The sequence below is a fragment of the Mus caroli genome, unplaced genomic scaffold (genome assembly GCF_978045245.1).
Source record: "Mus caroli unplaced genomic scaffold, Mus_caroli_1 scaffold_19, whole genome shotgun sequence".
NCBI lineage: Eukaryota > Metazoa > Chordata > Mammalia > Rodentia > Muridae > Mus > Mus caroli.
In genome coordinates, this window is record NW_028227274.1 from 235,348 (window position 1) to 358,854 (window position 123,507).

The 123,507-nt window shown below is 40.3% G+C and overlaps 1 protein-coding gene across 29 annotated transcripts; it reads right to left on the reverse strand.

Moving 5' to 3' along the window:
• Positions 1-28,076: 28,076 nt before the first annotated feature.
• On the reverse strand, positions 28,077-98,699 carry Crem (cAMP responsive element modulator). Of its 29 annotated transcripts, none has more exons than XM_021150187.3 (10): positions 98,483-98,696; positions 88,397-88,494; positions 86,285-86,402; positions 65,273-65,419; positions 61,602-61,696; positions 61,323-61,465; positions 53,336-53,524; positions 42,242-42,277; positions 38,805-38,961; positions 28,086-33,289 (listed from the first exon to the last, which is right to left on the reverse strand). In XM_021150187.3, the coding sequence occupies exons 2-10, from the start codon at positions 88,438-88,440 to the stop codon at positions 33,145-33,147; spliced, it is 1,074 nt and encodes a 357-aa protein (XP_021005846.1). In that variant the 5' UTR covers positions 88,441-88,494; positions 98,483-98,696; the 3' UTR covers positions 28,086-33,144. The 29 variants fall into 29 exon arrangements, with proteins under 29 accessions (XP_085689720.1, XP_085689721.1, XP_029328061.1 ...); XM_021150188.3 differs by having other exon boundaries at positions 31,496-33,685; positions 98,483-98,695; XM_085833590.1 differs by lacking the exon at positions 65,273-65,419 and having other exon boundaries at positions 28,084-33,289.
• Between the last annotated feature and the right edge of the window lie 24,808 nt (positions 98,700-123,507).

Sequence of the window (123,507 nt, forward strand, 5' to 3'; positions counted from 1 at the left end):
CAAAAATGAGGTCCCATGCCCAGCCCAAGGCTCAAGCTGCTAGGCAAAGCAGATTCGGGAAGTTTGAGTGCATGCACCCTAGTGGCACTGCTGGGGAGGGAGGGAGCTGCGAGAAGCCACAGGACCCCATGCCAGGAGTGAGGTAGACATAGTCTGAGGTCCCCAAGGACCCGCTAGAGTCAGGCTCAGACTCTCGGGCACCACAGACACTACTGGGTGCTGAGGAAGAGCCAATTCTGGGGACCTTGGGCGTCACAGAGGCTAGGAACGTCAGGTTCTCTGTCTTGGACACCTCAGAAGCCCCTGGATGTTGCAGAAGAGCTGAGAACAAAGTGGAGAGCTGCGGGTAGACTCTGGAGGGAGGCTGAAGGGAAAAGGGCAGGAAAAGAGATGTGATGGTTTGTATATTTTTGCACCAGGGAGTGGCACCATTTGGAGGTGTGGTCTTGTTGGAATAGGTGTGACATGGTTGGAGTAGGTGTGTCACTGTGGGTGTGGGCTTAATACTCCCACCCTAGGTGCCTGGAAGTTAGTCTTCCACTAGCAGCCTTTGGAAGAAGATGTAGAAATCTCAGCTCTGCCTGTGCCATGCCTGCCTGGATACTGCCATGCTCCCACCTTGATGATAATGGACTGAACCTATGAACCTGTAAGCCAGCCCTTACTAATGTTTTTATAAGACTTGCCTTGGTCAAGGTATCTGTTCACAGCAGTAAAATCCTAACTAAGACAAGAGAGCTCTGGCTCAGCAGGCAGGTTGGTTTAGTGGAGACCGTGGCTGTAGTACAGGGAGGTCTCCTGGTAGGAGGTTAGACATGTAGCTCATTAGGGGAAGACCTGCTCCATTGCTCCAGTACTGCGGATCCCAATAAAAAGAGGCAGTCCATGGTTTTAAGGTGTTTATTGTAAAAAGGAAGAGATAGGAAAAGAGTAGGGAAGTAGAGGCCAGCCATGGCCATGTGGAAAAGGGGGTAAGGGAAGGGGAGCAGGAGGTTGAGAGGCAAGAGTAAGAGCAAGAGAGTAAGAGAGTAAGAGAGAGAGGAGTGGGTAACAGACCCTTTTATAGTGGGCCTGGCCTACCTGGCTGTTGCCAGGTAAATGTGGGGAGGGGCATACCTGGCTGTTACCAGGTAACTGGGGGTGGGGAGTGGGGTGGAGTCCAGACAGAGTACCAGGAGCTTGGGGCATTGCTTACAAGACTCATGGCTACACACCTCTCTGCAGGGGGCTGTGGGAGGTTGTAGTTATGACAGGGGAGGCGGGGAGAGGTGGGCAGGCAATGTGGCTGAACACCATGCAGGTAGAAGTCACCAGCTACCAGGTCACTGGGGTTCAAAGCCTATGCTCAACCGGAGACCAGTCTGTCTGTGTACAGCTCACTGCCTGCCTTAGTTAGGGCATTCCTACATAAACATCATGACCAAGAAGCAAGTTGGGGAGGAAGGGGTTTATTCAGCTTACACTTCCACACTGCTGTTCATCAACAAAGGAAGTCAGGACTGGAACTCAAGCAGGTCAGGAAGCAGGAGCTGATGCAGAGGCCATGGAGGAGTTTTTCCTGGCTTGCTTCCCCTGGCTTGCTCAGCATGCTTTCTTATAGAAACCAAGACTACCAGCCCAGGGATGGTATCACCCACAAGGGGCCTCCTCCCTTGATCACTAATTGAGAAAATGTCCCACAGCTGGATCTCATGGAGGCACTTCCCCAACTGAAGCTCCTTTCTCTGTGATAACTCCACTCTTTGTCAAGTTGACTCACAAAACCAGCTGTACACTGCCCCACAATCCCCTTTTCCATCAGGTGGTCCTGAGAAGGATAAAAGAACAAGCTGAGCAAACCACTGGAAGCTAGACAGTAAGAGGCACTCTTACTGGCTCAGTTTGTGCCTTGAGTTCCTGCCCACCTTTCATAATGGACTAATTAGAATATGTAAGCTGAAATAATCCCTTTTCTCTCCAAGTTTCTTTTGGTCATGGTGTTTTATGACAGCACAGCTAGTTGTCCTAGCTAGGACAACTATCAGAGATCATTAGTCATAGGAAAGAGAATGAGAGATATTTAAAAGTTTCAAAGGTATTTTAAAATTCCAATTTAACTTTTGTTCGTGATTTACAAGGAGAAAAAAGGACCCAATGAGAATGAAGATCGTTTTGGAACTGAGAAGATGGTTTAGAGGGTGAAATGGTGGCAATGTGAGCAGGAAGACGTAGGCTTAGCTCCTTAGCACCACCATAAATTCTATGTGGTACTCATGTCCCTCTTTCCAGTGATCAATTTGGAAAAATGTTTAGACTAGTTAGCCTGAACTAAATGTTAGGCTTTAAGCTTAGAGGGAGATGTTTCTTAAAAATTAAAATAGGTAGCAATAAAAGAGGACACTCATTATTGACTTCTGGTGTCCACAAATGCATGAGTGAACACTAATACACATACACAAAATGGATACATACATTCAAGACATACAAACACATGTATATAAAGAACTATGCATTGCACATAGTAGTACCAAATATGTGTGGTGTGTGTAAGCTACTTGGTTAAGCCCCAATTGATAAAAAAAGGATTTAGAATAATGCCAAAAAAGTCTTTGATTCATAAGTGGGAAGAGAAGAGAGACAAGACAGTGCTTTAGAAAATTGGAGATCAAACTTAGAAATATGGGGAAAAACTTGAAATTTTCTATGGTAGATTGAAAGAGAAGTATACCCTAAGGGTATATGTGTTTGAAAGCTTGGACTCTGTGAATTGTATCTTGGGTATTCCAAGCTTCTGGGCTAATATCCACTTAACAGTAAGTGCATACCATGTGTGTTCTTTTGTGATTGGGTTACCTCACTCAGGATGATATTTTCTAGTTCCATCCATTTGCCTAAGAATTTCATGAATTCATTGTTTTTAATAGCTGAGTAGTACTCCATTGTGTAACTGTACCACATTTACTGTATCCATTCCTCTGTTGAAGGACATCTGGGTTCTTTCCAGCTTCTGGCTACTATAAACAAGGTTGCTATGAACATAGTGGAACATGTGTCCTTATTACATGTTGGAGATCTTCTGGGTATATGCCCAAGAGTGGTATGTATCGCTGGGTACTCAGATAGTACTATGTCCATTTTCTGAGGAACCACCAAACTGATTTCCAGAGTGGTTGTACCAGTTTGTTTTTTTAATTTATTTATTATATGTAAGTACACTGTAGCTATCTCCAGACACTCCAGAAGAGGGCGTCAGATCTCATTACGGATGGTTGTGAGCCACCATGTGGATGCTGAGAATTGAACTCAGGACCTTTGCTAGAGAGCCGTCAGTGCTCTTAACCGCTGAGCCATTTCACCACACACCCCCCTTTTTTTAAGATGTATTTATTTTATTTATATGAGTACACTGTAGCTGTCTTCAGACACACCAGAAGAGTGCATGGGATCCTGTTACAGATGGTTGTGAGCCACCATGTGGTTGCCGGGAATTGAACTCAAGACCTCTGGAAGAGCAATTGGTGCTCTTAACCGCTGAGCCATCTCTCCAGCCCCCGGTAATACCAGTTTTTAATCCCATCAGCAATGGAGGAGTGTTCCTCTTTCTCTATATCCTCACTAGCATCTGCTGTCACCTGATTTTTTTTTTTTATCTTAGCCATTCCGACTGTTGTGAGGTGGAATCTTAGGATTGTTTTGATTTGCATTTCCCTGATGACTAAGGATGTTGAACAATTTTTTTAGGTGCTTCTCAGCCATTCAGTATTCCTCAGTTGAGAATTCTTTGTTTAGCTCTGTACCCCATTTTTAATAGGGTTATTTGGTTCTCTGGAGTCCTACTTCCAAGATTCAATTCAGAGACCACATGAAGCTCAAGAAGGAAGACTAAAGTGTGGATACATTGGTCCTTCTTAGAAGGGGGATCAAAAATACCCATGGGAGAAGATACAAAGTGTGGAGCAGAGCCTGAAGGAAAGACCAGAGACTGCCCCACCTGTGGATCCATTCGATATACAGTTACCAAACCAAGGCACTAATTGTGGGTGCCAACAAGTGCTTGCTGACAGGAGCCTGATATAGCTGTCTCCTGAGAGGCTCTGCCAGTGCCTGACAAATACAGAGACAGATGCTCTCACCCAACCATTGGACTGAGTGCAGGGTCCCCAATGGAGGAGCTAGAGAAAGCACTAAAGGAGCTGAAGGGGTTTGCAGTCCCATAGGAGGAACAACAATATGAACCAATCAGTACCCCCGGAACTCCCAGGGACTAAACCACCAACTAAAGAGTACACATGGAGGGATTTAAGGCTCCAGCCACATATGTACCAGAGGATGGCCTTGTGGGACATTAATAAGAGGGGAGGCCCTTGATCTTGTGAAGGCTCTATGACCCAGTGTAGGACAGTGCCAGGACAGGAAAGTGGGAGTGGGTGGGTTAGTGAGTAGGGGTAGAGGTGGTCAAATAGGGGAGTTTTCAGAGGGGAAATGAGGAAAGGGGATAAAGTTTGAAATGTAAATAAAGAAAATATCTAATTTTTAAAAAGTTGTAAGGGGAAAAGGCCAAGTAACATACAAAGGTAGACCTATCAGAATTACACCAGAATTCTCAACAGAGACTCTAAAACCCAGAAGATCCTAGACAGATGTCAGGCAGACCCTAAGAGAACATAAATGCCAGCCCAAAAGTCTATATGCAGCAAAACTCTCAGTCACCATAGATGGAGAAACCAAGATATTCCATGACAAAACAAATTTAAACAATATCTTTCTACTAATCCAGTCTTACAGAGGATACTGGAACAAAATCTCCAACACAAGAAGGGTAAGGACACCTAAGAAAATATAAGAAACTAAACAGTTCACAGCAAACCCAAAAGACCAAAATCATATATACATAATACCACCTCTAGCAACAAAAATAACAGGAACTAATAATCATCTGTCTTTAATATCTCTCAACATCAATAGACTCGATTCTCCAATAAAAAGATGTAGGCCAACAGACTGGATACTGAAACATGATCCAGCATTTTGCTGCATAAAAGAAACAAACCTCAGTGAGAATGACAGACACTACCTCAGAGTTAAAAACTTGGAAAAAAGTTTTCCAAGCAAATGGTCCCAAAAAACAAACTGGAGTTGCCATTATAATATTCAATAAAATAGACCTTCAACCAAAAGTTATCAAATTAGATGGGAAAGGGAACTTCATATTTATCAGAGAAAAAAATCACCAAGAGTAAGTCTTAATCCTGAACATCTATGTGCCAAATGCAAGGGCACCACATTCATATAAGAAACTTTACTAAAGTCCAAAACACACACTGAACCTCACAATAATAGTGGGAGACTTCAACACCCTGCATACACAAGATGATTCAAGGCCCCTGGCACACATGTAGCAGAGGTTTGCCTGGTCTGGCATCAGTGTGAGAAGATGCACTTAAAATCCTTGAGAGACTTGAGGCCTGAGGGAAGGGGAAGACCTGGTGGGGAAAGCACCCTCTCCAAGGCAAAGGAAAGGAGGAATAGGATAAGGAACTGTGGGGAGGGGACAGAGAGGGGAAACCACTGGAATATAAGTAAATAAAATAATTTTAAAAAGAAAAGGAAAATGGGAAATGATTCATGAAGAGTCTAAAGACCAAAACCCAAGTATAAACCATTGCTGCCTATTACCATAATCTCCTGAAAGTTAATAAAGGTCAACCCAGAGGTCCCTCAGATGGTACTCTGACTTAGGCTCCAGGGATGTGGAGCAATGCGTCTTCACATGAGAGCGTAAAATGATCTGACATGCACTCATCCAATTACAAGATGCAGCTGTCCATCTCTCTTTGATCCCTCCTCTCCCTATCACTGACCAGCTTGTCAGGTACATCCATTCTCTCCAGGATGCACAGTCACTGAAATGGTAGCAAAACTTTGGGTCTCACAATTAAACCTAGACTTCCAGTGCTGTTACCCCAAAATAATCACAGGAAATGGTTCGGTTTCCTGTGAAACTGTGGTTCAGTTGGCAGAGTATTTGCCTACCATGCATGAACTCTGAGTCTAGTTCCTGGCACTACATCAAACTAGACATTGTAGCGCTTAAGTTTGAGGTCATCCTCAGCTACCATAGCAAGTTTCAGCGTAGCCTGGGCTAATACCACACCAAGTATTTCCAATGTTTGCTTCTGCTTAGGATCCTAAAAAGTAGAGTGGGGGTTCCATGTATCCTGATGTGATCAGACTCTCTACAGACAATTAACACAATATTGGTAAAGCTTTCCAAAGAGTTCTACAATTGCAAACCACTGCTCTAGAATGGAAGATAAAAAGCATTCTCTGTGAAGGTACAGCATAAGCATTTAGTCTTTGTAGGCCATATAGTCTTGTTACAAATACATAACCAGTTATGTCCAAACATGATGAGCACTGAAAATCAAATTGTGCAGAATTTTCATATCATTGTATATAACGATTTCTTTTACCTTTCTCAGCATCCTTCTTCCTTTCCTTCCTGCTGTCATCCTTCCCCATCTCCCTCTTTTTCTGTTCATTATTTTTGTGTCCCCCCAAACTCTATTTTCTTCAGTTTTTTTCTTGAGATCCTCACCACTTACCTTGTGTCTTAGTTAAGGTTTTATTGCTGTGAAGAGACACCATGACCATGGCAACTCTTAGAGTTACAAAAACTTACATACCTACAAAACATATTTAATTGAGGCTGGATTACACTTTCAGAGGTTCAGTTCATTCATATCATGGTGGGAAGTATGGCAGTGTGCAGGAAGACATGGTACTGTAAGAGCCAAAGTTCTACATCTTGATCCTAAGGTAGAGAGGAGGAGGTTCTTTTCTGAACTAGGTGGAACCTAAGAACTAAGGAGCCTTCAAAGCCCTCCTACATAGTGGCACACTTCCTCCAACCAGGACACACCTATCCCTACAAGGACACACCTAATTCTACTACTTCCCTGGGGAAAGTGCATTCAAACCACCACAATATGTAACCAAGGCTGGCTTTTTTTAACTTGTGGCTCTGCCTCTTGCTCTCTAGTACTGGGGTTACAACCATCTCCACTATACTAGGTTCATTTTAATCACCTTAAAATGTAAAATACACTCTTAGCTCTTGAGCAGATCTTGCAGATCAAACCGGTCTGCAGCCTGTTTTTTAAAATAAGTCTGTTCGTCTTCCCTCATCTTGGTTTTCCTCTCATATAATATCCCCATTCTTTGTGTAAGATGAACTCATCCAATAGATAAGTAATTAACTCATAGTGATTAACTCAAGCAATGTTTCATCATCCATGGCAATGTGTTTCACACTTCAGGAAGTGTTGGTCTTCCCTAGAAACTCTTTTGAAAAGCTAATGGTGTCGTTCATTGTAAGCATGAATGTATGTAAAGCCCAAAAGTTACTTTAACAAAATCATTTTCTAATCTGAAGGACTCTTACGGGTTCTCCTCATGTACAAACACACTTATTACAGTAACTATAAAAAGGGAGCCATGAACCCATTGCAATAGCACATAAAAAACACACTTGAGTTTTCATTTAGATTTATATCTCTGCTCATTCCCTGTGAAGCGGTAAATGTGATAGTAATTTAAATCCACAATGCCCCCCAGCAGGTCCCAACCCAGAGGAAAGCACATGAAAGAAAAATGGAGAAATTTACCTTGGACTTTTTGGAGAATTTTCTAATACTTGTTATTAATATATGTGATAATAAACATAACAATGTAATCATTTAATTTTAATTGATGTTTTCATAAAATATAGATTTCTTAAGCTGTAAAAAATTCATATCATCCCACACAAACTGTAGATTCAAAACCTCTTTAAAGTTAATTTTCACTCTTTTGTCATGGCCTCTTGCTCCTCTTAAGAATGAGCTAATAATATGATTTTCACAAAGGAGAGCTCTATCCTGTGGCAACAATAGTACCCATTGTCACAGGGCACAGTGAGGCCCACACCAAGGCTAATAGCAGAGGAAGGCAGGTCTCTCTGGCCACAGTTCTTGAGCCTGGCTGGGTAGCAGACGTCTCTATAGAGCCACATATCTCTATAGAGCATATCTTCCCTAGAGTTCCTGACTCAGTAGTCCAGGGTTGTGCACTGGGCTCCCTGACCTTACTCATGCAGCATAGACTTTCCTCCTTCCCATTGGTGTGCATTTAGGCATCCCATATGTGGCTCTTGACATGACCATCCTACAGAGTCTCTACCTGAATGCATTTCCTGCAGGACCTGGAGCTTGACAGACCTGAACCTAAAGGGTTAGACACATATGTAAGAATTTCTCTTGAGTGTGTATTTCTGCATAAATGGATGGACTTTATCTGGCTCTTGAACACTATTAGATACAGATAAATTGCTCTACAAAGTGGTCTTAACTTACATTGATGCCTCTGAGTATGATGATATTTAATCCTCGCACTCTGGAGGCTGAGGCAGGAACAGTCAAGTTCAAGGCCAGTCTGTACTACATAGGAAACTCCTCATTATTCATTATCCTACAATAATAAGTGGTATTAAACTTTAAGTTTTTTTTAGTCTATAGCTAGCAAGAGCTGATTCCAGAAAGATAATCTCCTACCCCTCTCTCCAGGTACTAACTATACAGCCCTGATTGGCCTAGAACTCATTAAGTAGACCAAGATGGCTTTGAACCCATTTGAGATCTGCCTGCCTCTACCTCCCTAGTCTACCATGCCAGGCACAAAGCTGTCCTCTGATCTATGTGCATACAATGGAATATACAACCGTGTGTGTGTGTGTGTGTGTGTGTGTGTGTGTGTGTGTTCTCTGTTTTAAACGTTCATGCAATCTTTGAAGATATGAGCCTATGATAAACTGCATTTGGTAATATCTAGAATAAGCTAATTTCAAGTAGACTTTATATTGTCTTTATGTTATTGGACTATACCAAATTAATATAAATCTCAAAAAATCAGCAATGCTTTTTTTATTCTGTGCCTTTTTTCATTTTGTAGAAGTCAATGCCATGGGGGTGAGGGGTGTCCTTGTTTGGTTTTATTTTTTATTATTGTGGTAGTTTGAATATGCTTGGCCCAGGGAATGGCACTATTTGGAGGTGTGGTCTTGTTGAAGGAAGTGTGTCACTGTGGGTGTGGGCTTAAAGACCCTTGTCCTAGCTGCCGAGAAGCCAATCTTCTCCTAGGGACCTCCAGATGAAGATGTAGAACACTTAGTTTCTCCGGCACCATGCCTGCCTGGAAGCTGCCATGCCCCTTTCCTGATGATAATGGACTGAACCTCTGAACCCGTAAGCCAGCCTCAATAAATGTCCTTATAAGAGTTGCCATGGGCCGGGCGTGGTGGCGCACGCCTTTAATCCCAGCACTCGGGAGGCAGAGGCAGGCGGATTTCTGAGTTCGAGGCCAGCCTGGTTTACAAAGTGAGTTCCAGGACAGCCAGGGCTATACAGAGAAACCCTGTCTCAAAAAACCAAAAAAAAAAAAAAAAAAAAAGACTTGCCATGGTCATAGTCATTATGTCTCTTCATAGCAGTACAACCCTAACAAAGGCTCTTGTTTTGAGACAATATCTCCTTATGATATCCAGGCTGGCCTTAACCTGTGATTCTCCTGCCTCAGCCTTGAGAGCAATGGTGTTAAAGGCATACACCATGATACCTACATCCCTACCTTAAAATTTAATAACACTTGTCAGAAAATCAGAATGAATATAGTGTTATTCTTTCATAATTTTCATAAATGGCTATTACAGTTCAGATTCTCTTGGAGGCACCTCCTGTGGCTCAGGATATCCCACTAGGCTCTGAACTAAAAGCATCTGTATACTCTAGAGATTGGAAATGTGATTCTCTAGTTGAGGGCAGATAAGAGGTTGCCACAACATACCCACAGAATATACTCTTTTAGCTGTTGAACTCAGAGCCCTCAACAGCTCCTCTGAGATCTGGGGACCTCTTCCTGGAACAAATTATAAGGAGGTTCAGAAGGCACAAGCTCTCCACAGCCTTGGAACTGCAATCTGTTTCACCATCCCCCTCTACCAACTACTTTGGATTCTCCGACCTCTTACCTAGTACACATGCTGTCCTCAGGTCAGGCTTAACATACCCATCTCCTTGGCTACCAAAGCCTTGTCCTCTAGGTTGCAGAAGTACTTCATCCTGCTAGTGACCATGCCCATTTGAGCTGCCTTCAAGAACCTGGAAGAAGTTGCTCCTAGACCATGCCTGCAGATTCCAGGATTGTGGAAACCACTGATTCATTTGACACAACTTGGGAATAATGGCATCAATCTCTCATAGTCACCAGGCACAGGAATTCTTCATGTTATGTGCAAAGCTATAGGTGGTTTTTCACACCTGATATACAGGTATGCTCTGGATAGTGGCTCACCACCTTACAGTACCATCCACAGTGGCACTTCAGCTACATCTGTAACAGTGGATCCCAACAACCTTCACCACAGTTAGAGGATATACTACCTGACTACACTGTTAGCTGTTTGGACATTTGGTTGTGTAAATTGCTAGATTAACACAAAAACATGAATGTATTAGTTATATAGTACCACATAATAAGGTCAGTCCAGACTTAGTGGTGTCAAATGGCATTGATAACTTCATAGTTTCTGTGGACCAGGAATCCAGCTCAGGTTCAATAGGGTCCTGTGACTCGGGGCCTGTCACAAAGCAGAGAACCTGTGGTCTCCTCACTGCAGGAAGATCTGCTTCCAGTCAAAGCAGTGGATGCTTTCTCAATACTCTGGTAGCTGTCTGTGGATCACATATAGCATCCAGGTTGGTGGACAGACATGGAAATTCTTCCTGACTAGGGCACCTAGGGAACATTCCTTCTGTCCATTCCCTACATTGTCCCCCCTTTTATGCTCAGGAGAGAGCGGAGAGGAGCCTCTGTAGGCCCCAGCATCTGCATAGCTTTCTCCCCTCAGAGCTCTGTGTTGTGGGTTCTTGTGTACCTTGTCATCACCAGACTCAACTCTGTTTCCCCAGATAAGGAGACAAATGGATCAGTTGGCTTCCATGCACACAGGCAGGAATCATTCTAGACACTATGTATGACAATCCCAGAGGCCTTCTCACCAGCTTCCCATCTAAAGATCCCAAACTTGTGCTTACAATCAGGTTCACACACTATCCATCATGGACTCAGATAGAATCTCCTGCATCTTCCTTAGCATCCTGCTGCCAGACCTCTTCAGCTACCCAACTAGCATACCAGTTGTATAGTACTTCATGATCTTGATTTGGCTGAGACAAAACAGCTTTTCATGTGATTATTGGGAATATTGGTTCCCAATATATAAGCATATGTTTTTTGATTAACTCCCTGTTGTGTGAGGGTTTTTTTCTTTAAACTTAAAATTTTTATTTTATGTGTGTGGATATTTTGTCTATATATAAGTGTATACCACATGTGCATCTAGTGTCCACAAAAGCCAGGAGATGGCATTATATCCTCTGGAAGTGCAGTTACAAGAAGTTGTGACCCACCATGTGGGTGCTGGGAATACAATTTGGGTCATCTGAAAGAGCAGTGGGTTCTCTTAACCACTCATCTCTCTCTCTAACACTTGATGTGTAGAGTTTTACAAATGGTGGGTAGTACTTCTTAACTCTTAATCATGTATGTTTCAAAAACTAGTACCCTGATTGTGATACAGGTTTTTACAACCAGAAAGTCTTATTTAATGTATTCAACCTAATTTCCTTGAGTTCTCATTTTACAGTGCTGGGAGGTGGAACCTAGGGACTGATGCACTCTGGAAAGCACCTCACCTAGACTCCCAGAACCTCTCATTTCTTCCATGGTTAGACTACCCCATGTCAGGTAAACACACCCTATTCCAAGACCATGAAAACATGGTCTTTTGTGTTCCTGATGGCTTTACATTTTACATGAAAATCTTAGCACATCATTGATCTAGAGATAGTTTGACTTTTTTTTTAAGACCAGATCTCACAGTGTAGCCCAGGCTAGCACTGAGCTCAAGATCCTCTTGCTCAGCCATGTGACTGCTGAGAACATGAGCTTTTTCATCTATCCCTGTGTGAACCAACAACATCCCCCCCCCCCCCCCCGGCATTTCTGAGGCATATCTCCTTTTCTGGCTGACCTCTTTAAAGCCTCTGCAGCCCTGTTCCCCAGTAGATTACTTTCTTTGTAGTTTGGTTCTGCAGCCTTCTAGGTCTAGGTCAGGAAAAATCCTCTCCAGAGATGATATGGTACCAGTTGTGGTCTGGCTGGTACCCTTCTCAGAGCTAATGCAGGATTACCCATCCCTAAGGAGCCTGCCCTTCAGAGTGCCACTCCTCAAATTAGATCACCTTTTCTGTCAGACAAGTAGACAGAGTCACCAGAGAGAAGAGATGATAAGGCTAAATGAGCCCAAACCCTGTGAAACTCAGAATTAAGGTAGATGTGGGGCCAGCTCCCTGACAAACTACCTGCTCTGGAACTCACTTAATCAAGACACCCCTCTGAGAGGGCAATTGCTACATCCACTCCAGTAATGACCTGAGTGACAGACCCAAAAGCCTGGACAAAAAGTCCCGAGGCAAAAAGTTCATGGAAACTTAGACTCCTGGAACCGTGGCATCCTGTATAATGAATGCTCCAATAATGTCCTTGTTGGTGAATGGATCTGTGTGCTTTCCCTCAGTATTGTTTTATTATAGGTGTCTCCAAGCAATGACTTGCCAAATACCTAAGCAAGATTGAACTTTGCACTTCCTGGCCTTCACCAATGCCCCTGAGCCAACCCTGGGCTTTGAATTCAGTAAGAATGTTGCCTATTCAGTGACATTCAGAATTGCCTCTAGTTTGTAAGAGAGATAGTGAAAGAAATCAGGCATTACTATCTACTACATAGAGTTAGAAATCTCAAGGCAAGCTTAGCAACGTAAGTTTAGAATTCTTATTATAGTTATGTATGATAGACTACATTACTTATTAGTAGAAAGTCCCCCCCCCCATATAATCACTTAGAATAATAGCCGAGTTACTCCCATATGCAAGAATTTACAATGATCTAGGAAGGAAGGAAGGTTGTGGTCTAAGAAGGAACTAGAGTAAATACTTAGAACTATAGAGCCACACCCATACACAGGAATTTACAATGGCCGAGGGGGAAGGTGGACTATACAATAGACTCGAATTGGAACTACGGCAAGGGTGAGAAGCCCTTGCTCCTGGCTTTTAAGATTAAGCTGGTGGGGCTGCTTTTGATCCCAGTTGTTAACATCAACTTTTATCCCAGTTGGTTCCTGTTAGCTTTTTGTATGCATTCCTCTGTTCTGTGTAAAAGTCACTTATAAGACAGGTGCTCATTTTGAGACAAATTACATTCAGATACCACTCTCCCTTATTTTCGTATTTGTTTGTCATCTGTGCCAACTCCTTGCTCACCTGTAACCACCAGAACTAAGTTCCACCTGTGGATCCAGGACCCAACTGAGGTCTGTCCCCAGCAGGCAATGTCAGCCAGTCATTAACATAATAACCTGGAATTCTCCATGTAATGAGGTATACTATACTAATACTATACTATACTATATATAGGCAAGCTTATATCAGGCCTTTATAAGCCTGATATAAGTGTTCAGTCAATGAGTTTCTCTTCCTGGACATTCCTTTCCTAAAAAGGTATTTAATCCCTGGCTCACCCTAAGTAAGGTGTATGCATTCACATCTGCCATCAAATAAAAGTTTGGAAAAGCAAGGATCTTTCATCAAGGATTGTCACAGAGGGAAGGCCTCCATAAAAAAGATCAGTGCCTAAATCTCCCAGAGAAGGCCTTCCTTTTTCTACTCCATACTCTCATACTCTTGGCACTGACTTGGCTAAACTGGGCCCTGTCCCCAGACCCAGACTCTGCCATTCCCTTCCTATATGGCAGGTGGATGACCTGAGGGGAAGTGCAGACCAGGGATCCCCCATTCCCAACTCCCAGAGGTATGCCAGCAGCACCTGGGTACAAAGGAAACTGGGAACCACAGCAATCATCCCAGGCTCCACTATTTTCCTCTGGAGAAAGCACAGACTGGGGACCCCCTACCCCATTACAGACTGTGTTCTGCCTCCCTTGAGCCATTGGCTGACAGTGGTGCTTCCCAGCATCAAGGCAGATGCATAGCCTGGAACATTTCTTGAGAGTGTATTTTCAGTGTTGCCCCTGTATGCATATGTATGTGTGGGTGCATGTGCACAGATGTGTGCAGGCCCAGGATTCACAGATGTCAGGGGCTTTCTTCATCATTCTCCATTTGAATTTATTGAGGCAAAGTATGTCACTGAACCTAGAGTTCCATGATGGCAGACAGTTTTGTTAGCCAGCTTATCCTAATTAGCTCATCTCTGTCTCTTATTGCCAGGATTATAGATGGTCACCATGGATGCCTAGCTGTTTGCATGAGCTCCAGATTCAAACTCTGGACTTCATAGTTGTATACCAGGTGCTGTATCTCCCGAGTCCCCAAATTATGTTGATTTCTAGGAGGTTCCCCATGGGTCAGGGAGGTAGACCAAATCAGAGTCCAGCTAGATCACACTGTGTGGTCTCAGAGCACCAAGCAGTAATAAAGTCCAGACCATTTTTCACAAATTTAGGTATAAATTTACATTTTCTACGTATAAAATTTCATAAATGTGTGTATCTATCGTTGTGTAACCATACTGGGATGATACTTTTGTGCTATTCCACAATTTTCATTTCTCTGCAAATGCAGGTGGGGAAACAGTCCTGACCAATACATACCTTCTTACATGCTTTCAATATCGTGACAGTGTTTAACACTTGCTGTGCTATAGATTATTTAGCCATGTAGACATCCCATTAAGAGACCAGAAGGTCACAGCACTTTACAGATCTCTAGAGGATATGGACAGAGCGCCATTTTAAATTTTTACACAGAAAATAGGACAACAAATTGGGGTAATTTCCCAGTGCTTTGAAAATCAGACTGTTGTGGGTTGTATATGAAATGGGGGTTTCCCCAGAGGCTCGTGTGTTTGAACGATTGGTCCCTGGGTTCTTGGCATTGTCACAGATGATCCTGGAGCCTTTATTGGGCAGAACCTCACTGAAGAAAGTGGGCCCTTGCAAATAGGCCTTGAGGTTTTGCCACTCAGCTCCACTTCCTGTCTGTTCCTTTTTCCTGCTCCTATGCCCTCCCAGCCACTAGGGGCCTTGTCCCCTTCTTAAACTATGAGGTAAAGCACACCCTTCCCTTTGCTCCTTGTTTCTATCTGGTCACAACAATGAGGAAAGTAATACCAGTGAGTAGATTAGATGAGATTAGATTAGATTAAGATAGATAGATAGACAGATAGGCATTTGATGTGATATCTAAGCAGTCTCAGGCATATTAGAAAATGTCTAAAACGGTCTGATTAGTAATCTGCAAGCTGCTGACAAGCTTGAAGGGACTCTCCAGTTTTCTGCACCATCCTAGACACCTACAGCAGAAAACATGGGAAATGTCTACCAAAAATTGTTACATGCATACTTTTTTAAATGTGTGTGTGCCTATGTATATGTGTATATCTGAATGTATATGTGTATTTGTGTCTGTGTGTATCTGTATGGTTGTGTGATTGCATTGTATGCCTGTGTGTATGTGTATTTGTGTATACCTGTGTTTATCTATATATCTGTGTGTATGTATGTGTATCCATATGTTGTGTTTATGTCTACATGTGTTTGTACGTTTCTGTATCTGTGTGTGTACCTCTGTTTATGTATCTGTATGTATGTTTGTATCTGTGTCCATGTCTGTTTATGTCTGCGTGTATCTGTATGTGTGTTTTGTGTTGGTGTTTGTGAAGTTTGAATATGATTGGCCCAGAGAGTGGCACTCTTAGGAGGTGTGGCCTTGTTGGAATAGGTGTGACCTTGTTGGAGGAAGTATGTCATTATGGGTGTGACCTTGATCCTAGCTTCCTGGAAGACAGACTTTTCCTGTTTACCTTCCAAACAAGATACAGAACTCTAAGCTCCTCCTACACCATGCCTTCCTGGAAGCTGCCATGCTCCCACCTTGATGATAATGGACTGAACTTCTGAACCTGTAAGCCAGCCCCAATTAAATGTTGTCCTTATAAGAGTTGCTTCAGTCATTGTGTCTCATCACAGCAGTAAAACCCTAAGAACAATTCAATGTCTGTTTGTGTATCTGTGTGTCTGTGTGTATATTTGTGTTTGTATATGTGTCTGTGTCAATATTTGTATCTCTGTCTGTATGTATCTATGTGTATGTATATGTGTATATATCAGTGTGTCTGTCCTTCTGTGTGTAGTGCAAACAGATGTCATGATGTACAAATGGTGATCGGAGCACTACTTGGAGATGCTTCACTCCTTCCATTGTGTGGGTCCTGCTCAGACTCAGGTCATTGTGCTTAGCTGCAAGTGCCTTTTCCAACAGAACATCTCATCAGCCAACATAGCCACTTCTTGTAGCTCATACATAACCTGATAACAAAGCAGCTAAGATGAGCTTTTTTAAATTATAGACAACAAATAAAATGCCCTTATAGGTCAGTCACTATGGACTTATGCCAATATCTGAAAATTTTCTTACTCTTTCTTTATTCCTAACATCTGGTCCTGGTATTTAATGAGTCCAGGCACTTGGGACTTAGAATAAAGGAATTTGTACAATAAAAAGGTAGCTATGGGGGCTGGGGAGATAACTCAGTCATGCTGAGCACTGGTTGCTCTTCCAGAGGACTCAGGTTCAATTCCTAGCACTCACAGCTGTCTCTAATTCCAGTTCTAGTTGATCTGACACCTTCACACATACATACATGTAGACAAAACACCAATGTAGATGAATACATGTATATTAAAAGCAACTACAGTAGAGAAACCCTCTGGAGCTGTCTTTGCTGACATTCTGGGGACATAAAACATTTGGTATGTATATCTAAATTTATGTTGAAAACCAAAACATTTACCAATTGTCTTAGTTAGGGTTTTACTGCAGTGAACAGACACCTTGACCAAGACAAGTCTTATAAAAAACATTTAATTGGGGCTGGCTTACAGGCTCAGAGGTTCAGTCCATTATCATCAAGGTGGGAGCATGGCAGTATCCAGGCAGGCATGGCACAGGCAGAGCTGAGAGTTCTACATCTTCTTCCAAAGGCTGCTAGTGGAAGACTGACTTCCAGGCACCTAGGGTGAGGGTCTTAAGCCCACACCCACAGTGACACACCTACTCCAACCAGGTCACACCTATTCCACAAGGCCACACCTCCAAATGGTGCCACTCCCTGGCCCAAGAATATACAAACCATCACACCAATTCACTAAGATATTTACCCATTTGAAGTTTAGCAAATTTACTGAGTTGCTCAATTACAAATATCCAGGTATTAGACATTTCCATCACTTCAATAATATTCATACCCATTTCCAGTTAGCTAAGACCTTGATCTAATTAATAATTTTAATAGGAGGTTTGAGACAATGTCTCACTATATAGCCTGGAACTCACTATGTAGACCATGCTGCCCTAGAAACTACTATGTAGCCTCTGTGTAGACCAGGCCTCCAACTCACAGACATCCTCTGCCTCTGCTTCCTGAATGCAAAGATTAAAGGCAGGCATTACTATGCCTGGCTTTTTATTTATGTTTAAGAGTTAGTAAGCATATAACATGTGTGTAGGTGTTTATGGAGGCCAGCAGAGGCCATTGAATCCCCTGAAGCTGGTGCTATAGGGTTTGGGAGTCTCCCAGTGTGGGTTATGTACACAAACAAACAAATATAAAAAATGAATGCACAATTTAAATGTCCAACTTAAAAAATCAATTGCATTTCCTTTCTGGTAGGAAAACAGAAATCAATAAAACTAAATTTTTTAACATTTATTTGAGGGTAGCTACATAGGCCAGAACACATATGTAGAATTCCTAAAACAAATTCCTGAAGTCAGTCCTTCCACCATGTGAGTCCCAAGGAACTCAGGTTGTCAGGCTTAGCGGCAAGTGCCTTTACCCACTGGACCATCTTGCCTGCCCTAGTAAAACTTTTCAAATAACTAGGGAACACGGAAATATCATCTAAAAGGTGATCCCTTCCTTTACTATTTTGGCTTTTCTAAGAATATTTAAAATAAGTTAGGTTTGGGAGGATAACCCTCCATGTGAACTATGAACCAGCCCCTTTTCAGCCAGGACAGTTCCACTCAAGCTCAGACCTGCTCAACATGAACAGGCTGGGGAAATTAGCCAGTTGAAGTTTGAGTATATTTATGAGTATCTGTGAATGATATGTTTCTAAACCTCAACCCAAGTCCGTAGCACCCTCTGCCCTTGCCCACGAAGCTACTGCAGCCTAAAACCCTTTTGTCTTGAACTCTGGTTAAGTTTGAAGACACTCCTCACATTGAGAAAATAATGATTGATGATGATGATGGTATTTTTCTGAAGAATTTTTAAAGTCAGTCCTCTGATTATTGACTCACCCACAAAGAGATTAGAAAACCAGTCTCAACAGATCTTTATAGTAACACTTTGAAATTTAACTAGTTTCTTTACAGTATCAGCAAACACCACGGCCAAAGTAGAGGAAACAGAGGTTCAGATTGGTTAAGTGTCCACATCAGAAAAGCAGAGGACATTAATATAAAAACTAAGAGCACATCCCAGGGTCCCTGGCCCTGGCCACAAGCCTCCAGTAAAACAGGCTTTTGTTACTCTTCCTATTCTTATATATAGCATCTGCAGCTGTGGCTTTGGTGGGTTTGTTTCTGTAGTCATCTTCATAGTATTTGAAAAAACAATTATCAGACACAGAGGCCTATGCTGATGTCCCAGCTGCTGAGGGCAGGGAATGGAGACGTGAAGGTGGAAAGAACCTTTGAGTGTATTTACAGCAAATCAATATTACCTTCAACTAATAGTTTCAGCCCTGGAACTATCCTTTTCCTGTAAATTTCATGTCTCATATCAAAACTCACCACATATGAGATGTTCAAAGGCTTGTTACTAAATAGCCATTACTGTCATTTACTGAGTCACCAGAGGCCACCAGTGCTTTCTTTCATCTGCATATACATATTCTCAATTTGTTATAATATGTAGGACTCGGTATCTTCTAGGCAATAGAATATATTTTCAAAATGTATAGTCAAAATATACCATTGCATTCACAATGAATAGTTTCTATGTATCATCAATAACTTCTAGTGTCAGAATACACTCATCAGTACCAGCACCACCACCACCACCACCACCAGCTTCTGATAGCAAATAAAAACTAAATAGCCAAGCAGACAAAGTAGTAGAGAAGGAAATCCTATGGCAGGGAGCAGAGACTAGGACAGCCCCTGCTCCACTTGTTAGAAGACCCACATGAAGACCAAGTTGCACATTTGCTATAATGTGTAGGGTGTCTAGGTCCAGCTCCTGCATGTTCTCTGACTGGTGGTCCAGTCTTTATGAGGTCCCATGGTCTCAGGCTAATTGACTCTGTGGGTCTTCTTGTGGTGTCCTTCTATCCCCTACTCTTCCACAAAACTCCCCAGGTTCCACCTGAAGTTTGGCTACGGGTTTCTGCATCTGCCTCCATCCTCTGCTGGATGAAGCCTCTCATGAGACAGTTATGCTAGGGGAGAGGATGTATCTAGACTTCTGGGACTAGATGTCCCAGCACAGGGTGGTATCCAAGGTGGGGCTTCCCCTCTCTGAGGAGAAAGTGAAGGGGAAGTAGGGGAGGGATTAGTAAAGGTGGTGCTGGAAAGAAAGGAAGGAGGGGGGCTGTGATCAGGATGCAAATTGAATAAAAAAAAATAGTCAGGACTCTGCAGGTAGGGGTATACAATATCCAATACAACTCTAGTACTGACAACCAGAACTACATCCCCAGGATTCACCCAGGTTGTCCTGTGCCCTATGGAATATATGCCTACACAAATGCATGCACAAGGTACATGAATAAAATGTTTAAAGAACTGAAAGAGCCACCCCTGGTTATGAGTGATAGGTGCATAAGAATTTTGACCTAATTTTCCAGTTTGTTGTAGCCACCTAAAGCAATCAGAAAAAAAGTTAAGCAACATTTCTAACTTTGCTAACTAAGTACTAGCTTTAAAGCCATTTGTTTGCTAAAAATGTACATGGCTTGGAAGCAACTTACATCTAATAGCTCATTCCACTTCTAAATTGATCTGCACCTCTGTGCCCTTGGAGGAAAAGCTACAGTTGATTTCCTTTTTAAATCTTGCCCAATACCCCCTCCCTCATACTATTTCACCTAGACTCAGCCATTACCATAAGACTAGCTCACAAAACTTGAGAAAACTTCTTTGACCTTTCTGCCTTCATGGGACCATGGCATACTTGGAGAGTCTGTAATGAGAAAGAAATGGTGCTTATTGCTTGTTTTCTGGTATCCAGTAGATTTATTTCTTGAGGGCTCAATCCCAACAAGTCATTTAGAAGCCAAGTAATATAGTCCATAGGGGCTAGGCCTATGAATTTCCAATGATGTGGACCACTCTGGAAAATAAGGAGGTGTAGAGGTGGCTGAACCCTGGCTCCATACACAGCTCTCTCCGTGGGGATGTCTCCCTCTGGTGAGTTAGAGTGAATAGAGTAGACCCTGACAAGAACATTAGAATGCCCCAGCTTCAAGGATTTCTCCCTCCTCCATCCAAACTACCCCCACTCTCTCACTTACCTGTGTCTCAGAGGTGCCATTGTCACACTCAGAGTCAGGAATATCTCCTCTTGGTAGACACCCTCCTTTTAGGATGAGTATCACAACTGGTAATATAATTGTCAGAGATAGCCATGACACTGAGGAGTTTAGGTACAAGCTGTGGGAAGGTTCTTGCTCATGGATGACCTTGCTCAATCTCTCTGTCTCCCTCTGTCTCTCCTCTGTCTCTTTCTCTCCTCTGTCTCTTTCTCTCCTCTGCTTGCCTCTCTTCTCTCTCTCTCTCTCTCTCTCTCTCTCTCTCTCTCCCCTCTCCCTCCTCCTCCTCCTCCTCCTCCTCCTCCTCCTCCTCCTCCTCCTCCTCCTCCTCCTTCTTCTTCTTCTTCTTCTTCTTCTTCTTCTTCTTCTTCTTCTTCTTTCTCTCTCTCTCTCTCTCTCTCTCTCTCTCTCTCGGCTGTGGGTGTGTTCCCAAGTATGTATGTGTGTGTAAAGGTAATATAATAGCTACAGAATCTTCAGGAAACCATCTTTAATTAGAAAACTGTTGTCACTCTCCTGACTGATGAGTCATGCAGTTTTTCATCAAAGTAGTTGAGGCTCTGGGGGCCTTTCATGCCTCAGTCTGCCATAGGGCTCATACTCCTTTCTAAGCTTACTGCCTTCATTAACTACAGTCATGGACACCCTCTAGGCTAGACACTGCCACTCAATATCAGCAGCCCCTCATCCTCCAGAGACAGTAGCTAAGGCCTTGGAGCCAAACCACAAGGCCAAGTGTTAGGGATTGGTTCTAATGCCTTGAATTAATCTGGCCCCCCCAAGTCAGGAATCTACACATCCAAACACTGAAGGTACTTGACCCCAATTGGGTTTTGATCAATCAATAAAGAGCTAATGGCCTATAGCAGGGCAGGCAGACTGAGGTAGGACCTTTGGATTTGGGTAGGCTAGGAACTGAAAGGGAGGAAGGAGAATCATCATGATTCTGAGGGAGACGGATCAGGTCTAGAGCTGCAGAGGGAAAATTATACAAAATGTAGGTGAGAAGGAATGTGGCCGCCAAAAGGGTTGCTCAGAAGCGTCTTGGGCAGCAAAGACTAGGGAGCCACCCAGGAAGAGCCCGGGCAACAAAGATAAAATATAGAATTAGAGGGCAATAAGCCAGGATTACAGGAGGGAAATGTGTGCTAGCTGTGGGGAGGATTAGAATTGCCCAGCCTTTTAGCTAGCCGAGGCATTTTAAAATTAACTGGTGTGTGTGTGTGTGTGTGTGTGTGTGTGTGTAATCCAGACAGGTGCTTGCATGCAACCAGCCAGAAGCCAAAGTGGTGTGCTAATTACTGCTACAGCAAACTAACACAGAGCATAAAGACAGCCCTGTACCATAGCCACCTGCCAAAAAGCACATCACTTTTTAAGGGTTTGTAGCCTAATGTTTCAGTGAAAATCAGGGATGGTAGTAGTGACAGATACAACTGGTAAGCAGTGGCTGTGACACTAGACTCAATGGCTCAATTAGTGCCACACAGGTGCATTGTATGTGTGACTTAACAGAAAGCTGGGGCAAGACTAACCCCAGATCACATAGTTCATTGTCCTCTGACATTAGCATGAATCACAAACAGTACAGAATGAGCTACAAAAATCCAGACCTCCTGGACTAAAAATCAGATACATAGGATGCCAAATAGAGTAATCACAGGGACATACTCATATTATCCTATAACATTCTTATTAGAAGTCTCCTTATATCACATATTGACCTCTCAGAATATATCAGTATTGTGCTTCAAAGGAAGGGAATTTAAAATTCCATTCCTTGGGGTGGGGGTGTGGTTCAGGAAGTAGTTCACTTACTTGGCTGGCAGGCACAAAGCATTTTAGCACCACAAAAGTTAAGGAAATGAACTAAGAAACAAAAAACCTTCTATACTTTCTCTCAGCACTCAGCACTGGTACAGAAGAAAAGAATGAATCCGGGGCTTTCCATACAGCTTGGTAATACTCTACCACTGAGCTCTTAGCTCATTTTTAAAGAATTTACTTTTGTCCATATGAGTATATGTATTGAGCATGCATGCTGCAGTGCAATGTACATATGGAACATAGAGGATAACCCAGAGAACACAGTTTGCTCCTAAAATGTGATGTCTAGAGGCCAAACTCAGGTCACCAAGCTTGGAAGCAAGGACCTTATCTACAGAGCTACCACACTGAAAAAAAAAAAGAATCTGAAAAAATTCTCCTTGTCCTCTTAAAAATTCAGACTACCTTAGAAATAACATGAGCTCATTTTATTTGAACAAGTACAGGAAAGCTCAGTTCATCACTTTCTGTCCCTGACAGAATTATGTGTTTGAAGAAATTAGCTGTGAAGATTCTTAAATCTCATAACTAAACTGTCAGACAGTAGTCCCAGAGAAAAGATCTCTCAAGAGTAAGTACTATACTGAACATGGTTTGTTAGAGCAGAACGCATACATAGTTCAGTAGTCAAATGCTTGATTAGCATGTGTGGGATTCCGATTTACACACACACACACACACTTTACATTAAAAATAATCCCCTAGGATATGCCAGGTGTAGTGATTTGTGCTTAGAATCCCAGCACTCAGAAAGCTGAAGCAGAAGAACCCTGAGTTAGAGGCCAGTTTGAGCCATCTAGCAAGTGCGCGGCCAGGCAGGGGCTAAAAGCAAAGACCTGTCTCATAAAACAAAGTTCTATAATATGAAGTGCATGCCTGAGAAAACAGTTTATAGAAAAAGTCACAAAGTATAAAAACTACTGTGGCTCAAAGGTTCACAGCTTGGTAAGATTCCTGACTACTTTTTCCTCTGGTAACACACACAGCACGTTCCAGCACTGTGAAAGCCAGCCAGCAGGAACGAAGCCTCTGGGTCAGGACCTACGTGACTTGTCCATATTCCATGACTAAAATGTATGGAGTCTACAGCAATGAGGTCTTGCCATCAAGTTTTGGAGGGTAGCCAAAAGAACTGGCCAATAATATTTAGGGACATATGAGACCTCAGTGGCCAACAACTCTAAAACAGCAACCCATTCCTGGCACTGGACTTTTTATTTATTGTTTGGCAAAGCCATGCCACTGGTGCAACAATCACAGGACTGTTAAGGGAATCGTCAACCATTTTATAGCCAGATTTAAGGCCTGCTCCATGAGAAAGAACCCACACCTGAGACTGTTACTATGGCCAGGAGCCTGAACCTAGGAAGCTTATGGGCCACAGAGGAGAACCAGCTAATATTACTCTGCTAAATGGTCACAGTATTAAGTCAAATCATACTGAATTATCATTACACACATAAATTAGTGGATCTCTCAATCCTTGTCAGATAAACTTCTTTTTTACAGTAGATGGAGATTAAAACAGAGACTCACAACTGCTCAAAGTGCAGAGAATGGGAATACTCAGCCCTAAAACACACACACACACACACACACATACACACACACACACACCATGTCACTTCACATCTCACATCACATCCTCTCTCCCAAGGCTCAGGGGAAGAGGGTGCAAAAAGATTTTAAAAGCCAGAGGTGGTAGTGGATAACTTATAAAAGTGTGTTTTATAAAAGTAGTTTTAACTAGTTAACTAGTTAAAACTAGTTAAAAACTAGTTAACTTTTCTAGTTAAGTTGCATATGTGAACTCATAGCGGTTGTGACTGCATGCACAAGTTCAATACAGGCAAAATTCCCAAAATGGATAGGGGAGGCAAACAGATCAACACAGAACCTCACCCCTAGCTATTGTTAATAGTAGCTGCTGGGATATGGAAAGTCAGTTGTCTTTAATGGTGTGGCTCCTAATAAGTCACTCATGTTCTGATACAAGGTCACACACTCAAGAGTATATGAGAAAGCTGAAGATATTGCTCAGTGGCTAAGTGCACTGACTGATCTTTCAGAGAACCTAAGTTAGATTTTCAGCACCCACATGGCAGCTTACAACCATCTATAGGTACAGTTGTAAAAGATCCAATGCCCTTTTATGGCTTTCAAAGTTACTGCATGCACACACATTGGGCACAGATATACATGCTCATGTGCAGGCAAAATACTCACATACATAAAATAAAGGTTAAAAAAATTGAGACAGGCTTTCTCTGTAGGCTGTCTGGGGACTCACTCTATAGACCAGGCTGCCCTTGAACTAAGGAGACCACCTGCCTCTGCCTCCCAAGTACTAAGATTAAAAGTGTGTACCACCACCACCAAACTTAATATTTAAAAAAGAAAAAAGGATATAGTTAACACAAACTGTACTTGACAGTTTTTTTTTTCTTAAGAACAAAAATTTGGGTTGGTAGAAAAATGGGGAGTGGATGTGAGAGGGAATTAGGGGAGGGTGTAAATATAGAAAGTACCCAAGGAGCTAAAAGGATCTGCAACCCTATAGTTGGAACAACATGATGAACTAACCAGTACCCCGGAGCTCTTGTCTCTAGCTGCATATGTATCGAAAGATGGCCTAGTCGGCCATCACTGGAAAGAGAGGCCCATTGGACTTGCAAACTTTATATGCCCCAATACAGGGGAATGCAAGGGCTAAAAGAATGGGAATGGGTGGGTAGGGAAGTGGGGGGGGTATGGGGGACTTTTAGGATAGCATTGGAAATGTAATTGAGGAAAATACGTAATAAAAAAAAAGAAGTTTAGGAAAATATTTTAACAATAATTAGTATATTAAATAAGAAGTAACATTATAAAAGGTGGGGTGTTTAGAAAAGAGAATTTTTTTTTTAAGATTTATTTATTGATTATATGTAAGTACACTGTAGCTGTCTTCAGACACTCCAGAAGAGGGAGTCAGATCTCGTTACAGATGGTTGTGAGCCACCATGTGGTTGCTGGGATTTGAACTCCGGACCTTTGGAAGAGCAGTCAGGTGCTCTTACCCACTGAGCCATCTCACCAGCCCGAAAAGAGAAATTTTGAAGAGAAGATGTTTAGAGAGAGAGAATCTTGTTTTACTTTGTCTCTGTCTCCCTGACACCATAATGCATTTTACTTTCTCAGATGGTATAAGCTCTAAAATATATTATCATTATTATTATTTAATTATCTTGGGGAAACTGGGAAGTAGAAATGATTTCAGATTTGTCCATACAGCTACCACTTTCCAGTGCACCTCATTCCTTCTTTCTGGAAATGTTTCCATTTCGTGTTGTTTTCTTTCTGTCTGAAGGAGTACCTTCAACATTTTTTTCAGTGTAGGTTCTCTAGCTTTTGCATGAGCTAAGAATTGCTTTTTTGGGGTGGAGGGCAGCGAGTTGAGACAGGGTTTCTCTGTATATAGCACTGGCTGTCCTGGAACTCACTTTGTAGACCAGTCAGGCCTGGAACTCAGAAATCCACCTGCCTCTGCCTCCCAAGTGCTGGGATTAAAGGTGTGTGCCACCACCGCCTGGCAAGAATTACTTTCTTGTCTTGAAGGAATGTATTTTGATCTTGGGAACCAATAATTTTATTATATGCAGCACTCCAGTGTGACTGCTTTTCTTAGGGTCCTGTGAAGACATTGTTGACACCCTGGTGCCCCCACATCCTGTCCCCCTCCCACACTCCTGAGAGCTCTGACTATCTTTCTCTCTTGTCTCATTTGTAAAGTTTCTTCCTTCGTTGGATGCTTTAATGACCTTCACTGCATTACGAGTTTTGAATAGATTCTCATGTGTGTCTGTGTGACTTTGATGATATCCTACAGCCTGTGAGTCCTCAGTCTTTATTAAATATAGAAACTTATTAGCAATTGTTTCTTTAAATACACTTTGTGATCCACTTAAATAGGATTTTAATACTTAGTGTTTTTCCTGCAGTGCAACAATGGTCTTGAATTTTGTAATTATTTCTCCTGTGGTTAGTATTGGAATCATTATTGTTATGATTTCAAGATTACTGTTATTGTCTCCTGTTGGGTCTCATCTTTGTGGTGTCTTACTCCATCTGAAACTGGTTTTCATTCCTACAGGTTTTATTATTGTCTATATTTTCCCTATATTTCTGGTGAGCAGGCTTTTCTTGCCCTTTGTTAATAATTTTAGGATGTGCCCCTTCAGTTGGTAGAGGTTTTCTTTTTAAAAGTCATCTATTTTTCATCTTTTGTGTATGTGGTCATTTCTTTAATTATTATAGTCTACCCTGTTGGGAGCTAGACATTTTTACTTTCTATAAACAGTCTTGGAGTTTATTCTGAAATACAGTTGAGTTGTAGACAATAATTTAAGCCTGTGGAGTGTAGTTTCTCAGATGACTTAGATGGGATGGGAGAAGTGCCATGTCCTAGGGCTGAGGAGAGACAAATCTTTTCTGTGTACTTTATTCAGTGACCAACAAATTAGAATGCTTCCCAGTCTGCTTAGTGAGAATAGGCTCTATTCACGACCTTTTATGTGTATCACAGACTGTCAGTTCTTTGGATAGGTCTTTCCTAGCACTGGGTAATTTACATATATGGCTCCAAATATGAGGGGGAAGGTATGCTCACTCCTGTGCAGCTTAAGCAATTGACCTGAACACTCTGCCTTTCTCTCTCTCCCTCTCTCTGCAGTTTCATCTTCTCTCTTACTTGAAGGAAGGACTGGAATGGTGCCCAGGCTGCTACTTCTGAAACACGGTCTGGAAAGATCTCTTAAGAGAACAAATTTTGTGCATGCAAAATTCATCCTGTTTGTTTCCCGTATTGTGAGAAATACTATCCCTTGTTGTCTTATATCCAAAGCCTTGAAAACTGTTCCATGTAGATTGTCCAATGTGTTTTTGTTTCCAGCAAGATAATCTGGTCCCTGTTAGTTGACTTTGGCAAAAACCTGAAGCTCATCCCTTTAGAGTACACTTCCTAGTCCCGCTCCTTCTGCTGACTTGAGGAACGCCCCCAGAAGAAAAGCAAAGGACTTCTTACCCAGGCTTTGGTTGCAGCTAGAATTCCTCACTAACACAGAAACAATAGTTTGCAAAAGTGGGGCCTTGGTTTGGAAAAAACGTTTTGTTATCTTGGGCTACATTTTTTGTTGTTTTTGCTTTTGTTTGTTTGTTTGTTTGTTTTTATGGCAGGAAGCAAGAATTCAAAGTTTAAGAGAGGTATGCCAGAATGAAGGGATTTTGTGGGCCAAATCACCATTAGAAATGATTGCTCTATGAAAGTGTATTGTGGAACAGGTAAACAAATGTAAAGGGTGAATACATACTCATTATAGAAGAGGAATAATGGTTTCTTTCTCATTGACTAAATAGTATTTTCTTCACACACTAATAAACACAACAATTATAATTGAAAATATGTATCATTTTCCAATTGGTGATAAAAAATTGAGTATGTTAAAGATTAACAAATCTACAAAAAATGAAATAATAATTAAAATTTGTATACTCAAATGGATCCACAGTTTACTTTCTAATAAATGTCTTTAAAAAAAAAGAAATTCTCAAAAACTATCAAAAATATATCCCTTGTATAACACACATACACATACCACCATTTATAATCTCATCTGTATCCTTTGGAATTGTTAGTTTTAATTATCAATTTAACCAATGTAGAAGCAGCTGGGATGAAAGTACCACTGAGGGATTATTTAGAGCCAGCTTGCATGTCAACATGTCTGTGGGGGATTATCTGGATTGCCTTAACTGATAGGAAGATCTAGCCTGAAAATGGGCAGCATGATCCCTGGTTTGGACCCTGTAGCAGAGTATAGAAAAACTGAGCCTCAGAAATGCATGCAATCATTTCTGTCTCCTCTTGACCCAATGTGATGTATCTATCTGAAATTCCAGCCACCTCGACTTCCCGGCTATGATGGACTGTAACCTGGAATTATGAGCTAAAACAAACTCCTCCAATGTTTAGTCAGTTTACTTTATCACAACAAAAGTAATGAAACTGGGACGGAAACAAATAGAAAGGATAGTAAGCTTGCTGCTATGACAAATCTGACCATAAGACCTTTAAGCTTGGAAACTGTCAGAGAAAGGTGGAGCCATTTGGTGTGTTGGACTAGTGTACTGGCTAGTTTTGTGTCAACTTGACACAGCTGGCGTTATCACAGAGAAAGGAGCTTCAGTTGAGGAAATGCCTCCATGAGTTCCAACTGTAAGGCATTTTCTCAATTAGTGATCAAGGGGGAAAGGCCTCTTGTGGGTGGTGCCATCTCTGGGCTGGTAGTCTTGGGTTCTATAAGAGAGCAGGCTGAGCAAGCCAGGGGAGGCAAGCCAATAAAGAACATCCCTCCATGGCCTTCTGCATCAGTTCCTGCTTTCTGACCTGTTCGAGTTCCAGTCCTGACTTCCTTTGGTGATGAACAGCAATATGGAAGTGTAAGCTGAATAAACCCTTTCCTCCCCAACTTGCTTCTTGGTCATGATGTTTGTGCAGGAATAGAAACCCTGACTAAGACAACTAGAAAAGCCATAGTGCTGGAAGAAGAGACACATGGACTATTCTTATGTAAGCTTGGAAGACAGTGATACTGAAAGAAAGACAGAAGAGGCCTGGCCGTGCTTCAGAGGGGAACAGGACTGGCTGGGTTTGGGACCATTCCTGTGTTATTTTATACAAGAATCTGCCTTTATTGTCTGTGTTCTGAAAACCTAGTTATGTTGAATTTAAAGGAAATAGACAGGCTTGCTTGGCAGAGGAAATTTGGGCAGGAGAGCATTCAGGCCAGTGCTGTAGAAGCAGCTGTCATGGATAGAGAGATCTGTACCACCATACAAAATCTTGTTCACTGCACCAATAGTGTGCTTTCCTTAGGGTCAGCACCCAAGAGGGCTTAGCTACATCCCAGGTGGCAGCAGAAGTTGGTAATGCTGTGTATGTCATCCATGTTGTTCTGGTTTTGACGGTATGAAAGATGTGAAAGGATGAAAGGGCATCCTGGAGAGCAGACACACTGGGACAAGAGTTGCTGCAGAGGCCCTGGGAGGCCATGGCACAAAAATGTGCCAGTGAAGCCTCAATTATCTGAGGATATTAAAGTCTGTGGGATGTTCACCAAGAATAAATACAGATATGGAGCTGGCCTAAGCCTGCAAGAGGAGTTGTGTGTGCTATAAGTGGAAGAGCTAGATGGATGGAGCCACCAAAGCCTTTCAGAACAATGAAGAAGACTGCATTGTGAGCTCCACATGCTAGAGATGCACCTGTAAGACCTGGTGTTCTGACTGCTGATTTGTGGAGGTGTTGTGATATGACAATTCATTTTCTATGGTGTATTCTTCCTGCTTAGAATAAGGTTGTGAACATGTAAACATGTGGAAAGTGTGTGACTTGTTTTTCATTTTATAAAGGTTCTCAGTTAAGATATTTTGGACTTTCTAAGATTTTGGTGAGTTTTCAAGTTTGCCTATATTTCATGAGGTAAGTGGGAGACTTTGGATAAAAGAGTGTGACTTTAAAGTAATATTTTTGCATGTCAAGTTTACAAAGGATCAAATTGTGACCATTCCTTTTGTCAATTTGATACAATGTAGAATCACCTGGGAAGATAGCGTGAAGTGAGGGATTGCAGTAGTAGCCAGGAACTCTTTCTCTCTACTTTGACTGTAGATGTAACATGACAGCTTCAAGCTTCGGCAGCCTTGGTGTTCCTACGTTGATGGAGTACAACCTGGACTTGAGATAAAATGAACCCTTTCAACTTGCAGTTGCTTTCTGTCAGTATATTCTACCACAGCAACAGAAACAAAACTAGGACATGAGTGATCTCAAAACACAACTAAGGCACATTTCATTTGAGTTTCTAGAAGCAAGGAGCTGCTACAATGAAGCAGAATGGAATCAGATATATTGCGGAGAGCCAACTGGTGACCCTTGTGCTTGCCTCACATGCCAAAATTATCTGGTTTTGGTATGTGCAAGGAAAAAATGTGTTGGTTTAAAGAGCCTTTTGGACACATAGAAGAGAGTGTGCGCTGGACATAACAAAGAGTACATAAATGTATTTTCTGTGTCCTCCCATTATATGGGACTTACCATCATAAAGTGTCTACAATCATGCTGTAATCTCATAATCCAGTATGAGTCGTTTGTACGTCCCATAACCTAGATTCTAAACCTGTGAAGATGGGTGGGGGAGATACAGTGACAGCTCTCAATTCTACATGACACTGAAGTACAGGATATACATACAATGTTCACGAAAATCTTCCAAGTTACTGCTCACTCTGTTCTCTGGGAGACAACAGGCAACATCTGATGGTTCTGAATGAGTGGCAAAGGCTTGGTTTATGGAAGAAATTAGATGAGAAGGAAAATGAGTTCCTGTGTATCTCTGAGAGTTTAGCCCAAATTCCAGCTCTCTCCCAAGCTGTCCTTAATTTTATGAATGCTTTTAAGCACTGATCAATCCACAGAAGTCATTCCTAGTTGCCTATTTACTACTTTTCCAGACCCAATCCTGTCTCACAAACAAACATGACAAGACAAGAAAAGACAAGATGCTGTGAGTGCCTGTCCTCTCTCTCTCTCTCTCTCTCTCTCTCTCTCTCTCTCTCTCTCTGTGTGTGTGTGTGTGTGTGTGTGTGTGTGTGTGTGTGTGTGTGACCAGCTATTTCAAATTCCTGTTGCCTTGATTTCCATGCTTTGATGGATTATCCAACCTGGAATTGTGAACTAAACTAAGCTCTTTCTATCCTAAGTTGTTTCTATCAAGAGTATTTTATCGTGGCAACAGAAACAAAACCAGGACCTACATTTTGGAAGTTATATATAAGGAAAAGTTATAGATAAGGAAATGGCAACTGGGTGCCAAACCACCTCCTACCCACTACCAGATCCACTATCAACCCTGTTGACAGTGTAGGAAGGTGGGCAGGTTCTTAACAAATCAGAGATCAGCCATAGGCAATGCAGCGACTATAGCCCGCTGTCCAATCAGTACCTGCTGGTGAGAGAAAGATGACATAGCAGCATAGGGTTAGGGATCCGAGTTTATACCTTGAGTCTTTTCCTTATAAAAACAACTATGGACGCTACTAGTAACAAAGCTATCACAATTGTAATGAATTTCATTTGAATGTTCTGGCATAAGGATATTTGATCATGGAGCTGGAGAGATGGCTCAGTCGTTTAGAACACGTGCTGCTCTTGCAGAAGACCTGAGTTCAGTTCCCAGCACCCATGTTGGAAGGCTCACAACTATCTATAACTCTAGCTTCAGGGAAGCTTCTGGCCTTCTTGGGAACCCACATTCATATACACATAGACATACACACAGGCAATTAAAAAGAAAGTAATATTTTATAAAAGAATACTTGATCAAACTGGATATTATGGCCCACATCTGTAATCCAAGCACTCAGAAGGCTGAGGCAAGAGAATTGTGAGTTTAAGGCCAGCCTAAACCTATGTGACAAATGTACATAGCTACATTCCAAAGAGCAAAACAAAATTGATCCAAGTTGTAAAATCGAAAATGACATATTGGGTTGTTTTTTAAACGTTAACATTCCTGAGGTTGCAAGAATTCACAACGGAGGGTCATCAGCAGAAACTCTCCAGACGGTCAGCAGGAAGCCTAGTACAGCACAAAGGCTGACCTCTAACCTCTTCCCCCGGCCCCCATTCCATTTGCAGAGCTTGAGGTCTTCCCTTTCAACTGAACATGTAGCCTGGCACATGCCAGGCAAGCGCTGTACACTGAACTCTGCTCCTAGAGCCCTGCAGTTGACCTCTACGAAATGGCCCAGTATTTGCAAGGCTGCTGATCCAGTGTAGCAATAAATTCATACTTGTGGAACTCATTCCAGATAATGGAAATATGTTGTCTCTTTCATTAGATAACAGCAAAGCAGCACAAACTTCTGTAGAAATTCATATACTACACACATAGTAGGAAGCTGTAGTAAATGCTCAGATACTTAAATAAATACCAAATAGTACAAAGAGCAACCAACATGGTTCTATTGAAAATTGTCTTCAACTGTGGCACCCAAGGACAGCAATACAATACTTTCTTTACAAAGTGACGATTATAAAAATCTATAAATGCATAAATTCATTTGTAGGCTATTCTCATGTAGTCATGTCATCAGGATACACTTCCTTTCATTCTTTCCTGAGGTATCTCTATGGGTTGATTTTATCTTACTACTGGAGAGATGCACTGCCTTTGATCACCCTTTCCTAAAATGATTCTTAAAACCTGCAAAACTTTTATTGCATAGGACACTATTCATGACAGAGAGACTGGGAACTGTAAATATGTTGCACTGGAACAAGTCTTACAAATACTTCATTTTAAGAATTTGTTACATACATTTTTTACAGTTTGTCTCTTCTAAAAAATTGACCTTAGAGGTAAGAGCAAATTAAATACAACAAAGCATCTTAGGAATGTTAGTTTTAGAAAGTTAGATGAATGATACAAAGGAAAAAGCCATAATTCTTGCCGGCTATATATTGTATTGCATTCAAAAGCAACTGTACATGCTGTAATCAGTTCATAGTTAAATATTTCTACTAATCTGTTTTGGGAGAGCAAATGTCTTTCAAAGTTTCAAGCTCCTCTATAAGCTTCTTGTTCTGAACTTCCAGCACTGCGACTCGACTCTCAAGACACTTCACATACTCTTTCTTTCGACGTCGACATTCTTTAGCAGCTTCCCTGAAAAAAGTAGAAGCAGAAGGGCAAACAAAACATATGTTGCATGCTATTGGCAATAGAGCAAGCTTGGTAATGTGAGGGGAGCTGCATTCCAACCCATGGAACAGTATTCCCAATTCACACTCTACAGCAGACTGTATTCTTAAGCAAGGGTTAAGAGACCCATCTACAAGTCCACATGGCCATTATGAGGATGCTGCATCGCCTGCCCCATTAGAGTTCACAGTCAACAAGGTCCAAGTCAAACACAGTTACTCTGCTTTATGGCAATAAAGGTCTTTGAGGGCCTTGAGTTCCTCAATGAGGGTCTTGTTTTGATTTTCAAGCACAGCCACACGATTTTCAAGACATTTGACATATTCTTTCTTCTTCCTGCGACACTCCCGGGCAGCTTCCCTGGAACCAACACAAGGCAAATGACAACAGGAACAACCTCCCAGCACAATCCAGAATGGCTCCGTGAACATCTGCCCCCCCCCTTCTACCCAGTCAACAGCCAACCAACCTTAGGAAAGTTAAACAAAGCTACACAACAAACAGAGCAAAGCAGATGCTTTGTAGAGAACAACAGACCAAATGAGGAGCACTGGTAGCTTTTCCCAAACAGTGTTCTCTTGGGCCATCCATGCCACGACAAGAAAGACCCTCAGTGTACAATAAACAACAATGAAAGGACCACACTCCCAGCAGAATCCCTACTAAGACATTCACAGATCCTTTCTGTTCTCTCAGTTAATTTTTGGTTGTCAAAAAACATGCATGCTCATCACAACAAGAAAATGTCACTTGATGAAAATGAGTTTAAGAATCCTATGAAGTCTCAAATGCCAATATTGAACAGTTGTGTACTTTGAGACTAAATCTCAACAAAACAATCAGTCACAGTTTTCAAAAACAACCTGAATAGAAAACACAACATAGATAAATTATAACAATAAATAAAACACATGGATGTTTATGCACTAAGGGAAAATGGGCACTGCTTGTGAAAATTAAAGAATGGCATATCATGACACAAAACTTAACAATGCAGACAATTTAAGCTGACAAGTGTTAGAATACCACAATTACAAATACAGAAAAGGAAGCTGGCATGGTGGTACATGTCTGTAGACCTAGCACTTGGGAGGTAGAGACAGCAGAACCACAAATACAAAACCAAGAGCTGGAGAGATCAGTGATTACAAACACTGGGTGCTTTCCCAGAGGACCTGGAAAATTCAATCCCAAGCACCCACATGCTGGCTCACGACTGTCTATAACTCCAGTTCCAGGCCACTAGGCATACATGTGTTACACAGATATACACTCAGGCCAAATACACATACACATTTAAAAAAAAAAAAAAAAAAAAGGTCCGGGCCAGCCTCAGTTACTTTACAAGCACAAGGCTAGTCAGAGGTATTTGGGAGCCTATCATAAATAAACAGACAGACAAATATAATGGCAGTTACTAGCTAACTGAACACATTTCACATCACATTAAGCAACCAAAGTGAAAAGACAGACCAACAAGCACCCAAATAACTGAAACTAACAAAGATAAAGTTAGTCACTTTTATGTCCCCATTTTCTCCTTTTTTTAAAAGTGGGACAGGATAGAGGCTACTTCACTTAATTGCTCTAAGGAGAGGCTTTATGATAAAGCTTTATTTGGGAATACTTAGTTCTCAGAAATTGCCAGTCACTGTCACTCAACTGATTTCACAAAGGTAGATACCAGTCACTGCAATGTCAGTTAGCAATACCATTCCCCAACTGTGACACATACAACAGACATGGCCAACTGCTGTATTTTTAGAAGAACTGGCTCTCATGGAATGGATGTCTCTTTCCTCATGCAAAGCAAGACAGCAGAAAACGAATGTTGAAATCTTGATGGGCTGCAGGAAAAAGAACAAGCCCTAGTTCCTAGCCAAGAGTGCTGTACTCACCCTGTGAACTCACCAAGGGCTGGACAACTGAGCAGTGAAAAAACTAAAACATGTCAAAGTAAATGGAGCCTGGTAAAGCAGGGGTTACAGTAATCCAAATGGTGCACTGTGGGGAGGGTCAGCACACTCCCAGAATAGCTGCCAGTCAGGGAATTGAAATTTATTTATAAGTACCTATGTTTTCATCATTAAATATATTAAACTCTAAATATAAAAGGAAGACAGTCTTCCCATACAAATTTTAAATGAAAATTTAAATACAGTGTTGTGGGGTGGTCAGCTTTTCACCCCTTGCTTACTGTAAATATCCAAAGTCTGTATCAGACACTGTGTGTGAGATGTGACTGGAGTCAAAATGTCCCAAGCACAAAGCTTTAGTGATCACACAAGTGGTTGGCACGTTCCTAAGGACTCTCAGCTGTGGAGAACACCTGTTTCTTCTATTAATAGGTAGCTCGGTTTGCAGGCTTGAGTTTGACCAAATACCTGCTCAGCATGGAGAGGAAATCATATGGCAACTGCAGAAAAAGGGTGAAGAGCCAGGTGTGCTGCACACCTGTACCAGCAACACTCAGAAGGTGAAGGAAGGCAAGAGAAGCACATGTCTGAGGCCAGCCTGGGCCACACCGTCTCAAAGCCAATTTCAAGCTAAACAGGAAATGGTGACCAGGCTACAAGGAATCAAAGCTACTGCTGACAAGTGTGATAGGGATATAATTATCTGTTATCAATGTCAGCTGATACCTGACCATGCTCTTGCTAACTGTAAAGCCTGCATCTTCTCCATGAAGTCCAGACTTTACATCAAGATCCTTTTGAGGTGACCTTGCTATAAGGACAGAGGAAGGCTCTGAAAGAAAGAATTGCTAGGCAGCATAGCCTACTTCTGGTCCCCTGGCTCTATGATCTTGGCCAACTTGCCACTTAACCATTCCAACTCCAGGTCTTCATTTCCAGAGTGAGGCTAGAATTACTCTGTGCTCACAGAATTGGGTAAGACGTAAGGAAACTGGAGGAACAAGTGCTTGAAATTTGCTAAGCTAATGCTGAGTCACCCAAGAGCCATATGCTGCTGCTTTTCTCTAGCTATCTCTAGTCTGACACTGGCAGGCTAAATAATTCTCCTCAGAGTCCCGTATAGTGGGGCCCTATTTCTAGCCAATGAAATGTAAGTAAAAGCAGACAGGAACGTCTTCTGAACTGAGATATCTGCACTCTTTGACCACAGGCCCTCCTCCTTTCTTCCTGTCATCACCAACAGCAGACATCCTGTGGTCCTGATGACAAAAATGTACATGCTGAAGATGGGGCAGCAAGGAGCCCGGTCCCTGGAGACACAAGAGACCTTTGTTCTGGCTGTACATACCTCTGTACCTGCCAGAAAGATTTCCCATATATGCCAGTAATTATTAATTACATAATTTAAATATAGGTGTGTGCCAGTCTGACCTATATGCTGGAAACCAAACTTGGTTCTTTCTGAAGAGCAGCAAGTGCTCTTGACCTCTAAGCCACCTCTCCAGCCATTCCTTCTGGATCTTTAAACAACACTGCTGATGAAAAAATATGACCTGGGATAGAGCACTGATAAATGTTTCTATCTTTATCACCCTATTTCTAATGTATGTGTATTCACCATCTACTGATCTAGGCAAGCAATAAATTTGGCAAATGTAGCCAACTTAAGGAGTTACACGGTATATGAAATTGAATTTTTAAAAAAAGATTTATTTTTGTTTCTTATAAAAGTTTTTGTTATAGTTGTTTGTTTGTTTTTGTCACCGTGGGTAGCCTAGAACTGTATTATGTAGACCAGGCTGGCCTCAAACTCATTATATCCACCTGCCTCTTCCTCCAAAGTGCCGAAAAGGTGTACACTCAGTCTTATTTTTATGTGTATAGGTGTTTTGCAAGAATTTATGTATGTGCAACATGTGCATGCCTGGTGCCTATGGAGGCAAGAACAGGGTACCAATCACCTGAGAAATGGAATTACAGGAAGTTATGAACCACAATGTGAGAGTTGGGAATCAAACCCAGGTCTTCTGCGAGAACACTAAGTGCTCTTAACTGCTAAGCCATCTCTCCAATCCTTATTTTTATCTGTGTGTGTGTGTGTGTGTGAGAGAGAGAGAGAAGCCATCTCTCCAATCCTTATTTTTATCTCTGTGTGTGTGTGTGTGTGTGCAAGCACATGCCTGTATAGGTGCCTTTGAATACTAGAAGAGGGAGCATGGAGTTACAAGGTACTGTGAGCCACTGGATATAGTTGCTGGGAACAGAACTAAGGTTCTCTGAGGAACACTAAATGCTCTTAACTGCTGACTTATCTCTCTTAGCTCCCAAACTGTCATTTAAAGAACCACTGCCACAACTTAGATTAACTAGGTTGGAAACATCTAATAAGACTGTCAAAGACCACAGTCTACTTCTGTTCTACAGACCAGCAAAGCAGCTGACCCCACCTAACGTGCTTTATTTTCTTGCAATTAGGATATACTCTAACACTAAAGAATAGGTGACAAAATATACTGGGAAACAGTTAAGGCAACTCTGTTCATTTTGAAAATCAAACTGAGTTGTACCATTCTCCACAATAACTAAAGAATTAATATGCAAGTCGAGTAAATAAACTGTTACTACTTAAGTGTGTTTTTAACATGGCAGGCTGGTACCTAAGCAGGGAGAGAAGTGGAGGCGCTCAAGAGACAGACTCAGAAAACAAGTGGGAGATGAGAGAGGACTGCAAGCGCTCCCACTACAACATTAGCCATTAGCTAGATGGCAGGGACATGAGGAGGTTCCATTATTTTTTTATTTATACATGACTAGAATGTCAAAAGAACATGTACTTTATTGTGCTGGTGTAAAAACAATACAGAGTAGTTAGAATGATAAAATATAAAACAATGCTTTAATACTTAAATTTATTTTGCTAATAAAGAAGCTAAAAAATTGGGGACAGAAATGTATCTCAATGTTTGCCTAGCATGCCCTAGGTCCCAGGTTCTATCTATAATACCAATTTAAGGGGTAAAATGTACTTACCAGAATACTATTTCACAAAAATATATAAAACAAACTTATCATAAAGAATATAATAGGGCTAGAGAGATGGCTTAGCAGTTAAGATCGCTGACTGCTCTTCCAGAGGTCCTGAGTCAATTCCCGGCAACCACATGGTGGCTCACAACTATCTGTAATGGGATCTGATGCACTCTTCTGGTGTGTCTGAAGAGAGCAATGGTGTACTCATATACATAAAATAAATAAATCTTTTTAAAACTTCTTCATTAGTGAACTATTTTTAATATATATACATATATTATAATAATACTGTTTTTAAAGATTACATATTTTTTGATATTCCTCACAACATGAAGAAACATATCTACTGCTTATCTTCATAAGCATCAATGACCAGGAACTCACCAGAAGGAAACTATCATCACGGGCAGAGCATAAGCACACACACAAAGCCACACAACACTTAATCTGAGAAACAGTTTTGCAAATGTACATTAAGAATTCCGCAGTAGCAAATGTTTCCTACAGTGGCTCTAGATTACCCAGTACTTTACCTGTTTTTCATCAGCCTCAGCTCCCGCTTGCGAGTTGCTTCTTCTGCTAGTTGCTGGGGACTGTGCAGGCTTCCTGGTGAGGCAGCCATCACCACACCTTGTGGCAAAGCGGTAGTAGGAGCTCGGATCTGGTAAGTTGGCATGTCACCTGTGGCAGCTGCAATGGAATAAGGTATTACAAGTTTATATCACCAATCCACTCACTAATGTTTTATATAAAATTAACCTAGAAATAGTATACTTTGTACATGTCAGTAAAGATTGTTTTGTAGAGGTAAAAATTATTGTTCCTAGTAGTATAAGGATCTTAAACATGAAGAATTATATTTGACAAATTAGAACAAAGCTACAAGTACTCTAGCCTGTTCCCGACATTTTAGAAAATGTCTTAGTTCATTTTAGATCTCTTTTAGCAATAGGGGTTTTGACTACGGTTTAGCCTGTATCAGCAGTGTGGTAGTAACTATAAGGAGCTGTTCTTTGGGGACAGGAGTGAAGATCCCTGCTCTGCAGTCTGATGCCTTCCCCAGTGAAAACACTTCCACTGTAGCAAATTCCACCAAGTTCAAATACATCAATATGACCTCACTCAGTGTCAAGTTGAGAAGAGATGTGCTCACAAACGGAAATGACCTGAAGATTATTCGCAATTATAAGTATTTGAGGACTATTGCTGCTTTCAATGGAATCTATTTAAGTATGTGAACATATACATACACTGATAATTGATAATAACAGCTAGTTCCACAACCATCTCACAAAAGTTTTGAAACTTAACAACTGGCTCTAGCAAGTCAGTAAAGGCAACACAAATACTCTAAGTAGGCATAGCCATCCTCGAGAAGCTTCAGCTGCGACTGCCATTTGCCTGTACCTAAAACAGAGTTCTATAGATATCTGTAGATATAGATATTCTATAGCTATATATCTATAGAAAGCCTCCCAAAACCGAAATAAGAAAAAAAAAAAAAAGAAAAAGGCTAAGGCAAGGGAAGGAATCTAATTGGCTGTATATTCAGTAATGGTAACAGAAAGAACTGGAAGAAAAAAACAATAAAGTTCTTAAATCAGCATCTTGAGTAAAGTCCTCAATTTATTTTCATGACACTTGCAAACACTATACACAAGGACATCTCATTAGAAGTGCAAATTGTAAATATTTAAAGAGAAAATGACATATAAAAACTAACATCGTGCAATAAGAGAGAAGAGTGGGAACCTGGCCTAAGGTCCTCCCATCTTTCTTTACCCACATCCAGGGAAGGCTGTAAGTCAACAAATGCTGAAACAATGTCCCAGCTGGAGGCTGCCCAGAAATCTACACAATAGCCAGTGACCAAGTTTGCACACCCCTGCCCTCAAATCTTGCTGGCAACCTGAATTCCAACCCTTCTTTGAAACTGCTCACAAACATGTGTAAAAACAATCCTAAAAATGTGCAGCGTGTGAGGGGTTCTTCTGTTGCTGCCATGTCCTAAATATAGAAAGTGCTTTTCTAAGAGGGAGAGGCAGGCAGGAAAAGGAGGAAGCAATTGGTCATGGTTTCACCGTTCTCTGCCCTGTTATACACACTCACTACTTTCTTTCTTTCTTTCCTTTCTTTCTTTCTTTTCTCTTTCTTTCTTCTTTCTCTTTCTTTCTTTCTCTCTTTCTTTCTTTCTCTCTCTCTTTCTTTCTTTCTCTCTCTCTTTCTTTCTTTCTTTCTTTCTTTCTTTCTTTTTTGGTTTTTCAAGACAGGGTTTCTCTGTATAGCCCTGGCTGTCCTGGAACTCACTTTGTAGACCTGGCCTCGAACTCAGAAATCCGCCTGCCTCTGCCTCCCAAGTGCTGGGATTAAAGGCGTGCGCCACCACACCAAACAGGCATCAGAAACCTGTTTTAAAGTGAGTAGTTGAAAAGGGTGAATCCTTGTGTGTGAAGTAAAAGAGAATGGATATTGGATCCACGTCTGGCCACTATTTTCTATAAGTGAGAACAGAATGTTTGAAAGCTGGTTTAAGGGCATTCTTTTCATCTTTTTATGGGAAGAGGAAAAGAGACACACCACAGATAAAGTGCATACCAGAAACAGCATATCAAAAACAAAGCAAAGCAAAGCAAAGCAAAGCAAAGCAAAGCAAAGCAAAGCAAAGCAAAGCAAAGCAAAGCAAAGCAAAGCAACAACAAAAGACCTTTTGTCTGTCTACAGAAGCTACAGAAGTCCTTGGAAAACCAGACTTGGTAACATGAGGGACAAGGGCAATACCAAACAGGGCATTCTTTAAATCTGTCAAAGCGATTTAAAGCTTAGTCACTTTGCATCTGAAGGGGATGACATATAGGATATATTAGCTCTGATATATCCGAGAAGTGCAGCTTCATTGTGCCTCAGATGTATATTCATTCTGTTTGTTATAACACAAGTCCAGAATGCCAACTCACTACTTCAAGCAAGTAGGAATTAGTGTAACTACATGCAAATATAATCATCGTAAAGTACATTAAAATGATGGGGAAAATGTTTGAGGGAATCTAAATATCAGATTTCTTTTAAACAAGTTATGAGAACATGTTTGTGTTGGCATCAGTCTCTAACATTACAAATTCGGTGGTAATTTCTAAGAACCATCCTACATTCTTTTATTCCTGTACTATTTATAAAGCCCAATTACTAGCCTATCTAAGTACTAAAGGTATCAAAATTATTTTGTAAGGTTTTTTTAGATAAGATCTTGCCACGTAACTCAGATTGGCATTAAGCTTTCAATTTTCTTGCCTCAGTCTTCTAAAGGCTGGGAGTTACAAAAAGGTGCCACCATACCTGACTTTAGAATTTCATATTTATCTTTTGAGAATCCATAAATCATGTATAGGAGCTTAAAAATCATGACTGACAATAAATAATAAGAAAAACGTATTTGTACTGCTATAGTTTACTCCAAGTTTATTCTCAGGTAGGCAAGAATGTTCAGAGAAGTCAAGAAAAGTATTGTTTCATTTTATGCTCTGGAATCTAGCACAGAACTTTGTATGAAGGGTGCTTAATGGACTAATGTACCCTCTACAAAGTCAATTTTAAACTCCCTAGGGTATTGCACAGGCATGCTACCATCTGAGTGTTTAATAAGCATTCTTCTGTAGACATGTTATTGTAACTGTCTTTAACACAAAGGTATATAAAGTCCCATGAAATGCCACATGTTCATTCAATCCAGCATTTCTTGACAAGAGACATTGTTCTTCCTAAATACACTTTAGATACATCTAACATGGCAGCTTAGAGGCAGGGATTCTAATAGTGTGTTTCTAACTATCTAACTCCTGTCATGAAAAACAATCCCTGGAGTTGTCAATTCTGATCATGAACTTCATACCTCTCTTTTTTCAAGCTCTAACACGGTACAGCAGAAAAGGCATTGGATTTGGGTACTGGGTACTAGTCCAGCTCTGCCACTTACCAGCCATGTGACTTGGGGCAAGGTCAGTCTCCTCATCTGTAAAATGGGGATACATCATCTCATTTCATACTCACAAGAAACCCTGTAATACATGTCAAAGTGTCTAGCATAGTGCCTGGCACACAGAAGACATTTAACACATTAGTTCCCTTCTAATCCCCTCCCTTGGTGTCTGAAATACAGTGTTCCAAATTATGCTTATACTATATGTAGCTACAAGGTTTATAACATCACCAATAATTTTTCCCATTAGAATTTCACCTTCTAACAAGTTTGATAAATCATAGTGTATAACTCCTAGTCCTTAGGGAAAAGAAGTCAGATACAGAAACAAAGAAATAAATAACAAATACCTCAAGTGCTTATTTTGATAGCTTTCAAAAAAAAAAAAAACTATTTGTCAATACCTCGAGAAGATTGTTATTTTATTATTTATTTATCAGGGTGTCTACTGACTGAATACCAGGGGCTTTGTTGGTTTGGTGTTTTGGGACAGGACCTTGAACTCATAATCTTTCTACTTCAGCTTCCAGAGTACTGGGATCATAGACATAAGCCACCATACCTATACAATTTCCCACCTTTATGCCATTTCACTGATCTTAAGAACAGTAAAGGACCCTGTCTCGAGTGAGGCTATGCCAGTGCCTGGCAAATACAAAAGTGGATGCTCACAGCCATCTATTGGATGAAACACAGGTCTCCCAATGGAGGAGCTAGAGAAAGTAGCCAAGGAGCTGAAGGGGTCTGCAACCCTATAGGTGTAACAACAATATGAACTAACCAGTACCCCCCAGAACTCGTGTCTCTAGCTGCATATGTAGCAGAAGATGGCCTAGTCGGCCATCATTGGGAAGAGAGGCCCCTTGGTCTAGCAAACTTTATATGCCCCAGTACAGGGGAATGCCAGGGCCAAGAAGTGGGAGTAGGTGGGTAGGGGAGCATGGTTTGGGGGGGAGGGGAGAGGGGACTTTCGGGATAGCATCTGAAATGTAAATGAAGAAAATATCTAAAAACAAAACAAAACAGTAAACAGCAGGGGTAACTCAGCAATCATCCTTGTAACCGAGGAGAGTTAGTTTCCCAAAGCTCCAAAACCCACTGCATCTTCCTTATCCCTCACCCAATTTTCTATCTCAAACAGCACACCAATGCTTGTAGCTCCCACTTCAGGCCTCTCTGTGCCTCACGTTCCATTCTGTCACAGTTTCCCTTCCCATTGCTCCTTCTTCTCCATGTCAACAAAATCATATAAAGGTGACTAACAAGCAGTGAGAATTTTCAACTGTGTTTAAAGTCTTATATAGAATTAAGACATTAAATGATTGATGTTTAAGACCAGAGAACAAGGTATAAAAGTAACGGTCATGCATACCTGACAACCTGAGTTTGATCCTTTGGAACCCATGAGGGAAGAGAAGCAACTCCTCAAATCTGTCCTCTGTCATCCTCATGCATGCCATGGCATCAGCTGCACACACACACGTGCACACACACACACACACCTGCACACATACAAACTAATAATAAATAAATTTTAAATATTTTCAGTTTTTATTTATTTATTGAGGTATAGTTAACAAATTAAAATTATATATATGTATAATCAAGGTGTACAAATGATATTTGATGCATTGATATACAATATGAAATGATTAACATATTCAACCCAAGATACACATAAAGGGACTTCTTTTTTTTTTTTCAATGAAAGTCTTAAAAGTTAGGAAATTTATGAAAAATACAGGAAGTCATAAATACTGAAAATTTAAGGTTCTACAGAAAGACAAATGCTCTATTGCCTTATCAGAATAGTAGTCTAGGAAAGAACTCCATTTTGATTACTTACAAGTGGTGCTAGCTTCACTTTATACATTGTAAAAGCTATGTCTTGCATGCTATTATGATCTATGCTACATTAGCATTACTTATCAGTGTCATGAGAGCAGTGTGAGCAGAATTAGAAGCTTATGAGAACCTGAGCTGCTTCACTTCTGGCTGGCTTTGTAACTCGGAAGAGTCCCTGCCTACTCTGATCTGCATGCAGTGATACTACTACCTGTGGAGTAGTGCGTGTCCTATGTGAAGGGTGAGCATGAATATAAAGCACCTCTCCTTTTCCAGTGTTTCATATGGCTTCCTCTAGGTGGGCCTCCAAGGCTTCAACCTCTATTTCCTTCCTTCCGTGTCTCCTTTACAATCTGAGTACTTTGCTAGCTCTTTCATTAACTTGTATTCATTTACTTGTAATATATTTTATATATATATATATATTTACATAAATGCAAAGTGTTGACAGGCAGTATATTCAGATAGAAAAATAAGATAGGAAAAAGTAAAATATACCAAACACTGCATTAAATATATTCACCAAGTAGAGACAGCATGATAGCTGTCCTATGAGCTTTGAGGCCTTACTGAACTCACAGCAGGTTATTCTTCTATCTACTTCCAATCCAAGTATAATTTGCTTTAATATCGACTTAAAAAGTTAAACCCTAATCAAAATCATCCCTTAACGTTAAATTTTCCTAAGAGAAATCACAAAAGTGGTATGTATCCCTGTTCTCCTACATCAAACACTAAGATACTATTTCCCAAATCTGAATAGTTGAAAAGTATGTTTTAACAATTCTGAAATGCCTCTTGAATACAAGCTATTACAATCCAGGTCTTAAAACAGTAAACTCAGTTCCAAACATAATCAATTATAAATAAGACTAAAAAAGAACAATACAAATTTACATTACACCAAGCAGAATTAACAATATCATTCTTTTATTTGATTCCATGATCCTATTAGAGATGCCATAAAGATCTTTTCTAGGGCAGTCATCAACATAAGCCTGATTTGAGTGTGGATCTCAGGCATACATTACAGATCATGGGTCATAAAATCAATTTCATGGGTCAAGATAACATTTAAAGCAAAAAAGAAAATTAGATAGAAAATAATTGTGTTTTGTGTTACTTTTATGTGAAACTTGTTTTATATAAGTTCAAAGTGACACATACATATCACTGTGTCATGATGTAAATGCTGGTGGTGATCAAAGGTTTCTAAGTCCTTAATCTAAGCCAATTTCCCCAGCTTGACAACCCATACTATCCCAGAGTCAAGAATCCAAAGACTGCTAAGAGCATTTCTGCCACACTCCCAAAAATGTTCTTCAATCGCGTGCAGTTTTGCTCATTAATAAAAAGGATATAAATTTCATTTATTGTTTTCAATATAACACCTTTTCAAATGTCACTGAGAAAAGTGAAAGATTCAGAAAAATAGTTATTTCCAAACTACAGTTGGGTCTTCAACATTTATAAGTTTTAGTGTTTTTGAAAATTTTAAATTTGAAGCTGTAGCTTAGTGCTGTTAAACAAACTATAAGAAGAAAGTGCTTCAAAGATAACATGTTCATTCTATCAACATAAGAATATATAATTCACAAGCAATGGCTAAAATTTTAATATAAATGCATACCTTAATTATTCACCTTTATATATACTTGATACTTTAATCATTCTATTTTATTGTATTACTACATCCTTTCCTGCTCTGACAGTCAAGTGGTGAATAGAAATTTAAAGTTTGCTTAGAAGAAACAAACCAACATTTTTTTCTAAAATAAATGCGTGCACACACATAAAAAAAAAAAGTAATTGATTTCAGGATCACACTACAACAGTGTCTGGTTTGGGGCTCCTCTGTTGCTCCATAGCTGCTGCAATCTACAGCACATCTACAGACTTCACAAAAAGCACCATCTGACAAAACAACAGCTTCTTAAGGAACATCACAGAAACAATGCAATGTGAGCTAAATTGTGGGGAAGCCTTGTAATCCTCTTTATTCTCAATTCAACTGCAAATTCAAAACTGGGTTACAAATAAATCCAACAAACAATGTCACAAACTACACAAAGGTCACTGGTAACTCAGTATTTCAAAATCACTTATCTATAATTAAGAAAAGCAAAACCTAATGAACTTATTACAAAGCTTAAGTAGAAAAGGCTGAGGAAACAATGAAAGACAAAAACACGTCCCTTACAAGGCACTAGAGGGCACTCTGTCTATGAATCTAGCAAGCACGAAAACCTCGGCCTAAATATAGCCCACTTGTCACTAGGCAGGTGCTGGGAGAGCCTCTCCGAAGGTAATGCAAGCATTACAGGTGCCCTAATACGTTCCTATCTTCAAGCAGATACTTACCACAAGAGAAATGCTAAAGTCAGACTTGCTATTCGATCTAAAGACGTCCCCGCAGCCAAAAGCGGTGGTGAACTAGTTAACAAACTTGCAATCTGTCCGCCAAGCTTGACAAAGCAGAAAGGAACTGACTAAATCACAACATGACTCGGAGCTGACGTCAATGTGCTTGGAGTTTAACTTTTCCACTTCCCCGCTGAAACACGATTCCAGGAAATGTAATGACGTCAGCCCTTTGAACTCAATTAGCTGAAGAGCAGACCATTTTTTAAAGGCAGGAGGAAAGAACTAGCAGGCTGAAAAACATCCATTCTTAGCACACTGTTTCCCCTATCCCGTGCACCTAGTAGCTCAAGTGTTTACAACATGGACATCAGATATTTTAACTGGTAGCTAGACTGAATTTCCAACAGGTTGCAGATAAATTATTAGCCTAGTTTAGTGAGGCAGAACGACTAGGATAAGTGGAGAAAGGGGAAGAGAAAAGCAGGGCGAGCAGGCAGATCACTGCCTTCCTCAACAGAGCATTAAAGCCCTGGAGCAAAGATACAATAGCACTATAAACAAGCAATCGCACTCTAATGGCTTAACAAAAGCATGAAAAGAAACTTCTTATGCATAAGCAACTGCAAAAAAAAAATCACACTTTCTAAAACACTCAAAAGTTCCTAAATATTTCTAAATCCTGTATTAAAACAAAACAAAATTAATGTAAATCCCCCTTTAAGTTCTTACCAGTTTCATCTCCAGTTACAGCCATGTTGGGCTTTTGCATATAGAGTGGTCTTATTGGCCGTACCACAGTCCAAATAAAGTGTTCCAAACTAGCAAGCATATGTAAGATAAGTAGGAGCACTGACATCACAGTGACGTCACCAGCCTATCACTGCCATCAATGTGCAGCTCACTGGAAGCAAAGCCCTGTAAAAACTCTTCCTGTAATAAACTATCTGAATGTTCTTGTTTCTCACTTTTGACATAAAAATCTTTTCATATGAGCTCTGACAAAAAATAAAAATGAGAAGTTACAGAGTTGTAGCTCATGAAGCTGTGGCGATAGGAGGAGAAATGAGCCCTATCTGTTTCTTAGAACCCAAAGAAGGAAGCATTTGGAGATCCACATTTCAGGGACTGAACAAAAAATCCTGACAGTCCCTGTGAAGGCTCTATGCCCCAATATACAGGAATACCAGGGCCAGGAAGGGGGAGTTTGCAGGGGGTGGGGGAAGGGGATGGGAGAAAAGGTTTTCGGAGGGGAAACCAGGAAAGGGGATAACATTTGAAATGTAAATAAAGAAAATATCTAATAAAAAAAAATCCTGACAGTCAATACAAAAAATAAAATATATTTCATAGGCAGTTCTAAACTTATTGAGGTAGAAATATCCAGGTACCTGTATTCAGTTACTTTTATTTGCTAAATCATTTGCTATCACACCATAAAATCTAGCTGTTCCCAGAGTGACTTGGAATTTGTTCACATTACCTGAAATGAGGAAATGCTGACAGTCTAGAAACTCACTATGCCAAAGCAGCAAGTGGTATACAGTGTCTTCCTTAACTGGCAGAGTAATGTGAACTTGCTGATATTTGACCCTTTTGACCCATATAAATAGAAATTTGCAATTCAATGTAATACCATGAAATTTAATGATTTTAAAATTCATAACTAAAGTTGCTATTCATATTTTTAATGTTAGCTTTTATTTGGATAACTTGAGATTTCTGCACATGAAAAGCTGGACAATTACTGAAATCTTAACAATATCAAGGTCATAAAGAAGTTGACATATGTTCTAAGACATACCAGGCTCCACAGCATGGAATATTTTTTCACCTTTACTGAAGAAAGAAAGAAAAAAAAAAAGCCCTGACATGTTGCTTCATGAGATCTTCTCTCCCCTATCCCCAGTAGGTTGTAAAAATCCACTGTCTTGTATGATTAAAATTCAACCTGACTTTATATTAATGATCTACTTGTATGTCATAAATGGTCAATATTTTTTCTTTTGAGACAGGGTCTCACTATGTATCCCTGGCTGGCCTGGAACTCAGAGACCCACCTGCCTTGCCCCTGTGTGCTAGGATTAAGGGTACGCACCACCACACCTGACACAATGATTTCTTTTAAATGCTATATTTCTATGTTATTCAACTAAGCATGCTGCAGTAAAGGTAAGGATTTTATGTTGTGGCATGGGTGAGGTGACCAAAGGGCATAGATCATCCATGTTTCTACTGGTTTTGCAGAGTCCTTGCAATGAAACTGGAATTGCAAGTGAAGATTAAAGATGAGGACTTGCTGACAGTCTCAACAACACTCCACCAGGAGCTCCTTCCTATCCAGGTACACCTAAGGCTTTGAGGGTCAGAATAATATTAATAATCCTTATTTATAATTCAGAATCCATTTATTTTTATCTCAATATTTCTTTAAACTTGCACAGTGACAGTTAAGAGATACTGTATAAAGGAGGGGAAAGGGCCCATGAGATGGCTCAGTAGATAAAAGCATGTGTTACCAACCCTGACAACCTGAGTTTGACCACCAGGACCTACATGTTGGAAGGAGAGAACTAATTCCTGCAAGTTGTTCTTTAATATGTATATGATATATCCATGTCCACACATAAAAGACAAATGTCATTTTTAAGGTGGAGGTGATTATTGCTAATAGGAAAGCTTAAATACAGCTCTACACTAAACTGTTGATCTAACCTTATATTTTCAGATATAGGGGCCTTTTTTTTTCTTACTTGACCAGAGCCTCCCTCTGTAGCCTTCAAACTGATAATTCTAAGAGCTGGGATTATAGACATGTGCCACTACACCACTTCCATTTGTAATGTTTACATTTATCACATGACAGATCTTGGTAGATACTAAAGGCTGTAATGCAAATAGAACTTAGCATTGAGGCAGGACACAGAGTGACAGTACACATGATCTATTACCTAAGAAGATGCACTGGGAAGTGTGGGGTTGCCTAGGCCAGATTTGGAAGGCCAGAGAAGTCTTCCTGGAGGAAGTATTATCTAAGATAAAACCTGAATAACGTGTAGAGGCTGAGGAAATGGTGCCTGTCAGGACAGGGAGTAGATATAAAGGCTGTGGAGAGAAAAAAAAAACCTGTCAGAGGAAATGAAAGAAATGAGGGAAGGCCTGCGAAAGAGCAAGGCCTACATAGGAGGAAGAGGTAGGCAACACAGTGGATGTGCCTAGCACATGCCCAGCGTTTGCTGACATTCTCAGTATAGTCATCCACTATGCTATAGAGCAAATGCCTGCGCAACTCCTCATTTCTAGGTTGAAATCCTAATCCCGATGCAACAGGATTGGAAGTAATATATTTTGAGAGTAGAGTTCTTCTGTGTAATGATTTTGTTCTAATGAAAATATCCCTTCCCTTCCTCTAGTGGGAAGATGAGTCCCCTAAGACTCACAAGTAAACAAGTGTCCCCGGATGCTCCAGAAACTAAGATTTTTGAGCCTCTGCCCATGGTTATTACTCCACAAGAAGTAATAAGTGCTGAGCAGAAGGGACTCTCGCACCGCAGAGCTGCCTGCAGGATGGACAGAGAGTGCCAGCTTTGCTGGAGTGACCTTTTCTGTGGTGCGGCTACACTTGAATCCCCGTGTTCCTAGAAGGGACCATTCACATGTATCCCTGTAAGCAACCAAATCAATGCACAGGTTCCCAGCACCAGACTTGGAAACAATCATTCACATTCACCACTGCCACCCCAACTTGGCTTAACAGACATTTGTTCACATTACCCAGGAAAAGTTACATAACAAGATTTCATTAATTGGGTTTAATATCCTTAACACAGAGCCCCTAGTCTTTTCCACCATGTACAGAGACAGATAATGGCTTATGTGAATCAGCAGGCACTCCAGAGACCCTTAGACCCTTAGTCTAAGATTCTTCGACTTCCCAGTGTCCAAAACCATAGACATATATTACGTATGAATTATGAAAGCAACCCAGTCTATAGGATTATATCTCAATCTGAACAGATTTAGGGAATGTTGGTGGGATATTGGGGCATCCACGTTAACCTGCAGACACAGGAGTGTATTAAAGAAGCAGAGATACTGGAGATAACATCTTGCTTTTTAAAAGTATTAGAAGCCCAGAATCATTTGAAGGTGATGACAAGAATGTTTTTAGCGATTTATTAATTTATTATATATAAGTACACCATAGATGTCTTTAGACACCCCAGAAGAGGGCATCAGATCTCATTATAGATGGTTGTAAGCCATCATGTGGTTGCTGGAATTTGAACTCACAAAAAGCAGTCAGTGCTCTTAACCACTGAGCCATCTCTCCAGCCCAATGACAAGAATTTAAGTGAACTCTGACATAGTGTTCCCCAAAAACTGAGCCAGGAAGTACTGAAATGTTGCTACAGCTCTCAGCTCCAAGAAGGCTGACTTTTGTGGTCATCCAGATCACAGGGACAGCTGCCTAGATAGGCTGATGATAGGAGAGAAATGAAAACCTTTTAACTTAACCATGGGGAAGAGTCTATACAGGGGCTTTGGGAAGAAAGGGATAGAGTGCATGAAGGGTAACTTTGAGTTTCCAGCTTGAAACAACAGAAAACAGAAAAAGCAAAAAGGAGGCTGGAAAACAGCTTAGTCAGTAAAGTGCTTGCCACACAAGCTTCAGGATACAAGCTTGGTCCCCAGCATCCATGTAAAAAGCCAGGCCCAGATATGCCTGCAATCCGGGCAGTTGAAAGAAAGAAACCCATCCAGATACAGACATGTATCTGATATACATGTATACCCCCCACACAAAAGTGAATATACCTTTGAAACTTGTAAAAGAAAATGATCTTTAACACACAAGGCATAAAACTTAGGTACAAAGTTTCAAACATGGAAAAGTCTAAAAACATTTTTAAAGTATCAATTTTGCAATATCAATTTCTCCATGTAAAACAGGTGATATGAGAAGAAAAGACTCTTCTGTATTTGTTTAGAAAAAAAAAGGTTTGAGCATAGGAAAAATTAACAAATGGCTTTAATTTTAATGTAAAGTAAACCTTAGTGTGTAAACACTATTTTCTCCCCATAAAATACCACCACTTTTTGTCTTTGTTTTCTTGTTTGTTTTTGGTGGAAGGAACAGGGTGTAACTATAGAACCCTTGCTGGCTGGGAACTCTTAGTCCAGGCTGGCTTAAAACTCAAAGTAATCCTTAGACTCAAGTACTGGAATTACTATCATATACTAACTAGCATATCCAACTTCAGTCTTTCTTCTTATTTTAAGGTTAGACTTACTTGTTTAGTTTGTTGTTTATATGTGTTTCTATGCTGTGTTGAGTATATATGCATATGTGTGTGCATGGCCAATTCTCCTCCTCTGACTCTGATTTTGTGAGGTAGGATCTCTTCCTTAACCTGGGGTTGGAAGTCAGAAAGCCCCAGAAATCCTCCTGTCTCCACCCTCTGGAGCTGTGGTTACAGGCATATGCACTGCAACTGACTTGTTTTGTGAGTTCTGGGATCTAAACTCTTCAGGACTACCTCATGACTGTGCAGCAAGCACTCTGAACAACAGAGCCATCTCTCCAGACCTTTTCACACTCTGTGTTTTCTTATTATACCCCACATTCATCCCCCAAGTACACAGGAGGAAAAGGACTCATCAACCAGGCATGCCACTTCATGTGGCTGTAAGCTCAGCACTCAGGAAGCTGAGACAGGGAAATTTCTTCAAATTCTGGGTCAGTTGGGCCATATATCCAAGAAAATTCAGAATAAAAGAACATATTACTTTTCTTTAAGTGGGTGTGATACATTCTAGACAAATAGACCCAAAAGATTAGAATTAAAACAAGATTTTAAGTTGTATTAAATACATGTTTTATATTAATCATAAGCACAGCTGAATGAAATTAAAATAATGTATTACCCAGTTTGAACTGAACATATAGGTAACCCTAAAAGCTTATGGTGACATCTTATTTTATTTCACTATAGACTCCTTTCATAAGAGCTATAAGAATCTACTAGTCAGGCAAGAATGATGGCTCAGTGATTAAGAACACTGACTGCTCTTCCTGAGGTCCTGAGTTCAATTTCCAGCAATCACATGGTGGCTCACAACCATCTGTAATGGGATCTAAGCCATCTTCTGGTGTGTCTGAAGACGGCGGCAGTATACTCAGATACATAAAATAAATAAATAATTTTTTAAAAAAAGTCTACTAGCCTTTATACTAAAAAGAGTCTAAAAGATATAAAAATCAGCACTTGTTTAAAATGCGTTGTGTGAAAGTTATACTTGGAAAACATGCTAGGAAAAAAAAAGAACAAACTCAAGATATCACTGACTATGTACTTAAATAACCCCATAAAAAGTAATAGAAATATGCTGGAGGCCAGTGAGATGGCTCAGTCAGTAAAGGATTTTTGCCGCACAAGTCTGATAAGCTGGATCTGATCTCCAGAACCCACATAAAATGTAAGCCAAGATAAATGACTCCACAAAATTGTCCTCTAACCTCACGCCATGGCGTGAACACTGTGCACTCTCATATATGAACACACACAGCAAAATATAAGCAAAAAAAATTAAAATACACTAGGTAGAGCATGTGACCTTAATGAAATATATTTACTTAATTTAAATTTATATTTATATTTCCATCTTCCCTTGTTTTATCATGCTTCTCTGAAATTACCCTTTCTTCAGAGTCAGTGAAAACCATATTTTAACTTCTCTGAAGTATAAACATTTCTTTGAATGTTTTTTAAGTTATTTCCCACACCTCCTAAAATTCTACCCAAGTATATTTCACAATACTACAGATAGACACTGAAAAGTGTGACAAAGGTATTCTAAATGTATTAGATTAATAAAATATACCTTGAACAACAACCTGGCTGCCTGGGACAAAGAACTGCTGTGTACCATCGGCTGATTGTGCTGCATACTGTACAATTGTAGCACCTGGCGGAGGAGCTCCTGAATTTGTCATTGTTAATGCCTGGAGTCCCTGAACACCATCAGATCCTGGGTTAGAAATCTGGATTGTTCCACCTTGAGCTATAGCAACTTAATAGAAAAAAAGAAGAAATATTAGATAATTATAAGTTATTTTAATCCCATATTGGGAGAATATATTATATTCTATTTACTACCATTGCTTCCACTGTTACTTTCTAAGTGGGATCAATAAGAAAACCATCAGCTTCTTTATCATAGTAAAAGATTACCAACATAAGTGTATTTTATTTTGGTTTTGCTGTTCAGTGTATTTTGTACTCAGAATTTTCCTTAATTCCTAGAGTCCACAAAGTTTTCCTTCTAGGCATCCCTTTATTATTTTATATGTATGGATGTTTTGGCTACATGTATGTCTGTGTACTACATGCATCCTTGTGTCTGTGAAGGCCAAAAGGGGGCACTGGGTCTCCTAGAACTGGAGTTCCAAGGTTGTTAGACACCATGCAGATGCTGGGAATCTAGTCTGTGGCCCCTGAAAGAGTAGTCATGTTGTTAACTACAAAGCCATCTCTCCAGGCTCCTCCACTAAATTACTTAGGAGAAAAAGTGAAGAGGAAGACAGAAAGTCCAGCTTTGAAGTATTATTACCTATTCTTTCAAATATTGTTGGTTATAAACAACATTCTCCTGATACTTAGGAAACGGTCAGTAAGATTTCCAGTCGGCACTGCAGTTACATTAGGCTTATACTTTTCAGTCACCTAAACACTTCTGATTTATTATGGAAGGCAGCTGGCGGGGAGAGCATACTCAGATCAGATGCTAGCTTCAGGGTTCAATTGCAAGCAGTCACAGAAAGGAGGGGAGGGGGGGAGGGGAGGGGAGGGGGGGAGGGGAGGGGAGGGGAGGGAGAAGAAAAGGAAGGAGAGGGGGCAACGGAGGGAAGAAGAGAGAAGAGAGGAAGGCAGAAAGAATTTGTAATTCTAAGTGAGTTAAATGAAGGTTTCAAATTCCAATTACAGAAATTGAATTTTCTCTTTTCTGTTTGAGACAAGGTCTCATGTATCCCAAACCTTTATAGCAAGCTCACTCGCTGGTCGAGGATGACCTACTTTTGCCCACTTCGTGCTGAGATTACAGGTCTGCACCATTATGCCCAGTTTGATAAAGTGATAAGGATTGAACCCAGGGCTTCATGCTTTGGGGGCACATAATCTAACGAGGACTACACCCTAACCTTCAGAACTTAATTTTCAACAATACAATTTTGTAGCATCTTTTAGAATACTGACATAAATACCAAATTACTTTGGTTTTTCCTAATTTTTTTTGGCTTACTTTCTTCCTTCTTAGTATTTCTCAAGTAATTTTTCTCTAAATTTTCAACTAAAGTGTTTTTGTTTTCATAATATAAACATTACAATATTGTGTCTGTCATCTTATTTTCTGTCATTTATTTAAGATATATAATATTTAAATATAATATTTAAAATATAAAATACATTTGAAATATATATTTTTTCAAAATATAATTAAAATTGAAAATACACACATCCACACATATACACCCCACCCATCCCACAGCACAGTTGGCTCTGGCACATGCCACCATGCAGGGCATGGGAAAACATTTCTACTGATAAATCTCATACATTAGCCCTCACACTTTATATTGGCAGGGCATTATGAAATGACAGAGGACCTTTTCATTCAAAAGGGTAACTATTGTTGGAGAATAAAACTTAATGTTTCAGAGATTCTGGGAATGTGTTATCTATAGGAATACATTTGAGCAGGAAACTTCTAAAAAGCCAAAATATCCAAGGATAGAATAATTTGCTTTTAATAAACGTCAATCAAGAGGAAAAGTAGGAAATAAGATACATGTGAATGAATTTAAATATAATATTTTACTTTAGCCTTTAAAAACAAACAAAACTTATTAGCCAGGCATGGTGGCATGTGCCTGTAACCCTAGCAGTCCGGAGGTATGGCAGGACAGCTGTGAATTCTAGGCTAGTCTAGGCTGCAGTGCGACATTGTCCTAAAATAGCAAAACTATTACAGAAAGTTTCCAACATATATAACAGTGAAAAGAAATGTATTTGTTGTGTTGAGTTTTTGATGTAGGTCCTCATGCACCCCAGGCTGTCCTAGAACTAGAAGATGACCTTGAACTTGTAATTCTATTGCTTCTACCTCTTACGTGCTGGGATTACAGGGACACACTACCATACTCAGCTGGGATCACAGGCACACACTGCCATACTCAGCTGGGATCACAGGCACACACTGCCATACTCAGCTGGAATCACAGGCACACACTGCCATACTCAGCTGGAATCACAGGCACACACTGCCATACTCAGCTGGAATCACAGGCACACACTGCCATACTCAGCTGAGATCACAGGCACACACTGCCATACTCAGCTGGGATCACAGGCACACACTGCCATACTCAGCTGAGATCACAGGCACACACTGCCATACTCAGCTGAGATCACAGGCACACACTGCCATACTCAGCTGGGATCACAGGCACACACTGCCATACTCAGCTGGGATCACAGGCACACACTGCCATACTCAGCTGGGATCACAGGCACACACTGCCATACTCAGCTGGGATCACAGGCACACACTGCCATACTCAGCTGGGATCACAGGCACACACTGCCATACTCAGCTGGGATCACAGGCACACACTGCCATACTCAGCTGGGATCACAGGCACACACTGCCATACTCAGCTGGGATCACAGGCACACACTGCCATACTCAGCTGGGATCACAGGCACACACTGCCATACTCAGCTGGGATCACAGGCACACACTGCCATACTCAGCTGGGATCACAGGCACACACTGCCATACTCAGCTGGGATCATAGACACTGTGAAGAGATATTTCTGTCATTCATTCATTCCCTTACCTACTCATCTCTTAAGCTACTAATTTTTAGTTATACATCCCCAGACCCATAAGGCAAATTCTAGGTCTTATATAACTGATAAAGACAGAAAACATGGATTTTAAAAGTGGGAACCTAGCCAGGCACAGTGTTGCACCCCTTTTATACCAGCACTGTGGAAAAAGAGACAGAGTTAAGCAGATGACTATGAATTCAGGACCAGCCTGTCTACAATGAATTCCAACTAGAGCTCCATAGCGAGACCCTGTCTCAAAAAACAAAAGTTGAAAACTGGAAAAGTTCCCAAGCAAAGGAGCACAATATATTCAACTTAAAGTAAGACCTGAGTTCTCTTCACTTGATGCATGTTTCTTTTCAACCCTAAAGTTTTTCATAGAAGTAATTCAAATACATAAGCATGTAAATATTTAAGCAGATGTAATTCCAAACTATTTTAATTTCAAACTACAATTAGAAGATTCAAAACTGAAATCTCACGTTAATTTGTTGTTGTTGGGGGTTTTGTTTGTTGATATTTTTTTGTTTTTGTTTGACACAGGGTTTCTCTGTGCAGCCCTGGCTGACCTAGAATTCACTATGTAGGCCAGGCTGGCCTCAAACACAGAGACTCACCTACATCTGTTTCCTGAATGCTGGGATTCAAAGCTTGCTGTGCCACTATACCTAGCTCCACTACATTTTTTTTTTCCTTTTGAGACAGGGCCTCACTACAGCAGAGCTCTGGTTATCCCTGGAACTCAGGAGCTCTGTGTGTGTGTGTGTGTGTGTGTGTGTGTGTGTGTATTAGGGAGGGGTAGAAGGAGAGGAAATGGGGACAGAAACTAATACCTTTGTCTTGAAAGCTAGAGGTACAGAACAGGTTAAATCACAGTAGCCATTAGAACAGCAAAACAAACATCAAAGAGCCACATTTACATGTCACTAACTACATAAACATTTTTTAGTTACTCGAGGGATATAAGTAATGTCATTGCTAAGAATATACAAACTCAGTTTCTTTAGAATGTGTAAACCAATTCCTTTTATGACAAAGTGTTTGTTCATATGAGCATCCTAAGGATTCTGAATTCTTATGGTACATATGTACATGTATGACTATGTCATAATAAATCACATTCCACACATAATAAAATATTTTAATTCTTTAAGCAGTTCACAATGTCCATACTTGTCATTTTATGAAGGTGGATTTTAGTTTGACCCACTTACCTATGATATACAAATATAAAAAGGTGAGTCATAGAGACTCATTCCAGTAAGGTTCTTAGGAAAATACAAAAGGAACAGAGAAAACTCATGGCACATCTAAAAGAATAATGTGAAGTCTTGGCACCAGCCTTTCATTGGTAAAGGAAAAGATTGGGTATAGCAGAGTGTGTGTTTAAAACACTTTTCCTAAGAGAACAGAGGTTATTGAATCAAAATTTTCAATCATTTGGGTCTAGAAAGATGGATGGCTCAGTGATTAAGACACATGGCTGCTCTCTCAGAGGACCCAGGTTTAGTCACAGCATCCACTTGACAGCACACAACTGTCTGTAATTCCAGTCCCAGAAGATCTGAAGCTCTCTTTTAGCCTCCTCAGGTACCAGGGACACACATAATGAACAGACATATATTCACACAGAAATTACCCATACAGGGCTAGAGAAATGGCCCAGCAGTTAAGACTGCCCTTTCAAAGGTTGTGAGTTCAAATCCCAGCAACCACATGGTGGCTCACAACCATTCAAAGTGAGATCTGATGCCCTCTTCTGGTGTGTCTGAAGATAGCTACAGTGTACTTAGATATAATAATAAATAAATCTTAAAAAAAAATTACCCATACACATAAAAATATTTTTAACTTCATTTAGAATTTTAAGACATTTAATTTTCTTTTCACTTTTACATTTATGAATTCATTGTATATTTTCAATGTTTTATGCAGCAAGTAGCGTTCTTTGCTAACACTATCTCTAATGCCATCATATGGTACCTTATCTCAAGATATTCCCCGAGATATAACAGATTTTCCTTCACTAAACCAGTTGGCTGTAGCACTTGAGATTGAAGCCAAGGCCTACACACCAGGCAAATGCTTTCCCAGGGAGCCATACCCCTAGCAACAAACCTATTGCAAGTTTCTGTTTTCCCAGCAGAGTCTCTGCAAGTATAGCTATTATTTGGTACTATAACAATAAACCCTTGCCTGTTTAATGCTTACAATTTTAAGTTCTATTCTTAAATCTGCCTATTTTTCCTGTACTCAGTAAAAATTTAACTTCTGTGATAAACAGTAGTTACAAAGTAAGGATGTGTACAGCTCAGTGATAGAGCACTTATCTAACATGTACAAGGTTCAAGATGGATCCCAGGAACTAACAAAAAATAAAAATAGGAAATCAAAATAATCAAATCAATTTTCAACAAATATCTTTCAACTATTAAAAATATGACTTTGGGCCAGGGAGATGGCTGAGTTGTGCAAACATGAGGACCTGAGTTCATTCCCCACCGCCCATGTAAAAGCTGGGGTTGGTGTTCTACATCTGTAACCTTAGCAGTTAATGAAGATGAGTGAATACCAGGGCCTGACTGTCCAGAAAGTCTTGCCAAAATGGTGAGCTCCAGGTGAGACTTCATCTCAAACCATAAGGTACAAAAGCCATAGAAGACACCTATGTCAGCCTCTAGCCTTTATATGTAAGCAAGTGTATCCACATACATGTATGTGCATACATATAAATACGAAGAAAAAATGTAATGTGGGAGATATTTTATTTCATCAAGTTTGATACTCTTGTCACAATTAAGATTATGAGGGTGGCTCAAAACAATGCATAGAAGAATATACAGAACTTCTAGTGAAACTATTCGAAAATCCAAAGAATGCTAGAAGCTTTTTCTATTCTTAAATACTTATATATAGCATAACAGCATCAAAACATGCTAAATTTTTAATACTAAGAAGTAAGATTAATTAAATGGATCTTGTATGTATAAAGGTATAATATAAATATAAATATTCCCTAGTGATGTATAGAAATTATTCTTGTGGGCAAACAAATACAAGTTAAACTTCTAAACACAGTTGCCTCATTTACTCTGGAACTTCTGACTCATTCCCCAACCTTGCAGCCTACATATAGTGTGCTACAATGCAAAGTGTAGACTCTGGGGCTGGGAGCACCAGAAGCACAGCACAGAAGCTATGGTACAGAAGCTCATTGAAAGGACAGGCCTAGTGAGCACAAAGAAGACCATCTCCACTAGTCGAAACTCCTTTGTCTTGGCCCAATGTTTGCACATCTTTTCTCCCCACTTTGACCTATGCTTTTCTTTTGGGTTCACATATACCCTACAGTTTGACCACTTCAAAGACTAAAGCCTGAGATGCTTCTTGACCTGATCACTGAGTGAGCAGATACAGACACCAGAGCCCTTTACCATATCCCCTCCAGCTTCAATATTCTCTTAGCTTTCTTTTCACTATGTCACGTTTTGTGGTAATAATCTAAGAAAATTAACCCACAGCATCAACTTTTCTTGTTCCCTGTTAATAGATCACTGCTCCCATGAAAAGTTCTAAGGAGCATCAGGCTATTCCAGAGAAATGCCAAGATTATAGCCTCTTAGCTCATCTCCAGAACTTCAAGTGTTAACATTCTTTCAGCAGTATTTTCCAACCTTTACCCTGTCAAAGCACAAACAGAAAACAATAGCATGAACAGCCCACTGGGTAAACAGGCAACATTGCTCAAGGCTGAGGATCAGTCTAGAGGCTCTAGCCTCCCAGCCCTATTCAGTCTGTCTAGGGACAGAGGGCTGAGGAGTTCTTTGCCCTCCAGGAACCTAGAACTGTATTACTAAGGCACAAAAGCTGGCAAGCTTTGATTTACAGTCCTAAAACATTTACCACATAGTTTCAATAGGCCAAACTAGACACAAAAGGTTGTGGGAATTTTCTTCACACTCATTTTGAACATGTGCATTCATCATCCGGCAGTGACAAGTTATACCCATGATGGTAGCGACCCAAAATTACAAGCAGGATCTGCTATTGCAAATATCTATCACCACAGGAAAAATTCTAAGAAACACACAACAACAAATCCTAATAACTACACAAGATCTTCCATACAGAAAAGGAGATAACACGTTTTAATAGCCAAGTCCTGAGGCTTTGCAGGTATTTTCAAAATGAAAATATAGTCTTTGAATTTTATTTGGACACAGTATATAACATTACACACATCCCCAAGGACCCAAGCAGTTGTTTCCCTTGGCTTACTTTCTTTCCTTTTACTTTGCTTTCTAGGTTTCATTATTCTTGTTTATCAAATGTGCTTGACTTGGGAAAATGATTAGTGCTTTAGTAAGAACAAAAAGCCAGAAGTAGCAATACATTAAAATGCACAAGACTAAATGCCAATCTATCTGTTTATTAGAGCTTCCAGTGTGTAAAGTTCAAATAAAATGGTCTATCCAATTGCTACAGTTTGAAAGTTAAATGATTTTCTGTTCTTTTAGAAAAACTGCAGCACAAATTAACGAAGTTATGAAAACAAAAGTACATTTAAAACACAACTTAGAAAACATATTTACTTCTTTTATATGATTAACTGTAATAAGTTGTTGGCAACAAATGCCAGCAACAATGAAATACAGACATTTATAGCATAAAGACAACAAAAACAAGAACTTTTAAAATTGTTACCTGAGATGAATATAAACATGTAAATAGGAACCCTGCCTTTAATTTTTAACCACTTATCATTCATATTCAGCAATAAAGACTTTTCAGTTATCAGTACTTATTGCTTTATCAGTATCTTACTGCTTTAACATGTACTGTTTATTCTGTGATGCACAGCTGTTAACGATGCACAGCTGTTAATGAAACATTCGGATGCCCAAGCCCACACTGCTTCACTGTAATAGGGAAGACATAAAGCTAGCACTGTGTCTATGGAATCATAGCATACATACTGTATTGCCCCGTGCTAGTCTGATATATGCTAGTTGGTACTGCCATGGTAGCAATGTTAGGTGGTGTCCCTTCTTCCTCTGATTTTTCTTCTTCAATCTTGGGAATACCAGGCACATCAGAGGAAAGTTCATTCAGTATTTTTCTAAAATATAATATAACAATATAAGCGATTAGGATATAGAAAGAGACAACAGGAAAGCCATAAAGAATCATTGCTTTGCTCTACAATTATTGTGTCTTTTTATACAATATACAAGTTGGAAAGTTAGTTAACTCACCTATATGAGGGTCTTCGTGAAAGAATTTCTCTACGTTTATGCGAATCGATTACTTCTGAGTCTGCAGAATCATCTGTCTCTGCAATTGTTGCTACCTATAATACAAGACTTTCTGAAATGCATCATAAAACATATGATCTCCATCTTCACTCAAAAATGATGATTAAGAGACTGTGGATAGAATTCAGTGCTTATGTGGAGAGGGAAACAAGGAATGGAATTGATAATAAATTCTACATAAATTCAATAGAAAAGTACTTAGAATACCAAGTAGGACTTCACAGGAAAGAGAAAAGCATAAAAGACTTAAGATCCAAAACCCCAAACCTAAATGTGTCCTTGTAAGTACAGATATCAGTAAGACCATAACAGATGCAGAAAAACTACCCAATTTAGTGCTCTCTCCACATCATCATTGGCTTAAGCTAGGTGTAAAGTTAGGACATTAAGCAGGCCCAAAGAAGAATAAATACTTATGTAAACAAGTCAGTAAAACAAGCTTGTTGAGAGAAGGATTTATATTATAAGGAGCATATTAGAGTTTAAAGATTCTGAAGTCAAAACAAATTTATATTTAAAGGACCAGTAAGATGGCTCAGTGAATAAAAGCACTTGCCACTATGCCTGACAACCTGAGTTCAGTCCCAAGACCCACATATCAGACAAAAAATAAATTCCCACTAACCTACAAGTAGACACTATGGAATGCACCCAAAGACACATCCACACACAAAAAATAAGACTGGTAGGTGGGATGGATGGATAGATGATAGGTAGATAGATAGGTAGGTAGGTAGATAGACAGACAGACAGACAGACAGACAGACAGACAGACAGATAGTTGTAAAAATAAAAGTATCAGAGTTTTCAAACCAGGCAACAATACAATGATATGTCAATTTAAAAAAAAGAGAAAACTAAAATGACAAATCTCTAAACATGTCTTCTGTCAATATATTTAGTAACTTAGCTCTAAGGTTTAGGGGAGGTAGGTTTACAAAACTTCATGTTACATGAGACTTTGATATGGGGGGAAAAAAACTAAGAATCAAGACTGAAAACAAGTCCAGTTAAGAACAGCACGGGGGCCAGGTGTGGTGGTGCATGCCTTTAATCCCAGCACTTGGAAGGCAGAGGCAGGAGGATCTTTGAGTTCGAGGTCAGCCTGGTCTACAGAGTGAGTTCCAGGACAGCCAGGGCTACACAGAGAAACCCTGTCTTGAAAAAAAAAAAAAAAAAAAAAAGAACAGCATGGGGCTGAGGAGGCGACTCAGTTGATAGAGTGCTTTCATCATGCACAAAGCCATATTATTTGACCCAACATTACATAAAACCTGGAAGAGTGGTGAATTCCTCTAATCCTAGCATTTGAAGGCAGAAACAGAAGCATATAAAACTCAAGAACAGTCTTAAATATACTATGAGCTTGAAGCCAGCCTGAGTTTCAAAAATCTTCTCTAGAAAAATGTCAAGGAGGAGGAGGAGGAGGAGGAGGAGGAGAAAAAAAGAAGAATATCAGTATATTTTCCTCTTGAAAATTACAAAAGTTCATGTAGAATTATCATATTTAAAGTGTTTCCAGCGTGTAAAAATTATATAACACATATTTTAATTAGCAATTTAGTCATACCACAATATACACAAACTTTAAAGCAACATGTTGTCAGAATAAATTGATAAAAATTGTTTACCAATTAAAATATATACTAAAAATTCATTTCTTATTTTAATAGAAGGAATTATAACATCTTCAATGCATGTAGACAGGCATGTGTGTCTACATACATATATGCATCTACAAATATAACACTCCTGGTAATGGATACTCTTACACAAGCACTCACACACCCAACATAATCTACTAGGAAAGAAGTGTTATTGCCTTACATGGTCATACACCATGTATCTTACACTGGCAATATACTTCACACAGCTGTCCAAAACGCAGCAATTCCCTTATATGCAGTACAGCCCATTATTTCATCCAGTTTAGAAAAGCTGAGACAAGATAAGCAATGGTGGCTCACATCTTTAATCTCAGAACTTGGAAGACAGAAGCAAGTGGATGTCTGTGAGCTTGAGGCCAGCCTGGTCTACAGAGCAAATTCTAGTACAGTATGGAATGTCATAATAATGAAAACACTATTGCATATAATTAATATATGCTAACAAAAAATTTTTAAAATTGAAGTTCATGCAGAAGATTTGTCATTTAAACCACAAGAGTTCTAAGATAAGATCTAAAAGCATTTATCTCTATAAAGACAATCAAATCATTCACTTAACAAAACACCAATAATAAAGTATTCCTATTATAAGACAATGTTGCCTTCCAATACCAGCCAGGTAAAGTTTTTACTGCCAATAAAATCTATAATACAAGGAAGAGTAAGGAGGAACTTTCTTACTTTATAATTAAAATCAGAAATTACAAATTCTTGTAATCAAGGGTCATTACAGAAAACTAAAGACAATGATAGGAATTGTTTTTACACCCTGTAACAAAGACAAGATACCTATGCTGGAAAAAGAAGCAAGCTCAGAAAGTAAGGAAATTTTATGTAAGAGTTGTGCTGAGGCCCTCACTGCATTCTGTGAGAAACTAAACTCAAGCACATGCAGGTGAAGGCAAGATTAAGTATATGCACATCCATTTTCCTCACAGATTTGAGTCTTGCTTGTCACCACTTAATTTCACATAATTTCTACACTTAAAGATTAACAAATTGACCTAAAAAAGAAACAGAAATCATTTCAGTAAATGAAAAGTAAGCTATAAAGTACAAACATAATAAATATCTATTAGTGAAAAAACTACCTTCAAGAGTTTAGGATGTGATTCCTATCATGTGTGATAATTACAATGATGAGAAGTCATAAAATATTTATCTGTCCCACAACCATATCTACAAAAGTCGAGGTTCAACCTGAGGAGTGTATGACATGAAAATAAAGTACCCAAGTGACAAGAATCTGTACTTTTGGGCCGGGGTTCTAGAGGTATTATGTGCTTAACATCCACAAAGATCTGCAGTTTAAGTCCCAGCATCAAATATCCTCAATTTCTGAGGGTTACATTCACTAATATAAAATCAATTTCTCATGAAGTACAATGATGTACTCAAGAAGCTAAGGCAGGAAGTTTGATGCCAACTTGGGTTACATAGTGAGTCCAAAGCCAACCAGGTCTGTACTGTGTTTATAGCAATGTTTTCCAGGAACCCTCAAAGTACCACTAGAGAGCTATGCTAAATAAATATGTCTGGGAAATAAAAGAAGCTAAAATATAGAACTGCTTATTTAACAATTACTCGTACAAAATTAAGAGCGGTAACAAAAATCGTACCCATAAGTCAGTCTATATGCACAGCCCAACACAATGTACCATACATATACATAAGAAGAAATTCTCCAAGTATTCAAGAAGACACCTTTAATATATAAAGTTACACAAAAAAAGCCGAATGGAGTGGCACATGCCTGTAGTCCCATAATTTGAGAGGCTGAGAAGGAGGAAAAGGTATTTAGAGCCAATCTTGGCTACATAGTGAAACTTTATCTCTAAAAGAGTAAAAGAAAATGAAGAAAATGATGATAAATGAATTAAACAACAGAAAAAAAAATTAAAGCTCAAGAAAGTCAAAGACAAATCGTCAAGGAAGGACGCTAACCTGAACAGTTTGTATTTGTGGTGATTGAATAACCGATGGATGTGGTGTCTGAATTACTCCCTGGACCTGTACAGTTTGGCCTGAAGGTAACTGTACTAGAGTCACAGCTGGGGAGCCTCTTCCAGTGCCTGATCCAGCTACAGAAACCTGAAAAAATGACCATCATTGAGGATTAAAGATGGACTTGTTTTGCTTTTGTTTATTTTTAAGAGTACCACTTGCTATCACAACCAGCCTACTTCTCTTTTCCTTTTCTGAATCTAAGAAATGAAGAACAAGTAGGGTACTTACCATTAGGAGGTAGTCACTGTCCTGGAACTGTCATTCTCTGATGTGACAGATACTAAAGAACCCATGTGCCTCACTTTTGCTGCCCATGCTTTGGCAGCTAAGAATGTTCCGAGCGCAAAGTTCTAAAGCAGTTAAACTACCTCAATGCAACCTCTTGGCTACTAACAGGGTCACCCTTTTCAGGACAAAACACAAACTCCTCCTCTTTAACTGATTAAGAGGAACTGAAGAAAATTCAAATGTGGTGGATTATTTTTTGATAAATGAAATGTTTTGCATGTGGAAATTTTTTTCACTATTTTAGATGTAAGCTGATACACTGCCTCAATATTAGTTCAAGAAAAAGTCATTTTTATATTCTATAACCACATGTACATACTTGTTTTTACAGTCACTATCTCTATTTCTCTCTCTTTCTCACACTCACTCACACACACACACACACACACACGAGAGAGAGAGAGAGAGAGAGAATACACCACAGAAAAAAGAAATTTCAAGCCTTTTGCTAGTATGGGAGCCCTCTTTCCAACATGGAGTATCAGTTGAGAGGTGCAGAGCCCCATCAGTCTTGAACTGAGAGATGAGTGACATAGGTATCTCCCCATATCACCCTACTGAGTGTATCCAGAAACACCCATTGGATTGGACACAAAGTCTCTAGTAATCTGTCCTTCTGGCCACTATAATTTTAGAAACTTTTCTTGATATTATTCAGTTCACTATGCATTTTGATTTCTTCAAACCACTCAAAGACCTTGAAAATGAAATGCAGTTGGAGTTTCTATCTTGAGTAATAAGAGAGCCTCAAGGTGTTAATTTTCACGGAAGCCTCGATTTTTTAAGAAACACCAGTGAGTCCCAGGCTACTTTACTAGTGTTTTATTACTTTTAAAATTATTTGAAAATGGCTTTGCAAGGTGAGCACAGTGTATGTTTGAAATCTCCGCACTCAGGAAGCAGAAGCAGAAGGATCATGAATTTGTGGCCAGGATAAAAAACACAGAAAAAACCTAGTCTGGTGAGGGAGGGGGGAAACAGATTTACAACAAATAGTTAAGATATACTTACAATGTCATTTTCTAGAAAGCAAATACTTTAACACATAAAAAAGATACATATGTCTAGCACTCACTGTACTTCATGTACTGAGGTATAAAGTAGAATTGGTAAAACTGGTGCCTAATAAAAGACAACACATCAAACAAGAGCTAACTGCTCTACTTTACTAGCCATAAATGTCACAGGCGTACAGAAGAAAGATCAGTATAGCCCTGAACAAAAAGTGAAGGCTTTCTATGGGAGCCAGAGCTGAAGCCAGACCTTGATCTAAGCCTAGATTACGAAGGTTACAAATGAGGCCAGAGGCAACGGATACAGACAACGTACCTATCTCAGTAACATCATCTACTTGGATTGTAGGAGAAAAGTACATCTATCTATATTAAAAGTACCTCATATGTGTGTGTGTGTGTGTGTGTGTGCTGAACAGCTAAAGGTACAAATAAAAAGGATTTGTTCCATAAATGTCAGCACAAGAAAAAAATGATGGAAGGATATCCAGCACTGTGTTAACTGGCAGAAAGTTCCCTCCTCCTCTCAAGTAACCTCAAACTCTCTCTCACACGATATCTTTATACTTAAACTTCCTAACTATCTCAGAGGTGTTTGTTGTTGTTTCCAAATTTTTATTACATATTTTTTATTATTTTTTATTACATATAGAGTAAGTTTGTGTATGTTTGTGTATGTTTGTGTGTTCACTCCACTGTGTTGTGTGAAGTAGAAAGGTTGAAAGGACAACTTATTGGAGTTGGTCTCTCCTTCTACCATGTAGTTCCACAGGATCAAACTCAGGTCATCCAGTTCAGTAGTAAGTAAGCATCTAAGCCATCTCACCAGCCCTAAAGAGGTTTCAGTATCTGAATCAACTGGATTTCTACCTAGGTAGAGTGATGGGTAAATATTTAATAACCAAATCCTAGGAAGTGGAATCCTGATGTACAATTTTTGTTTATTTCTGTGACATAAACAATACATTATGGATCATGACTTGTTTCAGGCTGCAAATAGGGATGATGGACACAAAATTAGGTAAAGATGTACATATCTGGTTCTTGCAAACCCATATAATTCAGTGCCAGAAGATTTTTATCTACTGATTAATACCACACTAGAAATTAAAATGGAATAATCACCTAATAGCTCAGCAATGGTAAATCTACTGCAATGCTATAATTTTGTGAAAAAGTTACATTTTTCAAAAAAAAACTATTTAGTGAAAATTCTGACAGTGTTTTACTCTGGGGTTTTTATGTATATGTGTTTTCAGTTGGTTGTGAGTTTTTATTGTTGTTTTGAGACAACATCTCATTATGTATCCCTGGCTGGCCTGGAACTTACTACATATACCAGGCTGGCCTCAAACGAACAGAGAGCCACCTGCTTCTGCTGAGATTAAAGGCATGTACCACCATCACCATAACAGACTAACTACTTCTTTTAATGACTATGATTTGTGTTGTTGTTTGGTTTTTGGTTTCCTCTCTCTTTCTTCCTTCCTTCCTCTCTTTCTTTTGTTTTGTTTTTTGTTTTGTCTTGTTTTTTAAGACAGGATTTCTCTGTGTATCCTTGACTATCTTGGATCTTACACAGACCAAGTTGACCTTGAACACACAGAGATCTGCCTGCCAACTTAAAGGTTCTCACTTATCACAGGCTCACTATATATCCTAGGGTGGTCTCAAATTCATGATGACCTCTGTCTCAGTCAAGTGACTAAGATTTTAAGTCTGCTCTACTATACTTGGCTTTAATGACTTGTTTCAATTAAACAGATCTAGATTCTAATATATACTTCTACAATTAATTTGCAGTGTGTTTCATGAGGTGATACATGAAGATTATCAGGATCTTGTGTTCCATGAGGTAGATACGTGAGAAAAAATCTGGATCTCATAGACAGTGTATTTTATAGAGCAAGGGGATTTTACTGCAGTTTTTACAGGCAAGCAATAATATTCTTTGACATAGTTCTGAAACTCACAAATGGTTGTTCCCAAATCTGTAACAATGACATCTGTAGCCTTTGGATGTATCTTTAGCTGACTCAATATTATACAACATCCTGAAATACTTCTAGGGAAGCACTGGCTCAGTGGGTGAAGCGAATGTGGACCACCTCTCCTCAAAACACATCCCATTTCAAAGCAAAGAGTATTAAATTAAGGTAGTATGTACTCAAGGGTCGCGTTGTTATGCAGCTTTTACTGGTTCTTCCAAAATATTCTCCCATGAAACTGGCTGCTGTGTTTGACTTCAAAGGAAAGGTAGTGAAGCATATAAAACCAGTTAATCATGGTCCTTGATGCCACTAATATGGCTCAAGTTAAGAACAAAAGTTTATCTTCCACTTATTGTTTTGATCACACCAGTACAAATGTTACTAGAGTAAAAGGTAAATAAAATTGTATTAAATATAAAATATACTGTTACTCCATATATTTATCTTAGCAAATCCTTTGAAAGCATCTGCACATCTTTCCCAAGGTTCTGCAGTGCATAGAACACTTTTCAGTGGCTGCTCGATAATAACATTGTTTCAGTCTGCTGTTCAGCTCAAACAGAGAGCTGAGACAGGCTGAGATTTCAGCTCTAATACAGTTTCATAGCCACAATTCAAACCCAGTAACACTGACGTTTGTAGATCAGAGACTAGCAAAATATAAATTATGCTTTTTATCTTATATAGAAAAGCAAAACAAACCTTCCTTAACTCAAAGAAGTACTGGCTAGCATGTTCTCATAAGAGGATGCCACACCCTCTGCAGGTATTCTTACCCCACATTTGCTTTTGTGTTTCCTTTCCCTTCCTTCCCTTTTGCCTTTCCCCCTCGCCTTCCTTCACCTTCCCCTTTATTTCCTTCCTTCCTTCCTTCCTTCCTTCCTTCCTTCCTTCCTTCCTTTCTTTCTTTCCATCCTTTCTTTCTCTTTCTTCTTTTCTCTTTCTTTCTTTCTTTCTTTCTTTCTTTCTTTCTTTCTTTCTTTCTTTCTCTCTCTCTCTCTCTCTCTCTCTCCCTCCCTCCCTCCCTCCCTCCCTCCCTCCCTCCCTCCCTCCCTCCCTCCCTCCCTTCCTTCCTTCCTTCCTTCCTTCTGAAATAGGGGTCTCAAACTCTACATGTTACCAACTGGCATCCTTTAGCACAACACTTCATCAAGCTGGTGATGGGAAAAACTATGAAAGTTGCTCATATGAAAGAACTTTTCCCTGTAGAATCAGACTTCTCTGTCAAGCCCTGCCAGAGCCCCAGTATATCTCAATGATTTGCTTTTTTAACAACAAAAAGTAAAACATTTAAAGATAAGAAACTTGAAACTATAATAGAGAAACTCAAGAATACTAGAAATATTCTCAAAAGTTGTGCTATGTTATGAATCTGCAATCTGTGTACTCACTTCCTGTGAATAAACACTGCAGCTTCAAAGTTGCATTATTTGAAGAACTAAAGCAAGAATAAATCACGGGGCTGGAGAGATTGCTCAATGGTTAAGAACACCTACTGTTCTTCCAGAAGGCTCAGGTTCAATTCCCAGCACCCACATGGCAGCTCACAACTGTCTGTAACTCTGGTTCCAGGAGACCTGACACCCTCACACAGACATATGGAAAAAACACATCAGTGCACCAAAAATAAATAAATTGTAAGAAAACTTTATAAAAAAGAATAAATCATAACATATGCATATGTGAATACACACACACACACACACACGGTCCTAGTTAGGGTTACTATTGGTGTGATGGAACACAATAACCAAAGCAAGTTGCAGAGGAAAGAGTCATCAATCTTTGTTTCAGCTTACACTACCAGGTAAGAATCCCACACTGAGGGAAGTGAGGACGGGAAGCTAGAGACAAGAGCTAATGCGGAGGCAATGGAGAGGTGCTGCTTACTAGTTTGCTCTTCGTGGCTTGCTCAGCCTGCTTTCTTAGAGAACCCAGGACCACGAGGAGTGGTACCACTCATAATGGGATAGGCCCTAGGCACATCAATCACTAATTAAGAAAATGTTGCACAGGTTTCCCTACAGGCTCATCTTATGGAGGCATTAATCTTAATAGAGGTTCCTTCCACTCAGATGATTTCAGGTTGTGTCAAGTTGACATAAAACTAGCTTATATATATAATATATTACATTATAACCCACCAACAGATTGGGAAAGGATCTTTACCTATCCTAAATCAGATAGGGGACTAATATCCAATATATATACGGAACTCAAGAAGGTGGACTCCAGAAAATCAAATAACCCCGTTAAAAAATGGGGCTCAGAACTGAACAAAGAATTCTCACCTGAGGAATACCGAATGGCAGAGAAGCACCTGAAAAAATGTTCAACATCCTTAATCATCAGGGAAATGCAAATCAAAACAACCCTGAGATTCCACCTCACACCAGTCAGAATGGCTAAGATCAAAAATTCAGGTGACAGCAGATGCTGGCGAGGATGTGGAGAAAGAGGAACACTCCTTCATTGTTGGTGGGATTGCAAGCTGGTACAACCACTCTGGAAATCAGTTTGACGGTTCCACAGAAAATTGGACATAATACTACCAGAGGATCCAGCAATACCTCTCCTGGGCATATATCCAGAAGATGTTCCAACCGGTAAGAAGGACACATGCTCCACTATGTTCATAGCAGCCTTATTTATAATAGCCAGAAGCTGGAAAGAACCCAGATGCCCCTCAACAGAGGAATGGATACATAAAATGTGGTACATTTACACAATGGAGTACTACTCAGCTATTAAAAGGAATGAATTTATAAAATTCCTAGGCAAATGGATGGATCTGGAGGGCATCATTCTGAGTGAGGTAACATATTCACAAAGGAACTCACACAATATGTACTCACTGATAAGTGGATATTAGCCCAAAAACTTAGGATACCCAAGATATAAGATACAATTTGTTAAACGCATGAAACTCAAGAAGAACGAAGACCAAAGTGTGGACACTGTGCCCCTTCTTGGAATTGGGAACAAAACACCCAAGGAAAGAGTTACAGAGATAAAGTTTGGAGCTGTGAAGAAAGGATGGACCATCTAAAGACTGCCATATCCAGGGATCCATCCCATAATCAGCTTCCAAACGCTGACACCATTGCATACACTAGCAAGATTTTGCTGAAAGGACCCAGATATAGCTGTCTCTTGTGAGACAATGCCGGGGCCTAGCAAACACAGATGTGGATGCTCACAGTCAGCTACTGGATGGATCACAGGGCCCCCAATGGAGGAGCTAGAGAAAGTACCCAAGGAGCTAAAGGGAACTGCAACCCCATAGGTGGATCATTATTAGGAACTAACCAGTACCCCAGAGCTCTTGTCTCTAGCTGCATTTGTATCAAAAGATGGCCTAGTAGGCCATCACTGGAAAGAGAGGCCCATTGGACTTGCCAACTTTATATGCCCCAGTACAGGGGAATGCCAGGGCCAAGGGGTGGGGGTGGGTGGGTGGGGGACTGGGGGGGGAGTGTATTGGGGACTTTTTGGATAGCATTGGAAATGTAATTGAGGAAATTACCTAATAAAATAAATAAATAAATAAATAAATGAAGAAAAAAATATTATATGTATATATATACAGATATACACACCTAGTGTATATAGATATAGCTATATATATATAGCTGTGAGTATATATCATATATATATGTATGTACATATACAAATAGTTACAGAACATGCTTTTAGTTGCTTATCTTTCAAGTATAATTCTCAGAACTCCATGTTAAACAACAGTTCTATCAAAAGTTTTAGTGTCAAGAATACCTGATGTAGACCAACAAGATAACTCAGTGAGTAAAGCCCCTTCCTGTCACGATTGATGATGACTTGTGTCAGATCCTGGAACTCCATCATGGAAGACCATAACCAACTCTCACAGTTGTTCTTTGATTTCTACATACACCATGGTATACATGTGCTCACACCCAGATACATACAAAATAAATAACATAAAATCATTATCTTTTAAAGAATACCTGGGCTGGGTATGCTGGTGCATGCCTTTGCATGTCAGCCCTCAGGAGGCAGACAGACCTCTGTGAATTTGAGGCCAGCCTGGCCTACATAGTGAGTTCCAGGCCAGCCAGAAGTACATAGTGAGACCATCTCAGGAAAACCAAACAAACAAATAAAAACTAAAACAAGTTGTAAGTTCCCACCAACACAGGCTGTGACCTCAAAATCCTACAGGTGAGCTAAGTGAATTCTGCAATGATACCTCTGCTATGTCCAAACTTTGGGGGTGCAAAAGCTTAAGAGACATCATTAAACTCCAAAAACACAAATAATGTATCCTTCATGCTAGACTTTAGATGGATCCTTTTAATCAAGAAAGCACTTAGATCTGTAAAACTGCCATTCTATATACTCACTAGCTTTAACAACCCTGGGAAGTGATAATAAGCATTAAGCCTGTAATTGTACAGTTAATGATCTTAAACTTCATCACTAGTATTCTTAAAAGCTCACATGGCAGCACTGTTCAAGGAACAACTTTCACCAGGAACCTGGGTCCTGTGGCCTCCTGCATCCCACTTCCCAAACTTTGGTCCATCTATACAACCCAGAAACCACACTCCAAGTGCTGGTCATTGCCTCCCGATATAGGCCCACCCTTCAGTCCCAGCCATCCTGCAGCAAGTAGGAGATCCAGCTTCCTCTGCTTAGGCCCACTATGCTGCTCATATTCTTCCTGTACCTGCCAGACAAAAGAAAGCTGGCCTCTCAGACCTACTACTAAGTCCTTTCCTGAATACTCTAAATACCTCCACTGAGGGATTACAATGAAAGAAAGACAGAGAGACAGACATAAAGAGGAAGAAAGGAAGGAAGGAAGGAAGGAAGGAAGGAAGGAAGGAAGGAAGGAAGGAAGGAAGGAAGGAAGTCACAACCAACATAGTACTCTAAATGCACAAGTCCAAGTGCACAAACAAAATCAGAAACCAAGATGACAAGGATCCCCCACAAGTAAATTCCCTAATGGAATTAGGTTCCTAATGGAACCTAATGAAACTGACTTGGAAGAATTTCCAAAGAATTCAAAAGAATTATTATAATAATGTTCAAACAATTCATAGAAGGCATGAGTATACTCCAAGAGCAAACAACAGTGACATGAATGAAGTAAAGAAGGCAATCCAAGATGTGAAAATAGACTTTAACAGAGACAGAGTTGCTGAAGAAAAGCACAACTGAAATAATCCTGAAAATGCAAAACTCAATAAGCCAAACATATACCTTAGTGGAAAGCCTTACCAATGGAATGGACCATAGGAAAATAGAGATTCTGGGCTTGGAGGACAAGGCAGAAGTCAATTGAGAAATTCTGAAATATATATGAAGAGAAAGTTGGACACCAAGAAAAGATCTAACCTGTATATTGTGGGACTAAAAGGACACTATCGCATTGAAGGCATAGAATATATTTTCAATAAAATTACAGAGGGGCTGGGCATCATAGCAAACAGTCTTGAATACCAGCATCCAGGAGGTAGAGGCAGGTGGATGTTCGTGAGTACAAAGCAAGCCTGTTCTACACTGTGAGTTCCAGGACAGTATTGCATAGTGAGACTTGGCCTCCAAAACAAAACAAAACAAACAAACAAAAAAATCAGAGAAGAACATTTCTCAAACCTAAAAAAAGTAATACCCATCCAAGTACAAGATGCCTACAAAACTCTAAATAGACAGGGTCAAAAAAGAACCTCCCCACAAAATATTATAGTTAAAACATTAAAAACACAAAATAAAGGGATCAACATCTATAAGACAGAAAGGTCATGACACTTATACAGGCAGACCCATAAACAGATTATCTGATTATTCAACAAAAACTTCTGGCTTTTCAATATATTCCAAGTTCTGAAAGATCTAAATTGTCAATCCAAACATTATATACAACCAGATTATCTACTAAAATTGAAGGAGAAATAAAATCTTTTCATGACAAAAACAGATTAAAGGAATTTATGATTCCCTAAGCCAGCTCTATAGAAATTATTAGAGTACTCCAGTCTGAAGAAAAGGATAAGCACACCCAGTAGGTCACAAGTAATAAATAATTCCAATAGTTACTCAAAAGATGTCTAAGAAAACAACATAAAAACAATATGCAAATAATTAATACACATCTCCCAATGATAATATTAACATATTAATATATCACTTAATATTAGTGGTCTTAATTGAATTGAGACCACTCTAATATTAGTGGTCTCAACTCCCCCAATAAATATACACAGACTATTAGACTGGATTAGAAAACAGGACCCATCTTTCTGCTGCTTCTAGGAAACAAACCTCATCATCAATAATAGACACTACTTTAAAATAATAGAATGAAAAAATTTATTCCAAGGAAATGTAACAAATAAATATGCATAGCAATTTTAATGTCTAACTAAAGAAACTTCAAACTCAAACTAGCCAGAAAGAGATAAGGTCACTTCATATTCACTATAAGAACAATCAACCAAGAGAATACTCCCAATTCTAAACATAAGCATACCATAACAGATGCACTCAATTTCAGAAAAGAAATATTGCTAGATCTAAAACCACAGATTAACTTCATTACAGTGATATATCATGGTAGGTGACTTCAACACCTCACTCTTACCAGTAACAGGTCATCCTGACAAAAAATGACCCCCCCCCCAAAAAAAACACCAAAAAAACAAAACAAACCCATTGGAGTTAAAGGATATCTTAAGTCAAACAGACACAACAGATATCTACAAAATGTTCCATCCAAACTCTAAAGAATTTACATTCTTCTCAGAAGTCCAAGAAATTTTCTAAAAAGATGATCACATATTAGGACACAAAACAAGTATCAACAATATATGCATATGCACCATGTGATTGCTTGTTACTTATGGAGGTCAGAAGAAGACATAGTTGCAAGCCACTTTGTGAGTGTTGGAAGCCAAAATTTATAATAGGTAAAGTGTGATACCATCCTGTATTCAACCTGACTTTGATGGAACAAAGCTAGTTATCAACCACAAGAGAAACTACAGAAAGTATGCAAACCTGTGAAGACTAAACAACACACTACTGAATCATAACTGGTTGCATATTTGAATAATGTCAAGAGAAGAATTCATATGCATATGTAATCACTTACAGCATACAAAGGCTCTAAAGATGTTTTGGGAACACTGGGGAATTAGTAAACTAGGCCTGGCAGCACACCCCAAATTTGCAACACTAAGGAGGGAGATGCAGTATACTGTAGGTTTAAAACTAGCCTAAGCTGTATAAGACAACCATGTCTCAAAAGTAAATCAAGTTTTTAAAAAGTTAAATCAAAAGACAAAAAATTTAAAAAAAAAAAGACAAAAAATAAAGTTACTTATAGGAAGACAATAAGGTGCACTTGAACTAAAATAAGCAGATAGAAACAAAGAAATATCTCATATATGTCAAGATGTATTCTAAAACTACTGTTATTCTTGTTTGTTTGTTTGTTTGTTTGTTTGTTCCTTTTGTGTTTATGAGAAGGCCTCAAATTTACAATTCTTCTATTTCAGCCTCCTAAGTACTAAGAATACAGACATGTGGCCACTGTGTACGACCTAAAACAACTATTTGTAGACTAGGCTGCTGTATACATGAATGTTCTGCCTGCACTTCGGTGTGTGCATCACATGTGTACTGCTCACCTACAGGTCAGAAGGAAGTGGAAGGTTCTTTTGCCATCATGTGGATGCTGGAAACAATCTCTGTAAGAACAAGTGCTATGTAGATAAAATTTAACTTTGTAATGTCTAAGTAGAAATTAGCAGATTTGCAAATATGCTATAACCTGAGAAACCTTCCAAAGTGCAATGAGAAAAAATAGTAAAGAGAAAACAAAGAAAAGTATTTTAGGCTAGGGGAGAGTAACAAGTACTTTTAACTGCTGAACCATCTCTCAGGCTGGCCTAAAACAATGTTTTAAACATATATGTATGTGTGAATAAGTGCACACACGGAGCTCAGAGAAGAGCTTGCAGGAGTTGCTTCTCTCCTTCCACCATGTGGGTCAGGAAATTGAACTCAGTTGTTAGTGCCTTTACGCCTGACCCATCTTCTCTCCCAGGCCCCTAAAACAATTTTACAATAAAAAATTCACAAGAATATGCCACATTTTTTAATTAATTAACTCTCTGTTAACAGTACTTTCTGGGCACTTGCTCAGGGTTTCATGAGCCAGTGCTCAGTCAGTGGGAATTAAGCAGAAAACATGCAAATCCCTACATTCCTAATTCAGAAAGAAAAAAAGACAATTGGTAAAACAAATATTTTGGGAAGTGTTCAATTAAAAAAGAAAATCAAGGCAAGGAATTAGAAAGTGATGCAGCAGAGAAATATGGAAAGAGATGATCTAGTGCCAAAGGGGAGGAGACATTGGCATAGAAATCCTAAATGAGGAGAAAGTAAAAGTCATGGGGAGAGCCTAAAGTATATATATCCCATTCCAAAAATCAAATAGGCATCCTTCTCAAAAATAAGTTAAAAACATAAAGGTGGTGTATATTCTACTTTATAGTTTGAGACTTTTTCTGAGGCTTTAAAAACATATATAATGAACTCACAGCAGATAAAAATTTACCTTTTTATCCAGATCCCCTGAAGAATAATCTTCTTCTATAGGATGCCTGAAGCATAGGTTATGCTGATGCCACCACATCCACTGAAAACCCACTACAGACAGTAGTTAATCTGAAGAAACAGGGTAAGGTGATGCGATTGATAGCCTCACTTGAATTTGGAACTTTAAAAAAAGTTCTAATAATGACACTTATACTGGGGAAACCTCACAGTGTTGTAGCACAGCATGCGATCAGCACCTAGTAGACCAGCTCCAGTGCGTAGCTAGGTTCCGTCATGGTGGAGTTTGTGATGTCACAATAGAGCTAAGAACATCACAGGCATGGGCCTACAATCAGGACAGCTAATAAAGGATTAAAGAAATGTGAATTCACAATAAAGCGCACCACTGACACTGTCTACTCTGCTACAGATCACATCTGTGTTATCTAGACTAAGATCAAGGACTAGAATCAAAATTCCTTTTCATGATCTAAGAAAGTTGTTGAAAACTGGCCCATTTCTATATATCTTGTACAAAAACGGTGTTAAATATTATCTCTAATATTTAAAAACTGAAAAGAGAAAAATAGAACCTTATAAAATGAACACATGAGGCCAGTCAATAGTAGCACATTCCTTTAATCACAGCAGCATTTAGGAGGCAGAGGCAGTTATATTTCTTTGAGTTTGAGGCCAGCCTAGTCTACAGAGCGAATTCCAGGACAGCCAAGGTTACAAAGCCAAACCCTGTCTCAAAAAAACAAACACATAAATTGAACACTTGAAGATGCAAAATATCTTATTTTGATATTTTTAAGAACTCGTTTAATAATGCTCACTAGCATTAAATAATAATGAATCATTTGGTCTTTCTAAGTTTTTGGTTGTACTGGGGATTGAACATTTTAGGCAAAACCCTTCCCAGGTGCTAGGGATAGAGCCCAGTTTCTCCCACTTGCTAGGTAAGTGGGAGTTTGTGATGTCACAATACACCAGTGAGCTATGCTATGCATCTCTAGCTCTATTTTAATGTAACTTTAAACTTGGTATCAGGGATTAAAAGCATGCATCACCATACCTAGTAGAGTTTTTGTTATTGTTTTGTTCTGGGTTTTGTTTTCCTTTGTGGGGAGTGAAGTGGAGTATCACTCTAGCCAAGCCTAGATTAGAACTAGCAATGTGAATAAGTTTTGAGCCCATGGCAATGTTCCTACCTCTGTCTCCCAAGTAGACTACAGGTCTGTGTCACTTCACCCAAGTTACAGCAAATATTTACAAGAACATCTAGGAAGGAGTCAAATTGCAATTATTAATATTCTAATTCATTTTATTATTTGATAATATTCTAAACTACCTCAAAAACAACTTCAAAACAGATCATCCTGGGGCTGGAGAAATGGCTCAGAAGTCAATAGCATTTACTCCTCTTCCAGAAGACCCAAGTTTGTTTCCCAAAATACATACTGTAGCTAACAGCCATTTGTAACTCCAGTTCACTGTATCTAACACCCTCTTTTGGTCTCGTTAGACACTGCATTAATGTGGTGCACAGACATATAAGCAGGCAAAACAATCACATCCATAGTGGTAATGGTTATCTTAAGTGTCCTTCCTTCCTTTCTGTGTGCCTGTTGGTTGCTGTCAAAAATAACAAGTTTGTGAAACCTTGAAAAATGGTCCTGAGCTGACCATGGTGGTGAATGCCTTTAATCCCAGCATTCTGGAGGCAGAGGCAGGTGGATCTCTGTGAGTTCAAGGCCAGTATGGTCTATAGAGTAAGTTCCAGGACACCCAGGACTGCACAAAAAAATCCTGTCTTGAAAAGCCAAATAATAATAATAATAATAATAATAATAATAATAATAATAATAGTATTAATAATAATAACAACAAAAACAACAACAACAAATAGAGGAAGAAGTATGGCATGATGGCACACACCTTTAATCCCGGCATTCATGAGGCAATGGTATGCATATCTCTAAATTCAAGGCCAGCCTGGTCTACCAAGTTCCAGGACAGCCAGAGCTACATAAAGAAACCCTGTCTCAAAACACAAACAAACAAACAAAAAAACCCAGTAATAACAAAATATAACAATGATACAGGGGTTTCATTGTTATATTTTGATACAGATGTATCACTGAAAAGCCCACACCAGTATGGGTGATAATTCACTAAAATTTATATCCCTAGAATTCTTTGTCCAACTTGCAGGCTGGTTCTATGGAGGATCCTCTCTTCTGACAATTGTTTACTGCTTATATGACCTTGGGAGCCTTGTAACTTTCTGAGCTTTTGAGTCACATAATTTTGTAAGCTTCTCAACTTAAGAGCCTCTCTCTAGACTCTAGGAAAGAATGTTTCCATTAGGAGGACAGAGCTACAGGACACTTCTGACCATCTTATATTCTTTCTGACTCCTCTTCCACAGTGTTCCTGGAGGATATCATCCTGAGTGAGGTAACCCAATCACAAAAGAAGTCACATGATATGCACTCACTGATAATCAGATATTAGCCCAGAAACTTAGAATACCCAAGATACAAGGTGCAAAACACATGAAACTCAAGAAGAAAGAAGACCAAAGTGTGGATACTTCGTCCCTCCTTAGAATGGGGGACAAAATACCCTTGTAAGGAGTTACAGAGACAAAGTTCAGAGCAGAGACTGAAGGAATGACCATGCAGAGACTGCCCCTTCCGGGGATCCATACAATAATCAACCACCAAATGCAGACACTATTGCATATGCCAGCAAGATTTTGCTGAAAGGACCCTGATATAGCTATCTTGTGCGAGGCTATGCCAGTGCCTGGCAAATACAGAAGTGGATGCTCACAGTCAGCTATTGGATGGAACACGGGGCCCCCAATGGAGGAGCTAGAGAAAGTACCCAAGGAGCTGAAGGGGTCTGCAACCTTATAGGAGGAACAACAATATGAACTAACCAGTACCCCTGAGCTCATTTCTCTAGCTGTATATGTAGCAGAAGATGGCCTAGTCGGCCATCATTGGGAGAAGAGGCCCTTGGTCTTACAAAGATTATATGCCCCAATACAGGGGAATGCCAGGGCCAGGAAGCGGGAGTGAGTGAGTTGGGGAGCAGGGCGGGGGTAGAGCATAAGGGACTTTTGGAATAGCATTTGAATTGTAAATGAAGAAAATATCTAATAAAAAATTGTTTTAAAAAAAAAAAGGCGGTGTGCGTGTCGTTCATTCAGGAAGTTAAGCATGGAGGCAGGTAATTAACCTGCAGCTGGGATTTATATATATGAAAAACACTGCTACAGAAGGGTAACTAGTATACCACTCCAAATGCTTTATTTAAAGCCCAAAGATAACTACAAATCTGTGTATCTAGAACTCTGCCAAGATTCAGTAGGTGTATATATATATATATATATATATATATATATATATATATATATATATATTTTAGACAGGGTTTCTCTGTGTAGCCCTGGCTGTCCTGGAACTCATTCTACAGACCAGGCTGCCCTTGAACTCAGAAATCCATCTGCCTCTGCCTCCCAAGGCGTGTGCCACCACTGCCCAGCTCAGAAGGTATTCTTTTAAACATTTATATTAAGAATTTGTTAACTTAGCCAGGCGTGGTGGCACATGCCTTTAATCCCAGCACTCAGGAGGCAGAGGCAGGCGGATTTCTGAGTTCAAGTCCAGCCTGGTCTACAAAGTGAGTTCCAGGACAGCAAGGGCTACACAGAGAAACCCTGTATTGAAAAACCAAAAAAAAAAAAAAAAAAGGATTTGTTAACTTTGTTGAGTATTTGCTAAACCAATAAATTCTTAAATGTACTTCTTTTGTCTGTGTATGTGTGTGTGTGATCATTCTCTGAATGAAACTATTTCAAAGTTTAAGCCCTAACTGAAGCCAGATGTGGTAGCTCATTCTTGGAATCCTAAGACTTGGGAGACTTAAGGCAGAAACATTACCTTGAGTTTAAGGTCAGCCTGTACTAACTACATTGTGAGTTGTAGGTCATCTTGGGATACAGAATAACAACCTCTCTTTTTAGTAGAGGTAATAACACCCCTTCTAGACATCATACAGTAATAAAAGCCCTTGTGGTGAGTTGAATAAGAATGGCCACCATTGGGCACTGGTGAGATGGCTCAGCTGTTAAGAGCATTAACTGCTCTTCCGAAGGTCCTGAGTTCAAATCCCAGCAACCATATAGTGGCTCACAACCACCTGAAATAAGATATGGACGCCCTCTTCTGGTGTGTCTGAAGACAGCTACTTATTTATAATAATAAATAAATCTTTGGACTGGAGCGAGTGGGGCCAATCGGAGGGAGCAGAGGTCTGAAATTCAATTCCTACCAACCACATGAAGGCTCACAACTATCTGTATAGCTACAGAGTACTCATACACATAAAAATAAATAGATAAATCTTTAAAAAAAAAAAGAATTGGCCCCCATAGACTCATGCTTGAATGTTTGATTCCCAGTTGATGGATTGTTTAAAAAGATTCAGAATATGGTCCATAAATGAAGCTGTGTGGGGAAATTTCTGAGACCTTGTGAGAAAACTCCAAGTAAAGAAAACAAGATTCTTTGTTCTTCTATTCTCTATTCTTCCAAAATATGGATTGTTCTTGGAATGTGCTTTCATGCCCCTCCCACTCCAGATTATTCATTGCAACTGGCTATTATTTCTTTATATGCCTTTATGGAAAAACATGTTTTTACCATGTGGTGCTGGTCCTGTGATTGTATACTTTATTCAAGTGACTCTTCGTAACCCTTAGAGGTTCACAACTTAGGCTCACAACTATCTGTACAGCTGTAGATTATCTGATGCTCTAATAAAGTTGGCTATTGCATGAAACTTTAGTTACCTCTTAGGCCCTGCTCTCCCAGGTTCATGTTGTCAGCTAGAGCAGTACCAGGAATCAGGTACCTGAAGTCAGCTATGAAATAATAGAGTGGGGATCCTCACAGAAAGAGTGGGTGAGCATAATGGAACAGAGACCAGGGAAGGCTTTGCCTTATGTCAAGCTTTTGCATCATTCCTTAAAGAAAGGAGGAGACAAGTATCAAAATCACAACTATTAGATTACTTGTACATTGTTTATGACTTAATTCCTGGTTTCCAGAAGAAGGAACTTTAGATAAAGAAGTACGGGACAGTGTCTGAAACAATATTGAAGAGGCAACAATAACAAGGGGAAAAGATCCCTGTTCAACTTTGGGTCACTAGACTGTTATCAAAATACTTATGACCAATTCCTTGAATGAATACAAGATCCTTAAAATTGGCCGTTATTTGTTTACGTGTTTCTATGACGACGTATTTGTCATGCCAGCCCGTCCTATGACTGTATACTTTACTCAGGTGTGAGCTTTACTTTCCCCGTTCACGCTCAAAAGTCAAACCAAATCCACCAGCAACCATGCCATTTCCCTCTGCTCCCCTACTGGAGCCTCCTTTAGATATGTATCCTCCATTGCTTGAAAATGACCCTGAGTGGTGGAGAATTTAATAATCAATCTAATCTTGAATTCTCTCTCCTTTCTGACAAGGATTTAGGAAAACCTATGAAAAAGCTACCTTTACAATTAAGGCAAGTTAGGGCACAGCAGGAAAATGGAATTCGTTTACCAATTCTTTTCCAGGCTCAGAAACTTGGTATTTTCAGTGCAATTTCAGCAAAATCAAAATGTTTACCTAATTTTGCACTAACCAATATATATAAAACTCCAGAAGGAGAGGCATCATTGGTCAGTCCTTGCATGTTATCTCGAGAAGCAAGAAAAGAACTACAGCTATTTGAATCCAAACTAAAAGAAGCATTTGTGATTCATGAGGACACTTCACTGCCTTTAAACTTACTTATTTTTCCCACTAAACTGTCTCCTACAGACATTATAGCATGGGAGGATAAGCTTTTGGAATGGATCTATTTGTACCATAAGGGCCATTAAATGCTAACTGCTCAGTTTGTGAAGCAGGGGAGACCCAGATGTCAACAATTACATGGGTTTGATCCTTGCTGTATTATATAACCCTTAACTAGCAATCATTTTTTAAGAATGTTTCACAACTCTGGATTTTCAAATTTCATTTGCAAATTATTGTGGAAGTATAGGAAATCATTATTCAGCGAGCAAACCCTGGATTTTCTCATACGAACAAAATTTGTAATCACAAAACTTGTCCAAAGTTCTCCCATTTCACAAGCAGATACAAATTTTATTGGTGGCTCACCTACTAGTATAAGAGGGCTCCATGGCTCAGATATTCATTAATCTATTAATACTTCCTTTTCCTCAGCCCAACAGATGGAACTGGCTGTTTTGACTCATTTTTTTTTACAGTTAGTTAAATATTATTTCAGACTGTTTACTATTGTAGAATTATGTCTAGCAGTAGATTCATACTCTTGCATGCCCGATCCCCTCTGGTTTTACTTGCAGAAGATAATTAGCAAGCTGATGCATTAACTTGCAACATTTCTTCTCCAGAAGAAAACTGGGAAGGGGTGGATATGCATCTGTCATTGCGGATGGACCCACTGAAACACTATGGATTCCTCTTCCTATCCGCCAGCCCCAGAAAACAGCAAGAGGGCAAGGAAACAGTAGCAATCGCCATAAAGATAGCAAACCTACAGCTGAAGGGCAAAAGAAGGTATCAGCCATATTTAAAAGTCAAGCCTGCCCAACTGGGGCCAAATGAAGGCCCCATGCACCCAAACGAGAAGTTACTTTACTAATGACTCCGGGACGTTGGGACCATAATAGACTCATTTATGAGTTTATTGAGTATACGAGGTTATGAGTCTATGAGAGCGGGTTGTATTTAATTTTTCCTTGAGATTTAAATCACTTCTTAATTGCATAGAACAGCATAACATTTGCATTCCTATTAGAAGGCATATATAGGCTTATGTTTTACCAGATACCAGAACTACTAATCATGTGGGCTCTTTTCAAGCTATTCTCTAGATTTTTCTAATCAACATAATAATGTAACTAATAGTACTGGACATAGTTTGGGTCTCAGTTTTTGGTGGCACAGTATTATGTACAATGCTTTCAATGTTCTAATATTATAGATTACTTGCTTATAGGATACTCATGCATCAAATGACAATTAGATTTATCTTACATCTCAAATCGAAACCATTCTGTGTCTCCTGATATTATGGGGGTGGGGGGAGAGATACAGAACACAGTCCATGAAATGACTTTTCTGAGACCTTGTGAGAAGACTCTAAGTAAATAAGACAAGATTCTTATAATATCTATTCCTCCATAACATGTGCTGTTCTTGGAATGTGCTTTCCAAGAACAGACAAGAGTGAGTTCACTTCAGATTACTCATTATAGCTGCTATTATGTCTATGAAGCAACATGTTTTTGCCATGTGAAGATTGAACTTGTAATAATAGTATGCTTTACTCAGGTAACTCTGGCCCTCAGAATATAAATTATTTTATCTTTGAATAAAGTTGGCTATTGAAGGGGACTTCAGTCAACCTTAGTTTTAGGCCCTGCCCATGCCCATTCCCAGGTTCATGCTGCAAACTAGAGCAGTAAACAGTAAGGATTAGGAGGTATGGCCTTGTTGGAGGTGTGTCACTGGTGGTGAACTTAGAGGTTTCAAAAGCCTACACCAGCAAGTCTCATATTCTGTGTGATTGCCTAAAAATCCAGATATAAAGCACTCAGCTACAGCTTCAGCACCATGCCTGACAGCCTGCCCCCATGCTTTCTGCCGTGATAATCATGGACTAACAACCCTCTACAACTATAAGCAAACTTCAAATTAAATACTTTCTAAGTTTCCTCAGTCAGGGTGTCTCTTCACACAATAGAACTGTAACTAAGATAACCTCAGCACTAGGAATGGATTAGTTGTCTTGGAGTTGTTGACAAGTGAGACCCAATAGAACCTATAGGTAACCCTCTAAAACAAGACAGAAGATTCTATTGCTAAAAATACCACATAGTGGAATCATAGAGCATGGAGATACCAATCTAGTAGTGACCTGAAAGCTTTATCCCTACTGCTAGCTTCCATATGCTGCAAAGTGCTATTTATGCTACTAAAGGAGAAAAATCATCATCAATCTTACCCAGCTGTGAACCGTGAAAGTTACAACAGTCATTGGCCTGGCAAGACATATTCACTGGTACAATAGTGGCATGAAGATGATGGAAGCAAACAATCACTTTCTGGTTAAATTTAAGGCCTGCTGGATAAGATGAAGCCATACCTAGCACCTCTGTCATGCCAAAAGCTTGTGGCTAGACAAGTCATAGAACCTCGGGCAGAGCCTACTACCATTCTGCTGTTAAATGGACATGGTATTAAACTGTCTCCTAATGGCTTATCATTGTACCCATAACTTAATGCAGCTCTCAACCCTGACCAGAGAAGTTTCTATATGTAATAGATGTAAACTGACAGATGCCCACAACTGGCGGAGGTACAGAGGCTAAGAGATTGTAGAAATGGCTGGATCTGGTGATGTTCACTTTAATCTCAGCACTCAGGAGGCAGAGGCAAGTGGATCTCTGTGGATTCAAGACCAGGCTGGACTATATGGCGGGTTCCAGGCCAGCCAGGACTACACAGTGAGGTTCAGTTTCAAAAACAACAAAAAAAAAATTATAGAAAGAGGACACAACATTGGGAAGGTAGGGAAAAGGGGGTTGGAATTGGAGGGGCTGGAAGAAGGGTAAATATAATCAAAATATGGTATGTAAAATTCTCAAAGAAACTAATAAAAATTTCAAAACCTAACTGATCAAGACAAATACATAATGGGCAAAAAGAAAATTTCCACTAACTTTAATAACTATGACATTAGAACTGTATATATTTGGAGTTAGCAAACCAGTCAAGTAATAACTTGGGAGTTTACAGCTACAAAGGGGTTTGTGTCAGAGGTCAAGCATATGTTACAATGCAAAAATGTCTTCTCATCAAAGTGAAATCAATTAGTATGGCTATATTTAAGATAACAAAAAAAAAACTTCACACAATTCACATTTCCATTTTAACTTTCATTGTAGCTGCCTATGGCCTACCTGAGCTAGAGTAGGAACAGAAATTTGACCAGTTTGCATATGAGCAGAGTTATGCTCTGCCACAGAACGTGTTTCACTTCGATCCTGCTGTGATTCAACTGTTTCCATGGTCATTTGCCTAAAAGACAAAAAGAAAAACCCATTAAGACAAAAATGACGATCTAGAAATATTGACTACTACCTCTACCTACCTTTCTGACATTCACTTCTGGCAGCCACCTTTACTACTTTTTTTATTGGTTTTAATAAGAAATAGGTTTTTTAGTACAGCCTTAATACTCTGACATTAATTCTCTACTCAATAAATTCAAAGTATGCTAAGGAAGTACTGTAATGTATTTTATGGGAATTAACTGTTTGGTACCTGCTGTCAAGCCTGATGACTTGAGTTTGATCCCCAGGATAGTATAGTTCAATCCCCAGGATGTATATACATACATACATACACACACACACACACACACACACACACACACACCACGTCATATATTACCTCTTTTCTTATCACCTTCTATCACAGTATCTGATGTTTGTATGGATGGGGTGAAGTGAAAGGTGCTATTTGTGAGATAGGATCTGTGTAGGCCAGGCTGGCTTTGAACTTGTGAGTCCTGGCCTCCCAAGTGCTGAGATCACAGTCCTACCACAAAGCCAAGGACAAGTAATGTGTTAAACTATGTGGAGCATGCTACATATGAAATGCTTTGAGAACACAGGCAGAAATGATGATGGCTGCTGAGGATGGAGTCACACAGACAGCACACTGAAGACTATGTAGGCAAAATTAAAAAAGAAAAAACATTTTCAAAAAAACTATCAGGGACACCCAGGAAACAATTTTTAAAAGTTAGGTTCAAAGAAGAGAAAAGGAAGTACATAGTTCACAAATATTAGCTAAAAAAATAAGGCAGCTTTAAAACTAGAATTAAAGTGTTCAATTAACTAGTAAGCTTGTAGTTTGAGGTCCTGCCAACTTATAAAATCAAATTAGGCAGGTAAATAAGTAAATTATCCTTGAATAAGAAAAAAATGACTCATTAGTGCCCCCTCCCCACTTAATATTAGGTCTCAGGTAGCCCAGTCTGGTCTCACACTTGGTATGTAGCCTAAGATGACCTTGAGCTCTTCATTCTCCTGCCTATATATCTGGAGGCCTATACTGTCATGCCCAGTTTATGTGCTGCTAAGGCTAGAACTTGGGACTTCATGCATGCTAGGCAGGCACTTTTATCAATTGAGCTACACTTGGACTGGGCCAAAATGTGTTATTTTCAAGTAGCTTTACCAAAAAGGCATAGAAAATTTATGTCCTTTTTAGAGACAAATCCGACTGATGATAAACAGACTATTTTCTGAGGGTAACCAAAAGAAAACTTGAAGATTTCTGATTTACAAAACACTGGAGAAAAAAGTTTCTGACCTGGATCTTGACATGGAGATCTTGAGGCATAGCGGCTGTGAATCCCAGAAGACTAAGGCAAGGAGGTCTCTGAGTTCAAGGTCATCTGGGACAAAGCAAGTCCCAGATCAAGGTGTGGTGGTACACACCTTTAATCAGGGCCACACCTTCTGCTGGAGACCTACATAAGGACATTGGAAGAAGAAAGAAAGATTCTCTTCTTCGTCTGCTTGCCTTGTGGGACTGAGGAAGTGGTAGATCCTTGGACTTCCAGCTGCTGCTGACCATTATTGGGGAGTTGGACTACAGACTGTAAGTCATCAACCAATTCCCTTATTATATAAAGACTACCTATAAGTTCTGTGACTCTAGAGAATCCTGACTAATACAGACCCTAAGGATTCCTCTAATTCTATAATTCCCCCAAGCCATCCACATAGTCAGGTATGTCTACTTTTGGCTGAGGATGTCACTCAGCAAAGCCAAATGTGAACACCAATTTCAGCTTCATCCCATACTCTACTATGCAGAGCACACAGTAAATCCTGAAGACATTAGCTAGATGGCTAAGTGATTTCAGTACATGTTATCACAACAGATATACATTCACACGTGCAGACCTGTGTGGCCACAGGTACTACCAATCTGCTTATCACTGGAATTTTCAGCTCTAGGCAAGACCTTCCAAAGAATAGGAAAGCATATCCACCTACCTTACATTTGTCCTCATATACTTTTTCCTGCCACATTTGCTCATTATTATTACATGTGTAATCAATGCTTTGTTCCTTCCCTGTTTTTCTTATTTATCCTGCAGTAAAATCACAATTTTGAATTAGGAGGTTATAACATTTTATTCTTTAAAAAAATTAAATCTCTCAGAGCTAAGCCAGGAAAATTATTTTTTATTGGAGATGGGGGTCTTCCTATACAGGCCTGGCTAGCTTAGATCAAATTCACAGAGATCCACATGCTTCTGCCTCCCACTGCTAAATAATTTAGCTTCTTTAGAACTAAAAACCAGAATTAAAGGCTGAAATGATTCTTCAAACATCAATTTATGCCAGATATGGTGGCACATACCTTTAATCCTAACACTTGAGAAGTACAGGGGAGCAAAACTCTGTGAGTTCCAGGCCACCCTGGTCTATATATTTCAGATCACCCAGGGTTACACAATGAGACCATCTAAGAAAACACACACACACACACACACACACGTGTGTGTATGTAGCTGGAGAAATGGCACAATATTTAAGAGCTCTTATACTCTTCCAAAGACAGTCGTTTGAGTGGCTCACAATTGCCTGTTACGCCAGCTCCAAGGGATCTAATTCTCTCCTTGGTCTCCACCATCCACTGCACACATATGCTGTACTCACAGAGACACAAATAAAACTAATTTCTTTTTTTGACACAAGGTTTCACTATACAACTCTGGCTGGCTGGAACTCGCAGTGTTAACCAAACTGGCCTGGCACTCAGAGATCTGCTCAACTCTGCAGATCTCCCAAGAACTGAAATTAAAGGTATACATTCAGCATGATACATCTTTTTAAAAAGTTTTTAACCATTTTATTTCTAAACATTTAACAATGTGAAATGAGGTTAAACTAGTAAATAAAAAAATAAAAACAAAATGTAGAAGATTATATCTCCAGTCCTGGAAAGAAGGATTGGAATTCAGGGATTAGCCATGGACACACTGCTCCCAGAACTCCAAGTGGGCCTCAATTAAAAACTGCAGTCAACAAACAAGCTTACCACACATTGGCACACCTTCAATCCCTGAACTCATGATGTTGACTTAGGGGAATCAGGAGTCACCCTTGGTCACCCCTGACTACCCATGGAGTTCAAGGCCAGCTTGAGCTATAAGATACCCTACATTAAAAGAAGGGAAAAAGGTAGGGTGTCTTTAATTCCAGCGCTTGGAAGGCACAGGCAGGCAGATCTGTCACTGGAGGCCTATCTGGTCTACAAAGTAATTTCCAAGACAGCCAGGACTACACAGAGAAACCCTATTTCAAAAAAAGAAAGAAAGAAAGAAAGAAAGAAAGAAAGAGAGAGAGAGAGAGAGAGAGAGAGAGAGAGAGAGAAAGAGAAAGAAAGAAAGAAAGAAAGAAAGAAAAGAAAGAAAGAAAGAAAGAAAAGAAAGAAAGAAAGAAAGAAAGAAAGAAAGAAAGAAAGAAAGAAAGAGAAAAAAAAGGGAGGGCTGGTGAGATGGCTCAATGGTTAAGAGCACTGACTGCTCTTCCAAAAGTCCTGAGTCAAAATCCCAGCAACCACAACCACATGGTGGCTCACAAATCTGACGCCCTCTTCTGGATTGTCTGAAGACAGCTACAGTTTACTTACATATAATAAATAAATAAATTTAAAGAACAAAAAAAAAAAAAAGAGGAGGGAAGGGAGATGGCTCATCAGTTAAGCTCTCCCAAAGGACCTAGGCTTGGTTTCCAGCACCTACACAGTGCCTAACACCTGTAATTTTAGTTCCAGAGAAGCCAATGCCCTCTTCTGGACTTCCCCCAGGTACTGCATGCATATGGTACAAAGACAGATATGCATACACTGTGAAATAAGGTAAAACTGGTGAAGAAAAAGATCAAAATGTACAAAATTTCATCTCAGAGCTAGTAAGAAGGCCAGGAATTCAGGATGTATGCCAGGAACGTAGGCAAAACAACTATACACATAAAATGAAAATAAATAAATCTTGGGGGGAAAAAGTGAAGAACTGACAAGACAGCTGAACTGATAAGGTATTAGCTATATAAAAGCATGGTGGTCTGATTTCAACCCCCAGAACCCATTAAGGGAGAAAGAGAGAGAACCAACTCTACAAAGTATCCTCTGATCAATAAGCACATCTTTCAACTTCCGGAGCATGCACATGCACACTAATGATGATGATGATGATGATAATTTTAAAAGATAAGGTGCCATTCCTTGAGATTAACCCTGTTACATGATGCTAGTAGCATTCCATGAGGAAACATTTATCGTCTTTAAAAGTCCTATAACCAGCCGGGCGTGGTGGCTCACGCCTTTAATCCCAGCACTCTGGAGGCAGAGGCAGGCGGATTTCTGAGTTTGAGGCCAGCCTGGTCTACAAAGTGAGTTCCAGGACAGCCAGGGCTATACAGGGAAACCTTGTCTCGAAAAACCAAAAAGAAAAAAAAAAAAAAAAAAGTCCTATAACCAAGAGAAAGGATAGGGACCATCAGCTCATTAAATACTAATCAGAATCTGCTATATGTCATGCTATTACACAAAGTCCTGGAGACACTCTACAATATAGGCACTCTACTCTCCAAGACTCTGCAAACTAAAGAGAGAACAGATATATAAACAAACAATAATGATCATATTTGAGCAATAACAATCACAGGACTATAAAGTGAAAACTGGTAATTTCTATATTTCACTATAAAATATTATAATTCATTGAATAATATAGTTCTTAAATTTCATCTTTTTATTATTCTGAGTTTATGTGTGAGGGGGTAAACCAGTAGATGTCAAAGTACAACTTTTTGGACTCAACTTCTCCTTTCACTGTGAGACTTAGAAATTAATCTCAGATCATCATCAGACCTGCACTTTTACCCACTACACCATCTTGCCTGTGTGATTAACTAATACACTCTGTTGTTGTTTGTTGCTGAAATAAAGTCTCACTGTGTAGGCTGCTGACCTAGAGTCTGCTATACAGACCACCTGGACTTGAATCTACAGACCTCCCCTCCTCCAATATGCTGAGATCAAAGATATGTGCCACCATTTTATATATTCTTAAGAATTAATGTTTTTAAAGTAAAGGAGAAAAAGTAAATAAAAATCTCAGCACTTATGAGGTAGAGGCTGACAGATCGCTGTGAGTGCAAAGCTACTCTGGTCTAACTATAAGTTTCAAGCCAGCAAAGACTACACTGTGAGATTCATTCTCAAAACAACAAAGAAATCATGACAAAGTAAAAGAAAAAAAAAAAAAACTGATGAAAAGGCAGTCAATGAAATTCAGGGACAGCTACCAGCTTCCTCTTCCTAGTGGCAGTCATCACTGAAAGTGCCTATTTCCTGGCATCACAAGCATGTCAAAAGAGTAGCCTCAATAACCAACTACACTAGATTCTGGCTTGGAATTATCAGAGAAATGTTTCACTCCTCTCAGGTCTCTCTGTTTCTCTCTTTCCTCCCCTCTCCTCCCCACCCCCCCCACCTCCCCCCACCCCCACCCCCGCCATCCCTGGCCCTGACTGACTGCCAACTAGCCAAGTCTATCTTTTTAGGCTCCATTTTCCTTAATGTCTCCTCAACATTCCCTACTTCAAATTCCAACCTCTTGAAGTATTTGTAACACTACCTTCTTCCAAATTAATCAGTTCTCGCTTGACTTTTGTTTTTGAAACAGGATCTTGGGGCTGGACAGATGGCTTGGTGGCTAAGAGCACTGGCTGCTCTTCCAGGACTTCATTTCCAATACCTACATGGTGGTTCACAAACATCCATCCATAACTCCAGTCCCAGAAAATCGGATACCCTCAGAAGCCTCTGAATGTGCCAAACATGCACATGATATGTAAAAATACACACAAAATGCCTATACACAAAATATAATAAACACTTGAAACAAGATCTCGCTCTGTAGCCCAGCCTACTTTCAAACTCATAGTGATCCTCCTGCCTCAGCTTTTTTTTTTTGTTTTGGTTTTTTGAGACAGGGTTTCTCTCCTGTGTAGCCCTGGCTGTCCTGGAACTCACTCTGTAGACCAGGCTGGCCTCGAACTCAGAAATCCGCCTGCCTCTGCCTCCCAAGTGCTGGGATTAAAGGCATGTGCCACCACTGCCTGGCTCTGCCTCAACCTTTTAATTGCTGCTGGGATTACAGGAATGAGCCTATTTAAACCACATCTGCTAATCTACTCATATAAAGTTGGCATTCTAGCTGGGTGTGGTGGTACATGCCATCAATTCTAAAACTAAGAAGACAGAGGCAGGCTGATCTCTATGAATTCAATGCTTGCCTGGTCTAAATAGCAATGCAAAACAAAAAAGGTTAGCATTCTCCAGGCCTCCAGGAACAACAATGCTCCATACTTTCCCTAGGCCATTTCATCTTTAGTTGATGATTCTCAATTTTCACTTCAGGCTATACTTCTCCTGTACACCATCCTCCAAAAAATCTGCCAGATGTTTCTTAGTGGTTGGCTCACAGATCTTAAACAAAATACTCCAAAGTTACACCAGACCTGCCTATACTCCTATTTCAATGAATGACAGAGCTACTAACTCAGCCACCCTAGCAGTCCTCTCTTCATACCTAATATCTTTGTCCTCAATTCCTGAGGTAGAAATGTGACTGACAAGTACAATATGGTGATAGAGGTGGGTAAAGAGCATTGTCAATTGATGGAGTAGGAACTAAAGTTCCACTACTTTCAAGCTGTGTGATCTGAGCCACTTATCTAATATCTCTCTCCAACCACATTCACTGTGAGCTTAAGGCTAGCCTAGTGCTACATTGTAAAATTCTACCTCCAATATATATATATAAACTAGTCAATTTCCATCATCAAAATGTCAAAGGCTTGGCAGCAGTATAGCAGTGTTTGCTTAACTGGTGAGCTGTGCTTATCATCAGGCTTCATTATGCTAGACACATTTGTTGCAGTTTAGAACTGTGTTAAACAGTACATTAGATAGTCAACTCATTTAAAAAGAGAGCAATACCTCTAAAAACTAAGATAAATATTTTGAAAATAATTTTCCCTCTAGAAACTATACTTTTGGGGGATAGAGAGATAGCTCAATAGTTAAGAGTACTTGCTGTCCTTCCAGAGGACCCAAGTTCAAAATCCAAAGCCATCTGTTTGTCCATCTGCAGTACATTTGATGGCACTGGCATCCTCTGCCACCTGCACTCACATGCATAAACCCACATGAAGGTACACACACATAATAATAATAATAATAATAATATAACTTTTTAAATTCTACTTTGGGATTGTATACTATAGGTAAAGCTGAATATAAAATACTGGAAAGAGCATTATAAAAATCAAAAGTACTAAGCCGGGCGTGGTGGCACACGCCTTTAATCCCAGCACTCGGGAGGCAGAGGCAGGTGGATTTCTGAGTTCGAGGCCAGCCTGGTCTACAAAGTGAGTTCCAGGACAGCCAGGGCTATACAGAGAAACCCTGTCTCGAAAAACCAAAAAAAAAAAAAAAAAAAAATCAAAAGTACTGTATAAAACATGTATAAAACAGTCAAAGTTTTAGGTCTTTATTCCCTTTAAATACCAAAAATAGAATCTAAAGCACTAAGATTATGCTTTGCAAGAAAGTACTGAAAGCAAAAAAAATTAAAAACTACAATTAGCACATCAAAAAAAAAAAACTATGGATATAATATAGTACAATGTGGTAAGAACACCTGGCATCTGCTATCACTCTCTACCACTTACACACACACACACACACACACACACACACACACACACACTCACCAAAGGGCATAAGCATATGTAGGTAAAATGCCCATACACATAAAATAAAATTTATAAAAATAAAAGCTAGGCAGTAGTAGAGCACACCTTTAATCCTAGCACTTGGGAGACAGAAACAGGTGGCTCTCTGAGTTTGAGACCAGCCTGATCTACTGAATTAGTCCAGGACAGCCAAGGCTACAAGAGAAAATCCCTGTCTTAGAAAACCACATATGGATGGATGGATGAATGAATGGATAATAAAATACAAATATATAAAACATGAATATAGGGAAACAGATACTTGAATTAGCCAGTATTCCCAGAGAAGAATTTAAACATTATACTTATCTAGTTTGGTTCTAGCTTTTATATCTGAACAAAATACCTAACGGGCTGGAGAGATGGCTCAGTAGTTAAAAGTACATGTTGGTCTTGCAGAAGACCTAGGTTCTATTCACAACACCCACATGTGACTCACAACTATCTGTAACTCTAGTTTCAGGACACTGAACTACTACTTCTGACCTCTAATGATAGCAGGCATGCATGTGGTGCATAGATATACTTGCAAGCAAAATACCCACACACATAAATTTTTTTTTTAATTTTTCTTTAACCAATACTTAAGTGAAGAAATACAACCAAATTTAATCCCTTTGGCAACTTTAATAATACAGCATCTACCCAACACCTGAGAAGTAGAAACAGGGCTGATAGCTCAAGGCAGCTCTCAGCTACACAGGAAGTTTAAGTCTAACCTGGGCAATATGACACTTGCCTCAAAACAATCAAATAAATAAAAGCATTGTAGGCTAGGAAGATAGCTTAGTGGGTAAGAATGCTTGTTCTAAAAGAATAAAAACCTAAGGACTGGAGTTCAAATTCTGAGCACCCACCTAAACAGTGAGGCACGAGTGTGCATGCCATTCACCCAAAGATTTTTAAGTCTGGCTCAAATGGTAGCTTCCAGCTCAATGAGATCCTGTCTCAAGGCAATTCAGCACACAGCAATAGATGGCACTTAGTATCTTGCTCTGGCTTCAGCATGAAGACACACAAAAGCGCATAGAGCACAGACATGTGAACACCATACATACACCCACACTAATCATAAAAATAAAGTGTCCAGAGTATCCACAAGGAGTAGCATGTGTCTTTATATATGATAAAGTTGTCCTAATTCCAAAGCTGAGGGCTTTTATCCTATTAAGCTTCTGAAACTATAGTTTAGGGGTGGAGTGTTCGCCTAGTATATGCAGGCCCAGGGTTTGATCTTGTTACTCATTGAAGAAAAATAATTCTCTAAAAACATTTTTGGTGTTTTGAATGAAAATGGCTTCCATGAGCTGTAATATTTTAATGTTTGGTCTATAGTTGGTTTAAACTATTTGGCAAGGACAGTGGATCTTGACCCTGATGCTATGACACATTAGTACAGTGCCTCATGTTATGGTGATTCCCCCAGCCAGAAAATTATTTTTGTTGCTACTTCATAACTGTAATGTTGCTGTTATAAATCATAATTTAAATATCTGATATGCAGAATATCTGATATTCAACCCCTGTGAAAGGGTTGTTTGACCCCCAAAGGAGTTATGACCCACAGGTTGAGAAACATTTGGCTTGGGAGGCATGGTTTTGTTGTAAACCAGGTATGTCACTGGAGTTAGGTTTTGAGGTTTCAAAACCCCACATCATTCTGTTAGGTCTCTCTGCGTAATGCTTGTGGATCAGATCTAGGTTCTGAGCTACCACCATGTCTGTCTGCCTGCTACAGTGCTCCTCACCATGATGGTCATGGACTCTAACCCTCTGGAGCCATGAGCCCAATTAAATGCTTTCTTTTATAAACTGCCTTGATCGGTGCTGAAAAGATAGTTAAGGGCACTAGTTACTCTTTTAGAGGTTCTAAATTCAATTCCCAGCAACCACACTGGGGCTCACAAACATATATAGCAGGAGCTGATGCCATTTTCTGACATATAGATGTGCAGATATACTCAAACAAACAAAAACATAAACTCCTTGGTCATAGTGTTTTGTCATGGCAATAGAAAAGTAAGACATTTCCAAGCAAAATAAAATAAAACTGCACTATCAGAGAAGTAATATAGACAATTTTCTGTTCTGAAAACCAGCCTTACTCTACATGGTGAGACCCAGTCTCAACAGAAACAGAAACAAATGCCCACTAACATTCCCTGGGATTTCCTTCTTCCTTCTCTTCCATCACCAGAAAACAAAAACAGTACTTACTACACAGTTGTCATAGTAAAAAATGCATTTTAAAAACTTCATGTATTTCTTTTCTGTTTGTGGGCAGGGAATTAAGATACAGGTAATAACCTCCCAAGGGACTCTCCAATGATAGACAGTGTTACACCACTGAACTAAAGTTAATTATTAATGTAACCCCTTAAGCTGTTCATTTATGAGCACTGTGTTACACATGAGACATTTTTTCCTAACATCTCTATGCTTAAATGTATGCACTGATATACTGAAACAATATCCAATGTGTTTATCTATTTTCAAAGAATTGAGGTTAGATAAGTTGATTTTGGCACACAACTATAATTCCAGCATTTGGAGGCTAAGGAAGGATTATCACAAATTCAAGAATATACTGGAACACAGCATGAGATCCTGTCTCAAAACAAACAAAAAACTGCTTTTATTTATGAAATTCATCAGTTTAAATTTTCAGATATTTCAGATGTTTCCCCATCAATCAATGTTCTAACACTGTTCTAAAAGCCTCTCAATGGCAAGAGTTCAAATTTTTGCTTCATTTTTTAAAAGTCTAGCTAAATGAAATTGGAGAGCTGGCTCAGCTATTAAGATCACTTTTTGCTCTTTCAGAGGACCTGAGTTGAGTTCCCAGCTCTCAACACCAGGCAGCGCACAGCCACTGTAATGCCAGCTTCAAATATCATAGGATTCATTCATTTTCTCTCTCTCTCTCTCTCTCTCTCTCTCTCTCTCTCTCTCTCTCACACACACACACACACACACACACACACACACACCTTTCAAAATTAAATATTTTTAAGTATTTTTAAAAGTCTATCTAAATGGGACAGGACATTTGCAAGCATCCCAGTAGAGTACCTAGCTCAATTTTATAACCCAATACTTACTTAATAACATGAGAAATTAAATTCTCATTAAGATTTGGCCAGAATTCCTATGTGTTTTTTGATAACATGCTATAATTCTAGGCAAGACTGTATATAGTCATGCAGCTACTCATTTCTGTAGGAAACCCCTTTAGTGTTGGAATGTATTTAACTTTTTCAGTAGAGAAATTTCATTAACCTTTGGACACAGTTAAAAACAAAAAGACTAAAAGTTCCTATGTCTTTTATACACTTAAAAGTTTATTTATATCTTACATATCTGGCCATTACATAACCAGGACTACATGCCTTTCTCAAAAAGTTTCAGTTAAATAATCACATTTATTAGCCAAAATACATAGTTCCTTTGAGGAGTGTAAGGTTCCGAGATTTAAATAAGTATCTTATGAAGAGAAAAAAGCTTGTTATCCCAAACTGGGAGACTAGGGTGAAAACACGAGCATAAATTACTCTAACTAATGTGATGCTGAATGAAGGTGGTCCGATCGGCCCCCGTTTCACTGCGCAGAAAAGCAACAAGCACAGAAGTCCCCCAAGCCACACCAGCACCAGGGCTCCAGTTAGGGTGCTGACTAGCAGACAGCAGCTTTCCCGGTAGGGTCCTGGGACCGAAGGCGCCTGCCACTAAAGCTGGCGGTTAGTTACGCCTGTAACAGGCGACAAAAGACCGTGTTGGACACGTCTCCCCTACTCCGGGTCTGGAAATCCAGTAGTCGACCCTCGGACCCCCAACTGCGACTCGCCCGGCCGCTCGCCACCGCATCTCCAGCTCTATATTGTGTGGGGACAAAATGACTCGATGGGGCAGTCCCTGCGCCACCCTTTTGGAAGAAATGGGGCACGTTATTTTCTATCTACACTGCGAACGCAACGCTGAGACGAAAGCGCTACTGCGGCCCCAGGACTGTGGTGAGCAGGACAGACGCCCTTTTCCTGTCAGACTGAGAAGCCCGAGCGGCCGCCCGGCTCGCTGACGGTAGGCTTTCTCGTCGGTACCAAGACGAAGCACGGAAGAGGGCGAGCGCAGGCAGCCCGCTGCGTGCCCCGGGAGCTCTCGGTGGCGAGCCGCGAGCGGGCGGCGGTGAGGGCAGGCCGGGCGGAAAGGCGCGTCCCGAGCAGCCGCCGCCCGCCGCGGGCTGTGATGCGAGGCAGGCGCGCCACTTACCCGCCGCGAAGGGTTTACGTAGCGGACCTCGTCACTGATTACGGACGGGAGGAGGTGGGGACGCAGAGCCCGACGGCCGCCGCCCAGGCAACCCGGCGGATGCGGCCGCACGTCGCGCTCACGTCAGCTCTGATGCGGTTGTCGCGGCCCCTCTGCCGACGCGAACAGAAAGCCGCGCAAGCAGCGGTCGGAACTGCGGCCTCGAGCCCCACCCTCCCCTCCCCCACGCCGATCGCCTCTCCTAGGGGACTGGGCCGGAGGAGAAAAAAGTTGCAATCTCGAACTCTGCCCCCTGCTGGCAGTCAGCGAGATTGCAGAGGTGACAATCCAACAATTAAATAGAACGGGGGTTGGGGCGGAGCCTTGGGGACGGGGCGTATTGGAGGAGGACACCTTGTTGAGGCAGATGACTAGGAAGAGCTAAGGGGTGGGACAGGAAACCGGAAGCCACATCCTCCGCGCGTGCGCTCGAAGTGTTCGTACTCTCCAACTACAACGATCCTGTGCAAAGCGTCGTCATTTTTTTTCCTATATACTTTCTAGGATGACTCTTGTCTCTGACCTCAATCCCAAAGTGTGGGGGTTCGGTCTCCGCCGGAGGCGCGTGCTAGGCGCTAAAGCCTGCCGAGTTCCCCGGCTTCAAGGGTGGTTCTGGAAACCGCCGCTAGGTCTGGAGTGTACTTTGTCGCGGTCCCTCTTCCTAGCCTGCCTCCTCGGTAGAACTTGTTTGCCTCAACGTACAAATACCTACAAGCCGTTGGCAGAAGTGTGGCAGAGGATAGTAAAACGGTTTGTTAAAAGCTAGGGACTTTTTTTTTTTTTTGAGCCTATTAATAATGGAGACTTTCGGTTTCAATCGTGAGATTTTGCATAAGGTCTGTAAAGCAGTCACCTACGTGATTAGCACCTTTGTAATACCTCCTCTTACTCTAAGCCCTCCTCAAGAGAGTCTGGTCCTCTTAAACACAGGGACTTTCGTTCTTAAAACTAAGCCACTATGCAATCCGAAACAAAAATGGACCAACACTCAAGACTGGCCATCTGGAAATCTCTAGTGAAAAGTTGCTAAAAGGAAAGGCCAAGAACAAGGTAGTACAGTTTCAGAAGGGATGTATTGTGGATAACAGAGTACTTGTAGAACAGGGGACGTGGCTCAGGATTACTATAGTTGTCTGAAAGGTGAGTAAGGGCTGGGGTGGGAGGAGGCACTGTAACAGAATGCTGCGGTTTACCAAATTTTGACCAACACAGTTACAATTACAAAAAAGGCAGATTAACACCTGGGCAGGGTGGTAAATGCCTTTAATCCCAGAGCTCAGGAAGCAGAAGCAGGTGGGATCTCTGTGAGTTCGAGGCCAGCCTGGTCTACCAAGTGAGTCCAGAACAGCCAGGGCTACACACAGAAACTGTCTCAAACAAAATCAGAATAAAACCTAATCACTTACAGGAGGTTTTGTTTCATCCCTTTAATCCCAGCAGTCTCTAATAAAGACAGACCTTGATGCCCTAATCTTCCTGCTCCAACTTGCAAAGCACTGGGGCTTTTTATAGTCCCAGCACAATCACACCTCTTTTAAGATCTGCAGATCAGTTTTTAAACCTGTGAGATAATCCCTCTGTAGTACTGTACTTGTACTACATGCTAAGCCATAGAAATGCCTCACATTTTCCAGCTCATGTAGATAGCCTTTTTTCTCTCCATTTCCATGATAATTGCTTGGTTCTCTACTGAAATTTTATCATCCTTTAAGACAGCTAAATATCACTTCTTTTTACTTTTGTTGTTTGAGGAGTGAGGGGTTCCTGGGGATTAAATCTATGACTGTAGCCTCAGGCATGCTTTGAAAATTCACTAGTACTAAGCTATGACCCCAGCACTATCACCCCTTTTCCTTTCTTCTTTAATCTTCAGAAGGATCTCACTAATTCACATTTATCTTAAAATAATTTGGGGGCTTGGGCTGACCTTGTGTTTTCAGATCCTTTTGTTTTAGGTTCCTAAGTAGCTGGAACAGTAAGCCTAGGCCATAGGCTCATGCCCTACTCCACCTCTGTTGAAGAGAGTTTACTTACTACTGTCTTGTAAGAGTCTAAAGCCTGAGAAGACCCAAAACCACCCATCACCAGCACCACCCAGTCAATCACCATACATTCTCTCTTCCAATGCTGTTATCCTCTGCCTCTAAGTGCTGTGGCATGGTCCTACTGACCTGGTTTCATTTAAGACCCTTCTGAACTTGGAATGAATCAGACCATCAGAGATGCGAGATCTTTGTGCATTTGAGATTCTGGAACCTACAGGAAATAGGAGACCACAACAGAGCAAGACCAAATTTATAAGTCTGTGCTTTAACTAATTGAATGTTGAGGGAGGTGTCCCCCGCCCCCATAAAATTTGGATGACATCCAAAGGGGGATATGTGCAGGTCTTTTTTGCTAATGCTTTTGTAAAAAAAAAAAAAAAAAAAAAAAAAAACTGGAGTTCAGGGAATAAAATAGTCAAAGAAAAATACTGGAAAAGCAAGTTTCCTGAGAGCTTGAGTAGACTACATACAAAACCACCAAGATATACCTGCATAAAAACCAAAATAAAGTTGGCATTCACAGAAGACTAGTTAGTAACTGCACTAGTTACTAGCTAGTAAATCACACTAGCTAGTAACTGCACTCAGCATTAATCTGGCAACACTGGGCACTAAACAGCATGGTAAATTATGGGGTCAAACAGCAGCACTGTGCAAATGTAAAGCCACAGGGAGAAGAGTTAGAAGGAACTTTGAAATTCTGGTTTTTAACTTTGTTCAACATCTTAACAATGCTTTGCTTGCTTGCTTGCTTGCTTGCTTGCTTGCTTGCTTGCTTGCTTGCTTTTGTGACAAGGTCTTACTATCCAGCCCAGGTTGGCCTCAAACTTTTGATCCTCCTGTATCAACCATCTGACTGCTATGATTATAAGTATATATGCCATTCTTAGCAAATTTAAAACTATTTTCTTTTTTTGTTATTGGTGATGTTTTTGTTTGGTTGGTTGGTTAGTGTGGGAAGCCATTCCGAACTCCCTGGCCAGCCAGACAGAAATCTGTGCCAGGCAGTAAACAAACCCATATTTGGTGGATGGCTCGCCCTTAATCCCTGATTGGCTGAGCAAGCCTGCCTGGTGAGGTGATGTGACCTGTGGTGATTGGTTGAGGCATGGTTGTGGCTTGAGTGGATAAAAACACTTGTACCCCGAGACGCGGGGGATTTGATCAGAGAAGCTGCCTAAGTAAACTGCTTTAAGAAGAACCGGTGGTTGCGTTTTCCTTGCTGGTCGAATTGGACACAAGTGGTGCCAAAACCCGGGACCAGACTCCCCCACCGAAGAGGTTCAGAACTTTCTGCAGTCAGGGTCTGTCGACAGGATGAGTACGGTAAGTAACTCACCATCCAGGGGTTGGGATTAGGCTCTCGGTAAAGAGACAATAAAGGCTCTCGGTAAAGAGACAATAAGGCTCTTGGTAAGAGACAATAAGGCTCTCCAGCTCTGGAGATGAGAAAGTGAAAGTAAGAGGGTAGTGAAAGTAAGAGGGTAATAGGGACAGTCTATGGATTACTTTCTTTTTCTAGCCATTTGGGTAATTTTTCTTACTGCCTTTTGGTTTAAGGACTGGCCAAAAGGATGGCCGATTCAGGATTCAGAACAAATATTACAAGGCCTGGGCTATGCAAAGAGCCCAGACATAAGTGCCAGGATGCTCCCTTAGAAAGATAAGGAAGGGCATGATGGGATGTTTCAACCATATGTGCTTGAGCTGCCCATTACCTTATGGGGTAGGGATTTGTTAAAAATAGTGTCCTATTTAGGAGCAAAGATCGCCCCTACGGCCATTTGGCCTCAAAAGATACAGTTAAGGGTTGATTCCTTGCATGCTTTAAATGATTTTCAGAAATTGTTAGGCAATATCAATTGGATTCAGCCCTATTTGAAGATCCCAAATGTTAAATTAAAACCTCTGTTTCAAATTTTAGAAGGAGACTCAGTTAAGTTCCAAAAGGGAATTAACACCTGAGGCTAGAAAGGCCCTTACCCTAGTGGAAGAATTGATTAAAGCCCAGCTTCAGCATTGTAGAGAAGGGTTACCCATCATTTTGATAATATTACCTACTGAGATGCAACCCACAGGATTATTGTGGCAAGAAGGCCCATTGTTATGGATCCATTCCAAAATATCCACTGGGAGGACATTAGATCATTACCCTACAACAGTGGCTTCTTTAACCTTGTTGAGAATTCAGCATTGTTTACAATTTTTTGGTATAAAACCCAGCTCTATTGTAATCCCTTATGATGGGTATCAGCAAAAGGTCCTAACAGCAAATATTAATGAGTGGGCTATTTTAGCCTGTATTAATGAGGGCCTATTTGATAATCATTATCCCAAACATCCATTAATGACCTTTTTTAAGGAACATCCACTCATTTTTCCTCAAGTGGTGAGGAAAACACCCATTAAGGTGCAGTTAACGTGTTTACGGATGCATCAAAAACCGGATGTGGAGTATATATGGTAGAGGGGAAAGATCGTGTGGTCAGGCAGTATTATCCCTGTACTCCACAAATGGTGAATTTACAAATAGTTATTGAGGTCATTAAAGATTGTGATTTTCCTTTTAATCTAATTTCAGATTCACAATATGTAGTTAATTTAGTTTTATCCCTAGAAAGTGGCTGGCCAAATAAAAGCTCGTAGTACCATCCAAGCCTTGGCCTTACAATTACAGAAGTTGCTGTAGGAAAGAGGCCAACCATTATATATTGGACATGTCCGTGCCCATAGTGGGCTTCTAGGGCCCTTAAGTAGGGGAAATGATATTGTAGATAATTGTACTCATATGGAGTTCATATTTTTAGCATCACCTATGGAGTTAGCCTCACAATTTCATTCTAAATTTCATGTTAATGCTAAAACTCTTCAGGGAAAATTTGGAATCTCTAGAGCACAAGCTCGGGATTTAGTCACTACCTGTGGACGTTGCCTAGAGTTTCAACACCCACCTTCTTATGGAGTGAATCCTAGATGATTGCTCCCTCTACAGGTGTAGCAGATGGATGTGACACATTTTTCAAAATTTGGCAAATTGAAATACGTTCATGTATCCATTAATACGTGTTCAGGAATAGTTTATGCATCTCCCATGGCAGGGGAAAAGGCTCTCATGTTATACAGAATTGTTTGGAGGCCTGGGCAGCTTGGGGTAAGCCCCAACAACTTAAAACAGACAATGGCCCTGCAAATACTGCCAAAACCCTGGTGTCTTTTTGTCAACAGATGAAAGTACAAGTTAAACACGGCCTGCCATATAATCCTCAAGGCCAAGGAATCATTGAACGAGCACATAGAACCTTAAAAGAATTATTAATAAAACAAAAAGGGGGAATAGGCTATGGCCATACCCCAAAGATAAGACTCTCCTTTGCTCTTTTTACCTTAAATTTTTTGCAATTGGATAAGGAAGGTCGCTCTGCTGCTGAACTACATGCTAATACCAGCCCCAGTAAACTGGGGTATGCTAAATGGAAGGATGTGCTTACAGGATCATGGAATGGTCCGGATCCCATGTTGGCCTGAGCGAGAGGGTCTGTTTGCATGTTTCCACAGAATCGTGCAGAGCCAGTGTAGGTTCCAGAGTGGCTAGTGCGACACTGTCAAAATGAAGAAGCTGATCTTGCTGGTGATGAGCATGTGCCTGCCCCTAATGGGTGTCGGTGTTTAAATTGGACTGCAAATTTTGATGGCAAGATGAATGAGCTTTGCTCGGCGATTATCACTGTAAATTCTACCTGAGTGGATCCTGGCTTAGCATCGGGAAAGAATGGGCTAAGATAGGTGCCCTTGCTGTGGCCCTTGTTTTGGCATGCATGTTGTGTGTATGGTGTATGTGTCAGTTATAGAATGCCCAGGTCCACACTGTCGCCATGGTGGTGCAAGCTTTTGCTGCAGTGGAAGCAGGGCAGTCACCTCAGATTTGGCTTGCTGCCATGAAGAATGAACAACGAAGCCATCGCTCCATAGGGTTGTAAGGCTAAGCACTGCACAGGGGTTAGTCTGGAAGCTGTTTGACGATCTCTGAGAGGTATGTCTAATTGCATGAGGCTTAAGTGTCCTAGTGTCCTTCCCCCAGGAAAAACGGCATGGGAGTAGGTCAGGGTTGCTCTGGGTTAAAACCTGTGAGCCTAAGAGTCAATCCTTTACATGGCCCCTATTTCTGTACACTGGGGATCAGACCTCTATCTTCACCCACGGAGCTTGCTTCAAAAGAATATAAAAGGGGGAATTGTGGGAAGCCATTCCGGACTCCCTGGCCAGCCAGACAGAAATCTGTGCCAGGCAGTAAACAAGCCCATATTTGGTGGATGGCTCGCCCTTAATCCCTGATTGGCTGAGCAAGCCTGCCTGGTGAGGTGATGTGACCTGTAGTGATTGGTTGAGGCATGGTTGTGGCTTGAGTGGATAAAAATGCTTGTACCCCGAGGCGCGGGGGATTTGAACAGAGAAGCTGCCTAAATAAACTGCTTTAAGAAGAACCGGTGGTTGTGTTTTCCTTGCTGGTCGAGTTGGACGCAACAGGTTAGGTTTTGTTTGGTTTTTGAGACAGGGTTTCTCTGTGTAGGTCTGACTGTCTTGGATCTCACTCTGTAGACCAGGCTGGCCTGGAACCCAGAAACCCACTGTTCAACCTATTTTAAGATAAAATTAGTGGACTGATAAAAAGAGACCCACTAAAGATGAAATTGAGCTCTACTTTCTCCAAGAAGGAGGACATGGATGAAAATATCCTTTATATGTCCTTGTTAGAAATGAAGATCGTGTAACTGGGTATAGTGGCACACCTTTTAACCCTAGAAACTTGGGAGTCAGAGGCAGACAGATCTCTTAGTTCCAAGCCAGCCTGTGTGAGTTCCAGGACAGCCAGAGCTACATAGAGAGACCCTGTCTCAAAAGCCACAAAGAACATCAGGTAATGAACATTAATGTTATTTTGTACAGGCACTGTGTGTTGACAGTAAAGGTGAGAGCTAGAGAACCTCCACCATTTTTAGGGAAAAGAAATCAGGGCCAGCAAGATGGCTTACCAGGTAAAGGTGCCTGCCACCTAGCCTAGAAGGAGAAAACCACCTCCTGAGAAGAAATGTGTGGACACTATTAGAAAACAAACCAGTCAGGAGTAGGAGGAACAAGGAAGGGGAAGTTGGAGAGGACAAGAGCTAGTAAAGGAATCTTTTTTAAAACTAATTTTTAGGGCTGTTGATGTGGCTCAGTGGTAAAGGCACATGCTGCCAGACCTGCTAATGTAAGTTTGATCCTTGGGATACATATGATAGAAGGAAAGAACCAACTCCCATAAATTGTCCCCTGACCTCCCACACATGCACCTTGGCTAATGAGCACACACACACACACACATCTAGATCTCACATAGGAATGAAAACATGGAATCATTTCTCTTTCTTTCTCTACATCACTCTCTCTTGTTCCCTCTCTTCTCTGCATTAAACTCACCATTGCCCTCACATAGCCCAGCTTTGACTTTCCTGTCTGTAATGCCTGCTTTTGGTTGTCAATTTGACTACATCAGGAACTAACTAAAATGCAAATGATTGAGAACACCTGTGAGATATAGTTTTCTTCTTTTTAAAAAATATATTTATTTTTATTTATTTATTCTTCTCTCATATGTTACATCCTGACCAAAGTTTTCACTCTCTCCTGTACTCCCAGGCTTTCCTTCAGAAAAGAGCAGGTCTCCCAGGGGTATCAACCAAACATGACATAACAATTTGCAGTATATCTAGGCATATATCCTCATATCAATGCTGAACTAGGCAGCCAGGTAGGAGAAAAAGGGTCCCAAAAGCAGGCAAAAGAATCAGAGATACCACCACTTCCACCACAGTTGGAAGTGCCACAAGAACACTAAGCTACATAAGCATAACAACATATGCAAAGGACCTAGGTTAGACCTATACAGGCTTGCTGATTATCATTCAGTCTCTGTGAGCTCCCATGATCCCCTGTTAGTTGATTCTGAGGACCCATGTTCTTGTGATATCCTTGAACCCTCTGGCAACTACAATCCTTTTTCTCCCCCTTCCAAGGGATTCCATTAGCTCTAACCAAATATATGGCTGTGTGTCTCTGCATCTGCATATCAGTTGCTGGATGAAGCCTCTGCAGTAATGATTATCCTAGATCCTAGTCTAGACTATAGGAGACTATTACTATGAATCATTTCATTGATTTTTTTATTTTTAATTTTTTCCAGTCATATTTGATCTTTTCCTAGGTCCCTGGGCTATCTGGCCTCTGGTTGCTGGAAGTGTCCCAAAAGAGCTTCCTAACATGGAATGGGTCTCAGACTGGACCAGTCAGTAATTGGCTACTCCCACACGTTCTAGTCTACCTTCACTCCAGCAAATTTTGCAGTCAAGACAAATTGTAGGTCAAAGGTTATGACTGGGTTGGTGTCTCTGTTCCTCCACTGGAAGTCTTGCCTGGTTACAGAAGTTACAAGTCTTTGCTATGGTCAGCCTTGTAGATTCCAGGGAGTTTCCATTGCACTACATTTCTACTTCACCCCAGAAATGACCACCAATTCCAGCCTTTCCCAGTACTCTCTCCCACCCTCGAAATCTATTTTGTTTCCCCTTCCCAGAGAGATCCAAACATCCCACCTTGACCACTCGTTGTTATATAGCCTCTCTGGGTCTGTGGATTTGTAATATGATTATCCTTTATAGCTAATGTCCACTTATAAGTGAACATATACCATGTTTTCCTTTCTGTGTCTGGGTTACCTCACTCAGGATGGTTTTTTTTTTTTCTAGTTCCATCCATTTGTCTGAAAATGTTATGATGTCATTTTTTTTTAACAGCTGAGTAATACTGCATTGTGTACCACATTTGCCACACTTACTTTATCCATTCTTGAGTTGAGGAACAGCTAGGTTGTTTCTCGTTTCTGGCTTGTTGGCATGTAGAAGGATGCAAACAGATCTATATCTATTACACTGCACAAAACGCAAGCCCTATTGTATCTAAGACCTGAACATAAAATCAGATTCACTAAACCTTATAGAGTAGAAAGTGGGGAATAGCCTTGAACACACTGCCATAAAGGACAACTTCCTGAAAAGAACACCCATAGCTCAGGCACTAAGATCAACAATTAATAAATGGGACCTCAGGAAACTGAAACAATTGTGTAAGGCAAAAGGACACTGTCAATATGACAAAAATGGCAGCCTACAAAATGGAAAAAGTTTTTTTTTTTTAACCAACTTCACATCTGTCAGAGGGCTACTAGACATAAACAATAATCCAATTTAAAAAATGGGATACAGTCAGGAGTAGTGGTACATGCCTTTAAGTCCAGCACTTAGGAGGCACAGACAGCTGGAACTCTGAATGTGTGGCCAACCTGGTCTACAGACTGAGTTCTAGGACAGTCAGGGCTACACAGAGAAACCTTGTCTCAAAGAAGCAACCAACCATAAAATGGAGTACAGATTTAAACAGAATAAGAGAGGAATCTCAAATAGCTGAGAAGCACCTAAAGAAAAGTTCAACATTCTTAGCCATCAGGGAAATGCAAATCAGAACAACTTTGAGATTCCATAGCCAAGATTAAAAAACAAACAAACAAACAAACAAAAAAAAAAAAAACACAGAAGTGACAGCTCATGCTGAGGAGGATGTGGAGCTAGGGGAACACTCCTCCATTGCTGATGGGAATGCAAACTTGTATAGCCCTTGGAAATCCATATGGCTGTTTCTCATAAAATGGGACTCAATCTACCTCAAGACCCAGCTATACCACTCCTGAGCATATACCCAAAGGTATACCACATGACTATGTTAACTATGTTAATAGCAGTTTTGTTTATTTCTTTTTGGTTTTGTAATTGTGTTGGATTTTTGTTTTGTTTTGTTTTGTTTTGCTTTTTGTTTTTCAACACTGGTTTCTCTGTGTAGCCTTGGCTGTCCTAGGCCATGTTCTGTAGAACAGGCTGGCCTTAAGTTCAGAGATCTGCCTGCCTCTGCCTCCTCAGTGCTAGTATTAAAGGCGCATACCACCACTGCTTGGTTGAAGTAGTTTGAAATGGGAAGACCTACTTGTAATCTGAATCTTTGATGTGAGAAGATAAACCTTTAATTCAGATCATTTAAAATGGGAATATCTACCTTTAACCTGGGCCACACCATCTGTTGGCAGCACATGGAAGAAGAAACTTTGCCTGCCTGTTCTCACCCTGATTTAGCAAGTCCATTCCTTCTCTGGCATTAGAGCCTACATCTGGAGACCAGCATTTACTGAAGACCAGCTGGTACATCCAGCCTCATGGGCTAAACAACTACTGATTGAAATAGAAGCATATGAGATTGAAACACTCATAAATCTTACAAGATTCAGGAAGCTCATAAAATTATGAGAGTCATGAAACTCCTCCTCAAGGTTATGTAAACAGCAAAGAGTTTCAAAGTGGGCCTGTGGGTTGGGCAGGGAGCTTCAAGGTTACAGGTTTCTTAGCCGGCATGGTGGCACACGCCTTTAATCCCAGCACTCGGGAGGCAGAGGCAGGCGGATTTCTGAGTTCGAGGCCATCCTGGTCTACAAAGTGAGTTCCTGGACAGCCAGAGCTATACAGAGAAACCCTGTCTCGAAAAACCATTTAAAAAAAAAAAAAAAAAAAAGATTACAGGTTTCTTATGTTATCACAGATCCTTCAGTTGCCTTTGTGTAGTGAATTGGCCTAATACTACTTACATTCTAATGCTAAATACCAGTTTCTCAAAATGTGGTTACCTGAAAAGAACAGACCATCTCCCCAGTTTAACTTGTCAATAAAAATCTAGAGCCTGTGACTGGACAGTGGAGGTAGAAAGATGGGACTGGAGGCTAGAAGAGGGGGTTGCAGAGAGAGGGGGGAAGGAAGAGGAGGAAGAAGAGGAAGAGGAAAGGAGGAGGAGGAAAAGGAGGAGAAGAAAGAGGAGGAGGAGGAGGAATTGGTCATGGACCAGAACTTCTTGGGTAGGAGAAACAGCAAGTAACAAGGGGCTTTATAGCTGGGAAATAAGTTAGTATATCCCTAGATCTGCCCAGTCTAGGCATATGGCTTGTAAATAAAATATCTGGGTTGTATTTATCATTAGGATTATAAAATCCAGCACCTCTGAGTCACCCATGCTCCTATAACTAACCCTCACATGTACTGTAACACAAATAAACAACTGAGTTGCCAATCAAGAATGGGGTAAAGGGTATAGGGGACTTTGGGGATAGCATTTGAAATGTAAATGAATAAAGAAAATATCTATAAAAAATCTAAAATAAAAAATAAAAAAAAAGAATGGGGTAAAATGGTTTCTTTGATCTGCCATCAGTGCCCTGTCTGTAGTGAAGAAATATTTGCTCATCTCCCCAGAAATGTCATGCAAACCAAGACTGACAGAAGCAAAGAAGAGTTGAGGAGGAGCATTTGCACAGGTTCTGTGGTACAGGATAAGACATCCAACGAATGCTAATAATCTTTGATGGTGGAGCATTCATGAGACAATCAACGTGACCTTTCCCCATTTCTCAGTAGATGAAAAATGCCTCTTTCCTATCATGCCAGTTGTATGGTCCCCACGATGATTGATAAAGCATGTACCTTAGGCCAACCTGTCTGAGTATACAGCATCCTATGGAAGAATTCCAGTGTGGCTTCCTTTCTCTACATGGTTTGGAGTACCATGCCTCCTCAATGGACACATATGCCCCCAAGTCATCTGAGAGAGTAGGGAGAATACTGCAATCCCTGACTGGGCACATGGAACATGAATATCAGGAGGCTGGGTTATGTGGTATAAGGTAAGATGTCAGCTCAGGGCCTTTGAAAAGTTCCATGAGGCCCCAGAACATGAAGGCCCCGCCTTTCCAAGAAGTGAGAGGTTGATGGAGCATGTAGGCACCTCTCCCTCCCTGGAAGGGAGAGGCTGATTACATTCTTCAGAAAAACTGCAGAGCAGACATCATTTGCCATCTGCAGATATAGTACCAATCAGTTTAAAGGTCACACTGTCTGCCAGTCATATTGTGCCTACTTGCCGATGCTCTATTCTGCCACTGGAAACTATATAAAAACTAGCCAAATGAGCCACCCGGGGTTGCCTCTCCTTTGAGTGTAGGATGTTCCCAGCACACTGGAACAATAAACTCTTGCTTTTGCATCGATCTCCAGTACCATGTGATCCACTCAGGGGGCAGGGCAGGTGGTCCCCAGTAGCTAAGGCTCATCAGAGTCTGACATTGTTGCTTTTACTGTGGGTGGTGAGACATGCAGCAGAGGTTCAGCTGTCTTTCTAGACACAGTGTGCTCCTGTAAGGAAAAAAAAATACAATGGAAAAAAACAACACATAGATGTTATCCACTACACCAACCTCAGATTTGGCAGGAAAAATATGGATACAAAACCAGAATGAAGTAGAGACATGGGGAAGGGGCTGAGGAAGGGGGGAGGGGTTGTTTGTTTGTTTGTTTTTTTACAGCTGGCAGGATACAAGAAAAAGAAATTGTCCCTGATGGACTCACATGAGTCGTGAGGTATACTTGGTTATTGAAGACTGGCTGGAGCATCATAAGTATGAGGGACCGGAGGGCAGTAGAGAAGAATTATTGAGGAAGGTGGACACTTGTACTGCATGAAGCCAATTCACAGTGGACTCTGTTCACAGGTGACTTAAGAAGCTGAGGTCAGCAAGATGACACAGTATAAAAAGGGCTGGAGAGATGGTTCAGCAGTTAAGAGAACTGACTACTCTTCTGAAGGTCCTGAGTTCAAATCTCACAACCACCCTTAATGAGATCTAATGCCTTCTTCTGGTGTGTCTGAAGATAGCTACAGTGTACTTACATAGAATAGTAAATAAATCTTAAAAAAAAAAAAGTAAGAACAATAGAAAGGCAAAAGCCACATACAAGCCCAGAGCCCATTAGAATAGCTGGCTCTATCAGAAGGTATAGCAGGAGAGAGTGTAGCCGTGCTTCACCATAGGGCCTGAATGGGGAAAAGCACATGCTAAGCAATCAACTTCAATTCCCAGCACTGTGTAAATGGGGCATGATGCCACTGTAATTTCAGTGTCCTGAGGTGGTGTATGCTGGCTCGAAGCCTACATGAACCGAGTACACCTGGGAGGCAGGCTGGGGCTGAAAGAGACAGACTGGGAGAGAAATTAATGCAGACCAAGACACGTTTCTGTTCAAGGACCGCAAGTTTACTAAGAGACTGTGCTTATAAAGGGGGAGGCCCATCCCCCTGCCAATCCATTCTTGTTGTCTGGAACCAGCCTGTAGGTAAGTTGCAGGATAGGATGTGTCTTGGAGGAGAGCAACAGTGTGTGACAGAACAATAGAGCCATCTAGGTCGGAAGGCTCCACCCCAGGTGGTCTCATTCTCAATGGCAGCAAGGTTTGCATCAGCCCGCTTCAGGCTGGGGGAGGCTACAACTCCCCCTCCCCCAATTATATAATAAAAATAGCTGGACCAAGACATAAAATTTATTTATGCTACATAGTCCTGCCTGGGAGTTATGGTGGCTGGCAGCTGTGCCTGTTTTAGGAAATCTCAGATTTTCCCAAGCCATTCTTATCCGTCAAGGAGAATATATGCAGCTTGTTTGTGTTTATTTTGCACAAACATGGCTCTGTGGTATATTATTAACAAACCACAGCCTCTTGGCATATACCTCTGTCTTAGATTGATATGGCTCCGAAATCTGGTTGCCCATCATTGACTGTCCGGCCCTCATAGAACACCTTATTCCCAAATCAGACCAAAGCCACAATATATACTGAATATGCTTCTTCATATTGATGAATTTCTGCCACCTGGGCTTGCTGGGGGCAAGGCTGCATGCTTGCTGAAATCAGACTGTAAGGCTTTGACTGACCTGCTTGAAAAACAAAGTCGAAACAGTGAAAAGCAACAGGATAAAAGCTTCTTTGTGGAAGCCCAGGTACTTTATTCAGTTGCAAATTAGCAATGATCAAGCTCAGACTCTGACCTCCCAGTGTGGGGGAGCTGGCTTTGAGAATTAGCAGAAAACCCTGAGATTCTCTGAAAGTGGAGGCTGTGCTCCAAATTAACTTTGCTAGGTAATTAAGATTTTTAACTATCTTCAATGGGGATCTCTAATATTGGAAATATTACTAGACCAGTCCAAGATTGAGTTAGAATAACTGGTCACATTGAAGGAAAGAGAAGAATCATTATAACTCTTTCTTATGACTAATCTTTCTAAGTCAGATTCCACGGTCTCTAATGTTCTATTTCCCATAAGGTTAAAAAGCTTGAAGCAAGTCACCTTAGCTTTTTCCAATCTGGGACAAAGGCAAGCAAAGGTGGGTCAGAAACATATACACAATTCAGCTTTCTTGTCACCACAGTCAGGGCCCTCAGTGAACTCACAAGTCAGCTTGTCACACGAATCATTCTGACAGTTGTCATGCTTCTGCAGCATTCTGTGGAGAGAACCTGCTTTCCTCTTTCCCCAGTAGGGTAGCTGTTCAGGATCAAGCCATATGCCAATAAGTAGATGCTTTTCATCTCACCTAGACATGATTATGTCTAATTTTAAGATACTATAATGTAGGCAGCCGGCGCCTAAAAGATGGTGCCAGTCTCCGCCAACACCACTGTGCAGGCGCTAGCCCGAATCTGGCGCCAACCCCTCCCGAGCAGGTGCATGCAAATTAATGTGCCGGCAGACTGACCAATCCCAGGAGGACACATAGCCCTCCCCAGTGCTGGGGTGTATATAAGGAGTCCTCCCTGGGTTCCCGGGGTTCCTGTAGCATGGAGGCGTTCCTGCAATAAAGCTGTTGAGAAGAATCCAACCGTGTTGCATTTTTCCTTGCCAGACGAGGTGGACGCAACAAATTGGTGGCCAGCACAGGGACCCGGGGATCTCGTGGATTCAGAACTCTTCAGCTGAGGAACAACGGTAAATCTCCCAAATTGATCCCCGGTTAAAAGGGGGGATATGTTTTTCTCGCCCGTGTACCCAGTGTGGGTAGCTCTTATCGTTGTTGTTACGTTTTTTGTAATTTCTGGCCTCTGCTTTTGTTTGATAGAAGCAGTTAAGGCAGGTCAGAAAATTCTTACGGAACAAGAAAGTATGTCAGAGGAAGATAGGAAACGCATAAGCAAAAGAAAGAAAAGGGGCGAAAAAGAGAGAGAAAAGGCAAATTCAAAAGGAAAAGGAAATAATGAGAAAGAAAAGGAAATAGCAAGAATATATCCCTCATTAAAAGACTTCACAATAAGTTCAACAAGTTCTGACTCCAGTGACTCAGAGCTTGATAAAGATGAGGAAGTTGACCTAGAAGAGGCAGTTCTGTATGAGAGGGATAGGTATGATCCAGATTGGTCATACAAAACCAATCCTTTAAAAGGGGGCGGGGGGAGTTGGCTGGCAAAAGAGTAAAATCGAAAGTGCCGACCACTCCACCTTTTAACCCTGAGTATACAGGAAAAAAGGAATCCACAAAAGCTGGTAAACAAGGTACCTCATTTTGCCCAGAGGTTTGGAAGGAAGTTGGACTGACTTTCCCTGTCTTCTTAGATGGCCAGGGATGACGGTATCATGAGCCAATAGATTTTAAAACTATTAAGCAACTGGCTGAGTCAGTCCATACCTACGGGGTGAGTGCAGCTTTTGTAGTTGCACAGGTCGAGGCACTTGCTAGATATTGCCTCACCTCGGGGGACTGGAATAATATTACTCGGGCTTGTTTGTAGTCTGGACAGTATTTAGACTGGAAGTCCTTGTCCTATGAATATGCAAACAATCAGGCAGCAGCAAATTTAGCCACAGGACACGATCCTCAGAGACATTGGGATGAAGACATGCTTCTGGGTTTAGGACGTTTTGCTTTAGATCAAACAAATTATCCTGAAGTCTATGCCCAAATAAATGAGGTAGCTACCAAAGCCTGGAAGGCATTGCCGAACAAAGGCGCAGTCTCAGGCAATCTTATGAAAATCTTGCAGGGTCCCACAGAATCATTTTCAGATTTTGTAGCATGCCTCGTTGAAGCAGCCGCTAGAATTTTTGGAGACCCAGATACAACTATGCCTTTGGTGAAGCAGCTAGTGTATGAGCAATGTACTAAAGAATGCAGAGCAGCCATTACATCCTATAAACATAAAGGTTTAGAAGTATGGATGAAGGTTTGCAGAGAACTAGGGGACCCATTAACCAATGCAGGCCTGGCGGCAGTGGTAATACAATTAGGCAAGTTTAGCAATGATGCTTGTTATAAGTGTGGCCAAAGAGGACATTTTAGAAGAAACTGCCCTGAAAATGAAAAACGGGCTGCATTAGATAAACCTAGACAGCCAGGCTTATGCCATAAATGTAGGAAGGGAAAACATTGGGCTAATGAATGCAGATCTACAAAGGATACAGAAGGCTGACCATTACAAGCAGGATATGGTGGCACCAGGCCAAAAAGCAGACAACAGGGCCCACGTCCCCAGGGCCCTCAAATATATGGGGCTCTTCAGAAAGACCAGAAGAAACCTTGGCCATCTCTCCATCATCCGAGAGACCGCGGTGGCTCCGCAGGATTGGACCTCCACTCTACCACCAGACTCGTATTAACCACACAGATAGGGGTACAGCCCATAGATACAGAATTTAAAGGCCCCCTTCCCAAAGATACTGGACTATTGCTTGGCCGCTCATCTTCTGCTTTAAAAGGATTACAAATTACCCCTGGAGTGATTGATCCAGATTATAAGGGGGTTGTGAAAATCTTAGTGGTCTCCCCCAGTGGCATTTCAGCTATCTCCCCAGGAGACATAATTGCTCAATTATTACTGTTGCCAAGTTTGCATAAATATTTTCCAGCAAATAATAAAATAAGAGGAGAGAGTGGAGTAGGTTCTACAGGTTCTCGGTTCACTTTCTTATCAATGGAATTAGGAGATCGCCTCATGTTAACTTTGGAGGTTGAAAGACGATCCTTTCAGGGGTTGTTAGACACAGGTGCAGATCGCAGCATCATCTCCACTCATGATTGGCCGCCAAAATGGCCTTCGCAAACATCATCTCAAAGCCTCCGTGGTCTAGGTTATGAGACTGCTCCCCTTATAAGTGCTAAGGAATTGACTTGGAAAAATGAGGAAGGTAAGTCAGGAAAATTTTTCCTTATATTGTGGCTATTCCTGTGACCCTATGGGGTAGGAATGTCTTAACCAAAATGGATCTTAGACTAACAAATGAGTATTCCCCACAAGCCTGAGAAATTATGTCTAGTATGGGCTACACTCCAGGAAAAGGGTTAGGAAAGTCATTACATGGCATGACTATGCCAGTGCCTGCAAAGTTCAAACAAGATAAAAAGGGATTGGGTTTTTCCTAGGGACCGTTGAGGGTGGTATACCCATTTGGAAAACAGAGGAGCCTGTATAGGTTTCTCAATGGCCTCTTTCCTCTAAAAATTAATAGCTGCCAGAGAATTAGTAGAGGAACAATTGAAATTAGGACATATTAAACCTTTCCAGTCACCTTGGAATACACCCATATTTGTGATTAAGAAAAAATCAGGCAAATGGAGGCTCCTGCATGATCTTCAAGCCATTAATAATCAAATGCAGATTATGGGCCCCATACAGAGGGGTCTGCCTCTACTTTCTAGTTTGCCCAAAGAGTGGCCTATTATAATCATTGATATTAAGGATTGTTTTTTTCTCTATTCCCCTTGCATTGTGTGATACCGAGCGCTTTGCTTTACTCTTCCTTCTGTGAATAATGAAGAGTCTGATAAACGGTATCAGTGGGTAGTTTTACCTCAAGGGATGTCAAACGGTCCTACTATGTGTCAACATTTTGTAGGAGAAGCCCTACAACCTGTCTGTGATGCATTCCCAAAATTAAGGATAGTACATTATATAGATGATGTCCTTCTTGCCTCAAAGAATAAAGAAAGTTTAGATGAAGCCTATATTAAGCTAGTAAAAGAATTAGAAATGAAACAATTATTTATAGCTCCTGATAAAGTTCAAATGGGAAATTTAGGAGAGTTCTTGAGTGCTCAAATTACTCCACATTTTATTACACCTCAAAAGATAGAGTTACGTAAAGATCATTTGAAAACATTGAATGATTTCCAGAAGTTGTTGGGAGATATAAATTGGACTCATCCATATATGAGGCTACCAAATTTTGAATTAATCCCTCTTTTTGATATATTGAAGGGCAATCCACAGCTTTGGTCACCACGTGCTCTCAGCCCTGAGGCCCGAGTAGCATTAGAAAAGGTAGAAAGGTGTTTAGAAAAGGCCAAGCTGTATAGATGGAAAGAAGGAGAGGACATCCTCCTATGCGTTTTGAAGACATTCCATCAACCAACAGGAGTGTTGTGGCAGTCAGGTCCTCTATTATGGATTCATCCTCATGTGTCTCCCAATAAAACCCTTGAATATCATCCCATTGCTGTAGCTCAATTAGCGATTTGGGGCATTAAATCGTGTATTCAACATTTTGGAGCACCCCCTCAGAAAATCATTACACCTTATAATGTTAATCAAATACAGATCCTAAGTTCTTTGATAGATGATTGGGCCCTATTGCGCTGTAGTTTTGATGGGAAATTAGATAATCATTATCCCAAAGATCCTTTGCTACAATTTTTTAGTGAATATCCAGTGATTTTTCCCCAAAGCCACAGCATCCAAACCCATATCGGGTGCATTGGATATTTATACAGATGGTTCTAAAACAGGTGTTAGTGCCTATGTAGTTAATTCTCAAAAACCCGTTCTTTTTCAATACAATCCTGGCACCCCGCAACTTACTGAATGTAAAATTGTGTTGGACATATTCAAAGCTTTTAAGGAATCTTTTAGTCTAGTCTCTGATTCGGCTTATGTAGTAAATGCAGTGCGTGCATTAGAAATTGCAGGACCCATTAGACCCACCAGCCCTGTGTGCACCATCTTATTAGAGTTACAAAAATTGATTTGGAAAAGAACACATAAATTCTTTATTCAACATATTCGAACTCACTCTACCTTTCCAGACCCTATGGCTGAAAGAAATGCCTTAGTGGATGCTAGCACTCACATGGAATTTATTTTTCATGCCACCCCACTGGAGCTTGCAAAAGATTTTCATCAATTGTATCATGTTCCTGCTGCCACACTTCAGCATAAATTTGTTATCTCTCAAGCCTCAGCAGGAGATGTGGTGTTATGATGCCCTCAGTGTGCACAGTTTCACCACCCTCCTCATGTTGGTATTAACCCTCGTGGATTGATCCCTTTAAAACTGTGGCAAAGGAATGTTACTCATGTCTCAGCATTTGGAAGATTAAAATATGTTCATGTTTCAATTGACACCTGTTCAGGTGTCATTTTTGCCTCCCCCATGTCCGGTGAGAAATCCCGCAAAATGGTTGGCCATTGCCTAGATGCCTGGGCAGCTTGGGGAAGGCCAGATAGTTTAAAAATTGATAATGGCCCCACATATACATCAAAATAATTCCAAACCTTTTGCAAAATAATGCAGGTTAGTCACTCTACTGGCCTCCCCTACAATCCACAGGGCCAAGGCATTGTGGAAAGAGCACATCGAACCTTAAAAGAACTCTTACAAAAACAAAAGGGGGAATCGCTGTGGCCGAACACCCAAAGAACAATTGTCTTTAACCCTCTTTACTTTAAAATTTTTAATTCTGGACGAACATGGTCGTTCGGCTGCAGATAGGCATGCCATGACCTCGCCTATCCTTAAACAGGATGTCAAATGGAAAGATATCTTAACTGGAAAATGGAATGGCCCAGATCCCGTTATTTGGAGAACCAGGGGAGCTGTTTGTGTTTCTCCACAGGGTCAAGAACACCCGATTGGGTACCAGAGAGGCTGATGCGAAAATTGCTCCCCCTGACAGAAATATAGATTGTAATAGTTTCGGAAGGACATGTTTTTTTAGCAGAATGTTGGCAGGGTATACTGCTGTGGTTGTGAAACTTCCCACCTTTGTGCCTATAGTAGATTTTGAAATATTTGCCACCTATGCCCATTGGTGCTACTCACTGAGTGGTCCAATTTGAACCTCTTTTCCTCAAATCTTCGCTTCTGTTTGAGAATGAGTTCATTCACCATGAAATTAGGATAGAGATGGTCAATATTGTCCACAACATAATTACACTTGGGACATCTATTATTCTCCTCCAAACTCTGATGAATACACTTGTAGTAAAAGCTGAGGCCACATTTTGTCATGTGTGCCTCCTCAGTCATATCAAAGCAGATGGGACTCTCTCTTATTTAATAGACTTAGTTCAAGAACAGGTTGAAGAATTGTATAAAGTTGTACAAGCTAATTTCTCTCAGTCTCTTGAACAGAGTCGCCTCTTATCTGAGTACCTTAAAGGAAATTGGTCAGCTAAAATGGAGCAGTTGTCGAGAAAGCTGCTCCTCCAGATTGCCAAACTCAACAGCACTCGACTGGACCTTGGGGGACTTCACCTCCCGGATCACCAATGCCTTCTCATTCTTTAAGGAATGGGCGGGAATGTTGGCCTGGGGGGCAGTGGTCCTCCTGGGTTGTGTCTTTTGTATCTGGCTATTGTGTTGACTCAAACGAGGGCACGCTCAGTATAAGGCAGTGGTGTACCAAGCATTGATGGCGATTAAAGATGACACATCTTCCAATGTTTGGCTGGCCTCTTTAAAAAATTAAGAGTTTGCCCTAGGTCATCTGTCAGTTGTAGTCACACAGATCTACGGTATCCAGTGACAGGCAACTTTCCTTATGCACAGACCAACCTAAGACACGGGGCCTGGAGGCGATAGGGTAACTCTAGGACGGGTAAGGCTGTGACATGAAAGGATCGACCTAAGACAGGAGCCATGGCCGATGGACAGACTTGCCCAGACCTAGTCCAGCATCATATTATTAAACAAAAAGGGGGAGATGTAGGCAGCCGGCGCCTAAAAGATGGCGCCAGTCTCTGGCCGGTCTCCGCCAACACCACTGCGCAGGCGCTAGCCCGAACCTGGCGCCAACCCCTCCCAAGCAGGTGCATGCAAATTAAGGTGCCAGCAGACTGACCAATCCCAGGAGGACACATAGCCCTCCCCAGTGCTGGGGTGTATATAAGAAGTCCTCCCTGGATTCCCGGGGTTCCCGTAGCATCGAGGCGTTCCTGCAATAAAGCTGTTGAGAAGAATCTGACCATGTTGCATTTTTCCTTGCCGGACGAGGTGGGCGCAGCACTATAAGGCATTTATTAAGTTCTTTGACATCCAATTTTTAAAATTCTTAAAATAAATATATGATTTAACTAATGTGCATGGGGATATAATTCCTCCCCTTCTTTGTTTTTTAAGAAGCTATAGTTTAATACCTTGCCTTTGAGAATTATAAAATTGTTGACAAAACATCTCACATACTTGACTGTTATAGTCAGTTTTAATATAACATGGGCAGTGACTAATTACACTTTCAGTTGTTTCTCTTGAAGAGCGGTTGTAACTAGAAGGCTTGAAAAGTTATTAATAGTCACATGTACATAATTTATTTATTTATTAATCAGAAATAAGAGCATTCGTTTGCAGCAACTGATTAAGTATAAGTCCTCAAGCATTAATACCATTATGTGGAAACAGTTAGAATCTGAGGACACGAAGGACATTTTTTTTTTCAATTTGACAGGCACATTCTCTAAAAATACCAAAATATTGTCTCAAGCCATTACTGTTTTGATTATATAAACAACAAGATTATTCTTATGTAAGGCCTGTAATCTGCCTGTGATATAAATCTAGCCTTAAGGGGTCTAGGACAAATTCTTAAATATCCAAAAACAGTCTTCTAAAAAGAACAGCATTTTTTTCATGAGTTGTATATGCATAAACCATTGCAACTTGAGAATTTATACTATCTGAGGGATGACCAATTTTAAGCAATTGTAAGCTCTGAGATATATTGACCATTAATATACAAATTAAAGCTTGACTAGTCAACATTTTAAAACACGATCTACAGCAAAAAATTTAATTATCTGTGCTGAAGCAGGAGGAAACTCAAAAGAATAAGCGTGTGATCCAATTCACATATACTTTTCTCCAATAGAAGAGCTGTTTTTAAACACAGTAAATGGGATGAATGCATGAATTTATTTATAGAAGGTATAATGCATGAAAACAATTTTTAACTTATCTTTAGGATAATGATTATCAATTTTATTTAAAATGATGGTAAGTAATAGGCCAAATATCAATATTCTGCAATAACCAAAATAATTGCTGTTTGGAACAAGGAACAGACACTTTGTCAGGTTTATAAAACACAATTTTTGTTATAGTTTTTCTAAAATATATGAATTTATCTTACAATTCTTTATTAGCACCACAGCAGCTTTAATAGGATGTTAAAACTTTGCTTTGAGGCAAAGAAAGATGATTTTACATTAATGTTTTCTCTTGCCAAAGAATTGCTGTGCGCACATTTAATAACTATAACTAAAATAAACAGCTAATATTTAATTACCATTGATTATAATTGATAACAATTTTAAAAGCTTTCTTTATTTCCTGCAAAGCCTTTTGTTCTTTACCAGTTAATTTGTGTCTCTCAAGATAACATTCAACAAACGTTTAAGTCACTTTAAGACCTAAGGTGAGGCCTTAGCCAATTAACATCTCCTGGAAGCTTTTGAAAATAAAATTTTGAAGCAAATCAATTTTTCTTTCTTAGATTTTCTGTACCACAATTTTCTAGTATAACTAAAACCCTAAATATTGAAAAGATATTGCCTCTGAATCTTATGGAGCAACAACTACTCCCCAGAACTTTAAAGCTCATTGTGTGAGCGCAAAGATTTGAAGTAAACTTCCCTTGAGGGGCATTAGCTAATAAAATACTTTCCACTTAGGAAACAATATACTGAAAGATTCAAACTCTTAGCTTCTTGTATAGAAGCAGAGACAATAAAAATTTTTCTTATATAATGTAAAACTATATTAGCCATACCTGGAGGCAAAATTTTCCAGTGATTACTAGTTCACTAGAAGCAAACACTTTACAATTATCAGAATGCAAAGACAAAAACGAACCTTTAAACTTAAAATAACTTTACATGAAGTAGGCAAGCCAGATTGTAATGCCTTTATAAGTTCTACAGCCTGATTGACCTTTTATAAACTTTGAATTTGAACTTTATTTAGAACTACATTTGGATAGATCTGCAACAGTGTTCTTCTAGCTAAAAGAAAATTCCCCTGGAGGCAAGGAGAGGCAAGTTTCAAGAACTTCCTTAGGCACTCCCTTTGCAAAACAAAAAAAAGTCACAGAAGCCTCTCTGAGGCTGCTCTGATATTTGTATGGCTGTATGGCCACAGAGAGCTGTATTAGTGCTCTCATAAGATGATTACTCTTGTAATAATCTTAATTAACAATATATGGGTGAGTAGAGAATCTTAAATTTGCCATCAAACTGCAAGCTGCAGTCAATGGAACACTGGCAGTTTTAACCATAATTTTCAAGTTTCTTTTGCAACGTTAAGATAATATCTACAACGTTGGGAAAGCAAAACACAATTTTAAAACAATTTATCATCTTTAAAAATATTAGAAACATTACTATCATGTTACAAAGTTTGGCTGCCAATTTATACCTATGACTGCATGACAGTGCAAATTTTAATGCTTCATTAAAGAGACATTGTTTTAAATCGTATCTTCAAGTCTACCTTTTAGGATAAGAATCACATTAAATATTATCTCAACTGGAAATATCCTTAGAGGCCTAGTTTTTTGGCCCGCTCTATGCCACGTGTTTGAAAGACTCCAAACCTGAGTTACCAATTTAAAGCTGTCTTGCTACCAATGTTACACCTTTAAGACCAGTAAAAAACCAAATGCAGCGGCTACATGAGTCTTATAAATGTAGACCAATCAAAGAATTTTACTTTTTATAGCTATAATTGTAAGATAAAAAGCATTTTGTCACTTGTTAAATACAATAATCACGATTGCAGAGAATTTTCCAGGAAAAAAAACCAACTATCAGCTTTTTTGCCTTAAAACAAAGAAGCTGCAGACTCCTTTTCTTTGAAAGCAGTTTTTTCAGCAGAGGCTCCCCTGCTGTGCCTGATTCTTGGCTAAAGTGTGAGCCACTCTCAGGCTTTGCTGAACCAGTAGATAAAGTCTTAGCCATTTTTTATTTTCCAACATGAAACACAGAACATTCAGTCATTCGGACAACGAAACAAAACACACATGGATTCACACGTAAATGGATTGGTGCACGAGACAGTAGACAACAGAAAGAGGGCAGAGAACTTCTGCTGTAGGGGCCAGAGAGAATAACACAGGGCGTCCCCCGATTTCTCTCTGTCTCTGGGAGAATTTCAAAATCCATTTTCCTCTATTTTATTTTATTTTAGTATATTTTATTATATTATTTTAAACCCTATTCCTCTAGCCTGATACAGTTCTTGACTGCAGGCAACGGCCTGTTTTATTATTTTAAACCCTATTCTTCTTGCAGCTTTTGAAAGCTGCAGACAACCGCCTGATTCAAAGTTTCTAGTCTCACACATATTTCACTGTCAAACCTAAATGGACCCAGCTCTGGGTCAGCACTGTTCCAAACTTAGCCTCTATCCTATCGCACCTTCAGCAACACTTTAAAAAATGAAGTTTAAAACCAGTGCTAGCATAAATACCTGTTGCTCACCATGCCCGATAAGATCCTCTGATTCTTTCCTTCTTGTGGAGCTCCACACAAGACAGCGATTCCCTCAGTGTTTCCCTGCCGTTCCTATGTCCCTGGTTCGGATGCCAATCTGTTGGATGCCGGCCTGAGGCCTACATGAACCGGGTACACCTGGGAGGCAGGCTGGGGCTGAAAGAGACTTAGACTTCGAGAGAAATTAATGGAGACCAAGACACATTTCTGTTCAAGGCCCGCAAGTTTACTAAG

Bases quoted from the DNA above. Each gene is read 5' to 3' on its own strand.
- Crem (XM_021150187.3), bottom strand. From the start codon at position 88,440: ATGAGCAAATGTGGCAGGAAAAAGTATATGAGGACAAATGTAAG. The intron at 42,278-53,335 runs GTATATTTTATT...CCCATTTTACAG, and splicing joins CAGCCAGGTTGTTGTTCAAG to ATGAGGAGACTGACCTTGCC. The intron at 38,962-42,241 runs GTAAGTGGCAGA...ATTCCATTGCAG, and splicing joins TGCCCCAAGTCACATGGCTG to CTGCCACAGGTGACATGCCA.